Source organism: Giraffa tippelskirchi, chromosome 9 (assembly GCF_054371585.1).
Source record: "Giraffa tippelskirchi isolate mGirTip1 chromosome 9, T2T-mGirTip1v1.2.pri, whole genome shotgun sequence".
NCBI classification, from domain to species: Eukaryota; Metazoa; Chordata; class Mammalia; order Artiodactyla; family Giraffidae; genus Giraffa; species Giraffa tippelskirchi.
Window position 1 is genome coordinate 166,278,592 of NC_137283.1, and position 130,576 is coordinate 166,409,167.

The 130,576-nt window shown below is 50.2% G+C and overlaps 2 protein-coding genes and 1 long non-coding RNA gene across 8 annotated transcripts; 1 reads left to right on the forward strand and 2 right to left on the reverse strand.

Moving 5' to 3' along the window:
• Positions 1-25,098: 25,098 nt before the first annotated feature.
• DLL1 (delta like canonical Notch ligand 1) lies at positions 25,099-35,446 on the reverse strand. The gene is made up of 12 exons (XM_081529797.1): positions 35,329-35,446; positions 33,695-34,100; positions 33,211-33,507; positions 32,475-32,535; positions 31,988-32,245; positions 30,212-30,272; positions 29,541-29,671; positions 29,275-29,444; positions 28,944-29,160; positions 27,097-27,892; positions 25,825-25,942; positions 25,099-25,731 (listed from the first exon to the last, which is right to left on the reverse strand). Exons 2-12 carry the CDS (start codon positions 33,746-33,748, stop codon positions 25,726-25,728), a joined length of 2,169 nt encoding a protein of 722 aa, XP_081385923.1. The 5' UTR covers positions 33,749-34,100; positions 35,329-35,446; the 3' UTR covers positions 25,099-25,725.
• A 1,620-nt stretch (positions 35,447-37,066) lies between these two features.
• On the reverse strand, positions 37,067-39,588 carry LOC145521342 (uncharacterized). Its single transcript, XR_014065327.1, has 2 exons — positions 39,204-39,588; positions 37,067-38,766 (listed from the first exon to the last, which is right to left on the reverse strand). It is a non-coding gene; the product is annotated as an uncharacterized LOC145521342 (long non-coding RNA).
• Positions 39,589-46,844: 7,256 nt separating this feature from the next.
• Positions 46,845-110,443, forward strand: FAM120B (family with sequence similarity 120 member B). Of its 6 annotated transcripts, XR_014065326.1 has the most exons (12): positions 46,845-46,901; positions 63,971-65,188; positions 70,261-70,441; positions 79,749-79,850; positions 82,644-82,816; positions 87,538-87,630; positions 95,046-95,252; positions 96,548-96,656; positions 99,143-99,235; positions 104,769-105,025; positions 105,462-105,513; positions 105,678-107,385. XR_014065326.1 is itself a non-coding variant. In XM_081529798.1 (11 exons), the coding sequence occupies exons 2-10, from the start codon at positions 63,992-63,994 to the stop codon at positions 105,500-105,502; spliced, it is 2,196 nt and encodes a 731-aa protein (XP_081385924.1). In that variant the 5' UTR covers positions 46,845-46,901; positions 63,971-63,991; the 3' UTR covers positions 105,503-105,513; positions 105,678-110,443. The 6 variants fall into 6 exon arrangements, 5 of the variants coding, with proteins under 5 accessions (XP_081385924.1, XP_081385925.1, XP_081385929.1 ...); XM_081529798.1 differs by lacking the exon at positions 104,769-105,025 and having other exon boundaries at positions 105,678-110,443; XM_081529799.1 differs by lacking the exons at positions 99,143-99,235; positions 104,769-105,025 and having other exon boundaries at positions 105,678-110,443.
• Positions 110,444-130,576: the final 20,133 nt, after the last annotated feature.

Sequence of the window (130,576 nt, forward strand, 5' to 3'; positions counted from 1 at the left end):
CAGGTGAGGACAGTGGACCTGGTACCTGCCCTAACTCAGCGCCAGAAGTGGAGGGGGATCCCGACCATGGGAAGGTGCCAGAGCCTCGGGAGCCACTGAGATCAGGCCCAGGCGCCCCAGGAGGCCTGGTCAGTGTGGAGTGTCCCCTCTGGCTCACACTCATCCCCTTTCAAAGACGCTGAGAAGAACAGCACCTATTAGCTGACTAGCACCGAGGAGTATGAAGGTTGATGGGGTATAATCTTCAGCATCCTTTACATGTGCTGGAAGAATGATGAAGGTAGGTTATCTACTATATGTGCAATCTATTATATTCTAGAACTGCCATCCTGTTCACTAACATCCTGGCATCCAGGGGGCCAGCAGCCCCAGGGACACTGATTTCAAAGAAGAGAAAGATTGGAAGCTGGAGTGACCAGTCCTTTATTAACTCTCGATTTCTCTTCCTCCTCCTATTTCCTTCTTCTCCTCTGTTTCTCTTCACACGGAGATGTGCGCACGGTGTCGCCACACCCCTGCCAGGTCCTCACTGGCGCCTCGCCCTCTCCTCACCGCCACTCTAAGGCCCAGCAGTGTTAGCTGCAAACAGCGGACGCTTGTGGTGACTGGAAACCGGGTCTGGGCCCCACACAGTCAGCTGCTCCCACCTGCCCTGGGTCCCGGGCACAGCGGGGCTTCGGTGCCCCCAGCGAGCACAAACCAGTGGTCTGGTTCACCGCAACGCAGCAAAAATAAAACCTCACGACAATAAGTGACCAAATCAAAATAGAGTTTCTTTTTTTGGTTCATCACCGCCACACAAAGAATCAGCTGACACTAGTGCTCCAACACCTGGTCCTGCCCTCTTCCGGCCCCCAAGAATCTAGGTGGGATGACAGACAGTGTGCGTGCCATCCACCCCACGGAGCAGGGACACAGAGGACCAGCCCCGGCACTAAAGGCCTTGCGTCTCTCGGAAGCACTGACAGTCACTGTCTTAGAATTGCTGGTGAACTGCAGACACAGACCCGCACCCGGCAGGGTGAGGCTGGATGTAACTGCTGAAGGATTTAGTCAGAAAATTTTCTACCTGGGATGTCAGCAAGCTTTCCTGTAAGCTTGTTACCACTTGAGATTTGCCTTGGTCTGAGCCTTCAGAAATCTATAAAGTTGGATTCAACAGATAACTGTTTTTCTCTGGATGGCAGAAACAAAATTGCCACGAGTTAATACTACACATGTTTCTACTGAGCACTTTTACAAGTGTTTATTTCATTTAGGCCTCTAGGCTCCTCTGACCATGGAATTCTCCAAGCAACAACACTGGAGTGGGTTGCCGTTTCCTTCTCCAGGGGATCTTCCTGACCCAGGGACTAAACCCAGGTTTCCTACACTGCAGGCAGATTCTTTACCTTCTGAGCCACCAGGGAAGCCCTATTTCATTTAACCTCACAGCAACTCAAAAGGGAGAGCTATTGTCTCCTTCTCCAGAAGGGAACAGTGCGGTTCAGAGACTCTAAATACCCTGATTGAGGTGCAGCCATGCCCAGAGCAGGTCTGCCTGGTCCAGGGCCCCCGCTCCGGGCAGGCCATCAGCACATGTGCCAGTCTGGCCCACCTGCTACCACTGTCATTAAATTCTGACTCTTGTGGGTCCAGGCCCAACACCTAAGCAAAATAAAACACTTCAACTGCCGAAGGCTGGGCCCACGTGAATATCACAAAGCAAAGATATCACACTGTGAGATCCGACCACCACCCGCAGGAAATGAGCCATGATCCCACCCATCCCGTCATATGGAGAATCTCTGTGAGCTCCTCGGAGCTCTGAATCCTAATGTGACTTTGTAAAAGTGGGTGAGCTCGAGTTGCCTGAGGCCCTGGGAGGCAGGGTGGATGAACAGACACCTGCTCTCCATAACCCCCCACTCCCAGGAAACTGGCCCGCCAGGAGGGTCTGGGCCTGCTGTGATTTCAGGAAGAAGGTGGTACAGGTTCAGACCACCTGAGAAGTGGGAATTGTCACGGGGACCCCCAAACAATCACCTAAACTGCACAAATTAGCTAAAACCGCCTTTACTTTTGGTGGAATTACATCAAATCATTCAACACTCACCAGCTGCTCTTTGGCAATTAAATATGCCTTTGATCAACAAAGTGGTGAAATGCGTCAACGTACAAATGAGCATAGGCTTCATGGGGAAAACAATAAAAAGCTCTCTGATAATAGAAAGATTCAGATTATCACTGTTCTTGACAAGATCTGGTACCCAGAGAGGCTGAGGAATCTCATCGTGTAGCAAGATCAATCAAATTGAGAGGAAAACCATTACTATTCTACTAGATGAAGGTGAAAGAAAATTATAATTCAATGAGAGAATAACCCACCTTGCTCATGGTCAAATCGTGTAATGAAAATGATTGCTGACCCATTTTGTTATAAAACATTCTTGATAAGTTGCGGTACAACAGGCATCTCATCTGTCAAGGGCATGGAAACTGGTCCCGTTTCGGGGAAGAGATTCGAGTTTGGCAAGAGTTCTGAGAACAGGGTCGGCCTAGGCTCTGTTACACGGCGATCCGTGCGGCAGGTGGCAGGAGCTGTTGGCCAGTGTCATTACAGTAGTGAGAATTTTCCAAGTAAACATTTTATGGAGTGTTAAGCAGTCTGTTAAAATTATGGTTTTAAAGACTATGTAGTAACAAAGAGATTGCTTATAAACTTGATTAAAGACAGCAGGATATAAAATTGTTCTCAGAGTATGATTACAAATTTACATAAAGTACACTAGGAAAGAGATATGAGAAAACATAGCAAATGACATGGATGCTAGGATTAAGTCATTTTACCGAAGTTTCTGTAGCATGGTTTTATCAGTTCAGACTTTCCAACTAAAGTTACTTCTTCCAACAGAAGGGCGTCTGTCTCGGTTTTCGCTCTTGGTAGTGCTGAGAGATGACTCCAAGCCAGGGCTGCACACAGGCTCGCGACTGGCCACGGCGGCTTCCGGTGGGACTCCAGGTTAATGCCTAGCAGCCCCTCCAGACGGGGCTTCAGAGACACCCCCTCCAGAGGACACCCCCTCCGCTTGAGGACCAGAAATAAGCAGCACCTTCAAAGACATCATGATATGAGAAAATAAATATTACATAATACAAATACAGCACCTAGAAAAAGCCATTATAAAATTGATTCATTTGACCTACAACTTAAAGCCTTGTTGGAAAACTGCCCACACAGTCCACCAGGTTGAATAACATTCGATGCACAATTCAGAGCTGCATTTTCTTCTTCATCATAACTATTTTTTCAAATTTATATCATTCCATAAAACAACAGCTCTTTTCACAGTGACAGTTATAAGCAAAAAATAATGCAAAACCTTTTTCTGTACCTTCTCCCCAAAATTCACTGACTCAAATGTCTGTAGAAACATGTTTCCTGTGTTGACATCTCCCTCTACCCGCCCCGCCCCGCCCCAGTAGGCTCTTTCTGACTTTGAAGACCCTGGTTTTCCTGAGATTGATGAGATAAAAATAAGCAGAAGTGATTCGTAAAAAGCAAAGCAAGACGAAACTGTGACTCTGGACAGTAAGACACGCACAGGTCACTGCTGCTGGACACCCTGGTTCCAGGGACACAGACCTCTCCTGTGTCCTACAGAAAGACACCGGAGTCGCAGCTTTACCCGGCTGTCTGTGTCCTGGCGCTGGGACAGAGGAGGCTCCACAGGCAGGAATTAGGCACTTGTCTCAGCTAAAACCTGGGCAAAGCCTGGAGAGAAGCCAGTTAAAGGACAACCAGACAAGAGTGTAGAAACACAAGTTCCTGGAAGATATCGTTGACTTGCCCCAGGGGCAGGACGGAGCCTGGCGGTCTTCAGGATTCTCGGGACCAGGGTGTGCAGGGAGAGCTGGTGCCTGAGGCCCCCACCCCGGGCCCAGGCGAGCGGGAGGGGCAAGGGCTCCCCACAGCGGGCGGGCTGCCATAGCCCCACAGGAGCAAGAGGTGCTGGTCGAGACCTCAGGGCGCTGGCATGGCTCGAGGCGTGGCATCACACCTTCAACGCGAAACTCCAGACTGAGCGTCGCTCTTGTGAGCCCGAAACGACACCTGAAGACTGACTCGCGCCGTCTTCCCAGGATGCGGCCGTGGGCAGAGCTTTCGTGTGTCGAGTGGAGCCCCACCCGAGCACCTTCCTAACAGCAAGGGTGGCCTCATCCCAGCAGAGGCCTGCGCGTCCTTCCTCACGTCTGCCCGCCACACTACAGCCCTGACGACACAGTCACACCTTCAGAGAAGCTTCAAGTCATCAGAGGTCACAGCTTCAAGAGCTGCAGCTGCAAGAGCAGCAGATCTTCCCAACGAGCTGCCAGCAGGCGCCCACCTGGCACACGGGGCCCCAACATCGCAGCCCTGGGACCGCCGCGCCCCGGTTTCTGCTCCAGCCCGCCAGTACATGAGGTGGGAGTTTTATTCCCACCGTGCATCATCTGTACCATCTTTTCAGAGCAAGACCCCACAGCTCCATCCTCGGAGCGAAATCCTGAAGGAGTGGGGCCTCTTTCAGGATCTGAACCTATTTACGTGACGCCCTCCCTCAGGTCCCCCCCACACACAGAGCTCGCGTTGCTTCTCTGAGCTCCATCGGGGCGTCTTAGGGGGTCTGCAGTGGCAGAAGAGGGGACGAGGTGCCCTTGCCGGGGACAGAGCTGGTGGTGGGGAACGGAGGGAGGGCTCAGCGCCCAGCCAGCCCCTGCCTGGACGGGCTTCCAGCAGCAGCGCCGGCGGAGACACAGGGCCATCTCCACTTTCCAAGCCACCTGATGTTAGCAGTCGCTCAGCTGCCAGGCTGCCCCAGGTAACAAGGTAGAAATGTTTTCCCCACTTCCCGGTGCCTGAAACCAGGACTTGGAAACTGTCGGTGTGCGGAGGTCCATGCTTCTCTCTTCTCTGCTGCTGAAGTCATCTCCAGCTCTTCTCCTGTCCTGTGCTGACCCCAGGAAGGAGCTCTTTCCATGGTTTCTGCCGTCTACCAAACGGCCTGTGCCCTTCCATGCAAAGACCCAGCCGGGGCTCGGGGCAGGGGGTGCCCCTGGGTCTGCAGGCCAGGGCCGACGCAAAGACCTCAGGGCAGCGGAAGTAAGTGAGAGGGGTGGGTAGGAGGCCCTCCGAAAGGGGACCCCAGTCCTTGAGGGGGCGCCTGGCCCCCCAGAGCTTTCCTCACAGCAAAGCTTACACCCGCACCGCCACACACAGCAGGTCTGCGAGGGCCCAGCTCTGGGGAGGGGAGCTCTCCAGCCTGGAAACGGTGCCTTCTCCTAAACTTCCCTTTCAAAAGTGGCCTGTGTCCTTGGCATTCTTGGAAAAATCTGGCCAAGAAGACTTGACAATTTCACAGGAAAAAATTCGGTGTTGATGAATGCATCTCCTGGACATTATTTACTTTAAAAAAATGAAATTCTAAACCCACAGAACATAAGTGTCAGGAGGGCAGAGGAGGAAGAGAGGCTGCCTGGAGTGGGGGAGATGCCTCAGCGTGCAGGACCCGGGGTGTCTCTGCACCCCTCCGGGGCAGGCGCAGCAAGACCTCAGGCAAGCGCTGGGCCCTCTCACGACTGCCCTGCCGCCCCCCGCCAGCTTCGGGCTTGGATTGAGCCCAGGGCCTCGGGTCAACATGATCACTTTCCTCTTTGTTTTTCAAAGAGGTCAAAGGTCGGGGGCCGGGAGTTGGAGAGACTGGGATTCTGAAATGTGGTTTCTTAGAAAACACCCCCAGGAAAAAAATTCTTCTGTCACAAAGTATCAGTGCTGACCAGATGTCACTGAATTTTTTTTTTTGCATGTGTCCCTTAACAGCTGGCAAGAGTATGAGCTCAAGTTATTCACCACGAGTACACAATTTCTGTTTGTCTCCAGATAAAGGGATTTAAAATCCTATTTGTTAGTAAGGGCTGATGAAAACTGTGGGATGGATTCTTCGAGACCGAGAGAAGGTGACCTTGTTCCCTGCTCCCTGCATGTGGTCCCAAGACTGGCAGACTGCTCCCACCTCCCGCCTGTGACCGGGGGTTTTCCCTGGATGAATCCCACAGCAACCAGTGGCTCCTTCAGCAGAGCCAGAGCTGAGGACCGCTGTCACTGCCTGTTCCATCGCAGGGTTTTTATCCACATGAAACCCATCTCCTTACAACTTAGAAGCTCCCAGTCGTTCCTGCTCTGTGGTGTCCAGTAGAACATTCTGTCATGCGTCTGATCACACAGACTGCCTTGGGATGTGCTCCTGGCTTCATGTACAGCAGGTACATCTTGTCTTTGCAGGTGCTGGTTTCTATTACATCTCCACTCCCTGGGGGCTTTGACAAATAGGTTCTCAGAAAATACTGAGGAAAATCTGAAGCAGATCGCATGGCGTGCAGGCTCAGGTGTGTCTGACTCTGTGCTGCCCCACGGGCTGTCCCCTGCTGGGTTCCTCCATCCATGGGGTTTCCCAGGCGAGAATATCGGGGTGAGTTTCCATATCCTACTCCAGGGCTCTTCCTGACCCGGGGATCAAACCCAAGTTCCCTGCATCTCCTGCATTGGCAGGCGGGTTTTTTACCACTGAGCCACCAGGGAAGCCCTTAAAGCAGATACTTTTTTTCAAAGCAATTTCATCAATCATAATGACAACATCTACAGTAAATTAAATGATCTCCCTCCAAGCCTAGCACTTCAGAGCCTGACCTTGTGTGTAAAGCAGCTCTTTACAGACAATTCGGAATGGAGGCGGGCTCATGCTCCCTCCTCGACCCAGAGACGAGTGTCCTCACAGCAGCAGGAGAGGCACACAGGGAGGGGCCCTGAGAAGATGGAGCAGGAGCAGAGGCCAAGGTGACACCACCCGAGCCCAGACCCCGGGCGCCAGGGTAGGGGGCCGGCACAGAGACCCTCGGAGCCTCCAGAGGGACCGCGCTCACCAGCAGCCCTGACATTGGATTCTGGCTGCAGAACAGTGGGAGACCACGCTGCTGTCGTTTAAACCTTCCCGGCTCGACGGATGTGCTGTGGCAGCCCCAGGACTCAGTCCAGGACCCCGAAGGAGAAAAGCGTCCAGTCAGTTCTAAGGAGGGCAGCTGCCCCAAGGCGAGAGCCTGCAAAGCACCAGCGTCTTAGAGTCGCTTCCAGAACAGTCCTCGGGCCACACCCTCCCCCCATCCCCTGGAAACCCTACAGCCACGCCTCTCTGCCCAGGACCCCAGGACGGCGTCCCCCTGCGGACTGCCCTGTGAGGTGCCTCGGGCACAAGCCGAGAGGGCTCGGTGAGGGGAGACCACGGGACTGCCTCGGACCCCAGAGGGACACGTCCTCGGCAGGAGCAGGGGACTTTGTGGCTTGAACCAATGAGAGAGCTTCCCATTTCACTCTGAGCTGATAAACAGCAGAAAAGGGCAAGACTAGACTCTACTCTCCACACCGAGGAAGCAGGGAGGTGTTGACTCAAAGTCAGAGACTTGGCTGCTGGTTATTACCTGCACAACACAGCATGGAGACCCAGGGCGCCTGGCGCGTGAACTCCACGGGGTGAGCACGCTCCTGGCTCCCTCTCAAGCATTCGACCCCGTGGCTCTGAGCAGGTTAGAACCCGCAGTGAGCAGGCAGCCAGCCCTGCTGTTGCAAACCTGGAGAGCGGTCCTAGGACTTGCCAGGAGGATGTGTGCGGCCCTCACTCTGAACACGGGCAGAGTCGGGGCCCTGTTCACAGTCTTCATACCAAAGAACTTAATCAGTAACTTAATCACACTTTCAGGAGGTACAAAAAAGTGAATGAGAAAATCTTGTAGAAATTTTTGGTGCTTGGTAGCTCAGCGTCTTAGAGTACAAAACCCAGCTGATCACAGGGACCAGCTCAGCGGACACTGCGGCCTGTCGTCTCTGTGCAGGGAGCACGGGGCTCTTCACAGCTGCCTCACGGCCATAAACGCTCTGCCAGGAGCACAGAGTCCTGTTGGCTCTGCTCGTCCAGTGCCCACACAGAGAGACCCTGCTGGTGGGCAGGGAGAGGGTACTGCCTGCAGCCCACCCTCCATCAGGACAGACCCCTCCAGAAATGCAGGCTGGAGGGGAGCAGCTCAGGGACCAGGCACACCGTCCCCAAACCTCCAGGCTAAGACCCACCTCCAAGTCCCCCGGCCACACCCGCACATGTCTCCCACGCTGTGTACATGGCTCCGGGCAGTGGTTTTAGCCTAGGCTTGTAGAGAAGGCAACCGCCATCTCGGAAAGACGCCGTGAAGGGCCTGATGCCACTTCACAGCAACTGCAGGAGCCTGGCTGCAGAGAGCTTGTCACCTCTCTGGCTCTGCCGCGGGTCTCGTGAATCAGCTTACAAATACTAAAACTGTCGCTGTCATAAGGAAAAGCAAGAAACATTCCTTGAATGTTTAAGAGCAAAATGCTTCTGAAAGCCCTTGGTTCCTCCACAGAAAACATATTTAAAGAAGGAGGTGTCATGAATCAGTAGCAGCTGCTCCCCGCACCTGTTATTTATTCCCATCAGTAACGTTCTCGTGGCATTTTGGAAAGAATTGAGCATTTTCCTGCAGAAATGCTCTAGGTTCTGGAGCATGCGCTTGGCTGCATCCGACTGCTGCGGAGACAAAGGCTCCCCGAGGTGTCTGAGCGGAGCCGGCCTCCCCTCGGGCCGGCAGAGCCCAGCCCGGAGCCAGCCCCCCTCCCGCAGCCCTCTGGCTTCCCCTCCCTGCTCCAGGCCTGCTCCTGCAAGGACTAAGGTGGACCTATCTGCAATTGTCCCTGCCAGAGGGTGTCTGGAGTGAGGGTCTCTGGGGCACTGGACACACACTCTGAGGGTCCAACCTTAGACACTGGCTGCTGGTGAGGCCAGGGCGAGGGGCGGCCAGGTTCACCACCCCATCTGTCTGCAGCCCCCAGAGAAGCTGAACCCTGTGCTCACTTCCTCTTGCTGCTATAACAAACGGCTCCAAACAAACAAAAGCCTCATCCCGCAGTTGTGAAGGGCAGAGACAGGCCCCTGGGCCAAGTCCCCCTGTCCGCAGGGCTGGTCTTCAGGGGCCTCCAGGGTACAGTCCTTCCTACTCCTTCAGCTCCTAGAGGCCACTTTTTGCTCGGCTCCTGGCCCCTCCTCCATCGTCCCATCTCTCTTGTCCTGACCTCTGCTCCCATAGTCACATCCACTTCGTGACTGACCCCCCTGCCACCCTCCTCCCGCATTAGGACCCTCTAGAGTTCTGCCAAGAGACCACACTAGTCATAGCAAACACCCTCTTCCAACATCACAAGAGAAGACTCTACACATGGACATCACCAGGTGGTCAACACCGAAATCAGATTGATTATAATCTTTGCAGCCAAAGATGGAAAAGCTCTATACAGTCAGCAAAAACAAGACTGGGAGCAGACTGCGGCTCAAATCATAAACTCCTTATTGCCAAATTCACACTGAAATTGAAGAAAGTAGGGAAAACCACTAGACCATTCAGGTATGACCTAAATTAAATCCCTTATGATTATACAATGGAGGTGACAAATAGATTCAAGGGATTAGATCTGATAGACAGAGTACCTGAAGAACTATGGACAGAGGTTCATGACATTGTACAGGAGGCAGAGATCAAGACTGTCCCCAAGAAAAAGAAATGCAAAAAGGCAAAATGGTTGTCTGAGGAGGCCTTACAAATAGCTATAAAAAGAAGAGAAGCTAAAGGCAAAGGAGAAAAGGAAAGCTATACCCATTTGAATTCAGAGTTGCAAAGAATAGCAAGGAGAGATAAGAAAGTCCTCCTCAGTTATCAATGCAAAGAAATGGAGGAAAACAATAGAATGGGAAAGATTAGACATCTTGTCAAGAAAATTAGAGATACCAAGGGAACATTTCATGCAAAGATGGGCTCAATAAAGGACAGAAATGGTATGGACCTAACAGAAGCAGAAGATATTAAGAAGAGGTGGCAAGAATACACAGAAGAACTGTACAAAAAAGATCTTCACGGCCCAGATAATGACGATGGTGTGATCACTCACCTAGAGCCAGACATCCTGGAATGTGAAGTCAAGCAGGCCTTGGGAAGCATCACTACGAACAAAGCTAGTGGAGGTGATGGAATTCCAACTGAGCTATTTCAAATCCTCAAAGATGATGCTGTGAAAGTGCTGCACTCAATATGTCAGCAAATTTGGAAAACTCAGCAGTGGCCACAGGACTGGAAAAGGTCAGTTTTCATTCTAATCCCAAAGAAAGGCAAGCCAAAGAATGCTCAAACTACCACACAGTTGCACTCATCTCACACGCTAGCAAAGTAATGCTCAAAATTCTCCAAGCCAGGCTTCAACAGTATGTGAACCATGAACTTCCAGATGTTCAAGATGGATTTAGGAAAGGCAGAGGAACCAGAGATCAGATTGCCAGCATCCACTGGATCATCGAAAAAGCAAGAGAGATCCAGAAAAACATCTACTTCTGCTTCATTGACTGCTTCAAAGCCTCTGACTGTGTGGATCACAATAAACTGTGGAAAATTCTTCAACAGATGGGAATACCAGACCACCTGACCTGCCTCCTGAGAAATCTGAATGCCGGTCAAGAGGGAACAGTTAGAAGCAGACATGGAACAACAGACTGATTCCAAATTGGGAAAGGAGTACATTAAGACTGTATATTGTCACCCTGCTTTTTTAACTTATATGCAGAGCACATCATGAGAAATGCTGGACTGGATGCAGCACAAGCTGGAATCAAGATTGCCGGGAGAAATATCAATAACCTCAGATATGCAGATGACACCACCCTTATGGCAGAAAGTGAAGAAGAACTAAAGAGCCTCTTGATGAAAGTGAAAGAGGAGAGTGAAAAAGTTGGCTTAAAACTCAACATTCATAAAACTGAGATTATGGCATCTGGTCCCATCACTTCATGACAAATAGATGGGGAAACGGTGGAAACAGTGACAGACTTTATTTTCTTGGGCTCCAAAATCACTGCAGATGGTGACTACAGCCATGAAATTAAAAGACGCTTATTCCTTGGAAGCGAAGTTATGACCAACTGAAACAGCATATTAAAAAGCAGAGACATTGCTTTGCTGACAAAGGTACATCTAGTCAAAGCTTTGGTTTTTCCAGTGGTCATGTATGGATGTGAGAGTTGGACTATAAAGAAAGCTGAGTGCCAAAGAACTGATGCTTTTCAACTGTGGTATTGGAGAAGACTCTTGAGAGTTCCCTGGACAGCAAGGAGATCCAACCAGTCCATCCTAAAGGAAATCGGTCCTGAATATTCATTGGAAGTACTGATGCTGAAGCTGAAACTCCAAGCCTTTGGCCACCTAATGCAAAGAACTGACACATTTGAAGAGACCCTGATGCTGGGAAAGATTGAAGGCAGGAGAAGGGGATGACAGAGAATGAGATGGTTGGATGGCATCACTGACTCAATGGACATGAGTTTGAACAAGCTCGGGGAGTTGATGATGGACAGGGGGGCCTGGCGTGCTGCAGTCCGTGGGGTCGCAAAGAGTTGGACGCAACTGAGTGACTGAACTGAACTGAACTGATTGTGTCGGGCCACCCAGTGACCCAGCATTACCTCCCATCCCAATGTCCTCAGCTGATCACAAGGGCAGGTCCTGCTGCCACAGGAAGCAGCATGTTCACAGGTTTGGGGCTCAGGAGGCCGACAACTCTGGCCTTCTTCTGTCCACCACCCCCTTGATCTAGGTAATTTTTTAATGATCTCTGAATTGCATCAGTTTCTATCATCCTTGAAGCTGATGCCCTTCACCTGACCATTAACTGGGTTCTAATTCTGGGATGCTGGGAGGTGGAAAGGATAGCGGGAAGGAGCCTTTTCCGCCTGCATCATTCTGCCAGTTGTTGCTAAGCACGAAGACACCACACTCAGGGTGACCAGGACCACGGAAGGCCACAAGGCCACAGGCGGGCAGGACAGGGAGTGGCCACTGGGAGGCCCTCTCTCTGTGTCTAGTCCAGCCACATGGATGGCGCCTCCTGGGGCACATGTCCTTCCCCCAGAAGTGAGCCTGGAGCAATAAAGTTTCCTGTGGGTTGTGTTTTCTTGCCAGTTTTGTGGGAAAACGCACAAACACAAACCCCAATGATCTGAATGAGTGTCACATGCTAATTTGGAATTTTCACTTCCTCAGTAGACCAAAGCAAGAAAGTGAAAGTATAACAAGAGGTCAAAATCTACTTCCTAGAATTTCCCAAATTTCTAGAGGTCGTTGGATTTCCTGTGGAGACGGCAGGCTGTCAGTACGGAGTATACAGCCAACGACCGGGATCATCACGGCGTCTCAGCGCCCACATTTGTGGTTCCCAGTCAAGTCTGGAGGGCCTGGGTCTCGTGACCACCTGACCCTCATGAGCTGCGGAACCTGGTGATTGAACACCCGTGCACCTCAATTTTTCATCTATAAAGCCCTTAACCCAGGGCCAAGCACCAGCCCAGCCCAGTCCAGGGCAAGAGCTATTGTTACTCCAGGTAAAGTCTGGACATTTCCAGGACGCTAATCCCAGGACCCAAGGGGTTTTGATGCTGGAAGGAAGACTTGCTGACGCTAGCCTGAAAATGCAGTGCACTCAGCACACCTAACAGACGGAGGCCCCAGAGACCAGTAGTGACTTCTCGCCACCCGTGAAGCAACGCAGAGGCTGGGGCTGCAGTGGGAGGGAAGCGGTTCCCATCAGCCCGTATCCTGGCCTCGCTCCAGGCCCCTGCTTCCTCTCGTCCAGGATCAGGCCGGCACCAGAGAGAGCTTTTCCACAGAGAGGCCACGCCTGGGGAGGGGAGACCGGCTGCACAAGTTACAAAGTGGCAGCTCCCCCAGGCCGCTCCATCCAGACGAGGGGTCTGCAGATGCGTGGGGGCCGTCAGGGGCCAAGCAGTCACCGCAGACAGGGGCGGGCGGCCCAGCCTCGTCTCCTTGTTGATGGGGTGGAAACTGTGTCCCCCGCTTAGAATCTGAGAACTATGGCAACACATCCAAAATCCTTCTGAAAAGTGTTTATTTAAACGCTGTCGCCGGCCACCAGGAAGCTGTGTGGTGAGGGAGGCTCAGAGACCTCTGGGATTTGGTCTCGTTAGTCCTGGGACCTTGGGCTCCAACCTCCACGTGTGAGAATAAGGATGGAATGAAACGCACTTGGTGCGGGGCAGGGACCCTGGCTCTGGGCGGCGGTGTGAGGAGCAGGTTGGAGGCTTGACCCTGAAAGGGTGGCAGGGAGGCCCTGGCCCAGGCGGGGCCTCGGCATCGCCCCTGTGCGTTTGCCGAGCGCGGGGCGGTGGGCAGGAAGCTGCCACTGAGCAGCTGACCCTCCTCTCGCTGACACTGCAGCAGCTCCTGCCACTTTCACTTCTGGTCCTGGTGCTGACAGTCACTGTCATTCTGAGACCGCTTCCCTCTGGCCACAGACACCTGTCAACGCACAACTAGACTTCAGTGCAATTTTCAGTGCCCGCTCCTGAATCTTCTACTTTTGCGTAGTAATGCTTTACTTATGTGGGACTTCACAGCACAATAGCAAAATGTGATTTGTGATAACAGCCAAATTTATTAATAATTAGTGTGGTCAGATCATTTGAACCATAATATTGCATGAGGAATTGCTTAAACTCCATCTCACTGTATCAGGTGCAAATAACCTGGGGGCAGGTGTTCAGTACACCGGAACTCAAGCCAGCATCCCGTGAGAGTGACCGGCGTCCCCACCTGCAGACTGGGCGACACAAAGACCCCACCCCTTGTGCGACCAGTGCCACGGCTATCCTGGGCTCACGAGCCCGCCTGGCCGCTCCTCTGGGCTCCTGGTACGGGCTAGACGTCTGCCCGTTGCCCCGGCTGCAGGGATGGCGAGATGCTTCCCTGCCACCGCGTGCGAGGACGTCTCAGAAAGAGTGACTGGGCGGCAGGTGCTTCTAGAGCAGGGCTCCTGGCCCCCAGCTTTGCTCCTTTTCCAACCAAAAGACAAAACTGCCGTCTAACTGCCATCCAGGCCCAGGTAGGACTACAGGCCAGCAAATCTCACTTGTTTCTCTGTCCAGCGAATGTTTCCAAGCTCTCTTGTTGCCGACACTCCAGTGAAGAAGACCTAGCATCGCGTCGCAACATCAGCTGACAGAAGCCGCATGCCGGGAGCTTCGAGGCTGCCGGGGGCCGTGGGGGCTTGTCTTCTGGGCTTTCCTGGGGTCAGCAAACCCCAGAGCAGCCAGGCTCAAGATCCACAGGAGGACCAGGCTGTGACTCTGAGCCTGTGCTCACAACAGAACCCTAGAAATCACAGTGAAGCATTGCCGGGTGTGAGGCCCAGAGGCAGCCGCACAGCTGACCCTCGCTGCCTGCAGTGAGGTATCCAGAGCTTTGGGCCCCGGCGGGAGGGGCGGTGGAGCCCAAGAACTCTGATGCAAACTGAATTCAGATGAAATGAACCAGGGCAGAACTCTTCTTTCACCAGATGGTCTGTCTAAACAGGTGACTTTATGTCTCAAAAACTAAGTTCCCAAGGATGTGAGGGGCATGGAGCAAGGCCAGGAAGGGTGAGGCAGCACTGTTGGGAGAAACACTCTAGGATGGTGACCCAGAACTGTGGCTGCTTTAGGCTGCAGTGGTGGCTGTGTATCTTCTCTGCTAACAACCAGGAGGGCAGGGGGTGGGAGGTGGGGAGCTGGCTGACTTGTAGAATGTCATTTATTTCACCCAAAGAAAGCTGCTCTCTGGGCCTCCCACTGGCCCTGACGCCCTCAGCTGGAGCCCTCATCCTACCCCCCCCAACCATTTCCCAACCAGTCACCCCACAGCCCTGTTCCAGGTGCCAACTGATGAGTATTTACCCAGGCACCATGAGGACCAGCAGGAGTGCCACGCCTGCTTCCTAATCCCTCTGTGAAGTGCTTAGGAGAGGCCACCTCCTTGGCCACTGCCGTCCTATTCTCCCAACTGCACCAGAAACCCTGCTTCCACCAAGGGCTGGCCCTCAGCAGAGAGAGGGAGCTGGCTTCAGAAGCAGAAGGGGCCCAGTAGGCAAGGTACTGATGGCAGTCCCAGACAGGGCCCTGGGAGCAGGCATGGATGGGAAAAGAAAGCTGAGAAAAGTAATTAGCATCCATATTGGGGATCAGTGTCCATACCAGGAGTCAGCGTCTACACCAGGGACTAGCATCCATGCCAGCGACCAGCATCCAAGACAAGGATCAGCATCCATGCCAGGGATCAGCACCCATGCCGGGGATCAGCACCCAGACCAAGGACCAGCATCCATACCGAGGATCAGCACCATACCAAGGACCAGCACCCATACTAAGGACCGGCACCCATCCAAGTATCAGCACCCATACCAAGGACCAGCATCCATTCTGAGGATCAGCATCCATACCGAGGATCAGCACACATACCGAGGATCAGCACCCATACGAGGATCAGCATCCATACCAAGGACCAGCACCCATACCAAGGACCAGCGTCCATACCAAGGACCAGCACCCATACCAAGGACCAGCGTCCATACCAGTGACCAGTGTCCATACCAGGAATCAGCATCCATACCAGGAATCAGCACCCATACCAAGGATCAGCATCCATACCAGAGACCAGCATCCATACCAGGAATCAGCATCCATACCAAGGATCAGCATCCATACCAGTGACCAATGTCCATCCTGGGAATCAGTATCCGTTCCAGGGATTAGTGTCCATACTTGGGACTAGCGTCCATGCCAGGGACCAGCACCCATACAAAGGATCAGTGTCCATACCCAGGGTCAGGACCCATACCGAGGATCAGCACCCATACAAAGGATCAGTGTCCATACCCAGGGTCAGGACCCATACCGAGGATCAGCACCCATACCGAGGATCAGCACCCATACCCAGGATCAGCACCCATACCAGTGACCGATGTCCATACCGGGAATCAGTATCCATTCCAGGGATTAACGTCCATACCAGGGACTAGCATCCATGCCAGGGACCAGCACCCATACAAAGGATCAGTGTCCGTAGCAGGATCAGCATCCATACCAAGGATCAGCATCCATACCCAGGATCAGCATCCATACCCAGGATCAGCACCCATACTGAGGATCAGCACTCACACCAAGGATCAGCACCCATACTGAGGATCAGCACCCATACCAAGGATCACCACCCATACTAAAGATCAGCACCCATACCAAGGATCAGCACCCATACCAAGGACCAACATCCATATCGGAGATCAGCACTCATACCAGGGACCAGCACTTGTACCAGGGACCAACATCCATGCTGCGTGTGGCTTCTCTGAGCCAAGACTGAATTGGTGCCCAGGCCAGCCAAGGACAAACTGTTCAGTGGCCAAGTTCCACATGGGCAGAGGTAAGACAGGAGTCCCTTTACCTCCCCCAGGTGGGAGGCTTGGGTGGAAAAATGCTGACAAAATTTCTAAGCAAGGAAAAGAGACATACAATACATGTGAGCAGAGACAGAGCCAGCACAGTAGGAAGGGTCCAAATGCATGAACTACCAGCACCTCTGTTACTGGAGTCAGCTGAACCAGAGCAGAGGTCATGCACAGAGCCCTTGGGGTGATGGGGGTATGGGTCCTCCATCTTGACTGTGCAGCTGTTCTCATGAATGTACACATTTCTCAGTACTCATGCAACAGTGGGTTTACCATGTGTGTGCCATATCACATATTGATTACACTGCAAATATAGTTGTTTAGAAAAATTAAGACAAAAGTACACTCACCTATGAAGAAAATTCAAGCTACACAGACTACAGACTGTAGACACACTGGGAGGGTCTGTGGAAGGGATGTTGTCCCGGGACACCAGCCCTCACTGCTCAGCAGCTAGTCAGCTAGTCCCTTCACTGAACCTGAGACCTTTCTGTGTCATGGGAAAAGGAAGGAACTATTCCACCGTTTAAAATGTCTATGAAACACCCAACACACAGTGGGTCCTCCCTGTGGACAGCAGGTGCCAGGTGCCACCACTAAACAGATAAAGTAGATTAATTCCGATCACTATTTTCACTAATCAAACTGGGGAATTAATTTCTTAATCATGATTCATTTTGTTGGTGAAGAACTGGCGGGATTATAAATTGGTACAAATTTTCTAGTGGAAATTTATAGATGGTTGGAGTCTTTATTTCCTTTGGCAAACGAATTTCAAGTCTAGACATTTATCATAACGAATAAATGACAGAATCACAAGCATTTATGCACAAAGATGTTCAATGAAACATGACTTAGACTGACAGCCATCAAATGTCTACAAACAGGGAATAGCAAATCTATGAGGGCACAGCTAAGGAGTAGAACAGCCTTCCTCCAACTGCCAGGCTCATCCCACTGAGGGCAAAAGAAAGCCTCAGAGCCCAGCAGGGTCCAGCCGCCTCACACCCAAAGGGACACCTCCTGGGCCATCAAAAGAGAGCCAACCAAAGATTGCCTGAAATAGCAGATAAATAAAACTAGCAGCCTTGGCTTTGGAATGAGCAGGAAGGGGAGAAAGGTGAACACATACCCTCCAAGTTCTGTTTGGGTCAGTTTGTTAGTGTCAGTGTGTTCACCTGGGGACACACCAAATCCATTAGGCGAAACGCAGCCACCAGAACTGACTCCCAAGGTGGCTTCACCACGAGCCATGGAGGACAGAGCCCACCTCCCTTCCTCAGGCACATGGAACAGCCCCACCTTCCACAGAGTCTGCTTGGGGCTGGGAAGCAAGTTTATGCCATCAGAACAGGGTGAGAGTCAGCAGAGAGGCCTGAAAACTGGACCAAGGACAGTGCCTCCTCCAGGAAGGCAGAAGTGGCCGAGAGGGACTGTTGCTGCATTCAGAGCATCAAGGACCCCACCCCTCACCCTGCGTCTCCTGGTCAGACCGTCCCCCACAGCCCAGCGCCCGTGATTCTGCCAGGCCAGGAGCGTGCAGTTGGGACCCTTCCCTCTGCTGGCCCGGACAACAGTGCAAAGGCTCACCAGCCTTATTCCCTCTCCTGGGTCAAGAGAAACAGAAAGGGATCTCACCTGCCTTTTTCACCTTAACTGAAACTCCTCCTGAATTTCGGATGTTTTCCACTCATAAGCATGCCTTTTTAAATATTGCATTTAACTTGACTTTTTATTCCCAAGTTGTTTCTAAGCTTTTAAGGACGGGCTGAAAGCCACAAGTCCTGGGCAGCCACTCTCATTCTTGGAGTCATGTGCGCAGGCCACGCGTCCGTGAGTGGCAAACACAGAAGGCACTTCCTCCCGCTGGAGATGCTGGAGCACAGCCCGAGGGGACCGTGGAAATGTCACTGATGCTGCGAGAGCGCATCACAGTCACTTCTGTACAGGGGAGGTGACTCTAGACGTCTGGCCAGAGCTGTGTGCAGCACTGCTGTGCCCTGGAAGTAGCAGAAACTCTCAGCCAGTTCCGTCTCCGAAGGTGAGTTCACAAGTCATGAAGGGTCTTGTCAAGTGCCCAAGACGAACACATTCTCCCTTCTGATCCAGTCATGTTAAAATTCAAGTTAACTTAAAAATTTACTAACTTTTTGCTAATATTGATGTGAGCATGTGAGAGGTAAACCTCAGTGTGTACATACCACGGATGTCGCCAGCAGAAGTTGACGGCAGAGAATTCAAATCCGACCTCATAGCATCCTAGGTCTTCATGCTTCTTCCCACTCGACATTTCCGGGGTTTTCAGAGGTCACATTACAAGGAAATGCAGTCACCCCAACAACCCTCTGCCAGACCAACCAGTCTTCCGATCCCACACAAATCTCTCGACAGTTTTGGACTCTCTCCTCTTACCCTGACCCAGTTCCCTTGTCAGGAGCGCTGTTACTGACACTTCACTGTTTCTCTGTGTCGTTAGAAAAGGAGGACCCTGAGTCTGTTCTGCCGTACTCTTTAAACACTGCTTCATGCTGGCGCCTTCAGGGACCCCATTCTCGTTTCTTTTAAGACTGTAATCTCCAGAATATGGAATCAGAGAAGCCAGATGTGGGGCAGTGGATGTTTCCTTAAGAAACGAGAAAGATGAAAAACGGAGAGTGTTGTTTTTCAAGTTTTTTTGGCAAGAAAAAGCAAGAATGACATCAGCTGCACCTCCCAGGGTGATGCCAGCCAGATAGGTGTCTCCAAAATGGAAATGTTTATTTGAGCAAATGGATATCATTCAAGGTTGTTCTGGGGGAAATGCTAATATTCTGCCTGGACACATACCATCTTCAAGAAGTTTACCTCTGAATCACTTCCAAACGACAAATGCCTGACGTTGTCGAGTGTAATGTGGTGTCTACACTTGTCACGAGAGGCTGACGTCAACAGATGTACACCTTGAACGCCCCATGTCTGAGGCCGCGGCTCAGCCCAGGTGCCAATCCCGCTCTTCTTGATGTTTCTATAGACACCCAGCTGCCCTTTAGGAAAACACTTAACTTCCCTACAGGTTTTCTACAGAATTCACACCCTGAGAAATTACTAAATGCATATAGCTTTGTTTGCTGGATACCAAGCAAATATCTTCATAGCACATTTGTGTCTAGGTGACTATTTATTTATATAAAAACAAAGATGTATAGTCTCCCCCTCAGATAGTACTTATGTTTGGCTTCATGCTGTGGTCCCAAAGTACCAGTGACAGTAGGTGGAATAAAACCTCTGTCATGACCAAGTCCTCACAAATTCAGATACACTTCCCTCCCATGCAGGCGAGTGTGCATACACGTGACAGCGCTCGCTCAAGCTCCAAGGTGGACCTGGAGGCAGTGAGAGCCCTGGCTGGTCCCCGGGACACACAGACTGCCCACAATCACTGCTCACACAACTCAGCTGCACGCCAGCTGGAGGGCAGCACTGGGCCAGCCCAGGTGCCTTGGCTGACGGCTCGGTGGGGTTCCCGCTGCCCATGGGTGCTGCCAGCTCAAGGGCCAGCAGGTGGGAGGTGGCGGTGGAGGCTTGACTTGGGGGGTGGTGTGCAGAGCCACGTTCAGCTGCCAGAGTGGCCAGAGCTGCGAGCTGAATGGACCACGGGGAGGACAATACAAAGGGAGGCAGAAAGACCGTCAGGAGCCGGGTCACACTGAGACGACAGCCAAGGTAAGTCTGTGCAGATTATGCCAAAAGCAGCCACAAGACACTAGCTGGTTTTAGCAGGAGCAATGCTCTTGGTTCGTGCTTTGGGAGCCTCTGGAGCGGCATGGAGAGCAGGGTCCTTGCAGAACTGCTCGAGGAAGAACATCCCTGTTCAGCAGTGCGGGCCATCTCTGAGCCCCGCCGGCAAGGGCAGAGCCTGGATCTGGCTTGAAAGCCCTGAGCAAACCCGCTGCATCTCTACCTGTTGGATTCGATTGTTTGATCTCACAAGATTTCTCATCAGAGACAGAAAGGCTCCCTGAAGACCACTGGGCAGTGCACGCACTTCTACGAGAGACAGCGTTACACACACACCAGTGAACGTGTCATCGTAACACTTCCCCCATGGCAAGCTTCTGCCCATGCGCAGGAGAGGACGGTGCAGCCCCACACACCCCCGTCCGCTCCGCTGCCACCCACTGCCAGGCTTCTCGTTTCACGGGCTCCCCACCCATTGCCAGCAACCTTTCTCGTTGTCTTTAAGCAAATCCCAGACACAGTATTGTTTCATCCATAATATTTCAGAGTTTTTCTCTAAAAGTTAAGTACTCTTCTTTGTTCAATGTAGCAGTAATGAGCTCTCACATCTAAAACATGTATAAGTGCTGTTTAATATCATTAAAATGCCCAATCAACATTTACATTCATCCAGGTGACCTGTGAATTTTTTAAACTGCTTTTTAACTAAGTTGCTTCTAATCTGTGGGTTCCATGGTCCTTCTCCTTTTGCCGAGTAGATCCTAGTGATGTCCTGACTGTGTCCTCAGCCCCCTGAACTCCTGTACACTGGTAGCTAGATCAAGACGTCTGGCCAGATTCAAATTCAGTTTACTTGGCAAAATACTTCCTCAATGGTGTTGGAAAAGATCTATACAAAAAAGGTCTTAATGACCTGGATAACCATGATGGTATGGTCACTCACCTGGAGCCTGACATCCTGGAGTTCAAAGTCAAGTGGGCCTTAGGAAGCATCACTATGAACAAAGCTAGTGGAAGTGATGGAATTCCAGCTGAGCTATTTCAAATCCTAAAAGATGATGCTGTGAAAGTGCTGCACTCAATATGCCAGCAAATTTGGAAAACTCAGCAGTGGCTACAGGACTGGAAAGGGTCAGTTTTCATCCCAATCTCAAAGGAAGGCAATGCAAAGAATGTTCAAACTAGCACATCGTTGGGCTCATTTCACATGCTGGCAATGTAATGCTCAAAATCCTTCAAGCTAGGTTTCAACAGTACATGAACTAAGAACTTCCAGATGTTCAAGCTGGGTTTAGAAAAGGCAGAGGAACCAGAGATCAAATTGCCAACATCCATTTGGTCATAAAGAAAGCAAGGGAATTAAAAAAAAAATCTACTTCTGCTTCACTGGCTACCCTAAAGCCTTTGACTGTGTGGATCACAACAAAATATGGAAATTCTTAAAGCGATGGGAATACCAGACTATCTTACCTGTTTCCTGAGAAACCTGTATGCAGGTCAAGAAGCAATAGTTAGAACCGGACACGGTAGACGGACTGGTTAAAAATTGGGAAAAGAGTACATCAAGGCTGTATGTTGTCACCCTGTTTATTTAACTTTTATGCAGAGTACATCATGCAAAATGCCAGGCTAGATGAAGCACAAGCTGGAATCAAGATTGTTGGGAGAAATATCAATAACCTCAAGTATGCAGATGATATCACCCTTATGGCAGAAAGCGAAGAACTGAAGAGCCTCTTGATGAAGGTGAAAGAGGAGAGTGAAAAAACTGGCTTAAAATTCAATATTCAAAAAACTTAAGATCATGGCATCTGGTCCCATCACTTCATGGCAAATAGAAGGGGAAAAAGTAGAAATGTGGCAGATTTTATTTTCTTGGGCTGCCAAATCACTGCAGACAGTGACTGCAGCCACAAAATTAAAAGACACTTGCTCCTTGGAAGAAAAAGCTATGACTAACCCAGACAATGTATTAAAAAGCAGAGACATCACTTTGCCAACAAAGATCCTTACAGTCAAAGCTATGGTTTTTCCAGTAGTCATGTACAGATGTGAAAGCTGAACCATAAAGAATGCTGAGCTTTGAAGAATTGATGCTTTTGGACTGTGGAGCTGGAGAAGAGTTTTGAGAGTCCCTTGACAGTAAGGAGATCAAACTAGTCAATCCTAGAGGAAATCAACCCTGAATATCCATTGGAAGAAAAACTGATGCTGAAACTGTAGCTCCGATACTTTGGTCACCTCATACAACAAACCAACTCATTGGAGAAGATCCTGATGCTGGGAAAGATTGAGGGCAAAGAGGAGAAGAAGAAGGGGGTGACAGAGGATGAGATGGTTGGATGGCATCACTGACTCAGGGCACGTGAACTTGAGCAAACTCCGGGAGATAGTGGAGGACAGGGAACCCTGGCGTGCTGCTGTTCATGGGTCACAAAGAATCGGACACGACTGAGCGACCGAACAACAAGCGTGTTGTTGGCTGGCTGCTCACCAACCCAGAGCGGGTGTGTGGGTTTCACTCTCTCCTGGGCCTGTTGGGGTTTGAACACAGCTCATACTATTTACATCTCAGCCACTGCCTGGTTTCAGGTTCACAAACACACAAATGAGAATCCAGGGTTACTGAGAGGAGCTGGTTCCAGGGCCGAGCCAGGAGGGTTTGTGAGCCTGAAAGTAAGACACAGCTGGGAACGTGGGGTCAGCTGAGGAGCCAGCAGGAATGGGAACCACCCCACCCTGGGCAGCAACAGCCTGTGAGAGCCTCTGAATGAGAATAACTGCAGCTTCCACACTGCAGGTGAGAAGGGACCGCTCGTCCTCACTGCAGAGGCCAGCAGGTTAGGATGGAAGGAGGATGGATGTGACAACCATCGTCATGATGACAACTCTTTGCACTACGCTCACAGCATTGCTGTAAGTCCAAAAGTATGTCCATATGAAAAGTTACAGGAAAAGCATGTGAGCCTCACCTTACTTTCTGGTCTCCCCACAGCCCCAGAAGGTGGCACGTGGAACATGGGGCTGAGGTCTGCAGGCGGCACCCTGGGCGGGGGTCACCCACTCCTGGGTGCTCCTCAGAACTTGAGAGCCAGGCCCAGCACCAGCTTTCCCCCTGCCTCAGGGATCTGCCTTTCCACCTCCTTGTCTTAGTCATCACTGCTCCTCCCTGCCTGGTCCCCAGCAGGCTCCTTGTAGGACGCGCCCCAAGGCTGATCGCACTGGGCGTCGCTTGTGTGGTGGATCACAGCTGGGCTATAAATACCCATGTGTTTACATGGATGTTTTTCATCAATGTACCTAAATTTCCCATTGAAAATGACATAAACCCTGAAAGCTGAGGGACCATCTGGTTAAATGTCAAATTAAAACGTCAGTCTCAGAAGGGACCCAGGGAACCACGTGCCCAGACAGCTGGCAATTCCAAAGCTGCATCTTTAAGTCTCCAGTTTGTTCTCAGTCAGGTTACTTGTTTGCCCAGATGAAAGATGAATTTATTCCCTGATTTTACTAGAAGGTGGGGAAGATGAAAGTGAGATTATTTTTAAGTACATGGAGTTTCTTTCATGGAATGGACTTCACAAGAATCCCAGAAAATTCCATACTCTTGAAAATAGATACGCATTTATTATCCAAGTCAGGTCACTTCTGAAGGTGAGAGGAAGCTATGAATGACTCCAGGTTAACCAGTGTCAACGGGACTGAGTTTACCCCACTTTTTCACTGGGTCCTGTAGACTGTTGCAAGAAACCTTGGCGACCTCACTTATTCCAGAATATGCTGCTACCCCTTAGAGGAAGAAGGGGCAGTCTGAAGGCAGAGGAGGTTTAGAAGTCTGAGTCTTCCTTGGCCACACGCAGGCCTGATGCTGACATCTCTCCGTGGATGAGATGGAGTCCCTCCTGGAGCAGTTATTCCACAATAACCAGCCAGAGCGATGGGATGGATGGGGTTGTGTCTCGGGAGCAGGAGCCCCAGCCAGGGGGCTTCTGGGTACTGTCTGGCCTGATGTAGCTTCCTGGTCTCCATCCTCTATGCACACGAGGGTGGGCTTGAAGACTGACCATCCTCGGCAGAAAGAGTCCATAAATAAATTCATCATGGTCACTGGGCAAAGGCAACCTCTTCCCTCCGACTGTTCCCTCCGACCCCAGAAATAAACCACTCCTCCCCAACACTAACTTGTCTTAGAGAGCTGACCATCCACAGAGCCTTCAGAACCACTGAACTGCTCCAGCGGTGGGGGTCTGTTAACCCCCATCTCATTCCCAGCAAGAAGCTGCGCTTGTGACAAACAATTACGGCACTTGGGTTCAGATGCCCAGATCTGAACCCTGACTTTGCCCCTGACCAGACCCGAGTAACTCCACGCCCCAAGCCTCAGTCTCCTCGGCCATACAAGGAAGCCACAATGGAGCTCTTGGGGGATCCATGAGACAATTCAGGAGGATCAGGCACCTGGCAGGTAGCAACCGACCACTCAGGAAGACAGCTTTCTGTCCTTGCTGTTGTCTGTCCCAGAGCAACTGTGGCTGAATTCGCTACAAATACACCCACAAACAAATGGATGGGTAAGTAGTATTCTAGGACCAAAAGCTTTTGCCACAGCAACAGTGAAGTGCTTCATGGGTATTTAATCCAAATGAGGCTTGTTCCAGTCCTGATAAAAGTAAGGCTCAGAGGAAGGTGATCAGCTCCAAGGTTCTCATCTCTGACCAGACACAAGGTGCAGGGGCTCGGGCCCCGCATTGCCCTGGAGTCCAGGGTCTGCTTAGCAGCAAGACAGTCCGCAGCAAGGCACCTGCCCCTTCTTTGTCCTGATGGCAACTCCTGGAGGGCTCTTTGAGGGGCAGAGAAGCGAGGGAAGTTGCTCATCATCAATCCAATGAAACTACGCAAAGAGCAGAGGCCGTGTCTGTCCTCAGGGTCTTAGATGAGTGTGGGTGATCACAAGTCTGCTCGGAGGAGGGGTGAGTAAGCACACCTCTGGATGTTGTTCATAATATTTATTTTGGAAAAATATTTTAAAAAGGAATTTCTTCATTAACAAAACAGTAAAAAACTCAAATAACATTTGCACAATATTCCATAAATACATTTATATACAAAAAAATATAGTCACATTGACCCGAAGTGCCTTTGTACATATTTACCAAAAATTTAAATTATAAAAAATGAACATCACAAAATACTCAAGCTTTACAGATATCATGAAAAATATTTTTACAAGTCCAAAAAATAACGCACATTTTTTCCACCTAGAAAAACACATTTTAGTATAAAAAAGGACAATAAAGGCAGTGTTTGTGATTCTAATTCAAGAGAAGACTGGCTCATAAGAATCCAAAATATACACTTCAGGCAGTGCGTGCTTCTTACGTAGTGATCAGGTCCATTCATTTAAATATATATTTTTAAAAGCAACTGTCCATAGTGCAATGGAAACGTCCTAGAGGCACAGCAGCGGCCGCGGGAGCACCCACTGCGCCCAGCAGGAAGAGGACCTAGCTTCCAGCAGCAGTCAGGAGCACGTCCGCTCCTCCCAGCAGCATCGTCGGGGCCGACACCTCGGAAGTTCCTTGTTCTGGAGAAACGGAACTCGCCCCACCGCCTCCACGTCACACCTAGAGGGCCCAGGAGAAAGGGGAGGTCAGCGCCGGCCAGAGGCCCAGTTCTGGCTCCCCGGCTGCAGGCGGGCCCCGAAAGCCCGCTCTGACCTCAGTGGCGATGACACACTCGTCCTGCTCCTCGGATATGACGTACACTGACTGGTATTTTGTGTCTTTTGAAGCAGAGTACCCAGAGTCCGGCCTTTTTCTCTCAGACGCTTCTCCCCTGGAGGGAAAATGACAGAGCCACAGTCAGCACAGGAGAACAGCTTGAACAGGAAAATGACCAGATCCTGGAGGAACACACCCGGCTGGTCCCCCTGCCCAGTCTGTCCTGTCCATCCCTTAGGTGGCAGGGCGCCCTCCCCGGCTGGTCCCCCTGCCAGTCTGTCCTGCACGCCCCTCGGGTGTCGGGGCGCCCTCCCCAGCTGGTCCCCCTGCCCAGTCTGTCCTGCACGCCCCTCGGGTGTCAGGGCGCCTTCCCTGGCTGGTCCTCTTGCCCAGTCTGTCCTGTCCATCCCTTAGGTGGCAGGGCGCCCTCCCCGGCTGGTCCCCCTGCCAGTCTGTCCTGTTCATCCCTTGGGTGGCAGGGCGCCCTCCCTGGCTGGTCCCCCTGCCCAGTCTGTCCTGCACACCCCTCGGGTGTTGGGGCGCCCTCCCCGGCAGGTCCCCCTGCCCAGCCTGTTCTGCACACCCCTCGGGTGTCAGGGCACCCTCCCCAGCTGGTCCCCCTGCCCAGTCTGTCCTGTCCATCCCTCGGGTGTCGGGGCGCCCTCTCCAGCTGGCCCCCTGCCCAGTCTGTCCTGTCCATCCCTCGGGTGTCGGGGCGCCCTCTCCGGCTGGTCCCCCTGGCCGGCCTGTCCTGTCCATCTCTCGGGTGTCGGGGCGCCCTCCCTGGCTGGTCCCCCTGCCCAGCCTGTCCTTCACACCCCTCGGGTGTCGGGGCGCCCTCCCTGGTTGGTCCCCCTGGCCGGCCTGTCCTGTCCATCTCTTGGGTGTCGGGGCGCCCTCCTCGGCTGGTCCCCCTGCCCAGTCTGTCCTGTCCATCCCTCGGGTGTCGGGGCGCCCTCTCCGGCTGGCCCCCTGCCCAGTCTGTCCTGCACACCCCTTGGGTGTCGGGGCGCCCTCCCTGGCTGGTCCCCCTGCCCAGTCTGTCCTGTCCATCCCTCGGGTGTTGGGGCACCCTCCCCGGCTGGTCCCCCTGCCCAGCCTGTCCTGCACACCCCTCGGGTGTCGGGGCACCCTCCCCGGCTGGTCCCCCTGGCCGGTCCCCCTGGCCGGCCTGTCCTGTCCATCCCTCAGGTGTCGGGGCGCCCTCCCTGGCTGGTCCCCCTGGCCGGCTGGCCTTCCCACATGCCCCCTCCAGACCAAAGCACTCACCCTCTGAGTGTCGGGGTGCCCTTCTCCTCCCCGGTAGAGCCCTGGGACTGGCACTTGGCATCGCGCTTGCCGTGGGGGTCTGCCGTGGCTGCAGCACCCTTGAGGCCCTGCAGCAGGTTGTAGCCCACGGCGGGGTCTCGAGCCTTGAGGCCATTTTTCTCCGCACTGGGCTCTGCGTGGAAGTCTGCCTTCTTGTTGGTGTTCTTGATCTGCGTGGTCCCGATGACGCTGACAGAGATGTCCTTCTCCCGCTGGCGGTTGGCCAGGTTGTTCATGGTCTCCGTCTCCCCCCGGCATGGGTCTGCAGGGGGCCGGCGCTTCTGCAGCCTCAGCCGCACGCAGACCACCGTGGCGGCGCAGCCCAGCAGCAGCGTGAGGACCAGCACCACGCCCGCCCCGACGGCCACCCAGGGGAACGGGCCGGCCTGGCCCTCCACGTACTTCTCCGTGAGGTCCACCACCACGGGGCCCGGGGCCGGCTCGGGGAGCAGGAACTGGCAGTTGGGGCCCCCGTAGCCCTGGGCGCACTCACACAGGTAGCGGGAGGCCCGCTCGTGGCAGGTGGCCCCGTTGTGACAGGGCGCGTGCTCACACCTGCTGACGGGGGCACTGCAGTTCCTGCCCGTGTACCCGGGGGGGCAGGTGCAGGAGTACTCGTTCACGCCGTCCCGGCAGGTGCCCCCGTGGGCACACGGGGAGGAGGCACAGTCGTCCACGTTGTCGTCACAGTGCCTCCCGGAGAAGCCGGCCCGGCAGCGGCAGATGTAAGCATCCCCGAGGTCCACGCACTGTGCACCTGGGACACAGACAGGGCAGCAGCTTGTCACCCAGGAAACATCCTAAAGCATCTGCTGCCCCTGCCACCGTGCCACACACCAGAGCAGAGACACAGGGCGGACCAGACAGAGGCCAGCACTAAGGCAAGCATCACATGCCAGCCCAAGGCAGGGGTGGGCAGGGGGCGGGGTTCTGGCCCAAACCTGCAAATTACATAAAAAATACAGGCTGACACCTCCTGACATGCCCCAAGCAAAGCGCTTTGCCTGCACTGCTGAATTCATCTTCACAGCAAGCCAGCAGAGGACCCAGCTCACAGGTTAGGAAACCAAGGCTTAGAGAGGATGATGCGCTTGCAGTGGTTTCAGTTAGTGAAGAGCAAGAATTGAAACAGTAAGAAAGAGAAAAGAAAAAAGGCAGGGAGGGGGCTAGGGAGGAGTCTTTGTCCTTCCAGAGCCAAGCCCGCTAACCCTCCCTATTTTCCCCTCTAAAGATGAAGCATCCAATGCTCTATTGGTTCAATGGCTGGAAATAAACAGGAGAACTTGACCCCAGGACTGCCTGGAGAGCACGCGGAGAGCAAAGCAAGGCGGTTCCTCTCTTGTCCACGGTCACGTCCAGCGCAGACGCGCCCCAGATGGTCCAGGCTGTCTGGGCCCAGCTTCCCCCGCCCATGAGTTTTCGTGCGGCATCCCGCCCACTCGTGGAGACCGTGCAGCCTCACGCCAGCCGGCTCTGCTGGTGACCGAGCGGACGTGGGCTGGCCCCCAAACATGCAGCGGCTGGGCTGGCGCAAGGGCGGACCCACTGACACCGAGGTGCCACAGGACCGCAAGCGAGTCACTGCATCTCCGCCTGAGCCGGTCCTGCAGGGAGGGAGCACGCCTCCCTGCCGTTCTCGTTCCCTGGGTGTTTCCAGACTCAAGGGTAAGACTTCTGTGAAGTTTCTCATTGTTCAGACAAAAGGGCTTCTGAGACTCAAGGCAGCTCAGCTTGAAACTAAACCCACATGCTTTTCATCAATGTGGACCCCCAGACAAAGTCACAGGTGGATCAGGCGGCCCCCTTACCATTGGAACAAGGCGAGGAACTGCAGGAATCCATCTTCTTCTCACAGTTAAAGCCAGAGAAGCCCCCAGGGCAGCGGCAGGTGTACCCTCCCTCGGGGTTGTCGGAGCACCGGCCCCCATTGAAGCAGGGGCCGTCGGCACACACCATGGCACTCAGCTCGCAGATCCTGCCATAGAAGCCAGGTGGGCAGGTGCAGGAGTAGCTGTTCTCAAGGTCCTGAGTAATGGAGAAGACGAAGAAAGCTTTCCTAGTCGCTCCCAAGGACCCACACAGTCTGCCTCAAACCAGGGCTCCTCGTTCGGCGGGAGAGCCTGCGGCGGCTGGACTCACCGTGCAGCTCCCTCCGTTCCTGCAAGGCCCGGCGCTGCACTCGTCCACCTCTGTCTCACAGTTGGCCCCCGTGTAGCCAGGCCGGCAAGAGCACGTGTAGCTCCCTTGGCCTGTGTTGGTGCAGGTGGCCCCGTTCCTGCAGGGCTTATGGTGCGTGCAGTAGTTGAGGTCTGCAAGAGTGGAGACGGGGAGAGGAGGAGAGATGCGGGAGACGTCCTCGCCTGTGACCGAGCCCAGGCAGGCAGGCTGCGGGGGCGGAAGCTTACCCTGGTTGCAGAAAAGGCCCCCCCAGCCTTCCTGGCAGTTGCATTGCCAGGGCTGCTGGCAGGTGCCGTGGAGACAGCCCGGGTACCGAATGCATTGGTCGCAGTACCGGCCCTGCCAGCCCACTCTGCACCTTAGGAGAAAGGACGGTCAGTGGATGCGCTGCTGCTGGGTTTACAGCAACACCTTCCCCGAGCACAAGACATCACCTCCAACAGCACCAGCCCTGCGGTCCTCACAGAGGACCTTTAAACCCCAGGGCAGCTCCGTCCTGCCTCGGAGGGCGTGACTGCGGGCTGTCCTCGGGACCTTTAAACCCCAAGGATACCTCTGTCCTGCCTCAGAGGGTCTGACTCTGGGCATGAGGGTCAACCAGGGCAGCATCTCTAGGTGATTCTAACCTACTAAACACTCTCCTTTTCTCTTCCAATTCTTTTAAAACCTCATCTGTAAGTTCCACAGCCACTGAGTAGCTTAGGTGAATGACCACCTTGATCCAACAACTGTCCAGGTATGTATTAAGTAGAAACACCAGAAAAACAGCTCCCCTACCCCGCAAAGAGCTAATCTTACCTGAGTTTTTCAAAGGATCATCTAGAGACACTTTGCTAATATACTAGGTGTAAAAAGACCACAAGAAAAAGAAAGAAAAAAGCAACTTTTGCAAACTTACTTGCATTCGCCTGGCTTGTCACAAAACCCATGCTGCTCATCGCACCCTGGCAAACAGATGGCTGCAGGAGGAAAAGGCACAGGGTCAAGCCCACCAGAGTGCTTCCAGCATGAGGGGGCTACGAGCCGTGCCCAGCGAGCCGGTGAGCCCGCAGGCCCTGGCATCGGACTTTACTCAGCTGAGAGGAGCATTCTTCTTAACACAGCAGCTCAAGGACAAAAGAGCGCGGAAGCCCCCACCCCCACAGGCCCCTTTTCTTCTAAGAGAGGGTCAGAAGTCCTTCCCCCTCCTCCTCCCCCACTTCCCAATTCTGTGCACAAAGCTCCACCTCTTAATACCCAGAAAGTGTGTGTGTAGATAAGGGTGGACAGCTGGTATGCAGAGTACCAGGGCAAGACAGCTGCTCTATTGTCTGTTCTCTCCCAGCAGCTGCCCCAGTGCTACAATACCGGCCTCCCCCACACCCCATGCCCCCACCCTCACACACACCCCTAGCATGTACACACACACACACACACACACACACACACACACACACGCACGCACGCGCACGCGCACGTGCACCCTTTCCACCAATGGGAACAGGCGTGCGTCCCAGCCGCCTATCCCTGGAGAGATCTAATCGATGGCACGCGCGAGCTGGGGGCAGGGAGAGACTCCAGTGTTTGAATAAGAAGAAAAAAGTTTAAGTTTATGGCTACCCCACAGCGAAGGAGAGGGCGGGTAGCCAGGAGGGAGGCAGCAGGCAAGCCTGAGGTCCCGGAGGCGGGGGCCTGGAGGCTGAGGCTCCGGGCTGGCTTCCTTCTCCTGGCAAGGAGACTCATTAACGAGCCGCCCCACAAGTTTTCAGGACAACAGAACCAGCTCGGGCCAAGGCGAGCTCAAAGGAGCCGAAAGCTGAGCGGGCTGAGCAACCGTGACGCTGGAGGCAGGACCAAATCAGAACTGTGAAAGTGCACCTCCCAGCGAGAGGTTCTGTCCTACAGGAGAGGGTTCCTGGGCTCTGGGCAGGAGAAAAAAGCCCTGGGGTTTCCGGGGGGCTCCCCACCTGACTCTGGGGAGACCTGGAGTGAGGGGGGGCAGTGAGGCATGTGGGGTGCAGTTGAATAGGCCCCGGTGCCAGCCGGGTCCGCAGCCCTCCCACAGCCTGCACCTGTGAGGACACAGGGCTGTGGGCGGGCAGGGCCGGAGTCACTCGTATGAAGGTGTTTCCTTCCCGGGCAGGGCGTTCTGTGAGCACCCCCACAGCAGGGCAAGCGGGCCCCTCCCCAGCCAGAGCTGGCAGACTCACGTCCCGCACAAGTGAAACCGTCACAAACAGTGGGATGTTTTTAAATATACTGGCTCTGCAGAGAGGCCGAGCGCACCAACTCTGGAGAGAATGAAGCACTCTTCAATGAGATGCTGTCTCGCAAAGAGAACTCCTTTGGTAAAAGCATGCCCTGCACACAGCCTCCTCTCTGTTCCTCCCTTCCTTCCTCCCTCCCTTCCCTTTGGCTTACTTCCTGACCCCTGGCCCTGTGTCCAAAATCCTCCCTGATTAAGAAAGGCAGCTTCCCATTGCGGAAGTTACAACGTCTGAGTCGACCCCAACCCGCCTCTGGCTGACTGTGAGGTCTCAGCTAATCTCTCTGGCTCTCTGGCCCAGTTTCCCCCCTCCAAGAACGTCTCCCTGGGGCTAAAATCACAGGATCCCAGCAGCCCCGAGAATATGCTCAGGAGTGCAGGCCTGCGGGAGCAAGCTGAGGGCGGTGGCCTCCCTCCCCCGGGACTCACGCTCTGTGCAGTACTGGCCCTTCCAGCCAGGGTTGCAGACTTTCTCCCCTCTCTCCCCGCAGGTGAAGTGGCCGAAGGCGTCATCTCGGGGGCGGCAGAAGACGGAGCAGCCTTCCCCGAAGTAGTGCTCATCACATACAAAGCGATAGGAGTACTTGAGGTCTGTGCGGCCACTGCTGTGCAGGTCCTGGGACCACTCCTCGCCAACCGTCAGGTGCCTCTGCGTGGCCAGGCGGCTGATAAGTCTTTCTGGGTTCTCTGCAGAAAGAGAATGCCCCGCTGGTTCCAACCAAGAAGCTCGAGGCTTGGGGAATTGGGGAGAAGGAAAGGAGGCCAGGCAGGGAGGCTTAACCTTCTCCTGGACCTCCCAGAGGAGCTGGCAGGATGAAAGGTGTAGACACTTGTTTCCAGGAAGATTTGAAGTCAAATACATACTAACTAGGGAAGCAGTTCACATAGTTTGGGAGTTTGGGGGGATTGTTTTTACCTGTTGCAAGGTCATCAGGAGAATCTGTGTGGAGAGCTTCAATGATCAGAGAGAAGGTTCCCTGGAGGAAGGACGGAAAAACAGAAGACAAACCAGAACTGTTTACAAAAGAATCAAAGGATTTCGGGCAACCCAGTGGCTGCAGATTCGTGTGCGGCATGTCCTGGGGAGGGTCTGTGTACCTCTCTTGCCTGATTTCACTTTCCTTAAGGATATGGAACAACTTTCAAGAGTGGTTTCCTGACATGTTTTTTTCAGCCTGTTAATACAGGATATCGCGTTTGAAAGAAAGAAGGAAGACCGGCGGACCAGGCGGGGCTGCAGGGGCTTGTGTGCAGTCTTCTGGGGAAGGAGCCAGGGAGAGGCGCTGGGGGCTGCCAGGCTGCGAGGGCGACTGACAACCAACCGGTCCAGGAGCTGCGGAACTGGGACTCTCCCACGTGAAGGGGTTCTTTCAGCTACGCGGCTCGGCGCACAAACCGGATACGGCTATGTCCTGGGTCCTCGGCCTCTCCACCTCTCTCTACCCTCGCTGTCACCCCGCGCACCACCCCTTCGCCGCTGCCACCGCCTGTAAGTCACCCGGGCGTGGAGACGGTGCCCCAGGGCCCCGCAGAGCGTGGCGCCTACCGGCCCGGTTCCCCCTCCCGCCCTGCGCCCCCCACCCTGCGCCCCCGCCGCGCCCCGGCCTCTCGGCCCTCCCCGCCCTCCCCGCGCCCGCAGGTGCGGCGCTCACCGGCCAGGTGAAGCCAAAGGGGAAGCGGATGGGGTTGCTGAAGGCAGGGTCCGCGCCCGCGCCGTCTGGGAGGCTGAAGGAGTCGATGCCCAGCACTGGGGTGACGGCGCTGCCGTAGGTGCAGGGCGGCTCGGGGGACACGCTGGCCTGGTAGTGCTTGAGGCACACGCGGAAGAAGGTCCTGCAGGCGCACGGCGGCGGCCCCGCGCCCCCACGGCAGCAGTTGCGGTTCCCCAGCAGCCCCTTCTTGTTGACGAACTCCTGCAGCTTCAGCTCGAACACCCCGGAGCTCCAGACCTGCGGGCGAGGCGAGGGCGTGGGGCGCCTGGCGCGGGGAGCCCGCCCGGCCGCGTCCTGCCCTGGGCGCTGCCCCCCGCGCGGCCCGCTCCCTGGGGTCCCACCCCCCGAAGCCACAGGCCACCAGGGTGCCCGGCTGACAGTCCACCCGACGGCGCGGCCCCGGGGGCCCCGCGTGGCAGCTTACCTGGCACAGCAGGGCCGAGAGTACGGCGAGGGCCAGGGCGCACCGCCCGCCCATGATGCCCCGCCCGCGGCGCTGGCTCTCCTCGCGGCCCCCCGCCTTGTCCTCTGAAGTCGTCAGGGGACGCTGGAGGAGGAAGGTGTCCCCGGGAGCTCGGGCAGGAAAGCGCCGCCGCTCTGCCTTGGGCCGAGATAATCCGGACTTCTCTCCTGAAAGGTCCGGCTCCGGCTCTTTCGGAGGCCGAGGTTCCTTAGGTCCGCGGGGAGGCGACAGCGGCCCCGGGGATGCGCGAGAGAAAAAGGGGAGACTCTCCGGAAAGACAGCTCCTGCGCGGCAACTTTCGGTTTTCCCCTCTTTCTTCCAAAGCGCGAGTAGGTAGGGGTCGTCTGCTTCCTGGTTTTGTCTCAAGCTTGTTGGCAGGGGAAAAAAAAAAAAAGAAAGAAAGAAGGGAGAGAAAGCGTCCAGATATTCAGCCCGATTCCCAACGAGCTGCAGGGCTCCCCGCGAGTCCGTTTATCGAGCTGCGGTCTGGAAATCCCACGCGCGAGGCGGTAATCCGGGGCCGTGGAGCGGGAGCGGCCCGGCCGGCTCACTCGGGGGCGGCGGTCCCGGGAGCGCCCTGGACCCGAGTCTTTCCCGGGGACCCAGCCAATGCCATCCAGGTCAACGCCAGGGGTCCCAGACCAAGTCGAGGCGGAAGCTGCGCGCCGGGCTGTGCGTCCAGTGCGGCGCCGGCCGGGGTTCCGCGGGCGCGAAGGGGCTCGGGCTCTCCCGGCGCCGCCGCCTTATATCCCGCTGGCCGCCCGCATGGCTAATGAGATGCAAATGAGCAGCCCCCCAATCTGGCGAGAGCTGTCACAAAGGAGCCACTTTTCCAAACCCTCCTCTCAATGGATCGCCAAATGGTCAGTGAGCTGTAAAATGTGCAACCCTCCTCCCCGCCCCCACCCTCCCCGCCCCCGATCCTCCCCTGCCCCCGCCCCCAGCCCCCGCCGCCCGAAACGCACTCATTTACATTCCTGCAAAACGTTCACCGCAAGAATCCCGTCTGCGCCCGAGGCGGGTGCCGCCGCCCGGGCTCCTCGGCGCTGCCCTCCGGCCGCAGGCCCGCAGAGGCCCGGGCCGCGCGGGGGCCGCGCTGCGCCCCGGCCCGGCCGAGAGCCGCCCGGCGGGTGAGGCCGCGTCCGGCCTTGGGAACCCTCCGGTCGCCGCGGCGCCCGCCTCCGTCCCCTCTCCGGCCGCGGCCGGGTCCTGGGGGGGGGGGGGCGGGGAATTCGGAAGCCCAGTCCCCGGCGGGCCGCCCCTTCGCCCGGGCAACCTCTTCCTAAGGAGGAGTCTCCGGGGCGGGGGACCGGGGCGCAGGGAGGGGAGGGTGTGAGCTGTGGGCAGAGGGTGGCCAAAGGGCAGCGGCAGTTTCGGGAAGTTTGGAAAGCTCTGACACCCAGACGCCTCCCGGACAGCGACTCTGCGTCTGGAAACGCAGAGGTGAGCGCGGCGCCCTCGGGGACCCCGTTTCCTCGAGCTCGGGGTGTCCTCGCACGGGTCGGCCGCCGCTGGGGGCGGGGTCCGGGTAGCGCCGGGGATCCTGACGTCTCCAACCGCCGCCCCCCCCCTCCGCCCTCAACACACACACGCACCCTTCTGGGCGCGATTCGCGGCCTCCGCCACCTTTCCTGGGTCTCCGGCCCCTCTCTCCTGGGTATTCCCCCCTCGGCCTCCCTCTGCTTGGTAAAAAGTGAGTTTGGTGTGTGTCGTTCGCGTGGCTGTCATTAAGGCAGTCTGTTATTGTGCGCGGCTGAATCAGTGGCTCTTTGTGCGCTCAGCTGTATGGTAATGCGGACCGCACCTGCTCCCCGCACAATGCGGAGAGAAAGAGCTCCCCTCCGCGCGCGCGGCGGCCTCTGCAACAATGTCCGGCACATGTTCTAAAGCCTCTCCAGCCTGCCCGCCCCCAGCCCGCCACCTTCGCACAACCATCACCTTATTAGGTTTTTACACGTCCATCAGACACTAGAACTTTTCTTTTCTTTTTTTTTTTTTTTAAGGGAAATGAGTTTATTGGGAGGGCCGAGAACGCACGTTATCTCAAAATGCGCTAAGTTGCTTTCAAGCTTGCGGGCACAGTGCAGAATTAAGGTGGGGCAGGGACTCCCACTCTGGCATCCAGCCTCGCACAGGGCTCACGTTGAGGTCTCTATCCCACCCCTATCTGCTCCTCCTTCCATCTCCCTCACCCCCAACATCCGGGGCAGCGTCATCCAGGGTGAAATGTGTGAGCGTGGAGTAAAGGTCACGTTGATGAGCAGGGCAGCGCAGGGCGCCCGGTCACTACGGCCTCGGTAGAGGTGTGCTGCAGCCGGCTTATTGGTAGGGACTGCACTGTCCTGGCAAAATGTGACTTTCACTGAGGCAGATGTTGAGATCACAGTGACCACATAACCCTGGGGAGAGGGAAAATCCTCAAAGACCAAGTAATCAGCTGAAGTCCTCCATGCTCATCCCTTCAGCTGTTAGGCAACAGGCTCCCAAATACCTGTCAAGTTTCAGGACAGATTTTAGGTTTTCCACTGTTGCCAGAGAAGCAAAGAATTAATCAAAAGTAATGTAATCCAAGGCTGAGGTGAGAAAGGCAGGCTTGGACCCCGCCAGAACCCCCTACAGTTTGGCTCAGAACAAATGGAGACTTCAAACCTTCTTGTGGCCCCAGGACGGTGGCAATCCCAGTGTGGCCACCCGCTGGGGACTTTTTGAGGACTCACTGCATCACCACCGGGCTGGGCCAGCGCGAATCCTAATTTAATCTTGCCACCTAGTGTCAGCATCCTTTTTTCACTACATCCATGTTTCTTCTGAAAGCTAATTTCTCAGAACTCTGCTACCTAATGCATGGAAGCTGGTGTGTATACGTGACAGAGAGAGAGAGAGAGGAGAGGGTGAGAGAGGTGTGTAGGGAGAGCTGAGGGGGTTCCGGGAGCAGGAGGGGGCCAAAGAAAGGAACCTGAGATCGAAGTCCTCTATGCTTCCAGACTGAGAGTAGATTTCAGTAAGAAATGAAATATCAGGAACCTTTTAATTAGAAAATGGAAGTGAGAAACAGCCTCATTTGAATGACTGTTTAGAAAACTGGAAATAAAAAGTTCCACGCGCAAGGGCTTAAACCTTGGGGTGGGGGGAAGATTTGCCCCAAATCTTTAACAAACCCCCCTCAGTATCAAGTATTTGTTAAATTGACATGGCACAGATTTCTCGATTACAGCGGCAAAGCGGAACTGAAAGGCATCGTAAAATCCATCAGAATCCTGCCCAAAGCATTCATTCTTTCCAGCTTAATTTATGCCACGCGATTCTGTATCGGGGAAATCAAGCAGAAAGCCCTTTTCTTGTCCCTTCTCCTCCTCTTGCTCTTCTTTCCTCCACTTTCTTCCTCCCATTCTCTCTCCATCTTCTTCTCCTTCTCTCCCCCCCCCCATGTTGGTCACTCTCCCCCTCTTCCTTTCAAAGCGGAGCTAACGGGAGACTGTTTAACTTCAGTGTTTCTATAGGAGTCTGTTGTAGTTTAACTCCTGCACACCAGTAGCTGAGATGAACAAAAGAGAGACTCGAGGTCCAACTATTCACCCTTTCTTTGCTCTTTAATTTTCATTGATTGGGAAGACAAGGGGAGCCCTTAGGGATTCAGGCTGAAGGGGGATGACACGCCTTTAGACGCCATCAGCCCCCTAGCCAGCCATCTGCTCCGAACCAAATGGCGTTTTTTCACTCCCTAACTGCATGTCTGTATACTCCCGCAACTAAGCGCTCTGAACCCCCTAAATGCAGGAGGGAGCTTAAGCTTGACTATGTTAAATAGACTCGCCCCGTGTTGGCTGTAGCAACCAGATTCCCTCCTCCCCCACACTCCATAAATCCTCACCTAGCTCATTAGGAAAAAGCAGAAAACTTTCTTTTAAATACTTTTTGATGTCTCAGCAAATTTACTGTACAAAGTGAGGCTCATTAGGGCTTAGAAGGCACCCAATACATCAGACACAGGAGTGGAGAGAGGGATTTGCCGCCTGGTGTTGGTGTTTTATTTTTGCCAAGCATGCATAGCTTGTAGCCTGAATGACCCCAGTGACCAGGGTAGGCCCAGTTGTATAATCAGAACCACGGCTACAACAACTGCAACTGAGTGCTCTATTTGTTGGAGACCCTGATTATTTTACCCACCATTTTACTAGGCCTCATGGGAACAAAAGCTTGTGACCATCATTTTATCAAATTAAATATGCCATTCTCAGCAGTGTGTGACCTGACACTGTGGTCACCCAATCCTGTTTCCATCCCCTTTGCCCAAAGAAAGGTTCTGTTCTTGCGGTACATGTGTGGTGGAGGTTGTGGCTGGGGGAGGAGGGTCTGGGCAGATTGCAGTGAACAATGCCCAGAATAGGCTCCAGACTCTAAGCCAGCCCCAGGTTCAGTTTTCTGTGTAAACAAGTCTGGAGACTTGAGGGGGTTTGTGTTTTCTTAGGCCAACTGAATACTGTATACCCAACAGAGAAGTTCTCTTATTCCTAAGAAGAATTAGGGTCCTTGTTCAGAACAAGAAAATGAAAAACTTCCAGGCAGCAAATCTGGTGTTGATCAAACATGCCAGCTTACTTGAAAAAGAAGAAGATGATGAAGGGAACCTAAAGCAAGTTTATTAATTGGTATTAGTATCACATCTCCACCAACACACCCTCTGCCCAGTCTCCATCAGTCACAGGTTTGGAATCGTCCAGCCCTTAGGGAACAGAGAACTGGCCTGCTTGCTGGGCGTCCAGGGAGCTCTTACAGATATCTGCGTGTAAAACCTCACCCGTGCTGGGTTGCTGTTAGGGATATTTCCTTACTTCTTAAGGACTGAACCCCAGAGGCGCATGGACATTTACAAGACACACTGACTCGAATGTAGCACGGAGTTCGCACCTGATCACTCCGTTGCGTCTGGATCACTCTTCAGAAGATACACGGTAACCCGAGCGGTCCATTGGTCCACGGCGGGAAAGAGGGGCCGATCTAGTTTATACTTAGGCTCCCGGGCTTCCCTCTCGCTGAGGATAAAAATGTACGCGGCACACCCAGGGAGGCCCCGCAGCTCGGCCTCCCCTGCCCTCGCAGGAGCATTTCCCTCGGAGGAGGGGCAGCCCGCAGACACCCAGGACCACGACTTGTGGTCAGCAGGTTGGCGCGGGGCAGGGGCCACGAGAACCGGAGGACAGAGCCCAGGGAAAACCCAGTGGACTTGAGGCCTCCCCTCCGCCCGCCCTTCCACCCGCGGCGAGTGTGGAAGGACGGCCCGGCCACGTGGTCCGGAGCGGGGACCCCCATGCCCAGGGGCGCAGCGCAGGCCGGGGTTGCGGAGGCATGCGCTGGTTTGCATGAGAAAGGCGGTCGCGTGGCTCAGCTGGCGGCGCGGAGGCCGCTCCTCCGACCCCGGGATCATCTGCCCGGCGGTCCGCGCTCATCTCCATGACAAAGCGCTGTTTACCTGGCGCGGCTCCGGGCGCCTTTGTCCGGATCAGATGACCGCACAGCTGCTCCGCGCTCCCGCCCGAGCGGCCCCCGACTGAACGCGCGGGGCAGGCGCTCCGGAGGGCTGCCTGGAGGGAGTGCGGCGCCGGTGGGCGCTCCAGAGGGCGGCTTGGAGTGGGTGGCGGCGGCGGGCCGGGCACCCGCCGCAGGGGCATGCGCGCGGACTGGGAGGGCGAGGTCGACGGGCCAGACCTGGTCGCTGGGCGTGCGGCACGGGGGCGCACGCGGTCACCTGCACCGAGGCGCGGCCCCACCTGGGAGTCGCCGGCCCGAGGCCGTGTCAGACAATGCGGGTGGGAAAGGAAGGGCGGCGAGAGCGACCCGGGCCCGCCCGAGGTCTCGCTCCGGGACACGCCCCGCCTGGAGGTCGCGGGCACCTGTCGCCGGTCCCGGCCGCCGTCAATCACCGGCCAGCGGGGCGGGGCGCAGGCTGGGCCGGAACCGCCCGGACTCCGCCCCGCCCGCTTGTCCCCGGCGGACCCGAGCGGCTCCGCGCGGCTGCGCCGTCCTGCCCGGCCTCCCACCTCCTTTCTGCGAGCATCTGCCCGCAGAGGAACAGATGTGGGCACCTGCGGTGACAGGCCGCATATGTTCCATCCTATTCACAGGCATTCAGACGTGGCCACAATGAGCGGCCTTTGTGCGCACAGTCACTAAATATATTAATCTGCACTCCCCAGAGCACCGGGCTGTTTAATTTTTCACCAGCAATAACATCTGATCTAATCCTTAAATCGGCTCCCAAAAGCCCGCTCTCCCGCCCTCCTTTTTCTCCCCTTTCTCCCCACCCCCTCCCGAAAAACGTGTGAAGCTATTCAACCTTCCACCTGTTGCCTGCTGAACTGGGCGTGGGTTCCTGCATCGTCTGATGTCGGTCTGGGCTGGGGGTGGCGGTGGGGGGTGGGAGCTGGCGGGGAAGACTGTGCGGGAGACGCTGCTGGGCCACATGGGCACCGCCAGGGCACGAGTATTAGAGAAAATATAAACACAACTTGCGAGGGTGGCTCACGAATGTTGTGCAAACAAAGACCAATGACTATTAAACAGCCTTCAGCATATTCATCCTCTCTGTGGAAGCAACTTAAAAATGTACAAGTTCCGGTTTACCTTTTTGTTTATTAAACTCTAATAGTTATTGTAAACACCGGCCAATAGGCCACATAGCCAAAAGCGAACATACATCTCAGATGTGTGACTTAGATCCCTTTTAGCGATATTGCTGTGTGACTCTTTTATTTTAGCATCTCGCATTCTGTTCCGGTTTGTTTTCGGTCACAATGATTCCCTTAGTGCCATTGTGGGTGTCACAACGCAGAGGGACATCAGACTGTGAATGAAGACAGAGGCAGTTTAAACAAACGGACCTCTTTCTTTCCTTTCCCGTCCATTGTACTGCGAATGGGCCTTCTGCACTCTGCTGCTAGGAAACGGCTTTGGAAAGCCCTACTCCAGTAAATGGGCTGGAGAGAAAGGGACCCCAATAAACAGCCTAAGTATTGGAGAAAAAAGGGGGACAAATTTAGGCAAATGTTCTTTCACCTTCACATCAGTACATTTCCTAATCTCCAAATGTAAGACATACTTTCGAGCTTTTCAACAGTTTCCTTCCTTCTTGCCATTTTAATTCTTGCTCCCTCCCCTCCCCCCACCTCACAGGAAACGCGGAGTGGGGACAGCACTGGCTCACCATCGAGATCTGTTTTCAAAATTCTATTTTGTCGTAGGAAAATAGACTGGGGCCCAGGGCTGTTTCTCAATAATCATCACTAATGATAGTAAACTGCTCTCAAAAGGGATGCCTGGAGGTGTTGCCAGGTACATAGGGGCATGGTTGGTGAGTCTCAATACTTGAGGAACAATCATAAACTAGAACTTGTGCTTATGGTAGTTGGAACTGTTCCTATTAACATAGGTAGGATAATTGAAGCAAGAAATGTAGCTGTTTTCAGGTCAAATAACAGCTTGGGTACGTTAGGGAATGACCCACTACCACCACCTGCATTTCTCATGGGCTTAAACAAAGTCATAGGTCACCACTGAACCAGAGACAGTCAAGGCACAAGGGCAACCACTAACCAGCTTATCTCAATCACAGTTTACAGCTGGGGCTACTCTCAGACCCAAAGCACATGGCAATGAGAAGGCCAATTCAGTCATTTATTCACTCACCCACTCACCACTCAAGGGGCTGGAGGTCCAGAGTGAAATCAGACCTGCTTTCTGCCACTAGATGAATGGTACAAGGAGAGAAATGCTCCCTGGTCTTTAATTTTCAGAAAGTTTGTGTAGGATTAATGTCTTCAATGTTTGAATAGAATTCACCAGTTGAGACCACCAGGGTCTGGAATTTTCTTTGTTGGAATATTTTTACTTACAAATTCAACTTAATAAATATAGGGTTTAGAGATATAAAGTTACCCAGATTTTCTATTTGTTCTTTTGTCAGGTTTGGTAATTCATTTGGTTCAAGGAATTTTATCTCATCTAAATAGCTTCCTTTTAATCTCTTCAATGTTAGTAAATCTGTGATACCATCTTCCATCCTTAGTATGGGTAACCCATGTCTCCTTTCTATCATGATCAATTTAGCTAAAGGTTTATCAGTTTAACTGATCTTATCAAAGATGTCTTCAAGAATCTTCATCCTTCACTTCCTATTGCCTAATGTCTGAAAATAGTAATTTCATGTATTTTTATCTAGTTTTCTAGTTGCTTAGAGTAGAAGGAACAGTTCTGTAGGAATTATTCCTTCATGGACAGAAGCTGGAACAGTTACAGTACTTTGGGCTGTAGGTAACAGAAAACTCGAATTCAACATTCTTAACTGTAAGGAAAAGACTTCATCTCATAGGATAAGGAGGTCGAGTGGTCTGAGCTAATGTCTGGCTCCCCCACATCGTCAAGGCCCAGGGTACCGCCCATCTGTCGGCTCCACCTTTCCTGCCTTGCTGGCTTCCAACACGGAGGAGCTCTCTCTCGTGACCGCATGAAGCCTTTAGGGATCCAAGCAGTCATAAACAGACGTGAGGAGAGCCGGGAGAGGAAGTGACACTCTTTTTCAGCGGTAAAGCAATTCTATATTTAACGTCTATCACCCATGTAGAATTGTTTTCATAATCGTGGTCTTTTCTCTTGCCCCAATTTTTGGAAACATTTTACTCTTCTTTAACTTCTCCCTACTTTCAACCTCCAGTTTTTTTCTTCCTTTTTCCCGTTTTTCTCTTTTATGTAAATCCTTCATCCTCTGTTTTTAGACTCTCCCCAAACTGATAAATCTGATGTGTACAATAGGGCACAGGAAAGTGTTTATAGGTGGTATGATGCAGAAGGCGGGGAAAAGGATGCGAATAGTCACATGTAAATGTTTGTGCTCCTTTTACACTGATTTCTATGTACAATTCTTCTTTTAATATCCCAGGAAAGAGACTTGGAAGTAATCTTTGGCTTCTCCTCCCCTTCACTGTAATGTATTGTAGTCTTAAAAAATTTTAAGAAACTGTTAGAATTTAAACAGATTTGAGTAATAATTGTGCAACTTACTATCACTGTACATGCAACTTACTTTTTAAAACGTAATATATTTTCCTTTTATCAATGTAATATGCCTACAGATTTTAAAATTCAAATAGCACTTCTAGGGTTACAGTAAAAACACAGGAATTTCCCACACCATGCATTCCCACTCTCAATTTTCTCCTTCCTGTTTACCTCATAGCTATTTTGTTTGAAATTTACTCATATTTCTTTAAAAGAAACTTTCTAATACTGTATCTTTTTCAGTTGTGCACATTGTCTATAAACTTCCAACTCTAGAGACTGAAGGTTTAACGCTTCCACAGGATTTCCCAGACACACACAGTTATGAACCCACAGACGATCACCTCTCATTTTTTCAAAAACTTATAGCACCCTTTTCATTCAGTTCAGTTCAGTTGCTCAGTCATGTCTGACTCTTTGCGACCCCATGAACTGCAGCACGCCAGGCCTTCCTGTCCGTCACCAACTCCCGGAGTTTACCCAAATTCGGGTTCATCGAGTCAGTGATGCCATCCAGCCATCTCATCCTCTGCCGTCCCCTTCTCCTCCTGCCCTCGATCCTTCCCAGCATCAGGGTGTTTTCCAATGAGTCAGCTCTTCACATCAGGTGGCCAAAGTATTGGAGTTTCAGCTTCAAAATCAGTCCTACCAATGAACACCCAGGGCTGATCTCCTTTAGGATGGACTGGTTGGATCTCCTTGCAGTCCAAGGGACTCTCAAGAGTCCTCTCCAATACCACAGTTCAAAAGCATCAATTCTTTGGCACTCAGCTTTCTTTATAGTCCAACTCTCACATCCATAGATGACCACTGGAAAAACCATAGCCTTGACTAGACGGATCTTTGTTGACAAAGTAATGTCTCTGCTTTTTAATATTCTGTCTAGGTTGGTTATAACGTTCCTTCCAAGGAGTAAACGTCTTTTAATTTCATGGCTGCAATCACCATTACTTACCTCATTAAAATTATGGAATCATTATTCACAGCTGAGGCATATGCTATGATTACATTTTCTTCTTCGTACAATGTCTTTACTGGATTCAACAATTGCCTAATTTGCTTATTGACTTTTCTATGTATCTATTACATATTGTCACCAAACTCTGCAGATCTCCTCTTAAAATACTCAAACACCCCAGACATTCTATGGACTGACTTTTCCTGGAGATGTGTGTCTCGATTTTGTCCTGAGGTTTCCCACCTCTCTTCACTTGGATTCCCTACTGTTTGTATCCTAAATATTCCTTTTTCTTGGCCTCGTAAATTTTGGAGAGTATCCTCCAGCAGGTATCTGAGATAAAGTATTTGGTAGATAATATTTTTGAACTGTATACCTGAAAAAATCTTTACCCCCCACACTTATAACTAATATTTTTATTTTGAATAGAATTCCATGTTTTATTTTCTTCAGAATTTTGAAACTTAGTGCTCCACTGAATTTCAGTTTCCTGGAATTCTATTGAGACTTTCCATGCCATCCTGGTTTCCAATCCTTAAATGTACCCTGTTTTTCCTTAAGGAAATTCTTTAAGGTCCTTTGTCCCTGGTGTCCTGACATTTAGTGATGTGCCATCCTGTGAATCTTCATAGGTTTGTTGTGCTGGGCATTGCTGGGTCTCTTTCTTATGTTTTCCTCTTTCTCTATCTCTTTTTCTTTTTGTTCTATTATCCAAGAGTCATCATCAAATTTATCTTCTCTTTAATCAATTTTTAACATTTAAATTATTGCTTTTTAAAAAAATTCTCAAGAGCTCTTATTTTCTGAATGCTCTTTGATATACCTTTTCTTTTTCTTTCACTGATATATTATCTCCAAAAGCTGCAGATAATAAAGTTTTCAATATTTTTTCCTCTTTCAAATTTGTTTTTTCCTCTTTTTCCTTCCAGTCTTTCTCAAATGTCTGTTGACCCTTGATCATCTGTATTAGGAGGGAGGCAGCGGTGTTTATTTGAAGCTCTGTGGGGTAGAACCAAGTGCTGCTAAGTGAAGGACTGACAAGGGGCAATGAGAGGGAGCCTCGGTCGGCTTGCTGCCTCGGACTCCATACTCTGGCCCCATGTCTGCACTGTGTTTCCCGCTCCTAAAGTCTGGGGTGCCTGGCTGCTCCCTCACAACACCTGAATCCCTACCTCCATCTCTTTCCTAGGTTTGCTCTTTCTGCCTGTAAGTCCTTCCTCTTCTCATCCAGCCTCAGATCCTACCCTCCCTTCCAGGTTCAACTCTCACATTGTTTCCTTGCTGCCTTCTTCATCCACGTGCTATAAAACCCACTCTGTTTCACTTGTTCCCTGATATTTGAAGTGTTTGTCTCCCCAGCTACACATGCACTCATGAGTAGAGACCATTTCACATACTGTGTCTGACCCTGTGGCACCCAACCAGTATTAGGTGCTGAGCACTGTTTTAGAAAAAAATATCAACAAGAAATGAAAGTCTTATAGACAGAATGGAGAGCCCTTCCTAAATTGTTTAATACATATATATGGTGTTACTTCAATTTGGTAATTTTTTTGGCCATGCCAGAGCATTTGGGATTTTGGTTCTCTGACCAAGATCCAACCTGTGCCCCCTGCAGTAGAAGCAGAGGGCGAACCGCTGGATCACGAGGGAAGTCCCATCAATTTGTTAATGTTTTTTTGACTGCTTGATCTGCAAGAGACTCTGCAGGAACAATATCTGACCATCTTACTTCCCAGATGGAAAGTAAGCTCTCTGGGGCTTGCAGCAGCCCTCCTGAGATATGTCATGTGTAAAGATAGGTTTTGAGATGCATCTTAAATAACTTGATATTATTAATTGAAGTTTGTCAAGTATTTAAAAATAAATTAGATTGGTTTCAAAGTTATTCTGTCATCACACTTGGCTACCAAAATGTTCTCTTGATTGTAAATAAAAGACTGGCGTTGCGACTAGAGGAATGGGAATCGTGTATAATCTGAAGGCTGCTTATCTCCCAGCCCAGGGGAGCATGTCCTTAACATGAACCTTTCTGGCCTCAAAGCAGCTGCCAAAACAAGGTCGAGATGGCGGCTTCCTTACAGTGAATATTCCGGGTTGATTTCCTTTAGGATTGACTGGTTTGACTTTCATGCAGTCCAAAGGGCTCTCAAGAGTCTTTTCCAGCACCGCAATTCAAAAGCATCAGTTCTTCAGCCCTCAGCCTTCTTTACGGACTGATGCTGAAGCTGAAGCTCTCTGGCCACCGGCTCCGGAAGAGCCATCTCACTGGAAAAGACCCTGATGCTGGAAGAGACTGCGGGCAAGAGGAGAAGGGGCAGACAGAGGGTGAGATGGTTGGATGGCATCACTGACTCAATGGCCATGAGTGTGAGCAAACTCCCAGGACACGGTGAAGGACACGGAAGCCGGGCCTGCTGCAGTTCATGGGGTCACAGAGTAGGACTAAACAACAACATGGCTTCCAGAGTCCAAATTCCTTAACGTGAGACGCATCCTTGCTTCCTCCCCCTGCCCTGGCGGCTCTCGCCCTATTCCAGACCGCAGGTCTGCCTACGAAGAACCGTAGGCTCCAGAATCGTTTGGGGGCCGTCGCCGTCACAGCCATGTTAACGTGGCTCCTCTCTATCTAGGGCTTGCTGTGCTCCAGTGCCCTTGCTCTGCCCTCGCTGGGAAGCGCCGGCCTCCTCCCAATCGGACAGATGGCACGGTGAACAGAGCGCCAAGCCTGAAAGTCCACCCGTTCAGGAACCCCCGCCGCCTGCTCCTCCGGGCCCGGGGCTCAGGTCCAGCCTGCCGTCTCCCGGTAGCTCACCCCATCCTCTCAGCGCTCTCATGCCAAACTGCGGCGTAGGACCCAGACCTAGCGCACCACAGCCGCGCCGCCCACAGTACCAACGGGTACGCCAGCGGAAGCCGAGCTAGTCGTGACCCCGACCTCGGAAGCACAGCGCGGTTTCCGAGGCAACGGGCGCGGAGCCGGCGCCGCCAAGCGCTCTCAGGCGCCTGCGCGTGGCGCTCCCGGCGCCTCCCGGCCGGCCGCGCAGGCCCCGCCCCCGCGCGGGCGGGGCGGTCTCGCGACGGGAAGCGGAAGTGCGCTCCGCTGCTGAGAGCTGAGGGCGGCGCGGGCGCGTCTGCGGTGTCCTGACGCATCTCTAGGTAGGGCTGGGCTTGCGGGGCCCTCGCCTCGGCGCTGAGGGTGCGCTCGCGATTCGATGCCGTCGCGGTCCCTGAGCCGCGTCTCTGTGACCGCTCGACCCCACAGCTGTGCGCCCTGCCTGTTCCCCCCCGGCGCCATCCTGGCCCGACTCCTCTCAGGAAAGAGGCGTGCGGTTCCGGGTCCCCGGTGACTCTGTCCGCCGTCTCTCGACGAGGCGTCCTCTGACCTCTGCACGTGCGTCTCCGAACTTGGGCGCCTCCCCCCAGTCACCCTTCAGTCCTGAGCCGGGGCTCCAGCACCCAGCAAGCACCGTGCTCTCGGGGGAAGGAAGGCCGGCGGGATGACGCGTAGGTGGCTGAGAGCATGGTTTGTCCTAGAGAGCCAAGGAGGGGACAGAAGTCTCTGTACTGGAGGGGGTAGTCCAGCTGAGCTTCTAATAAGTAGGAGTTGAGAGGTCCTGCGGGCAAGAGGCCATTCATTACTGCAGCAGAAACGGTGCTTACCCCATGCAGGTTTGAGACTGTCGGTCATATTCTGGAAAATGTAGGTTGCTTAGAGTTGGGGTTGGCAGGAAGCTTGAGAGAATTGTGCTCACTCAGTCCTGTCTGACTCTGCGACCTTATGGACTATAGCCTGCTGGGTTACTCTGTCCATGGGATGTTCCCGGCAGCCAGGCTCCTCTATCCATGGGATTTTTCCAGCAAGAAGACTGGAGTGGTTTGCCATTTTCTCCTCCAGGGCATCTTCCCAACCCAGGGATCAAACCCATGTCTCTTGAGTCTCCTGCGTTGCAGGCGGATTCTTGACCACTAAGCCACCAGGGAAGCCCCTTTGGGAGAACTAGGAAACGACAACAGATGTGATCAAATCAGTGATCAGACCTTGGTATTAAAGGGGTCATCCGGCAGGCGCACTGGTGGTCTGGGATGACTACGTGGGATAAGATGGCATTTGCAGGCGTTTAGGGAAGAGAAGTTTTAGGACTGAAAATTTGGAAATGGTAGTGGGGAGAACTTGGAAGTGAGTTTGATGCGGGGAAAAGTGAGGTGGTATTTCAAGTGACTTCCACATTTTTGACTTGAGCTCTTGGGATAATTCAGAGAATGGGGGGCAGGTCTGCAGCATCAGGCTCCTCACCTCTCACCTCCCAAACGTGTTATGCTCTGTGAGTCCTCGGTGTCTAGTGTGATCCTTGTGCTTTGTGCTCTGTCGCTGTTGTTTCTGAACCATGGCTTCCCAGCATCATGTGCTCTTTGACCTGCGCTTGTTTGGACCTTGCTGTTGGGAGCTACCCCCTGCCCCACCACAGCTTCACACATTCTGTGTGTATTGATTTCCCCAGCATCTGCCATCTCTCAGCTCACTGGAGTGGCTTTCTCCCAACCTAGCCATTCCTCACTCTCAGAATTCTAGCAGTGCCTTCCTTAGTGTGTTGTGTTCATGGAAAACAGTGAGAACTCTTTTGTTGTGTCCCACTGCTCATCGCCACACGTACTGCTTTCTGACCACCTTACCTCCCAGTTTCTTTGTGTAACTTCTAACCACTCAGCCTTCCAGACACAGAAATACCTAATCACTTCTGGCTGATGGATTTCTCACCTAAGAAATGAGAAGACCAAAGTAGGTGATGCCTGAGGTTACCTTCAGTTGTTACTGTTCTGAGGTTCTGCCTACTCCCCAAGCCTGAATCAGTGGCGTTCATGGGGCATTTTTTACTGTAAAGCTAATCAAGTTCAGACTTCAGGGTCCCCACTTTCACGGGTCCCTTCCAAGGCACTGGGAAGGGCCTCAGTGGTCTTTAGTTTATAATTGTGTGTGTGTTAAAGAAGGGCCTCAAATTATTAAGTTTCAGCCCCCCACAGTGCGTGGATCCCTTTAGTTACCTCCTATTGTCTTGGTTTTGTGTTCCTGTCCTTTACTCTCCCCTGCCCACCTCCTATTCCTCCTTGTGTGTGCTTCTTATTGAGGCTTAGAGAGAAGCCGCTGGTCATAGCAAACACCTTTTTCCAACAACACAAGAGACGACTCTACACATGGACATCACCAAATGGTCAATTACAGAATCAGATAGGTTATATTCTTTGCGGCCAAAGATGGAGAAGCTTTATATGGTCAGCAAAAATAAGACCTGAAGCTGACTGTGGCTCATATCATTAGCTCCTTATTGCAAAATTCAGGCTTAAATTGAAGAAAGTGGGAAACCACTAGGCTATTCAGGTATGACTTAAATCAAATCACTTGTGATTATGCACTGGAAGTGACGAATTGATTCAAGGCATTAAATCTGGTAGACAGAGTGCCTGAAGAACTATGGATGGAACATCATAATATAGTACATGAGGCAATGACCAAAACCACCCCCAGAAAAAGAAATGCAAGAAAGCAAAGCAGTTGTCTGAGGAGGCCTTACAAGTAGCTGAGGAGAAGAAAGAGGGAAGGATACACCCAACTGAATGCAGAGTTCCAGGGAATATCAAGGAGAGGTAAGAAAGCTTTCTTAAATGAACAGTGCAAAGAAATCGAGGAAAACAATGGAAAATGGAAAAAACTAGAGGTCTCTTCAAGAAAGTTGAAGCTGTAGAGGGAACGTGTTAGTCAAGGATGGGCATGATAAAGGACAGTAACACTAAGGACCTAACAGAAGTAGAAGAGCTTAAGAAGAGGTGGCAAGAATACACAGAAGACTGATACAAGAAAGGTATTATGACCCAGATAACCATGATAGTGTGGTCACTTACCTAGAGCCAGACAAATGAAGTCAAGTGGATCTTAGGGAGCATTACTGCAAACAAAGCTATTGGAGGTGATTAAATTCCAAACAAAGCTAGAGGAGGTGATTAAATTCCAGCTGAGCTAATAAAATCCTGAAAGAGCCTGCTGTTAAAGTGCTACACTCAATATAGCAGCAAATTTGGAAAACAGCAGTGGTCACAGGACTGGAAAAGGTCAGCTTTCATTCCAGTCCCAAAGAAGGGCAATGCCAAATAATGTTTCAAGTACTGTACAGTTGCTCTCATTTTGCATGCTAGTAAGGCTATGATCAAAATCCTTTAAGCTAGGCCTCATCAATATGTGAACTGAGAGCTTCCAGATATACAAGCTGGGTTTAGAAAAGGCAGAGGAACCAGAAATTGCCAACATTCCTTGGAATACGGAGAAAGCAAAGGAATTCCAGAAAATCATCTATTTCTGCTTCATTGGGGGCTTCCCTAGTGGCTCAGATACCCTCAAGATAGCAGAGTAGAAAGATGTGCGCTCATCTCCTGTGAGAACTCCAAAATTGCCAATAGCTGCTGAACAGCCATTGACAGGAGAATGTTGGATCCCACCAAAAAAAAAAAAAATACCCTATGTCCGAGGGCAAAGGAGAAGCCCCAACAAGATGGTAGGAGGGGCAAAATCACGTTTAGAATGAAACCGCATACCCGCCAGAGATACTCAGAGGGCTCAAATAAAACCTTGTGAGCCCCGAGAGACTGAGCCAGTCCTGCCTTTGAGTGTTCACACAGATCAGCAAGCCTTCCACAGGGACAGGGGCTCTGGCTGCAGCAGACCTGGTCAGTGCAGCTTGTGACATAAGTCCTCTTGGAGGAGGTCGCCATTAGCCCCACCACAGAGCCACTGGGCAGACGACCCACAAACTGAAGAACAATTATACCAAAGAAGTTCTCGCACTGTTGCCAAAGTTCTAGGGCGCACAACAGATTTCCCAACCTGGGGATCCTGCAAAGGGACTGAGAGCCCCCAGGGAATTTGACTTTGAAGGCCAGTGGGATTTGATTACAGAACTTCCACAAACTGGGGAAGCAGACACTTGGAGGGCACAAACCCTTGTGCACACGAGGACCCAGGAGAAGGGAGCAGCGACCCCACAAGAGGCTGAGCCAGACTTGCCTGTGGGTGTCCAGGATGCTTTGGCAGAGGTGTGGGTGGACAGTGGCCTGCTGCAGGGTCAGGGGGCACTGAATACAACAGTCCTTGGAGTTCTGGCATGCTAGCATAAGTCCTTTTGAAGGAGGTTGCCATTATCCCTACCATAGTTTGGCCTCAGGACAAACTACAGGGAGAGACACAGCCCCACCCATCAACAGAAATTGGATTAACATTTACTGAGCCTGGCCCCGCCCATCAGAGCAAGACCAAGATTCCCCCACAGCCAGTCCCTCCCATTAGGAAGCCTCCACAAGACTCTTATCCTTATCCATCAGAGGACAGACAGAATGAAAACCACAATCAGAAAGCTAACCAAACTGATCACATGGATCACAGCCTTGTCTAACTCAGTGAAACTATGAGCTATGCTGTATTGGGCCACCCAAGAAAGATGGGTCATGGTGGAGAGTTCTGACTAAATGTGGTCCACTGGAAAAGGGAATGGCAAACCACTTCAGTATTCTTGCCTTGAGAACTCCAAGAACAAAATGAAAAGGCAAAAAGATACGACACGAAAATATGAACTCCCCTGGTCAGTAGGTGCCCAATATGCTACTGGAGAAGAGTGGAGAAATAGATTCAGAAAGAATGAAGAGGCTGAGCCAAAGCAAAAACAACACCCAGTTGTGGATGTGCCTGGTGATGGAAGTAAAGTCTGATGCTGTAAAGAACAGTATTGCATAGGAACCTGGAATGTTAGGTCCATGAATCAAGGTAAATTGGGAGTGGTCAAACAGGAGATGGCAAGAGTGAACATCAACATTTTAGGAATCAGTGAACTGAAATAGACGGGAATGGACGAATTTCATTCAGATAACCATTGTATCTACTGCTAGGGGCAAGAATCCCTTAGACGAAATGGAGTAGCCCTCATAGTCAAAAGAATCCAAAATGCAGTACTTGGGTGCAATCTCAAAAATGACAGAATGCTCTCTGTTCAGTTCCCAAGGCACATCATTCAGTATCACAGTAATCCAAGTCTATGCCCCAACCACTAATGCCGAAGAAGCTGAAGTTGAACAGTTCTATGAAGACCTACAAGACCTTCTAGAACTAACACCAAAAAAAAAGATGTCCTTTTTATCATAGGGGATTGGCATGCAAAAGTAGGAAGTCAGGAGATTCCTGGAATAACAGACAAGTTTGGCCTTGGAGTACAAAATGAAGCAAGGCAAAGGCTAACAGAGTTTTGCCAAGAGAATGCACTGGTCAGAGCAAACATCCTCTTCCAACAACGGAAGATACAACTCTACACATGGACATCACAGGATGGTCAATACCAAAATCAGATTGATTTTATTCTTTGCAGCCAAAGATGGAGAAGCTCTATACAGTCAGCAAAAACAAGACTGGAAGCTGACTGTGGCTCAGATCATGAGCTCCTTATTGCAAAAATTCAGGCTTAAATTGAAGAAAGTAGGGAAAACCACTAGGCCATTCAGGTATGACCTAAATCAAATCCTTTACAATTAACAAGTGGATTCAAGGGATTAGATCTGATAGACAGAGTGCCTGAAGAACTATGGACAGAGGTTTGTAACATTGTACACGAGGTAGTGATCAAACCATCCCCAAGAAAAGGAAATGCAAAAAGGCAAAATGATTGTCTGAGTAGGCCTTACACGTAGCTGAGAAAAGAAAAGAAGTGAAAGGCAAAGGAGAATAGGAAAAATATATTAATCTGAATGCAGAGCTCCAAAGCACAGAGAGGACAGATGAAGTGTTCCTAAGCGATCAATGCAAAGAAATAAAGGAAAGCAATAGAATGGGAAAGACTAGAGATCTCTTTAAGAAAATTAGAGATACCAAGGGAACATTTCATGCAAAGATGGGCACAATAAAGGACAGAAATGGTATGGACCAAACAGAAGCAGAAGGTATTAAGAAAAGGTGGCAAGAATACACAGAAGAACTATACAAAAAAGATCTTCATGACCCAGATAACCACGATGCTGTGATCACTCACCTAGAGCCAGATATCCTGGAGTGCGAAGTCAAGTGGGCCTTAGGAAACATCACTACAAACAAATGTAGGGGAGGTGATGGAATTCCAGCTGAGCTATTTCAAATCCTAAAAGATGGTGCTGTGAAAGTGCTGCACTCAATATGCCAGCAAATTTGGAAAACTCAGCAGTGGCCACAGGACTGGAAAAGGTCAGTTTTCATTCCAGTCCCAAAGAAGTGAATGAAAGTTGCTCAGTCGTATCTGACTCTTTGTGACCCCATAGACTATACAGTCTATGGAATTCTCCAGGCCAGAATACCTTTCCCTTCTCCAGTGTATCTTCCCATCCCAGGGATCAAAACCAGGTCTCCCACATTGCAGGTGGATTCTTTACCAGCTGAGCCTCAAGGGAAGCCCCAGAGAAAGGTAATGCCAAAGGATGTTAAGACTACTGCACAATTGCACTCATCTTACATGCTAGCAAAGTAATGCTCAAAATTCTCCAAGCTAAGCTTCAACAGTACATGAACCAAGAACTTCCAGATGTTCAAGCTGGATTTAGAAAAGGCAGAGGAACCAGAGATCTAATTGCTAACATTTGTTGGGTCATAGAAAAAGCAAGAGAATTCCAGAAAAAACATCTGCTTCATTGACTATGCTAAAACATTTGATGGTATGGATCACAAAAAACTGTTGAAAATTCTTACAGAGATGGAAATACCAGACCACCTTACCTGCCTCCTAGGAAACCTGTATGCAGATGAAGAAGCAACAGTTAGAACCGGACATGGAACAGCAGACTGGTTCCAAATTTGGCAAGGAGTATGTCAAGGCTGTAATTGTCACCCTGCTTATTTAACTTATATGCAGAGTACATCATGCAAAATGCCATGCTGGATGAAGCACAAGCTGGAATCAAGATTTCTGGGAGAAAGATCAATAACCTCAGATGTGTAGATGACACCACCCTTATGGCAGAAAGCTAGAGGAATTAAAGAGCCTCTTGATGAAAGTGAAAGAGGAGAGTGAAAAAGCTGGTTTAAAACTCAACACTTAAAAATCTAAGATCATGGCATCCGGTCCTGTCATGTCCTGACAAATAAATGGGGAAACAATGGAAACAGCGGTAGTTTTTATTTTCTTGGGCTCCCAAATCACTGCAGATGGTGACTGCAGCCATGAAATTAAAAAATGCTTGTTCCTTTGAAGGAAAGGTATTACAAGCCTAGACGGTGTATTAAAAAGCAGAGACACTGCCAAAGAAGTCTGTATAGTCAAAGCTATGGTTTTTCCAGCAGTCATGTATGGATATGAAAGTTGGACTATAAAGAAAGCTGAGCTTTCTTCATTGAAGAATTGATGTTTTCAAACTGTGGTGTTTGCCAAGACTCTTGAGAGTCCTTTGGATTGCATGGAGATCAAACCATTCAAGCCTGAAGGAAATCAGTCCTGAATATTGGAAGGAGTGAAGCTGAAACTCCATTACTTTGGCTACCTGATGTAAAGAGCAAACTCATTGGAAAAGACCCTGATGCTGGGAAAGATTTAAAGTAAAAGAAGGGGGAGGCAGAGGGTGAGATGATGGATCGATAGCATCACTGACTCAGTGAACATGAATTTGAGCAAACTCCAGGAAATAGTGAAGGACAGCGTGCTACAGTCCATGGGATGGCAAAGAGTCAGACATAACTTAGCAACTGAATGATGCCAAAAAGAAAATATGAATGAGTGGGGTTGGTCACATTCCTTTTGTAACAGGGCTTTAGTTTGCTCTTGCATCAGGAAGAACGAGGTCAGAGTTTGACAACTGAGCTCGGGGCAGAACATTTGCAGCAATGTGTATATTTGATTTGCTTCATTGCTGCTGCGTTGCTACCTCCTTCAAGAAAAGGTTGAAAGTAAGGGAAGTTCACTTAAGATCATAAAAGCAGCTCTTACCTCCACTGAAATTAGGTTCACACACTGGGAATTCACTCAGAGAAATTAATTTCGTCTTAATTTTATTAGTTTGAAAGTGAGGCAACCTTATACTATCAGTTACTTTTATAGAGGAACAAGTGTGAATAACTTTTACATTTTCATTTGCTTTTATAAGTAAGTTTCTATTTCTTTGTAAGGTGTTCTGTTGGAAAAGTTTTCAGAGAATTAAAACATGTTACTTGTTTAAATTATGTGTATATGTGTAATAATATAAACTACTAAAGGATTTTATAGTATTAGTTTAAAATCCGCCAAATTGAGAGGTAAACCATTGTCTTATTTGTGCAAATAAAGAAGTCAGTGGTGTACCAAGAGTCAGTGACTTCTCTTCCATCAGCCAGTAAGTAAGGGCCATTACTAGCTAAAAGCCAGGTCCTCCGCACCCTTTTCCTTATAAACAAGTATTACTCAAGGAGTCCGTTGATGTTAGCTCTTATTGTAGAACACCTGCTCTCAGCACATACCTGTCCAGCTGCATGCCCGCATGCACGCTGGGCTCTGGAAGGTACACAGCAGCGATGGATGCTCTACGTGTCAGTACTTTAGCTCAGACAATTAGCCCAGTACAGATTTGTGTAAGTTACTTTGAGTCATGTATCGTACAGTGGTCGGCCATTGGGACAAGGGGATACAAGCTCTGAACAGCAGAGTTTTCTGGATAATTTAATTTTGGATTTTTGCCCATTAAGCAGAAAAATCTCACATTTCGGATGGGAATCCTAAATGTGATTTAGCAGGGATTTGCCTACTTTCTTAAAAAAAAAAAAAAATTGCCACACTACGTAGCTTATGGGATTTTAGTTCCTGAAACAGAGACTGAACCTGGGTCCCCTGCATTGGAATTGCAGTCTTCACCACTGAACCACTATTCCCTGCTTTCTTAATCGGTTCAGTCCAGTCACTCAGTCATGTCCAACTCTTTGTGACCCCATGAATCACAGCACCCCAGGCCTGCCTGTCCATCACCAACTCCCAGAGTTTACCCAAACTCATGTCCATCGAGTCAGTGATGCCATCCAGCCATTGCATCCTCTGTTGTCCCCTTCTCCTCCTGCCCCCAATCCTTCCCAGCATCAGGGTGTTTTCCAATAAGTCAACTATTCGCATGAAGTGGCCAAAGTATTGGACTTTCAGCTTCAACATCAGTCCTTTCAGTGAACACCCAGGACTGATCTCCTTTAGGGTGGACCGGTTGGATCTCCTTGCAGTCCAAGGGGCTCTCAAGAGTCTTCTCCAATACCACAGTTCAAAAGCATCAATTCTTTGGTGCTCAGCTTTCTTTGTAGTCCAACTCTCACATCCATACATGACCACTGGAAAAACCACAGCCTTGACTATACGGACCTTTGTTGGCAAAGTAATGTCTCTGCTTTTTAATGTGCTGTCTAGGCTGGTCATAACTTTCCTTCCAAGGAGTAAGTGTCTTTTAATTTCATGGCTGCAGTCACCATCTGCAGTGATTTTGGAGCCCCCCAAAATAAAAGTCTGACACTGTTTCCACTGTTTCCCCATCTATTTCCCATGAAGTGATGGGACCAGATGCCATGATCTTAGTTTTCTGAATGTTGAGCTTTAAGCCAACTTTTTCACTCGCCTCTTTTACTTTCATCAAGAGGCTCTTTAGTTCTTCTTCACTTTCTGCCATAAAGGTGATGTCATCTGCATATCTGAGGTTATTGATATTTCTCCGGGCAATCTTGATTCCAGCTTGTGTTTCTTCCAGCCCAGCATTTCTCATGATGTAGTCTGCATATAAGTTAAATAAGCACGGTGACAGTGTACAGCCTTGACGTACTCCTTTTCCTATTTGGAACCAGTCTGTTGTTCCATGTCCAGTTCTACCTGTTGCTTCCTGACCTGCATACAGGTTTCTTAAGAGGCAGGTCAGGTGGTCTGGTATTCCCATCTCTCAGAATTTTCCACAGTTTATTGTGATCCACACAGTCAAAGGCTTTGGCATAGTCAATAAAGCGGAAATAGATGTTTTTCTGGAACTCTCTTGCTTTTTTGATGATCCAGCAGATGTTAGCAATTTGATCTCTGGTTCCTCTGCCTTTTCTAAAACCAGCTTGAACATCTGGAAGTTCACGGTTTCTTAATAGAATGTGCTAAATGTGATATGAACTTTCTCTAATCCCTGTGATATGATGTCAAGTAAACAGTTTAAACATACCTTGTTGTGATGAGAATAGTGTTAGGGCTTGTTGAGGTGCGTGCGCCGGTTTTCTGTGTTGTTTGTGTGGCGTTTTCCTGTCCCCTGGGTTTCCTAGGTCAGCTGTCAGAGGTTCTGACCCTTGTCAGCATGGGCACGCCTGTCTCGTGCTCTTTCCATTACTGTGGACTAGGAGCTAATTGTAGAATGTTACAAAAGAATGATTCGCAAATGATGAATCAGAGCCTGAGAAGTGTGTTATGAAGAAATTATTTCAATTTTACTTGTGCATTTTGAAACTTACATTGGAGTCTTGTTCTGAATTCTGGATCAGTGAGGCATAAGTTTTTATAGGTGGCAGGCATTTTCCTTTTCTGTGTTCATTGACCTGTAAGGGGCTTTGTAAAGCTGCAGTCAGGTAGCCTCTGGGTGCTCCTTCAGTCCCACTGGTCTGTTAGGCCCCCTGGGGCTGGGAGCGCCTCCAGAAATGAGTGCTGTGGCTACGCATGCCCCAGGACTGGCTCTGCCAGGGGTGGTCTTCCCTGCGGGCCCAGCCGCCACCAGATCTCTGAAGTGTGGCGTTCGGGGTGGGCAGCCCCTCACGAGAGGAGCTGGCTGTGCTGTTACTGTCTGTGACCTCACAGGTGACTTGGTGCGCACTGCTGCCTGCCCCCCAGTAGCCGGCTCTTCCTGCCTTCTTTGCTGGCAGGCAGGCCTCGCAGTGGAGTCTGAACAGAACCACACAGTGCACCGGTGGGGCTGAGGGGGTGTCCACTGCAGGCACTGGTTTACAGTGTATGGCTTGGTGCGTTTGGACATGTCTGCACACCCGCAGGCCTGCCCCTTTCCCGACAGACCCTGCGCCTTCGCTCCTTTCAAGGTGCACGTCTTAGGAGTCTGTCTTGCTCATTGCTGTGCCCACAGCTGCTGGATCTCATGCCTTCGGTGTATTGGGGGGAAGGCGCTAAAGAGGCTCTCTTGAGCCTCTTTGTCTTGCAGTAGGACACAGGGCTTTGCATCCCTCCAGAGCTGGGGTTCTTCCCAGCAAGAGAGGGCTTTGAATGTCTGGCCTGCCTCCATTTCTCTTTCACAGCAGAGGCAAGGCAGTGCTTCCAAAATACAGTTGCTGAAGAGCTTTGAGTGACATCTACTTCCCGTCAGGACCAAGTGTGCACGTGTGTGTGGGTTTGGAAACCCCTGTCACTGCAGCCTCCTACATCTGTCCACACTCTTCCTCTACAGCAGAGGCTCTGGCCAGACCCAAGGGTTTGGTTCCACCCCCCCCATTTTCCATGTTGAAGAACACATTTATAATATGCTAAATAAAGTTGCAGTTTGAGCTACGTAATAGAACAGATAACTTTACACCTTAGAAACATGGATTTAATATAAAAAAGACACCCTGTGGATCTAAATAAAAAGGCGTCCCTGTTGCTTTTGCCTCATGTCTCCCGTCCACCTGCCCTCCTGCTCCCTCTGGCTGCGCCGCCCGCCTCGACTGCCTTTGTCAGGGCGCCGGGCATGCCCTTCGCCAGAAGGCACGCCCTTCCTCACGTGGCATCCCCTTCCTCGGTGCCCCCTTCTTCAGGTGGCATCTCCTTCCTGAGGTGGCACCCCCTTCCTCAGGTGGCACCCCCTTCCTCAGGTGGCATCTCCTTCCTCCGGGGGCGCCCCCTTCCTCAGGGGGCATCCCCTTCCTCAGGGGGCATCCTCTTCCTCAGGTGGCACCCCCTTCCTCAGGTGGCGTCCCCTTCCTCAGGTGGCGTCCCCTTCCTCAGGTGGCACCCCCTTCCTCAAGGGGCACCCCCTTCCTCAGGGGGCGCCCTCTTCCTCAGGGGGCGCCTCCTTCCTCAGGGGGCGCCTCCTTCCTCAGGTGGCGTCCCCTTCCTCAGGTGGCGTCCCCTTCCTCAGGGGGCGCCCCCTTCCTCACATGGCATCCCCTGCCTCAGGGGGCACCTCCTTCCTCAGGGGGCACCCCCTTCCTCAGGGGGCACCCCCTTCCTCACGTGGCACCCCCTTCCTCAGGTGGCATCCCTTTCCTCAGGGGGCACCTCCTTCCTCAGGTGGCACCCCCTTCCTCAGGGGGCATCCCCTCCTCAGGTGCCACCCCCTTCCTCAGGTGGCATCTCCTTCCTCAGGTGGCGCCCCCTTCCTCAGGTGACCCTTGTGGATCCCAGGATGGGTTGCATCTTCCTGCTGAACATTCTGCACGCTGTCTGCTTTTCTCTGCCCTGAAGTGATGCCCCAGTGATGACCGCTTGTTGGGGGTTTTCCTGCTGGAGTGTAAGCTGCCAGAGGGCAGGGGCCCTGTCTGTCTCGGTCACCTCACGTCTGCTGGAGTGACGACAGGGGTGCTGAGTTGTCCAGTAGTTCCGAGCGCCCTGTGTGGAGCCTCTGACACGGGGAGAGCTGCCTGGGTGCCGCCGCCTGGGGCTTCCCTGAGGCTGCGTTTGTGAATTCTGGTAAATGCTGAGCAGTTGCCATGTCTTGTGCTGGCCTGGGACACATTTTCATCTCTGAATTTTCAGTCCTTTTTCTTAAATTCTGCTGTGTAATAAGGGTTCCTGTAAGTTCCTCTTTTTAGCTGGGGCTCGTGGGGAGAAGAGGAGAGAGCAGACCTCAGATCCTCCACTTCAGGCTCTGGGGGCCTCATGAGAGGGCGCGGGCCCAGGCAGCAGGCTCCTGCTGAGAACAGTTACCCAAGACTCAGACACGAAGCAAGGGCAGAAGAGGACTGTGCATCCTCCCTGACTCCTAGGCCATTTCCAAGAGTAACACCTGAGATAATTCAGTTTTCTAAAAGAGTATCTGTCTCTGTTTTAATTTTCTGTTTACTCTTGATGCAGCCCAAATATCATGATATTACATGTTAATTTGTAGATTTTTGTCTTGTAGAGACGTTATTTTTGTCTGATACAGATCTATTGAGAAGTTATGGTTTTATTTCTGTAGAATATTAATCTGATTTGTCTCCAGCTTTAAAAAGCTCAACTTAGTCAGCCAGCTCTTCAGATGCGCTTGGAACTAGCTTCCTGTCTTACAGTCTCCCTCATTAATTTGCTTTTGCCCAGGTTTTGTCTTTTCACCTTTGCATATTATGCCTTGAACCTCTGGGATGCCGAGTGTACCTTAACGTGGTTACAACTGCTGGTACTGATTGTACTGCAAACACTGTTCTGTGGGGTGTCTGCCGTGGGTCTGTGGGGGGTGTGCCCTGGACTGTCTGCGGTCCATGGGTGTGTGCCCTGGGCTGTTGTGGGCCCATGGGCGTGTGCCCTGGGCTGTTGTGGGTCCATGGGTGTGTGCCCGGGTCTGTCCGTGGTCCATGGGTGTGCGCCCAGGGCTGTCCATGGTCCACAGGGTGTGCCCTGGGCTGTCGTGGGTCTGTGAAGTGTGTGCCCGGGGCTGTCCATGGTCCATGGGGTGTGCCCTGGGCTGTCGTGGGTCTGTGAAGTGTGTGCCCGGGGCTGTCCGTGGTCCATGGGGTGTGTCGTGGGTCTGTGAAGTGTGTGCCCTGGGCTGCCTGTGGTCCATGGGTGTGTGCCTGGGGCTGTCATGGCCCACTGGCCTGTGCTCTGAGGGACCCTGCATGAGTCACCTTTGATCTCTCAGTGGCAGGTAGGCGTGTACATGCTTTTTGCTCAGGGCTGCCTCTCAGTTTCCCTAAGTGTTGGTCAGTAGAAAGTGGTAAATAAAGGAGTTTCTGGGTTTCTCACCTCTTCTCTCCAGGCCTCAGTTACTGGTCACCCAGGACTTGGGATTGAGCTGGACGTGAGGAGAGGAAGGCTTCCTTCTGGTCCCCTTTGTAGCCCCCTGTCCCGCCCTGCTTGTGCACCTGCGCGGCTCCTTCCTAAACTCTCCTGCCCTGACGCATTTTCTGCAAGTCAGACTCCGGTTTGTAGTCTTTCTTTGCCCACAGATGGAGTCTGTAAACGTGCTGGTTTCTGGCTTTTCTTTATATACCTGCCCTGTGATGCCTTCATCTACCTGTTCCCTCACATATGCTTGCCAGGCCTCACGTACCTGACTCGGCTGGGTGTTAGGGATCTGACGGGGGGGGACACCTGCCCCGAGGCCCACATTGATGGGCAGGATCCCCAGATTCTCCTTTGGGCAGTAAGACTCCTCCCTGATGAGACTGACTTTTGTTTTCTTTCCAAACAGTAGTTATCTAGGTAATGGCAATTTCCTATATAATTTGCAGGTAGAATAAGTAAAACTTTATATAAGTGTATGTGTATATATATGTAATTTTACAATGTGTATTTTATATATTTATATATATTTGCAGTCATCTTAAAACCTACCTTTAAAGAATGTAAATCCTTAGTACGTGCTCTTAGAAATAAAAGGCTTAAAAAACAGAAGAAAATTATTTAACAAGGTAATATTCACAGATTGTCTTTTTAAGCATTTCTTTTCACACCACACACTGCGTTGATGGCAGGTTAACACTACATTCACGCTTTGAAGACCTGAAATGCCAGAAGGCATCCTTTAATGTCCCAAATTCCCAAATCTTTGCCTATCCAAAATTTTCTTTGTAAATACCATAGAAGATTACATTCCTGAGGTAATTTGTGATTCAAACTGTGAGAAATTGGCGGTGTAAAATACAGAAAAAACCAGTACCTGTTTAAAAAAAATAGTGAGCTTTTTACTACTGGGGTTAGCGAGGAGGAAAATCGTTTGAATGAAATCAAAGCAGAGGCTGAGCCCGACTTCTTGCAAAAGAAAGAAGAGAGTGTTTCAAGAAACTCAGTGTTGTCGCTTGCAGTTTTAGTAGAAAAACGCTGGAAACAAAAATGTTCTTTTATTAGTGAGGGAAGGCAGCCAAGGCGAACGTGGCAGGGCTGCCGGACAAACGGGCCGCGTCGGTAGGTGGGAGAGGGGGCAGCCTGGTGCCTGCCCGTCTGTGCGTCTCCACGCGGGCTTGGCGGCAGGGTCCTCAGCACCCCACACGGAGCCGAGGAGGAAGCAGGTTTCCTTTCATAGTAGAGAAAGAGTCGAACTCCCGCGGGGTAAGGTGTACCTTGGGTCCTCTCATGATCCACAAACCTTTCCTTTTTTAAAAAAAATTCCAGTTTGGTTTCTGTCCAGTCCGACAGCCCTTCTTTGTGTTCTGAAACACAGCCCCTTTCCCACCAGGCCCAGGGCCCTGCCTGGAGAACTACCTTGTGGTTGAGGCAGTTGTTCCGTGAAGTCCATCTTCTGCATCAGAAACACACAGCTTCCCAGGACAGCCCAGTGCCAGCAGGAGGTCTGCAGTGGTTTGGGATATGTGGTTCCATCATGTCTGACAGCTTACTGAGCATGGCCTCACTCAGTTTCAACTCAGATGTGCTATTTGTGTTCACTCGGTTTTAGATATTCTTTATTATTGTTGTGTAGTCACTAAGTCATGTCCAACTCTTTGTGACCCCATGGACTATATAGCCTGCCAGGCTCCTCCATCCATGGGATTTTCCAGACAAGAATACTGGAGTGGGTTGCCATTTCCATCGCTAGGGTATCTTCCTGATCCAGGGATCGAACCGTGTCTCCTGCATTGGCAGGCAGATTCTTTACTGCTGAGCCACCAGTGAAAAGTGAAAGTGTTAGTCGCTCAGTCGTGGCCGACTCTTGTGACCCTGTGGACTGTAGCCCACCATGCTTCTCTGTCCATGGAATTCTCCAGGCAAGGCAAGAATCCTGGAGTGGGTAGCCATTCCCCTCTCCAGGGGATCTTCCCAACCTGAGGACTGAACCCAGGTCTTCCACATTGCAGGTGGATTCTTTACTGTCTGAGCCACCAGGGAAGCCCTATGTTTATTATTAGTGGCAATTAAGTAGATAGTTTTAAATTTTGTTAGAGGTCACTGTCCATTAACAGGTGTACATTCTTAGAAGGGAATCTACAAGGGGGCCTTTTCCCAGCCTAGTAGTTTGCTTATAATTTCTTTATTTGTGAAACAGGGCTTCTAATTTTTACCCACCAGGGTGGCTTTGAAGAGTGGAGACTTGTGTTTTGAGTGCCCAGTGCTGTCTGGCAGGCGGTGGGCAGGAGCTTGTTCTGCTCTGTGAGGGCAGCTGGGGCGGCTGCCCTCAGCCCCTGGCCTGGGAGAGGGCCGTTTCCTGTCTGCTGCTGTTTGCGTGATAAGGATTCTTTTGTTTTGTTTTATCAGAGGACATGAAGGCTTGATGAGAATAGGTTGTTAAGAAAAAAGATGTCTGACCACTGATGGGTGTCTTTTATTATGTGCAAGGACATCATACTCATATAAAGGACTCTGCTTAAATTTTTCTTTCCAGATTGTGAATTCTAACTCTTTGAACTATTTTGTATATTTTTACGTTTTAGAACAAATAGTTTTTCATCTAAAGTCAGTCAGTCATCATCTCAAATGTTGCGGATATTTGGCCTAGAGAATTTTCACGTAGTCTTTTTAACACCTTTATTGAGATATATTGATGTGCGGGAAACTTTGAGCCTGTGTTCACCTGTGAAACTGCCCCACAGCCGAGGTAGTGAACGTGTCTATACTTTGCCTCCGCAGTGTCTGCACCCCCTCCTGCCCCACCGCAGACGACCCTAGGGCTCTGGCCCCTGCGGCAGCTCAGCGCTCAGGCGGCTATGCGTTTACAGCAGTGTGCACCCGTTGGTCCAGCTTCTTTCACTCAGCAACATTATTTTGAGAAAAATCAGTATTGCATGTATCAGTTTTACATTTTCAGTTTTCAAAATTAACTTCTATTTGTGCTCCTAGATGGGAAGCATTACTTCTTTGAAACTATTAACCTGTTTTCAAACTTTGTTGAGAAATCTCTTGAATAATAGTCATAGTGAAAATCTTGAGAGAGCCCTGCCCTGCACTGTCCTGGTCGAAGCCCGACTCAGCACCTCACTCAGGCCCAGTCCTGCTGGTGTGTTCGGGTGGGCTCTCGGACTCCTGACCAGCAGGACATGCCCTGTGTTATGAGGAGGACAGAGTGAATGTGAAACTTTGACTGTGTTTGCTTTGAAAGGCGCCATGTGTCTGATGATGACACCATATTTACTCATTTCTTTTCCTTTTTAGATCCTTCCCAGGAGTTCCATCATGGGTGTGAGAGGTTTGCATGGGTTTGTGACAAGTAGCTGCCCACATGTATGTACGGTAGTAAATTTCAAGGAGCTGGCGGAACACCACCGAAGCCAGCACCCCGGAGGGACTCCTACCATCGTGGTTGACGCCATGTGCTGCCTCAGGTACTGGTACACGCCGGAATCTTGGATCTGTGGTGGACAGTGGCGGGAATACTATTCTTCTTTGCGAGAATTCGTGAGAACTTTTACAGCTATTGGCATCAAGCTGATCTTCTTCTTCGATGGCATGGTGGAGCAGTCCAAGAGAGATGAGTGGGTGAAACGCAGACTCAAGAACAATAGGGAGATAGCCAAGATCTTCCACTACATCAAGTCCCACAGGGAGCAGCCGGGCAGAAACATGTTCTTCATCCCCTCGGGGCTGGCCATTTTTACTCAGTTTGCTCTGAAGGCCCTGGGTCAGGAAACTCTGTGTTCATTACAGGAGGCCGACTACGAGGTGGCCTCCTACGGCTTCCAGAACAACTGTCTTGGGATACTTGGAGAAGACACTGACTACTTAATCTATGACACCTGTCCCTACTTTTCCATCAGCAAGCTCTCCCTGGACAGTCTGGACACCGTCATGCTCTGCCGGGAGAAGCTCTGTCAGAGCCTCGGTCTTAGCCTGGCCGACCTGCCTCTGCTGGCCTGCCTGCTTGGCAATGACATCGTCCCAGAAGGCATGTTCGAGAGCTTTCGGTACAAGTGCTTGACTTCCTATACTTCTGTGAAAGAGAACTGTGACAGGAAAGGTAACATTATCTTAGCTGTAGCAGACCACATATCTAAAGTTCTTCGGTTGCATCAAGGTGAGAAAAAGCTGGAAGAGATGCTACCTTTGGGACCAAACAAAGCTCTTTTTTATAAAGGAGTTGCATCGTATCTTTTGCCAGGACAGAAATCTCCATGGTTTATCCAAAAACCTAAAAATGTAGTAACTTTGGACAAGCAGGTACTATCCATGAGTTCAGATCCTGAATCTAAGCAAGAAGTTCCCATGTATATGGCCCCTGAATCCGAGCAGAAATTACCTGTAGGTACAGACTCTGAATTTAACCTAGAAGCACCCATGTGTACAAACGCTGAAATTAAACAAGAAGACTCTGTAAATATGGAGCCTGAAGTCAAGCATCAAGTAACTATGGTTTCGGATCCTGAAATCTTAAAGGTATGTGGACATGCCTAACCCAAATCTAATGTGTCATGATTGAAAATGTACCCAGTGATGGATTTGTCAGTGAATATTTATTGACTGCCTGCAGTGGTTCAGACACGGTGGGGGCCGCAGAACAGAACCCTTAGTTTAGCTAGGAGCGTCACAGGACATGTGAAAACCTACGCTGTGAACTCTGTCTCGTGCTGTTCCATGGCTGTTACAGAGTGCTAGGGGTTTGAAAGAGAGTGATCACTGTGCGTGAAGGACAGAGAGAAGTCCCCAGAGGAGTAGTTACAACTGGAGCGAGGCCTTCCTGGGCCTGAGGTTTGCTGTGAACAGGCAGAGATGGGACCTGTGCCCTCAGCAGAGCCCTGGGACAAGTAGCTGAGGCCTGGGGTGTGAAGGGCTAAGTAAGGAGAAGATAATTGGGAAGGACAGATGCAGCCAGATGGTGGGTATTCCTACATGCCACCCTAGGGATTTGAATGTAGTCCTGAAAGTGATACAGAGCCTTGATAGTTTTTGAAGGAGGGCCGCTGTTCATGAACTGCCCGCTCTGTGTAGGGTCTGTCTGCTTGCAGTGTATGTATTATCTCGTTGAAACCTCTTGTTATCCTTGGGTTACAGAGAAGGTATGTGTGGACACTAATGCCCTGAGGCATCTCGGCAAGTGCAGAGCCAAATAGGACTTTACTCACAGCTTTTCATTGTTCCTGCATGGACTGTCGCCGTCTTTCACAAGTTAAAAACCTGGGAATGTCTCCTCATTTTTCATAACCAGGCTAAGTCTTGTTACTTTGATCTATTCAGTGGCTCTTACCACCCTGTGTGGATGACTGTAGACATCTGAGAACTCTTCCCAAACAGACTTTTGCCCCTTGCAGCCCCTTTGTCATGCTGCATGCAGAAATAAAGCCCTGATGAGCATTTCCTAGCTCTTCAGAGGGAAGCGGTGACCTGCACAGAGCGGGCTGCCGTCCCCGGCTGCTGCCCGCTGCTCCAGCTGTACCTGCCGCTCTCCCACCTGCCCCTCTCCTGGACGGCCCTCCGGCCCCTTCCGCTGGTCGGTGCCTGCTGGGCTTTCCTGTCACACACCCAGAGAGGCCGCCCACCCTGTGTGAGTGGCCGATGTTTGCCGCAGGTGCCCCTGGAATCTCCTCTCTGGTTCAGGTCTTTCCTTCCAGATCGGGCGGTTCTGTGAGGGCCTGGCCTTGTTTGTTCTTGTCCTGCCCTGCTGCAGTCTCAGGGAGTGTTCTCTGCCTCATGTGTCTCTACGCGCTCCGTCAGTGAGTTCTTCCCTCCCTCCTGCACAGCTGCAAGGAGCCTTCCCCTCTCTCTGTCACATACCTTGTAACAGAGGGGGTAGCTTCTTATCATAGAAAATTACAGTGAGAGGTTGAATGTGATACATGTTTCAAGAGAGTTATAGATGAAAAAGTGTTAAGAAATTTATTCTACCTGGAAACATTCTTAACTGCTTTTTAGACGAAAAAGAATGTGAGTGGACATTCGAGGAAGGGTGGAGGTGGACCTGCACGTGGGGGTCCCGACGAGCAGTGGGAGGTGGGTAGAACAGGACGGCCTGGAGGCGGGCGGGCCTCCGCGCAGACGGGGAGAAGGACGAGAGCCGAGAGGAAGGACGGGGAGCCCAGTCTGCGCGCGACTGTCGTGTTCAGTTTGGTCACGCATCTGGCCCTGCAGTGACCTGCCTCCGTGTAGTTGCTCCTGGTTCTCAGGGCTGTCCTCACTGTGTCTCCTCTAACACAGCTCTGTGCTGGACACCCTGGTCTCCCGCTCACGTGAGGCCGTGGGTGTGAAAAGGCTAAATGACATGTCTGCAGTGGTCACACAGCTAGCTCTTGTACACCCCCGTTTGAACCCAAGCTTTCCACGCTTTACAAGATCGCACCCACCTTCCCTGGGGTCTGAAAGTCCATCGGCACAGGGAGAGGGATGCGTCGTGGTCAGGAGTCGGGCAGCAGGAGAACAGAAGTCTGAAGGGGAGCCGCCCTCTTGGAGTCTCATTCGAGAGTTGGGCGGTATCTGCTTTTTGTACGCCCCAGGACTCAGAAGCCCCATGCCACACCCGCAGCGCCATTCCAGGCCCTCTCTGCTCGCTTCTGTTTTGCTCTGGTTCCTGCCAGTCCCCAGCTCTCACTTCCGTCTGTGTGCCTCACACCTGTCCCATCTGGGCTCCGCCGCACGCACCCTGGCCGCATTCCCTGTACCTACCCCGTACCCACTGGGCTTCCACTGTGTTCACGGGCGGCTTGGCGTCTCACCCAGTTTCCTCCAAGGGAAGTCCAGGAAAGTTACGTCCAACCACAGAGGGCAAGCACGTGTGTGCTGAGAGAGTTCAGGGCTTAGTTCTTAGCCTCTTTTAGGAGGCATGGGATAGCAAGCGGAGGTGGGGCAAGATCAGATACTTGTTTTCTGAAACACAGCAGAGAACTGGCCGGTGTGGCTATGAGCTGGAATTAGGGAAATGGCAGTGGAACTGGAGTAAAAGAAGCAACTCAGGCAACGTTTCAGAAGAGAATCCTGCTGTGCGGGTGAAGCTCCTGTGCTCAAGCTGGTGGGGTGGGAGTTGGCCTGAGCTACACAAGGAAGGCTTCACAGGAACCATCTGATGCTTAAAATGTGTGCTCTACCCATAGTAGAGACCCTCCAGGTAGAAGCAGTGATGCCCTGAGGGGTGAAGGGAATCAGAGGGGGAGGAGAGGGAGGTGAGAGTAACCTGACAAGGGCCCAGGGAGGCAGGTTCAAGGCTGAGAAGGGAGGCGGGTCTGCCTGATGGCGCAGCGGCCATGGACAGGGATCAGAGGTCGTCAGGATTGGCATGTGGGAGGATTGGGGGGCCTTAGAGAGCTGTGGTCACCCATGGGCTTGGTGGAGGTCAGATTACAGGAATTTGGTGGCAATTTGGAGGTGAAAAAGGCAGAGGCTGGGGATGGGGTTGCTGTTTCTGGAAGTCTGGCAGAAAGAGCCCCACAGAGTCTCCTGGGCCTGTGAGCAGGTGGAGTGTGGGGGAGGGAAGGACAGAGCGTGTCCTGTTTCAGTGACACTCGGACTTCTTGAGCTTAGAGGTCACTTTGAAAATAATTTGAAAGTTTTTTAAATTCCCCTTAAAATTTCCTTTAGATTTTTTTTGCAGTGGCATCTTCCAGCACTGACAATAGATAACCAGAATTCAGACATGCATTTTGGCCACATGTAGTCACCCTAGAAGTCCTTTGGTGCTAAGTAGTTGAATGTAGCTATTCCTGGGTGCATGCACACAACTATTGCTGTTTCCTCCAGCAATTGGATAAACTGAATTCTTGCTTTAGAATTTTCAGATTAGGTGAATATGTTAAAAGTTTTTCCAAGTGTGGAATGCTATATAATATTTGCAGTAAGGGCAGAGATTAAAGATAAAAGCTGAGGTGATGAGCTAGTTAATGAATTAATATTATAATTGTAGAAAACTTCTCTGAAAACCCTGTGTACACCCAGAAAAGAATGTTACATCTCAACTCTGTACAGTTGCCAAAATTGAAGGTTTTTTGATAGTGAATATACAATTTGTTATAACTTTATAGATAAATTTGTCAAAATTCTAACTCTTTTGAAATAAAAAAAGTAAGAAATGTAAGAAGGTATAGGAAAATACATTAGAGGGTATTGTACCTTAAAAGAATCATGAAATATCTAACCATATTGTTCCTGATAGATTCTGTATCAAAAGGGGCATTATAGAGAAATATGTTACTTCTAATGATCTTTCATTGGTTAGAGCATCAAGTAATAACTCTTTTGGGATCCTTGCTGACTAAAGCTGCTAGCTTGTCTGCCATCCTGATTTAAAGAAGCATTTAGCCATGAAATAGACCCTGGAGTATGTCCAGCCAGAGAGCAGTAGTGGCTGCCTGTTGGCCACGTACTGTTTGCCAGCCTCTGTATTATAGCTCATTTAATCCTCCCGGATAGTTCTGTGAGGACAGCACCTTTGTTAAACCTATTTTACACGTGAAGGAGGCGAGGTGCTGAAGGTATTAAGACTCAGGTCGACGGTAATGAATGGGTGTGACTGAGTGCTTCCCGTGTGTCAGTAGCAGGACACTGATGCGCAGAGGTTCTGATGCTCCAGGCTGTTGTCAGAGCACATTGTACATGCCATCAGGGGTAGGCTAGATTTAAATTATGAAGAGTAATTCTGCAGTGGCTAAGAGTGTTCTTTACAGAAACATGAAACCTGTATGTCAGTCATTACAGACCATGTGATCTCAACTCCTCATGGAGTGGGAGCATGGCATCTGTTTCCATCATCCATCTCCTCACCTCCCAGTGCTGCCACCGCACTGCATTCAGAGCAGAAAGCAGCGAGTGCTCGGGCACGGGTTCTGCTCAGTAAAACAGTACTGAACAGGTGAATGACGGTGATGCAGTTTCTAATCCCAGGGAATTTATGGTTTCATAGAGATGAGGCAAGGTAACCAGTGGACGGTGAATGTGAGTTGAGCCCCTCAGGTCGGGGAGGTGAGTTCTTGTTCAAAGAGGATGACCAGGTTCTGGAGAGATGACACTTCAGGGGAGCCTCATGGGGCAGAGACTGGGAATTGGCTTTTTGAGAAGGGCTGAAAGAGGTCAGTTTCCATCATGGAGGTTGGGCCCCAGAGTGTCCATGAGGGGTGCACGGGAGGAGATGGAGGCCTTCACGGGGCCTTTTCAACTCAGGCTGAAGAGTCTGGTAGCCAGCCTGAGTGTAGTGATTGGGCCTCTGTTTCCAGGAAGACGGTGTCGCTGGGGTGAAGGGTGGGTTGGAGTGCCTGGAGAGGGGGCGGTTGGAGCCCTGGGCAGCCCCTCTCCCTGTCTGGTGGACAGGATGTTGAGTGACGGCAGAGGTAAGTCACAAGTCTGGTTGGTGGGTGGAAATTGGAGGAGGAAAGCGGGAATAGAAAGTTCTGAGATGGAAGCACAGAGGCCAGCTTGACATCCTGAGTTTAAGTGACATTTACTCTGAGCCCTAGAAGGCCTTGGATTTCCTGCTGAAGGTCATGGTATCGTTTTCAAGGAGAAACCAGTTGCATTTAATTGTTGAGCAGGTTGCCAGAGCACAGCATGTCCAGGCGGAGAGCTACCTGGTATACAGCGTGATGAGCAGCGGCGAGGTGGAGTGCAGCAACAGCCTGGAGGACGCCACAGACCAGGCCCTGCCCAGCCAGGCCTTCGTATTCCGCCCGGTGCGGCAGCGCGTCTACTCCCTCCTGCTGGGGGGCAGCGGAGGTGAGTCGTGGTCTCCAGGGGCTGTGCTCCTGGAGCTGATTCTGAGAACTGGCCAGATGGAACGAGTGCCTGCTTTCAGGACTCAGGATTTGTTTCTCTGTTAAGTCTGGAATGGAATATGCCACTCACATCTGTGCAGGATTAAGGGTAGATGCATGGGATGTCTGTATATCTGATTAGCAAGCAGTTGACCAGAGTTCATTGAAAGAGAAGTGCATTGTTTCTGTTGTAAAGTGTTGTATTTTTATCCATTAAAAGGATTTAAGAAATTTAAAACATTTGGAAACCCTTTCCTCCTGTAGAAGTGTAGTGTAGGGTGTGTCTGTTATAAGAAGACAGTTTTCTTATGATTATGGTATATCTCCTTTCTATTCTTTTAAACTATTTCTTAATATTTGAAGTATTTCTCTTTTAAGCAGCATGTTGGTCTTTCAGTCTCTGTCTTTTAGTTGGATTGTCTGGGCTGTTTACGTTTAAAGTACTTACTGGCCCGACTGGGTTTACTGTGCCGACTGCCCAAAAGGCCGTGCGTCTTCCCTGTGCTCTTCGCTCTGCCCTGCTTGCCCTGTTTCCCCTTTTCTGACTTCTTTTGGAATAATTGAATCATTATTAGTATTTTGCTTTATATTGGCTTACTATTGGGCTTGAATTATTAGATTTACTTGTTTTCATTTGTTTGCTATTTTTTTAGCAGTTGCTCAAGGGTTTATAATACATGTCTTTAACTTGTCAGAATTTGACCTTAGTGTTACACCATGTAAGGCATGCTGTAAAAACCTGACAACAGTGTACTTCCATTCCCCCCATCATTTTTGCTATTCAGTGTATTTTAAAGATTTTATTTTGAAATAATTATATACTCAAGGGAGTTGCAAAAAATAGCATATAGGATTTCACGTATCCTTTATAAGATGACATTGTATATAATAAAGTATAATATCAAAGCCAGGAACTCGACATTAGTACAATACTGTGAAGCAGACTATAGATGTTACTCACTTTTCGGCCCTTTTTGCACCCATTCGTTTGTGTGTGTGTGTATAATTCTGTACAGTATTATCCATGTCAAGATACAGGCATGGGTATACAGATGCCCATGTGCAGATATGGATGTGTTATCTGTACAAGATAAGGCACGTTCTAGGACCGCAGGGGCTCTCCCTCCTGCTGCCTCTGTGGACCCGCCCTCTGTCCCTGTGCCCTGGTGAGCAGCGGTCAGTCCTCTAACCCAGCACTTGGGCGTTTTGAGACTGTCACGTAAATGGCGACATAGTAGGTCACCTTTTGAGATTATGCGTATGTTTTAAGCATAAATACATGATTCTTATTTTTACTTTAAGCTGTAGGTTGGCTAACATTTTTGTGAGGACTAGGTGATAAATATTTAAAGCTTTGAGGGCCCCACAGTCAGTAACAGCTAATGAGCTCTGCTGAGGCGGGCGCCCTAGACACAAATCCCGAAGGGCATGGTTGTGCCACTGAAGCTTTGTCTAGTTTTCCCATGTCGCAAAGTTTGAATTGTATGTCATTGGTCTGTGTCACAGAATATTCTTCTTTCGATAATTTTCTAATCATTTAAAGCAATATGAAAAGCATTATTAGCGTTCAGACTGAATAACGGCAGGCCAGCCGGATTTGGCCTGTGAGCTGTGCTTTTGGTTGTTTTGGAAAGTAGTTAATCGGTAAGTCGATGTCTGCTGTGTGTGCCGTTTCTGGTGCTCTTTATTTCAGAGATACAATTCTGCTGGAGGTAGAATTTTAGATACTTTTGTCCGGCGCTTTGAGGGTGTCGTTCTGTTGTCTTGAGCTTGTGTTTCTCCTGAGATGACCACGGTCCTTCTGACTGTTGGGTCCGCAGGCTGTGAGTGTTTCTCTGGCTGTCCTTAGGGATGTCTGTTGATTGCTGGTTTTCAGCCCCTGTTTAAGCTGAACTTTGGAGTCATTTCCTCCATGTTTATCTGCTTGCGGCTCTTGTGCTCCTTGGGTCTGTGAGGGTCTGTTCCCTGTTGACTTTGAGAGAGCACTGTTTAGTTGAGCACTGTTTTCTGTGTCTCTCTGTCACTCTAGACCCCTATCACGTACCTGGTTCACACCTCACAGGGCCCCTCAGGCACCGAGGCTCGTTTTTCAGCCTCTTCTCTCTGTGCTTCAATTTGGATCCCTCTTGTTGCTCTGAGTTCACATTTACAGAGCCTTTCTTCTGCAGTGTCTAGTCTGCTACTAGCCTGTCCAGTGAAATTGTCATTTCAGATACTGTGTTTTTAGCATTTTAAAAAAATCTTCCATTTCTTTCTTCCCAGTCTTCATGTTTTCCTTTAAATCCTTAAACTTGTTTGCAGTACCTGTTTTCAAGTCCTTGTCTACTAATTCCACCACCCCTGTCATTGCCAGGCCTGTCTGTTTATTGACTTTTCTCCTTCTAATGTGTCCACATGTTTCTGCTTATTCTCGTGTCCAGTATTTTACTGTTCTCTAGAAGGTTTTGGATCTGTGAAGGGTCTTGCCTTTTGTCCTGTAGGGAGGTCATTTACCTGATCCTTGCAGGGTTTGCCTGAAGTCTGGTTAGATCAGTCTGGGAAGCCTCAGGAAATAGAGGGGCCCTGTTCCTGAGGCTGGGGCTTCCTGGGCTGTCACCCGAGTGCCGGCATCTGACGAGGCCCCTGCACAGGGGCGGCCCCGTGCCACTCCAGGGTCGCGCGGCCCGTGGCCGTCTGCCTGGCCTCGTTGAGCTTTGCCCTGGATGTGCAGCGCCCCATCCCTCAGGACCTCAGGGCACTCCCCTGCATGGTGCCGGCCCTGCTTCTGATCGCAGCCCTGCTGTCGGGACACCCTGTCCTCCCCGAGCCCTGCTTTGCTCTGCTTTGCTCTCCTCTCTTGCTCTGCTGGGTTCTCACAGCCTCGGCTGCCATCTGCGTGGCGCCGTGGGGTAGAGACTATCTGCTTGAGGGTGCCGGCTTCTAGGGTCCGTGGTACGGGAATGGTCGTGGCTGCAGCCCTGCAGTCCCTGTCTTGGCCACACCCACCCTCCTCTCGTGTTGTAGGTGCCGACAGAGTTGAGCGCTGGTACGGTTCTTGTACCATTTTGTGGCTTTTCTTTGCCCTTGGAAAGTTCTGTCCTGCATGTTGGTACATTTTTCTCCCATCTGTATGTCTGTTTTCCATTATTGGAGCTGCTCAGAGATGATGCTGGACTTCCTGGACTGATGTTTTGCTTCTTCATCCTTACTTCCTGGTTTGTTTCTCCTGCAGTTGGGGAACTGCATTTCACCACTTCATTATCGGCTCTTTGAGGGGTTTCCCTCTCCCCTTCCTGTCTCACCCCTCTCTCCATTTGAGACCTCGCTCATCTTCCTGACACTTCTCCCAGAAGTGGAATTCCTGCTGGAAGCCGTGAACCTCGCTGGTGGGAGGCTGGCAGAGCTGGGTTTGCCCTCTTTATACCCAGGTGCTTTCTTTCACTTGCATTGCTTTAAGAATCAAATCCATGTTGACAGATACAAAATGCATTTTCCGACTCAAGCCGTCCTTCTGATCAGTTCTCTGTATCCCTCAGGCCTGTAAAAACTAACTCCCCAGATTCTTCCCTTCTTCCCTCATCAAAAATGATTTCCCGTCACTCACTGGGACCATCTTGCATGTGGGAGAGGGGTGGTTGGGCGGGAAGCGGGGGAGGAAGGAGGTGCCCCAGAGAGGCACTGACCCAGTGTCTCCTCTCCCTCCCTGGAAAAGAAGTAATTTCCTCTCTGAGGGCACCATGTGCCCTTCATTCTTCAGCGCATTACGGTTTGTACTTGCACATACGTGTGGTCCGTGGCCGCCTCCCCACCGGGCTGAGCACAGCCTGGTCAGGGCGACCTGCTGCCCCTGGCAGATGTCTCAGCATGAATTAGTGACCGATATGTGTGTTTAAAATATTGCCTCTTCAGAAGTGCTTGCATATAGCAAGGCATTCCTTGGGAAAAGATTACTCTGATGGTTGAATTTCAGACACTGAGGGAGAGCAGTGGTCCCTCAAACGCCACTACATGAGCAGCTGTCTCTAAGCCCTGTCTGACGGGCAGGCGGGAGCTTCTTCTTTGGAGTGAGGTTTAGAATCAAAGGTGCCTTTAGCTCCGCAGTCATTGACTCTCCGCATCAGAGCTCCTGCAGGTGTGCAGCTGTGGACGCTGGAGGTCTGAGCCAAAGCATGGCACCAAATTGATGACTTCATCCCTCAAAGTTCCTAATCACGGGCAAGATTTGGATAACAGATCTGCTGGATGCTCCAGTTCATCTGGAATGTTGGAGGGTGCCTCTTTAGGGAGTGCTTGGTCACTGTCACTCCTCCCCGTATTTATATAGTTGAGCATATGGTATTTAGACAGCTCAGTGGCATCATGGCCAAAACAGGGGAGAAACCCCGAAGTCACTCAGTCCTCAGCCTGTCCTTGGCTTCATGCCTGTTCTTACCACTGATGTTAACACTGTCTGTTTTTTAGTCTCCCTAGTGATAAGATTAGATAAAATCATCGGGAAGCTTGATGCATTTTAAAAAATAAAGAAACTCGAAAAGGTGCAAGAAGGCAGACTCTGTTCTGCTCTCCCCCTCCCATCTTACTGATTCACAGCTCAGAATAGCCCACACCTGTGGCCCTCTTCAGCAGTTGAGGTTAACTGTCCTCTTTCCTTGTCACTTCCCCTAATTTTCACCATGCAGACATCGCAGGAATCCAGTGGGAATTCCAAGGTAAGAGAAACCAAGTAAGATGGTAGGTGTTGCGAGAGGGCATCAGAGGGCAGACACACTGAAGCTATAATCACAGAAAACTAGCCAATCTGATCAAACAGACGACAGCCTTGTCTAACTCAGTGAAACTAAGCCATGCCGTGTGGGGCCACCCAAGACGGACGGGTCATGCTGGAGAGGTCTGACAGAATGTGGTCCACTGGAGAAGGGCATGGCAAACCACTTCATTCTTGCCTTGAGAACCCCATGAACAGTATGAAAAGGCAAAAAGATAGGACACTGAAAGAGGAACTCCCCAGGTCGGTAGGTGCCCAATATGCTACTGGAGATCAGTGGAGAAATAACTCCAGAAAGAATGATGGGCTGGAGCCAAACAAAAACAATACCCAGCTGTGGATGTGACTGGTGATAGACGCAAGGTCCGATGCTGTAAAGAGCAATATTGCATAGGAACCTGGAATGTTAGGTCCATGAATCAAGGCAAATTGGAAGTGGTCAAACAGGAGATGGCAAGAGTGAACGTTGACATTCTAGGAATCGGCGAACTAAGATGGACTGGAATGGGTGAATTTAACTCAGATGACCATTATATCTACTACTGTGGGCAGGAATCCCTTAGAAGAAATGGAGTAGCCATCGTGGTCAACAAAAGAGTCCGAAATGCAGTACTTGGATGCAATCTCAAAAATGACAGAATGATCTCTGTTCGTTTCCAAGGCAAACCATTCAATATCATGGTAATCCAACTCTATGCCCCGACCAGTAACGCTGAAGAAGCTGAAGTTGAACGGTTCTATGAAGACCTACAAGACCTTTTAGAACTAACACCCAGAAAGGATGTCCTTTTCATTATAGGGGACTGGAATGCAAAAGTAGGAAGTCAGGAAACACCTGGCGTAACAGGCAAATTTGGCCTTGGAGTACAGAATGAAGCAGGGCAAAGGCTAATAGAGTTTTGCCAAGAGAACACACTGGTCATAGCAAACACTCTCTTCCAACAACACAAGAGAAGACTCTACACATGGACATCACCAGATGGTCAACACCGAAATCAGATTGATTATATTCTTTGCAGCCAAAGATGGAGAAGCTCAAAACAGTCAGCAAAAACAAGACCGGGAGTGGACTGTGGCTCAGATCATGAACTCCTTATTGCCAAATTCAGAATTAAATTGAAGAAAGTAGGGAAAACCACTAGACCATTCAGGTATGACCTAAATCAAATCCCTTATGATTATATAGTGGAGGTGACAAATAGATTTAAGGGACTAGATCTGATAGACAGAGTGCCTGATGAACTATGGACGGAGATTCGTAACATTGTATAGGAGACAGGGATCAAGACTATCCCCATGGAAAAGAAATGCAAAAAAGCAAACTGGCTGTCTGAGGAGGCCTTACAAATAGCTGTGAAAAGAAGAGAAGCAAAAAGCAAAGGAGAAAAGGAAAGATATTCCCATCTGAATGCAGAGTTCTAAAGAATAGCAAGGAGTGATAGGAAAGCCTTCCTCAGCAATCAGTGCAAAGAAATAGAGGAAAACAACAGAATGGGAAAGACTAGAGATCTTTTCAAGAAAATTAGAGATACCAAGGGAACATTTCATGCAAAGATGGGCTCGATAAAGAACAGAAATGGTATGGACCTAACAGAAGCAGAAGATATTAAGAAGAGGTGGCAAGAATACACAGAAGAACTGTACAAAAAAGATCTTCACGACCCAGATAATGACGATGGTGTGATCACTCACCTAGAGCCAGACATCCTGGGATGTGAAGTCAAGTAGGCCTTAGAAAGCATCACTACGAACAAAGCTAGTGGAGGTGATGGAATTCCAGTTGAGCTATTTCAAATCCTGAAAGATGATGCTGTGAAAGTGCTGCACTCAATATGCCAGCAAATTTGGAAAACTCAGCAGTGGCCACAGGACTGGAAAAGGTCAGTTTTCATTCCAATCCCAATTGCCAAAGAATGTTCAAACTACTGCACAGTTATCTCACGTGCTAGCAAAGTAATGCTCAAAATTCTCCAAGCGAGGCTTCAATATTATGTTAACCTAGAACTTCCAGATGTTCAAGCTGGATTTAGAAAAGGCAGAGGAACCAGAGATCAGATTGCCAACATCCATTGGATCATAGAAAAAGCAACAGAATTCCAGAAAAACATCTACCTCTCCTTCATTGACTAGGCTAAAACCTTTAGCTGTTTGGATCACAACAACTTGTTCACAATTCTTAGAGAGATGGAAATACCATATCACCTTACCTGCCTTCTGAGAAATCTGTATGCAGGTCAAGAAGCAACTGTTGGAACTGGGCATGGAACAAAGGACTGATTCAAAATTGGGAAAGGAGTATGTCATGGTTCTATATTGTCACCTTGCTTATTTAACTTATATGCAGAGTACATCATGAGAGATGCTGGACTGTATGAAGCACAAGCTGGAATCAGATTGCTGGGAGAAATATCAATAACCTCAGATATACAGATGACACCACTCTTGTGACAGAAAGTGAAGAGGAACTAAAGAGCCTCATGATGAAAGTGAAAGAGGAGAGTGAAAGAGTTGGCTTAAAACTCAGCATTCAAAAAACGAAGATGGTGGCATCCAGTCCCATCACTTCCTGGCAAATAGATGGGGAACGGTGGAAACTGACAGACTTTCTTTTGCTCCAAAATCACTGCAGGTGCTGACTGCAGCCATGAAATTAAAAATGCTTTCTCCTTGGAAGAAAAGCTATGACCAACCTAGACAGCATATTAAAAAGCAGAGACATTACTTAGCTGACAAAGGTCTGTCTAGTCAAAACTATGGTTTTTCTAGTAGTCATGTATTGATGTGAGAGTTGGGCCGTAAAGGAAGCTGAGCGCTGAAGAATTGATGCTTTTGAACTGTGGTGTTAGAAAAGAGTCTTGAGGGTTCCTTGGACTGCAAGGAGATCAAACCAGTTATCCTAAAGGAAATCAGTCCTGAATATTCATTGGAAGAACTGATGCTGAAGCTGATACTCTCGCCACCTGATGCGAAAAACTGACTGATTGGAAAAGACCCTGATGCTGGGAAAGATTGAAGGCAGGAGGAGAAGGAGACGACATAGGATGAGATGGTTGGATGGCATCACTGACTCAATGAACATGAGTTTGAGCAAGCTTCGGGAGTTGGTGATGGACAGGGAGGCCTGGGGTGCTGTAGTCCATGGGGTCGCAAGGAATCAGACACGACGGAGCAACTGAACTGAACTGAGATGTTGCGGTGTGTCTCTTGGAATATTGGTCCAAAGACTGCTTCCCTTGGTCCTAACGGGAGCTCGGAGGACTGTCGGGTGTGTTTAGATGAGGGCACCAGTGCCCAGTGTGAACCTCTCGCTAAGTCTTTTGTGTGCCACTTAGTTAAAGCTTTGAGACATTGCCTCTGAACCTCTGTGCTGTGAACAGTCTTAGGTAAAAGGTTGTCACTTCCACAGTGTAAAATGTGGTTTTGTATGTTTTAGTGATTCCCAAGGAGTCACTTGGCAGGCCAGGTCCCTTAATAGCAATGGTTGAGTGGGAGTACAGAACCGAGTAACATTTGTCTCTTGGCATGAGCAGGGCAGCATTCACTCAGTTGACTATTTGTTAATGTCATGAAAACCTTGGCCAAGAGGATTACATAGAAATTGGGTTGTTTTATTTTTAAGAACATGAAGAATACTCAGATCTTCTGTCTGTTTTCAGGTTTTTTCTGTGTGTATGAAATGTAGGCTAAGATGAACTTGCTCCTAAACCCACAGTTAGTGAGCATTTGCTCTGGGCCTGCGTTTTATGAAGAGTGGGTGTTGCCCTGGGGAGCTCAGTTTTCGGGACTCTAGCCACAGTGCTGGCTGAGTGCGGTGCGGTGGTTGGGGAGTGTGGGAGGCTCAGCTGAGAGGGAGGGAGGGGGGGCTTGCCAAGTGTGGGCAGAGGAGGTGGGCTCGGGGAGTGGTGGAGGGGAGCGGGGGCAGAGCAGAGTGTGGCGCAAACGCAGAGGTGAGAAAGGGCAGAGGTGAGAAAGGGCAAGGCCAGCGTGCGGCCGGAGCGGGGCACTGCAGGTGACCGAGCCACCTGAGCTTCCGTAGCAGTTAGTAACCTAGCAACAGACAGCAGTGCCTTTATTCTCAGTTATTCCTGCCAGCTTTCTGATTTGTCTGACATAACACTAGTCTTAATAGTTGCGTAAAGTAGTGAATTTAAGAGCAGAAAGGACTCTCATATTCCTGCTCCCTAAATGTTTTCTGGAACGGCGTGAGGGTGGTGGGGAAGGAAAGCAGGATGTGACAGGAGCCGTCTCGGTGGTGACCGAGAGGTCACCTCTGCCCCAACTGATCACCTACCCGGGTTGTCCTGCCACCCCCCACCCAAGGTCATCGTTCTGGTGCGAATGGATGGATGACCATCCGACCAGAGGGTAGGAGGCCCACTGCTGGATGCCCGAGGCCCCTCGGTGACCTTGGATGTGAGAGCTCCCGGTGCTCGCCAGCGTGGGATTGTTCCTGCCGCGGTGGGTCTCGTGGAGCGTTGGTGAGGGATTGGCACACACATCCGCTGATGCAGCTGTCTTTGCTCAGGTGGTTCCAGCACCGGCCCCACTGTCAAGGAGTGGTTTGTGTACTCCGGGAACCCACTGAGGCAGCCGGACCTCGTCAGGCCTCTGCAGATGAACATTCCAGGTACAGACAGCCTCGATTAAATGTCAGATTTGTTCACCACATGATGCAGTAATGATCTCTGTGGAAACATACTTTTCCAGAACTGCACACACACTGATTTTCATTTCTGCCGTGGGTCCAGGAGCAGTGTACCTAATGAAGTTCTAATACAGCAGAGGAAAGGGCATTATACTGACCTCCCCAGGCCCAGTCTGCTGAATCACCCTGCCTCACTCCCCTGCCTGCTGCCCAAGGTCCACGCCAGGGGGTGAAGAAAACCAGGACCCACTTAGGAAGGAGCTGCGAATTAGCGTGGCTGGATTCTTGCTGCTCTGCTTGGTCCATTCTTGCGCTTCCACGATTGAAAGTGGGTTGATGAACTGGGAAGAGGAGACGAAGGAAAGTGTTTACCTGTAAAAACAAGTTTTTTTCAAGGGCCATATCTTAAAACACATAGTGGGAGGGGAGGAGAAAACAGAGTTCTCCTAAAAATTAGTTGAAGTAAATTCTTCCTGTGAGTTCTTAGTATCTGAAGAAGGTCAAGCATGTTTGACTGTAGGAGACAGTGTTCTGCACACAGACACTTGAACAGAGGACAGAGTTTAGGGTTTATTCTAGTGGCCTTTCTTATTGTTTCACAAAACAAATACTTCTCCACATGTTTATATTCCATTTTTATATGCTTTAAATTCTCTCAAGTCACTACTGTGTTCTGTCACTCAAGCCTATAATTTACCAATTAAGAAACATTGTGAAACGTGTTTCTTATAAGTGGAATTGTACAAGGAGAGAAGTTGAGGGAATACTTCCTTATTCTCTCAGTTGGTGAGTGATATACTCAAACCTAAATATTAGTATTTTAGTATTTCACACCTAAGGGTTCTTATCACAAAAACAATTTAAGATGCATTGACACGTTTTACAGCAAGAAGTACTTTTAAAGAATACCCAAAATCATTTCCCAGAAATGTTTTAATATATATATATGTAATTTACATTTTATAGGATCGTTCCAGAAATAATGTGGAAAGGGAATATTTGGCCTTTCATTATTATATTATGAGTTAATTTTAGATGCCACTCAATATAAGGTTTTAATAAACTCTGAAGTTCACTCGGTTGTTGGCAAGGCTGCTTCTGAGGCCTGTGGGCACTGCTCCTGGGCACTGCTGAGCTACAGGTGTGTGCGTGCTGCACGTCGGGACCGCACACGGGGACTCTGCTTCCCGAAGGAGCTGGAGCCCCGCCCGCCCCCAGAGCGGGGCGCGCGTCACCACAGGGACCCTGGGGGCGGGGCCTGGAACACGTGTTGCAGGTGATTCAGATGAAACGACTCTGTTCACACTTATGTTAATAATGATACAAAATGATGGGATTTTTATATCTAAATCTTCTCTATATCCATGAGGAAAAATGCCAGGTGGTTTTCAGACTCATTTGGAAGATGGATCATCCAGGTTCCTATCTCATGGTTTTCCATCACCCTGACAACGTGTCTGTTAAGAGCAGTGGACTCCTGCTGCTTGATCCTCGCCTTCCGCAGGCTCTCGGAAGGGTGTACCTTCAAATTTAGCTTCCTTCCCGCAGACCTGCCCCTTACAGGTCCCTGCGTCTGTGCGTCGTCCTCAACTCCCTCACTTACGAACACGCTGCAGTTGGGGCTGCAAGTCTTGGACCACACAACAGGCAAGCATCTGACACAGCTTTTTATCTCCAAAACTGGAGATTCTTCTTTAGGCAACATGCAGGTGATTTTTTTCTGTCTTCGCAGAGCCTGTTCTTGGTCATTTTAAGCATGTCCTTATTTTGCAAACCTTGGAAAGCCAATTGCACACATCTAATTGGTAGTTTGTCCATTTGGAACGATTTTTAAAGCATTCAAGAATCCGAGAGTAAGCTTGATATTTCTTGGCTGTATAAAGATGTGACTCACCAGCCCGTTGGAGATCCTCTTAGACGATTGTTTTATAAAATGAAACAAGTTGTCATTCACAGAAATTACCTCCTTCCCTGTCCCTCTGGGCAGCACTCTGGGGCTTGCTCGTTTCTGAGAAGCTCTGAGACTTTCCTGTCTGTGAATTCACACAGAAGCCTCTGCCAAGTGACGTAATTTGACTTTTGAAGCTGATATGTTTCAGGAACAATGCAATTGGGACCTATAGACGAAATCTCTGGATTGTTCTTTGGGACACCTCAGCTGCCCATGGAACTCTGGGTGAAGTGTGGGGGCCACCCTTGATCCTTTCTGGCAGAGTCATGCAATTTTCTCATACTGTGAAATGTTTTCATTTTGCTGTGTTTGACTATTTAAAAATGTGAAAATCATTCATTCATAATTTCTGCATATAAAACCCAGGAAAATGTATCTTATACAATTTTGGCAGCTGTTGCTTTTGCACAGTGTACTTTGAAAAACACTAGTCCAGGAAAATAAGAGAGAGCCAACTACCAGAGTAGACCAGTGGTGTTTTTGCCAAGCACCCCGTTACAGCTGCGTCCATCTCATTCCTTGGACAGCATAGCTGAGCACAGGAGGAAAAAGCCCGCCTTTCCGCACAGTATAGCCATTTAAAGAAAGAGGAATGTTTTCAATGAAATACATATATGCTGACCTTTTAGGATTTCTGCTTGTTTAAACCAGGAAGTTCTGTTAATGTTTACTTTCCAGTTGCTTTAAGTGTAAAAGCCCAAGGAAGTCAGCAAGGAAAGAGGTCAGTGCCCTTTATTTCTTTACTTTGTTTCTGAGAAGCGTGTTATAACTTGCTAGTACAAAGAATAATGGTAAATGGACTTTTTTTTTTTTTTTTAAACTAGGGGGAACGCCTAGTTTGAGACAACTGTGGCTGAGCCAAGAGCCAGGAATCCAGGCCCAGCGCTTAGACACACTCCTGGCCTGCTTTGACCTTTCATCCTCACGAGAAGAACTGCAGGCAGTTGAGAGCCCCTTTCAAGCACTGTGCTGCCTCCTGGTCTACCTGTTTGTGCAGGTAACCTCACTCCTGGCCGCCGCTGCTGCAGTCACCCCTCGCTCCTGGCCCTTGACTTTTAGGGGGTGTGGCGGTCTGGGGTGTCTCTGAGGGCTGGTCCCCTGTGCCATCTCTGCCCAGTGTCTGTTTCATTAAAAAGGGAGGGTTCTGTGTGGCCGTACATTTGAGGAGCCCTGTCGGCTGCCAGCTGTAGAGGTGGGCTTTGCACCTACATGTGATAGAAGCTTGAGGTGTCTGACAGGTCCAGGCCTTGGTGCACGATTGCCCAGCTTTGTAGAACGTGGACTGTCCTGTGTCCCTGTTTGGATGGTGGTTACCACAAACATGGTATAGTTAAGCCACCCTTCAGTTCAGTCGCTCAGTCATGTCTGACTCTTTGCAACCCCATGGACTTCAGCACGCCAGGCCTCCCTGTCCATCACCAACTCCCGGAGTTTACCCAAGCCCATGTCCATCGAGTCAGTGATGCCATCCAGCCATCTCATCCTCTGTCGTCCCCTTCTCCTCCGGCCCCCATCCTTCCCAGCATTAGAGTCTTTTCCAATGAGTCAACTCCTCGCATGAGGTGGCCAAAGTATTGGAGTTTCAGCTTCAGCATCAGTCCTTCCAAGGAACACCCAGGACTGATCTCCTTTAGGATGGACTGGTTGGATCTCCTTGCAGTCCAAGGGACTCGCAAGAGTCTTCTCCAACACCACAGTTCAAAAGCATCAATTCTTTGGTGCTCAGCTTTCTTCACCGTCCAACTCTCACATCCATACATGACCACTGGAAAAACCATAGCCTTGACTAGATGGACTTTTGTTGGCAAAGTAATGTCTCTGCTTTTAAATATGCTATCTAGGTTGGCCATAACCTTCCTTCAAGTAAGCGTCTTTTAATTTCATGGCTGCAATCACCATCAGCAGTGATTTTGGAGCCCAAAAAAATAAAGTCTGACACTGTTTCCACTGTATCCCCGTCTATTTCCCATGAAGTGATGGGACCAGATGCCATGATCTTAATTCTCCAGTACTCTTGCCTGGAAAATCATATGGACAGAGGAGCCCGGTAGGCTGCAGCCCATGGGGTCGCGAAGAGTTGGACATGACTGAAGCGACTTAGCAGCAGCAGCAGCAAAGTATAAATCAGTAAATGATGGCAGGATTATTTAATGTTTAAATGAAAAATACATTTCTTTTGCTACTTTTACTAAATGTGCATGCATGTATTATCAGTTAATGCTTTCTTTCCGTTGTTCATGAATCTTCAGATGGCTAGGGTGGACAGTGTGTGGTGGGAGGTGGTCGATGACCAGCAGTGAGTTTTCTCCTGCAGGAGAAGAAGTGGTTTTCTTCTCAGGGCTGTATGTGAATATATGGATAGTGATACATGGATACGGACATATCCTTGGATAGCCTTGTGTTAGCACTCTTAGGACTACATTGTGCATTTCTTTTTCCAGCAGGAGAGATGGGTCCTTGAGCCCATTCGTAGTCACTTGACACAGCTCTGCTTTCTTATCAGCTGTGCCAGTGGTCATTGGCTATGAAAATCCACTTCCATCAGGAAAATATCCCAAATCACAGAATAGTCACTTTACCTCTCACGTGTTTATATAAACCTGAGGCTAGACAAATATCAGAAGGAAAATTTCCACCTTCTTACTACTAGTAATTACCTTTTAAATGAAATATTTTTAGTGTAAGTCAGCATGAGATAGACTCATTGTTGGTTGACTTTAAAGGGTACATTCAAATTGGAGCTTTTAAAATAGAAAACAAATCAACGCATCAGTGTTGTCCTTCAGATTGAAAGGTACTGTACTGTGTTGTTATTCATAAGGATAACTATTCTCTCTTTAGATTAATAACTATAATCTCTTTAGGTTAATAAGGCTAAAATAGTATACTTGTGTATAGTTAAGCTTAAATTAGGTGCCACACAGGATAATTGCATACTGTTTAGTGTACAAAACATACAAAGAAACAAAACCCTCATTTGTTAACTTTTGAGTCTTAACTTGGTTAACTCATTCTTCACTTGGAGTCCAGCCTCCAAGTTAACATTTTTTATTAGAGACTTATTTGAGAAACTTTTCTGGAAGGGTAATTTTGTATCATAGAAAGTTTGCATATTTCTTATAATCATGGTAGAGCAAATACTTTATCATAATAATCTCCATTATGTGAAGTTTTAAAAAATTGATATTACTAAGAATCTTGTCTCCTCTGATATGTTTCAGTTCAGTTCAGTTCAGTTACTCAGTCGTGTCTGACTCTTTGCAACGCCATGGACTGCAGCACGCCAGGCCTCCCTGTCCATCACCAACTCCTGGAGCTTACTCAAACTCATGTCTATTGAGTTGGTGATGCCATCCAACCATCTCATCCTCTGTCATCCCCTTCTCCTCCTGCCTTCAATCATTCCCAGCATCAGGGTCTTTTCAAATGAGTCAGCTCTTCGCATCAGGTGGCCAAAGTATTGAAGTTTCAGCTTCAGCATCAGTCCTTCCAATGAACACCCAGGACTGATCTCCTTTAGGATGGACTGGTTGGATCTCCTTGCAGTCCAAGGGACTCTCAAGAGTCTTCTCCAACACCACAGTTCAACAGCATCAGTCCTTCGACACTCAGCTTTCTTTACAATCCAACTCTCGCATCCATACATGACCACTGGAAAAACCATAGCCTTGACTAGACGGACCTTTGTGGGCAAAGTAATATCTCTGCTTTTTAATATGCTGTCTAGGTTGGTCATAACTTTCCTGCCAAGGAGGAAGTGTAGATTTGCTAATTACAGAGATGGTGGCAGAGTATGAAATCGATAAACTGAAGAAGTATGATGAAATTTTTTTTTTGGCTGCATTGTTGCCATGCAGAATCATAGTTCCCCCACCAGGGATCAAACTCATGTCTCCTGCAGGGGTAGCACAGAGTCTTAACCACTGGATCACCAGGGAAGTCCAACAGTGATTCTGTTTTTGTAGGCTGGTTTTTTAAAATCAGCTTTCTGCAAAAGATGCTAATGGCAAGAAGTAGAACTAGCTATATGCCAACAAACCTGTCTAAGAGAGAGGTGAGGGCTTATGGGTTTAAAACAAAATATCCTCTGCTTGTTCTTACTTTTGTAGGTTGAGATCTTTTTTCTTTGTCACGAGTGCTGCGCATTTGTAGATTTCTTGCTTTTTCTGTGACATAATTATAGCTTCATTTATACAAAGGCAACAACTGCTTTGGAATAAAGGTGGAGACGGATGGTGACGGGACCAGTGCAGTATTTGGTGGCTGAGCCCTGGCCCTGTGAGGAGGGCGTGGAGGTGCTGCTGGGATCGGGCCCCAGCCGCCTGTGTGCTCCGCCCCATCATCCCCAGGGTCTGTCTCTCTATCTCTGTCTCTGCTTGCTTCCCACTCACACTTTGGTTGGACTTCTTGATTCCACAAAGGATGGGAGGAGATGTATATTTGGGAAATCCTGGTTTCTTTTAAATGGGGATCCAAAGACACAGTTGACATGTGGGGCTCGCAGGGGCGGGTGTTTCTCCCAGCTCTGATCACCCTAGCTCAGGCTAGCTGTGGGTGCTTTCTGTCTGCAAACCCCACAATTGTCAGCTCTGGAAGTTTGTGTTAACACTTGATAAACTGTGTTGCTCCAAGGCTCAGATTTGGCCATAGCTCAGGCTTCCCACAGGTGTTCTGGAGTGTTCTGCCTTGCTCATCAGTACCAGGCTCCACTGCCCAGCCTGGCTCTGGTTGACATGGAGATTTATACACTAGAGACTGTGCATGGGGGGAGAAAAGACTCTGCCCACCTCCAGGGATGTCTCTCCTGCCCTCGGTGTGGGTTTGTGTATATGAGAGTGTGTGTGCTCTGCTGCCCCAGGCGTGTGTGTGTGTGCTCTGCTGTCCTGGGTGTGTGTGAGCGTGTGTATGGTCATGTGTATGTTCTGCTGCCCCAGGCGTGTGTGTGTGTGTTTATGCTCTGCTGTCCTGGGTGTGTGTGTGTACGGTCATGTGTATGTTCTGCTGCCCAAGGCGTGTGTGTGTGTGCACACAGGTGCACATGCACTCTCCTGTGCCTGTGCGTTTGCTTTGCTGCCCTGAGCATGTGTGTGCTTTGCCTCCCACATTGTGTGTGTGTGTGCGCATGTGCGAGCACGTGCTTGGCTGCTCATGTGAGAGTACGTGTGTGCCTTGCTGCCCCAGGGAGATGTTTTTGCTTTGCTGCTCTGAGCATGCACGCACGTATGTGTATATACACATGTGCTGTCCAGAGCCTTTGTGTGTGCTTTGCCACCCCGAGTGTGCATTTTTGTGTGTGTACATGTGGGCACATGCTGTCCTGTGTGTGTGTGCACTTTGCTGCCCTGAGCATGCATGTATGTATATGTGTGCGTGTGTTTGTACGTGTGCACATGCTGTCCTCTGTGTGCACATTGCTACCCTGAGCGTGCATACGTGTATGTGTTTGTGTGTACATGCCCACGCACTGTCCTCTGTGTGCACTTTGCTGCCCTGGGCGTGCGCATGTATGTGTGTGTACATGTGCACACATTGGTGTGTGTGCTTTGCTGCTCTGAGCGTGTATGCACATGCATGTGTGTGTGTGCATTTGTCCATGCACACATGCAGCCCTGTGTGTGTGCACTTTGCTGCCGAGCGTGCGTGCGCGTATGTGTATGTGCACGCACTGTCTTGTGCCTGTGTTCTCCCAGGGCTGAGGCTGGCTCTCTCTCCATGCAGGTGGACACACTCTGTCTGGAGGATTTGCACGCCTTCATTGCGCAGGCCCTGTGCCTCCAAGGAAAGCCCACCGTGGAGCTTGCGGACTTACAGGTACTGACTGTCACCACCCTGGGGACGGCCCGCCTGACCACGGGGGTGACACACTTGCCAGTGTTCTGTAAATTTGGTTGGTGTTTTACAGGAAAGGTTCCATGACTCATACTGACTTTGTAACTGGAAAGTTTGCCTTCTGACCCCCTTGACCCATTTGGCCCTCCTCCTACCCCTCCCTCTGGCAACCGCCACTCTGTTCTTTGTGAATTTGTGGGGTTTTGTTTGTTTTTTGTTTTGTTTTCAAGTTCCACAGAGAAGTGAAAGCGTGTCACTGGTCTTTCTCTGACTTATTTCCCATAGCATCATGCCCTCAGTCCATGTAGTCACAAATAACAAGGTTTCATTCCTTTTTTATGGCTGAGTAATAGTCTATCCTGTGTATGTGTGTGTGTGTGTGTGCGTGCACACATGTGTGCACTTGCCAATTTTCTTTATGCATTGCACTCATTGAGGGACACTTAGGTTGTCCTGCTTGTCTTGGCTATTGTAAACAGTGCTGCAGTGAACTTGGGAGTGCATATCTCCTTGAGGTAGTATTTTCATTTTTTGCAAATCAAATCCCAGGAGTGGAATCGCTGGACCTTATAGTATTTCTGTTTTTAATTTTTAAGAGCCTCCATACTGTTTTCCACAGTGACCTCACCAATTTATATTCCCACCAACAGTGTATAAGGCTTCCCTTTTCTCCACATCCTCTCCAACATTTGTTATTTCTTGTCATTTTGATGATGGCCATTCTAACAGATCTGAGGTGATAGCTCACTATGGTTTTGGTCTGCATTTCTCTGATGATTAGCCGTGTTGAACATCTTTTCATTTGCTTGTTGCCCATCTACGTGTTTTCTTTGGAAAAAGGTCTGTTCAGGTCTTCTGCTCAATTGAAATCAGATTGTTCAAGTTTTTGGTTGTTGAGTTGTATGAGTTATTTATGTATTTTGAATATTGACCCCTTATCAGACAAATGCTTCGCAAATAATTTCTCCCATTCAGTGTGTTTTCTTCTCATTTTGTTGATGGTTTCCTTTGCTGTGCAGAAGCTGTTTTTCCTTTTCTCCTTTTCATTTTCGTGAGGTATAGTTGATGTACAGTAATATGTAAGCTACAGGTATACACCACAGTGATTCACAGTTTTAAAGGTTATACTCCGTTTATACTTTTTATCGTTACTGTAAATATTGGCTTTATTCCGTGTGTTGTACAGTATGCCCTTGTAGCCCATTTATTTTTGCGCGTAGCAGTTCGTATCTTTTTTTTTGCGTGTCCTTGAATCCGCAGAAGCCTTTTAGCTCGAGGTAGTCTCCCTTGTTTCTTTTACAAAACCCCGTCCCGTAGGTTGTGGTGTGTGTCCTGGGTTGGGCGGCCGGGATCCCAAGATGCCATGCCCCACTTGCTCTGCTTGGGGGAGCCCGTTCCCAGCCCCCTGCCCCTGTGGGGTGCCTGCTCCCAGGCCAGCTGGGCAGCAAAGCCCATGCAGCCCATGCAGAGCCTCTTCCCAGATCCAGGGCTAGAGGCAGAGCTCACTGGCTGCCTGGTCCTGGTGCTTTGAGCTCAGAGCTCCGTGTGCTCCTGCCCCTTCCTTTTGCTCAGACTCCTCACACCTGGGGCAGATCTGAGGTATTTCAGGTTCTCCTAGGGGTGAGGCTTCTGAAACTCAGAGATCAGAACTTGACAGTTTTATCTTTTCCTGTCCCCATGTGTTTATTGATGGTGCCAAGTCTTAGGTGACTAAAGAGAGGGGAGAAGGGTGGAATTATGGTTACTGGTTCAGGTGTGATCTTACTACATCTCTTGTAAAGATTTGCCTTTTGCCATTCTTTGAGTCCTGGGTCCTTTCTGCACCTCTCTACTTGTAAACCTAATGGTGGATCTCATGGTGGTTATGGCCCTACGTCACCCTTCCTTCTGACTGGGGCGCGTGAGGCTGGAAGAGCTGCCTGGGATGAGATGATGGAGGAGGTGAGTCCCACTCTGAAGCCCTAGGACGCTGTGTGTGTTCAGGTGACTGAGTCAGAGCCGGGCTGAGGAGATGGTTAGGAAGGCGGGCTCCACGCTGCAGGACGTGCATGGGCTTTGCTGCTCCCAGAGTCATTTCCTCTTCATGTAGTTTTTCATGAGGAAGACACTCGGCTTCAGGCCAAGCTGCACGCTCTCTTGTTTCCTGTCTTCTTGGGTTCTTTCTATAAGCTGGCAGACACTCCAGGAGAAGTTGTTTTTCCTGTTTACTATCCAGGGTCCTCCATTCTGAACCTCAGCCGTGGGTCAGGACTAAGTTGGAAGTCATGTGTGTGTTCAGAGGCTGCCTCCTCAGTCCTGCGCCGTCGGGTCAGCAGGCCTGTCGGTCCTGGTAGACCCAAGTCACCTGAGACAGCCACTGACTGGCCAGGGGGAGATTTTGTTGCTGCACGTGGTGAGTTCAGAAAACTTGCAGTTGTTTCTGCTGGGACTGTGGTATTTTGGTGATGTTTCCGGGTGCAGCAGCCAGCCCAGTCCTGTGACAGGCAGCCCTCGCCACTGTGTCTCTTCCTTCATTTTACCCTCTCCTCCTTTTGTTCCTTGCAAGTATCCACTTAAATTCTAGGAATGTGTCCCAACACAGTTTGCGTGTACCTGGGTTAAAGGTGAAGCATAAAAGTGACCTTGGATGGGGACGGACCGCGAAGAGGAGAGCTGATTTATATTTCGCTCCCTGCGGCCAGGAGCTGTGTAACAGGTGTTCGCCCACCCAGGCCTCAGCATTCTCACAGCAGCACCTGTTGTCCCTCATGGAGGCGCCATGTTCACCAGACCCAGCCCTGCCCCAGTGCCTTGTGAGGAAGAACAGATTTCTGAATGTGCTCCTGCTGGGATCCTTGTTAAACCAAACCTCGATCTGATTTCTTTTTCCCTCTGAGACAGGATCAGAAGATGATAGGTTTCCCCACACAGCCTTCACATGTCACTTATTTACACGTCAACCCAACAGCTATTTTTAAAGTACCCACTGTGTGGACACTCGTCCTGCAGTGACCTGGCTGACCCGTCTGCCCCCGCTGTGTTCTCAGAGGCTTGTGTGTCAGATAGACGTGGGTGAGTTACTCTCCACTCACAGTTAGGTGGCTCTCCAGGGCCCACCACGTCACGTCCAGGTCCTTGGCACAGACGCGGGCTCTGCTCCGATGGCTCCCGTCTTCCTCCCCTACACATCCTATCACGTGTCACACAGGTGAGCCTGTCTCCTGTGTGTTCACACACCTGCCTGTTGGCCCACGACTCTCCCTGTCCTAAGGATGCGTGCTGGTGCCCGTGCCCAGGCCATGGCTGTGTAACTGGTGTTCAGACGCCCACCACTGGCCCCACTGCATCCAGGCCGCCTCCTCCCGCTGTGGACGCCGCTTTCTCACCATGTCACTTCCCGTTTCATGGCAGGGGGCGGCGCTGGACAGATTTGGGAGGTTTGGAAGTCGAAGCTGGGGAGCTGCTGGGCTCCAGGAGAATCCCAGTAGTTGATTCGAGCCAGCAGTATTTTCTAGCCCGTGTGCCCCCTGTTGAAGAGTGTCTGAGGGTCTGAGTGTGACTCACACAGGTGCGCATGTGCTAGACAGTGTCCTTCAGCAAATAAAAGTTTTCTTTGGAGAATGAAAAGCATAAGGAGAAGGGACAGGTACAACGTGAGAAGCCTCCGGGGAGGAGCTCAGTGGACGGGTGGCCTCTGCCCTCGGAAGCTGTGGGGCCCCGTCCAGTCCAGAGGGCTGGGAGCAGCTGCTGCTCCTCGTGCGCCTGCCTGGTGAGGTTCAGGCCTCCTCAGGCTTGTGTGGGACGGTTGTGCCCAACTACAGCCACAGAGAACGTCGGTGTAGAACCTCTAAAGTCTAGCTGGCCTTTCAGATCAGGGGAACGCAAGAGTTTGCTCTTGCTTTGTTTTCTGGTGAGTGGTGACGTGTCTGCAGTCCTCTCCTCACCCTGCCTGGGTTTCCACCTGCTTTTAAGACAGTTGTTCTGGTGAAGCAGGGCCCGAAACGGCTGACTTAGGGCTTCAGCTTCAGCGTGTGTGTAACTGCTAATGAGCCCCAGTTACCATAAACACCACACAGTGGAGTGTTTACTGTTCAGTGTTTACCCTGAGGCTTTGCAGCAGGAGAACTGGCCTTTCCGGTTTCTGTGTCCATCACCTCAGCAGGAAGGGCTCAGGAATCAGCACCTCCCTGTCTTCATTCCAAAGCATGAAGACATGTTTAACTCCTATTTCCGAAACATGGGTCACGTCCTTTTATCATCTTATTGGTGAAGCCTTACCGTGGCCACATGGAATTAGCCCGTGCTCACCAGCGACCTGGCCCTGGATTCAGGGCCAGCTTTCTGCCACACTGACTTACCCCAAATCCTGGTTCTTTTGGGGAGAGTTGCTGTGTGACTCGCCCAGTGGCAAGAAGAGGCCCTCAAGCCTCGTATTTTCATTCTGCTGTTTTGACACAATCAAGTGTTTATTTTTGGAATACAGGCTTAGTTTAACATTTGAAAACCAGTGTGATTGCCTTCATTAGCACCATGCATGTTGTAGAGAAAGTATGGGTTGAATTCAGTTATTGTTTGTGGTGAACAGTCTCAGCAGACTAGGACTAGAAGAGAGTTTTCTTAATCTAAGAAAGAGTGTCTACAACAGAAATCAGACTTCATAGTAAAATAGTGGAATTTTTTCCACTATGGTGTGCGTGAGTCAGGGATGGCTTCTTTCACCAACTTCCCTTACACTGAAAGACTAGAACAAAACTATCATTATTGACAGGTGGTGTGATTGTGTTTACGGGGAATCCAAATCTACAGAGTGGCGATTAGACTCACTACACAGATTTATCAGGGGCTAGTGCAGAGTCGACGTGCATAATTCAAGTATATTCTACAAAAACAGAACAAGTAAAGATGACCACCACATTTGCTGTGTTTATGCTTAACATAAAAGGAAAAAAGCGAAACATTTAGGAAAAGCAGCAGTTGGACAGAATCCCACTCTGAGAGCCATAAAGCTATGCTGACAGAATGCGCACTTCTGGGTGAGAACAGGCTGCCTGTTGAAAGGTGCCACTGTCTCCAGAGTGATTACACGCTAAGAGTGCCCCAACCAGCACTGCACACAGCGGCATATAACAGCGTGGAGGGTGAACAACCTAGAAACCCCAGCCCTGCACACAGCGGTGTGGAACAGCGCGGAGGGTGGACAGTGTGGAGAAGCCCGAACCTGCGTGTGCTGTCGAGTTTGTTTGTCCCTCGCTGGCGAGCAGGCCCGTCCACACGTGAGTCGTCAGCTAGCACCACCTGTGGGCCGTGGGGATGACTGAGGGCTTCTTCAGAGCTGAGGACACTTGCTTGGTGGCCCAGGTGCTTGTTGCCTGGTTTGTTTGAAAATTCAGATAGTCTGCAGAGGATCTCTGCTTTGGGACGTGGTTTACTTCTATTAAAATTTACTTTAAAACCAACAGAGAAGTGTATAAGAAATGAAGAAATTGACTGTCTTACAGGAAAACCTACTTCATGAGAGAATTGCCCCCAACCCTCAGTAAGTACGTAACATCTGCATTGGTTCAGCGGACCTTGAGCAGCCTTGGGGGGTGCACTGACCCACAGGGCAGCCTCGGGGCTGGGCATTGCGGGGGGTGAAGGACGTGGAAAGAGGAGGGCCTGAGACCACAGCCGTCCTGCAGGATCAGGCAGGCCTCTGAACACTTGAAATGGCTGGTGCATCTGAGAAACGGTGCAGTTAACCTTACCGCACTTATATTCAATCCCCACCTGCTGCTGGTGTGGGCATTGCCTTTAGAGCCAGACAGTACCGTGTGTGTGGGCACACGGGGCAAGGGCTCCGTGGTTGGAAATAGGCGGTGGGGGCAGAATGCTGATGGCAACGAGGGCTCAGTAACCTGGTGAGACCGCCGATTCACTGAGGGGTCGTGACCACGTTTCTTTCAATAGGAAAATGAAACACGACTTAGAAAAGGGATGAAACATCAGTCCTTTTCCTGGTTTATTTCGGTTTTGTGAAAATCACTGCTGTTTACTTTGAGCAACACAGACCCACCTGATGCTGACAGATGGAGCAGAGCTGCCCTTACTAACAAACCTGTGCACAGTTGCTTGCGGTCCGTTCACCGTTTATGGTCAGCACAGCTGACAGATGCCAAAAGCACGAGCCACTGAGGCGAAGGATGTCAAACTCATGTCTCTGCAGGTTCCTACCATATGGAGCCGCCACAGTGGCCAAGAACAGGAAGGCGGTTTGACAGCAAAATAAAAACGTTGTATGGGTGTGATGTTAATTTGTAAGAAGTACCAGCCCATCTTTGCCAACAAAGGTCCCTCTAGTCAAAGCTTTGGCTTTTCCAGTAGTCATGTATGGATGTGAGAGTTGGACTGTAAAGAAAGCTGAGCGCCAAAGAATTGATGCTTTTGAACTGTGGTGTTGGAGAAGACTCTTGAGAGTCCCTTGGACTACAAGGAGATCCAACCAGTCCATCCTAAAGGAGATCAGTCCTGGGTGTTCATTGGAAGGACTGATGTTGAAGCTGAAACTCCAATACTCTGGCCACCTGATGCGAAGAGCTGACTCACTAGAAAAGACCCTGACGCTGGGAAAGATTGAGGGCAGGAGGAGAAGGGGACGACAGAGGATGAGATGGCTGGTTGGCTTCACTGACTCAGTGGACATGAGTTTGAGTAAACTCCGGGAGTTGGTGATGGACAGGGAGGCCTGGCGTGCTGCAGTCCATGGGGCTGCAAAGTTGGACATGACTGAGCGACTGAACTGAACCAGCCCATCAATGCTGTGCAATAATAGGCCATTTTGTTCTTAAATGACAGACATGTGAAATTTTTACAGTAATGCTCACAGTTAGAATTCTGACTCATCAGTGTCCAGAATGACCCTGTCTTGGCCTCTCCGCCTTTCCTTTTTTTTTTTCCTCTTTGCAAAGTTTGTTTTCTTTTTGTGCTTATTTTTGGCAGTGCTGGGTCTCCACTGCTGTGCACAGGTTTTCTTCATTTATGCTGAGCGGCTTGTTGCCACGTGCGTGCTCTCACGGTGCTGGCTTCTCCTGCTGTGGAGCTTGGGCCCTAGAGCGCGGGCTCGTTGTTCCACAGCACGTGGACTCTCCTTGACCAGGGATCAAACCCATGTTCCCTGCATTGGCAGGTGGACACTGTACCAGCAGGGAGGTTCCTGCCTTTGCTTTTAAAGAAATTTTCCTGGTGGGCCCGAGGCTGTGATCCTGGCGCCTTCCTGGCAGGACGGAGCTTTGGCCTTTGCTGCCCCGAGGGGGTCTGTGTGGAGAGCTGGTCCTTGCCTTGTGGGCACGGTGCCTGAGCCACCAGCCCCGTGGGAGGGAGCTCTGGCTCCCTGTTCGAGGGCTGCCTCCTCACGTTCTCCCCGCGTCTTGCCTCTGCAGCTCGACCACATCGATCCCAGAGCTGTGCAGCTGGCCACCCTCCTGGTCCGCGGCCTCACCACCCTGGTGCTGGTCAATGGTGCCTGCGGCTCCCCCTGGGAGATGGCCGACTTCATGCCCTGGCACCTGTTCGATGGGAAGCTGTTTCATCAGAAGTACCTGCAATCCGAGAAAGGGTATGCCGCAGAAGTGCTCGTGGAGCAAAACGTGAGTCCACAGTCTTCTTCACATTAGAGAAGTTAGTAGGTTTGAAGTCAGTTGTTCAAACGCATCATGAAAACTGAGGGTCCTTGGCTGGAGGTCACAGAGGTCAGCAGCGCTGTCTGCCCTCACAGTCCCGCTCCTTCAGAAGCAGACCCCAGAAACCCGCACTGAGGAGTTCTGAAACTGACCCAGAAATTGGCGCGGCTGTGCCTGGCCTCAGGATCACATCGCGAGCTTCCTGGGCTTGTGCGGAGGCGGGCGAGCGGCATCCTACCGTCTTACACATTCTGTATTTCCGAGTGCCTCTTTTCCTTTTCCCCATTTGAGTGAAGAGCGTGCACTCCCTGCAGACCCGCCTCTGCAGATGTCAGGCTGATGCAGTCGGCGTGGTGGTGATGTGTTCCTTGAATCATTCCGTGAAGGCCGACAGTTTAGTTGGGCTGCTCGCCACCACCCTGGCTCTGTAACTACAATTGCTGCATGGTTCCTGGAAGATTTCCAAGTCAGGCTACAGCCCGGCTCATTTAGAACAAGTGTCAGTACCCACAGGACCCTGTGATGGGCGAGAGCCAACCAACCAGTCAGTAACAGGGTGGCACTCCACGCCTTACACATCAGACAGAAAACGTTGATGTGTTGGCATTGCTATTTCACGCATAGAGACAAATTCAGGGTGTTACAGGAATGTAGGTGTTCAGAATTTAGAAGCAGCCAAAATTAGGTACAGTCAGCAAAAGCAGAGTACTGGCGAAAATGTCCCATGACTGTGGCTTTAGTACCGAATCAGTGAAAGGTAACAGTAGACTAGGCTCATGCCACTGCCCACACGTTACCCCCGCAGACCCCCCTCGCGTCTGGAGCCAGTGCAGGCGGTCATGGGCTACACTTACTGCTCCACGACAAGCGCCGACAGAGCGAGTGCCCAGCCGTCCAGAGGCAGCTAGGAAGGTCACCCGTCCCTGCGCGGTCGGCAGCCTCGCTGTGTCTCCTTGCTGTCTTGGAGCCGGCAGGGGTGCTCTCGGCGCGGTCAGTGGGTGGGCGCAGACATCCCCACAGGCCTGAAGGCCCTTCTGGAGACACTTGTCTCACTGCAGACACAGAGGTGTGCGGCCACTGTCACCGTCAGGTCGCTCAGGCGAGGAGCAGCTTCTGAGCCTCCTGCTTGCTGCAGGGTGGCAAGCAGGCATAGCCTCACTCCCCGCGGCCCTGCGGGCCCCAGGCGCGCTTCCCTCCCCGCCGCTGCGTCTCCCGAGTGCCTGCTGTGTCTGACGCTGCTCTGCCTTCTCGTCTGTTTGCAGAGGTCCCATGTCACCAGATTCCACACCCTGAAGTCGGTCGTGTGCAAGGCCTGTGGGAAGGAGAGCAGACCGATTGTCAGCAGGCGGCACTGGCGTCCACACCATGCAGGTGGGTCCTGGCTCCTCGGCCCTGCGTGCAGCTCCAGGGAGGCTGGCGCAGTGGGAAGAAGCGGAAATGAGGTGCTCGTGTGCTGCTGAGCGGTTCAGTTCTCGCCCCTCAGGAGAGAGTCTGCAGAGGGCAGAGGGCCCTGCCGTGGGGCTTCGCCTGCTCTCCAGGAGGCACTGGAGTGCACGCCACTGGGTTGATGGTTCTTTCTTTGACAAAGGTTTGGGTTTATTTTTTCTCATGATATGAGAAGAACTCAGAATATAAAGAACATAACTAAAAAGGGTTGTTTTAATTATATTGAAACCCAAACACCCTCTCAGCCTGTGCCCTGAAGGTGACATGTTTGCTGTCGACAGTGCCTCTGTGCTCTGTGTCACTGTGAGTGTGCTCCGGGCACGCCTGTCCTCTCCTCCCGGGCACTCGCCTTCCAGCACGTGGTCACGGTGCTCAGGCTCCCCTTAACAGAATCCCCACCTCTGCGCGTGTCGCGTTCGCCTAATAGCTTCCCTGCCTCAAGCTTCCAGTTTTCTGCTTTTACACATGATGGTTTTGTGTGTGTGTTTCCTTAGGGTAGAGTCCCATTGTTCACAGAATTACAGATCCAGGCAGAATCGGATTTTAGATTAATGTTGCCAACTTGTTTTTAAAAGCACATGGTCACTTCACACCTTCACCAGCAGGATTAAGAGTTTCCATTGAGTGCATCCTTGACATCACTTACATTTGCTTTTCTCACTAATTTGATAGATGAAAAAGCCTGTCTCCTTCACTGGGTGCTTCTTTATCAGTGAACTTGGGCATCTTGTTCAGTAACTTGTTGTGTTAATGAGTTCAGATTAATCATGCTCCCATGTCCTCATTTGGGCAGGATCTGTAACTGTCACTGTAGCAGTCCCGGTTTTTCATGACGGAATAAGAGAATTACCCCAAGTTCCTACCCCCCAGACTGTGCTGGTTCTCTCACCAGCCTTGCACGTTTCGCTCTGAGAGATGCTGTGCCCTGAGGTCAGTGAGGCCTGCCCAGCAGCGCCGTGCGCCGTGCGTCCTCCTCCTGCCCATCAGCGCCGTGTGCAGTGGCTTCAGCCCCTCCTGCCTCCTGTGGGACAGACCCCCCTGGCCTCACCCTCTCGCCGTCTGTGACCTTTCTCCTGCTGCCTGGAGCAAAGCAGAAGTTGATTCCTTGCAAAGAATAGGCAGCGTTCTCTCTGCATCAGCTGTTCCCCATATCTCTTGGCAGCGTCACTCAGACCACGTGCCCCGCGAGCACTGGCCCAGGATTCCCGTCGTTGGTGAGGTTGTCTGCAGAACAGGGACGGGCTGGCTACAGACATGCAGACGGCAGGGTGCAGCCTGCTTCAGCCACAGTGGTTGCTGGGAGGCGAACTCCTGAACCTCTTCTGCACGTCACAGTTGGGTGCTTGGGCCTCGGAGGACCACATGTGGGGCAGGTTTTGTTTAAAGCCTAAGACAGCCTGTGGTCTCGCAGGTGTCAGGCGCGCACTTAAAGCTGCCGTCCAGGGGCTCCTTGTAGGGACAGGAAACTGACTGCTCTCTGGTGAAGTGTCCGTACAGATGGCAGACCAGGGCAGGCCTGTCCTATTACCCCAGGTTATGGAGGAAACTGTTAACAGCTTGAGGTTCTCTGGTTCAGTCCCCTGGGCCCCAGTGACCCACCAACACCACGCAGGTTCTTGGCGGCAGAACTCAGCCCCTTGAACCCAGCCCAGTGTCCTCAGTCACCTGTACCAAACACTGCCTCCTCCTCCTGGACAGGGCTGTGCCAGTGACACTTGTCCTGGTACCTTTCAGGCAGCGCCCAGGTCAGAGTGCGTGTAGAGGGCAGGGGTCACAGTGCTGGACCAGTAAGGGGCCGCCCGCCTGTGTCCACCGAGGGCTGGGTCACCTTGTGGCCAGTACTGGGCAGGCTCGGCCTCCTTTCTTTATAGAGCAGCAGGAAGTACCAAGATACTGTTTAAAATTACATTTAAATTTGTACTTAGACTTGCTAGTGCTGCATTCCAGTAGAGACAAACAGAAGGCATCTGGGTTTAGGACTTAAGGAGAGGAAGTGAGAGTGAGCGGGTGAGTGCTGATGGAGTTCGTGACGAGCTGGGAGAGGGCAGTCTGGTGCTATGTCGCAGAGCCCACGTGCTGGTAGCCAGTGGTGCGGGCCTGGGCTTCTAGCTCCGGGCACAGCAGCGTCTGGTCCACTGCCCAGGGCAACTGACCGAGGAGGCCCTGCTTGGAGGCACCTAACAGAACACCCGGCTCATTACCAACACAGACTCTCCTGGGAATAGGTTTAAAGCAGCCCCAACCCAGGCCGGCGCCAGAGCCTGCATTTTTCATGGGCTTTCCCTCTGATGGAAAGGACACCAGGAGTTTGAAAGCTACCAGCCCAGGGCCACCTTGCTCACTCTTAAGAACAACTGCCACTTGGGGTCAGGCACGTGTAGCTGCTGACATGCCGTCGCGTGTCCCCACAGGGCGCTGGGACCGACAGGGATCCAGCTCCCACAGGACAAGCTCCGGGTGCAGCCGGTCTGGCCACGGACAGCACTGGAGGGACCAGGGGCCAGGTAAGAGGCCCGCGGGCGTCCTGGAGCCTGCCTCGTGGCTGCTTGGGCGTAGGTTGTATGTTTGCGAGCGAGTGAGCAGGAAAATGAACAGGTCTGGGAGCCCCGCCGATCAGGTGCAGAGGTAGTCACCATGCTGAGTGCTAGCCTGCTGCCCGGTTCATCTTCTGTCAGTTCGTTCAGCTGCCCAAGACCCAGTTTCATAATTTACTCAAAAGAAAGCTCCTATAAAGGTTACATACACATGTGTGTGCGTGCGTGCTAAGTCACAGCAGTCGTGTCCGACTCTTTGTGACCCCATGGACTGTAGCCCGCCGGGCTCCTCTGTCCATGGGACTCGTCAGCAAGAACGCTGGAGTGGGCGGCCGTGTCCTCCTGGGGATCTTCCCGACCCAGGGATGGAACCCGAGTCTCCTGCATTGGCAGGTGGGTTCTCTACCACTAGCGCTACCTGGGAAGCCCCTGTATACACGTACATCCTTCTAATGCAGTAACGCAGAATGTAGCATTTGCCAGTATCAGCATTTCCTTACGTCCTGTGAGGAGCCCAGGAGCCTCAGAATGTGACCTGGGGAGCAGGCTGAGTCTTTTCCTGCGTGTGTGATACAGACACCTGGTTTCAAACCTGAAGATGGAGTTCATTTTTAGTAATTTACACTTCAGATACACCGAAAGCCTCGTATCAGGATTCAAATTCAGATTCTCTGCAGTTTTGAGAGACAAACAGTGTAGACTTTTGAATTACCTAAGATTTGTAATTTTACCTTTCCAAATGCAAACACTTGTAATTTTCCTGTTCCTTTTGCAACCTTCGAGATGCGTGCCCTGCACCGGCCTCTCGTTTCTGTTCGTGACTGCGGCCAGTCATCACGGCGGCGTGACCCAGGACTCCCGGTGTGGCCCTGGTCCCGCGGGTGGCCTGTGAGGGCTGCGTTCCTCCTGCTGGTTCTTGAAAGATCTGCACACTTAGCAGATATTTGGGGTCCACAGTAGGGTTCCGTGAGGCCCCACCCCTGGAGGAGAGAGAAGCCCTCCCAGTTAGTCAACAGTTGCTGCAGCTGCTCCTCCGACCCCGCTTCCCTGGAGCTTCTGCTACCCAGTCACGCCTCCCAGTGCCCCCGAAGCCTCCAGACGGGCTGGCTGCGCAGTCAGTGGTGCCCACCCCTGGGAGCCACCCTCCAAGGCAGGCGCGGATTCCCTCCCCTGGTGCCAGCCAAGTAGTCTGAAGTTACCTGGCGCAGTGTCACCGAGAGGAAGGAAAATACCAGCTTTTCCATGGTTCCAAGTGTGTCTGAGGGGATTTCCAGTTGAGAAGGGGCTGAGGTTGACTGTACTAAACCACAAGTGGCCCCCACATGTAGGCAGGTCTGTGTCCACCCTGGAATCAGAAGGGGACCCCAGTGCTGTGGACTCACAGTTGAGGGCAAGTCTCTCCTACACAGGGGTGAGGGGCAGGGGGTTGCTGTCCGTCCGTCACAGCCGCACGGTGTGTATGGACAGGGCCCCCAGTTGGGCAGTGGTGCGTGGAGAATCTCCGCTGGTAACTCTTTGAGACTGACGGCCTTCCTCAGGGAAGCCAGGGCAAGGTGGATTTTTTTTTGGTTTTGGTTTTATTGATGTATTTTTGGCTCTGTTAGGTCACCGTCGCTGAGCAAGAGCTTTCTCTAGTTGCTGCGAGCCGTGCTCAAGGTGGCTTGATGCGGAGTGCGGGCTCCAGGGCACAGGCTCAGGAGTTGCGGCTCCGGCTCAGCTGCCTGCGGCTTATGGGGTCTTCCCCGACTAGGGGTCAAACCCGCATCCCTGCGTTGGCGGGCAGATTCTTAACCCCTGGGCCACCAGGGAAGTCCAGGGAAGGTGTTTCTGAGAGAAAGAGGGACTTGGACAGATGTGTATGCCTGGAAGGAGAAGGGCGGGGCTCACCCCCGACCTCCCAGCACGTACCCGGGCTCTGAGGAGAGGGGCGGGGGCGCCTCCACCCCTGTGGGGTCCCCCGGGAGAGGCGGCGGTCGGTCACGCCTAGAGCCTGCGGCGCAGAGCACGGAGGAGACACGGGCCTCACTGGTCCTGGTCTCTGTGCTGGCCCAGGGGCCTTGGTGTGTGTGGTGGGCTGGGGATCAGTGGGGGCGCGGAGCCCCATCCCTGTTACCAGTGAGATGCCAACCCCAGAACGAGGCCCGGCAGAGCGTGGAGGGGCCACAGTCGTCTTCCGCTGCCCGACCCAACGCGGCCGGCTCGGCCCTTCTCCAGAGTCCGTGCCCCCGCTTCCCATGCGTAGGGAAGGCCACCCAGAGCGCCTGCCTGGCCATCTCCCAGTTGAGCTCCCGTTGTGGCTGGGAGTGGGGTGTGAACAGCCACCTTCCTCACTCCTTGGCTCGAGCTTCGGGAGAGCCCCATGGGGAGGCTGCAGGCCGAGCCGGGCACAGGTGGGCAAGGCCGTGACTGTGGGGGGCAAGCACCCTCGTGACCTGCAGTGCCTGTGGGCGCATGTGGCCGATGCCAGCAGCCCACTGACAGGACTCCCCTCAGCCTGCTCCTGCGCTGTCCCAAGTCTCCTCACGGGCGTCAGCCTGGTGCCCTTAGGGTCCTTCTGCTCCGAGCCCCAAGGTCTCTGCTGCTGCTGTTTTGCGGCGGGACGGCGAGCCTGCGGGGTGAGTGCGGGGAGCAGACCGTGTCCTGGGGACACACCGCCAGAAGCAGGCCTTCCGCTGTTCCAGCTGGTGGAGTTGGACCTGGTGGGCCTTGAATTTGAAGCCTGTAGAACAGTACATGCTACAGGCTTTCTTTTCTTACTTTGCTCAGATCCAGACAAGTAGACGCTGCCTCGAGTCCTACAAAGGTAGCGTCTCCAGGGCTCTCCCTGACCTCTGATCTGGAGGGAAGAGACTGATATCCTGGGCTTCCACGGGTCACCATTGTACCTTCTGGATCTCGCTGTTCTCCTTCATTGACTCTAGAGTTTCTCTTAATATTCTTACAGTGACCTGTCCTATTAGAGTTTTTCCTGTTAAAAGCAAAGTCAGTTATACCTCAGTTAAAGCTGTTTTTTAATCGTAAAGCAGGGAAACAAAGCGCGTTGACTGCAGGCTTGGCCTGTGTGGTTTCAGCCATCACTGACCACGTGACCAGAAGCCATTGCCCAACACCAAGCTCTCCCCAGGCCCTTGCCCTCAACCTGTTCAGAGTTTCCTCTGGTTGCTGGCCAAGGAAGAAAAGTCATGAGTATTGGCTTCCTTCTTCCTTCCCTGTGATGGCAGAGCTGTCAGGGGCATGTTACCATCGAAGGAGGAACTGTTTTCCTTGGATCTACAGTAAACAGTTTCTTCAGATTCTGTTGGCAGACAGTGATGTCGAGGAATCTCTCCTCGTGCGAATTAGAAAACAGAGACTTCCTTAGGGTGGAAGAACAGACTCTCATGTCAGCCCTGGCTCCCTGGGCAGGGGTCTTCTCTTGAGAGCCCTTGTAACTAGACGGCAGGGGTCTTCTCTCGGAGCCCTCGTAACTAGACAGCAGGGGTCTTCTCTTGAGAGCCCCCGTAACTAGACGGCAGGGGTCTTCTCTCGGAGCCCCCGTAACTAGACGGCAGGGGTCTTCTCTCGGAGCCCCCGTAACTAGACGGCAGCGGTCTTCTCTCGGAGCCCCCGTAACTAGACGGCAGGGGTCTTCTCTCGGAGCCCCCGTAACTAGACGGCAGCGGTCTTCTCTCGGAGCCCCCGTAACTAGACGGCAGGGGTCTTCTCTCAGAGCCCCCGTAACTAGACGGCAGCGGTCTTCTCTCGGAGCCCCGGTAACTAGACGGCAGGGGTCTTCTCTCGGAGCCCCCGTAACTAGACGGCAGGGGTCTTCTCTCGGAGCCCCCGTAACTAGACGGCAGGGGTCTTCTCTCGGAGCCCCCGTAACTAGACGGCAGGGGTCTTCTCTCGGAGCCCCCGTAACTAGACGGCAGGGGTCTTCTCTCGGAGCCCCCGTAACTAGACGGCAGGGGTCTTCTCTCGGAGCCCCCGTAACTAGACGGCAGGGGTCTTCTCTCGGAGCCCCCGTAACTAGACGGCAGGCCCCTTGGGGAGCAGCTGGGCCATGCGGAGCCCCAGGGGCGGCCCGTGTACCGTGTCCTACATGTGTGGATGGAGCCCCATGGAGGCTGAGGTCACGCTGAGTGCTGTCGGTGATGCAAGTCAGAGAGCGAGCAGGTCGTGCTGAGGGCCTGGTGTCCCCCTGGGCCTGGACCAGAGGACAGGCAGGCAGCAGGTGCCTGGCAATCTCTCCATCGGTCTGGCAGGGTCTGAGGTTCTGGGAAGTGGTAGGTCTGGGAAGCGAGGGAAGGAGGTGTCACCTGCAGGAGCACAAGGCCAGGGCCTCCAGCACTTCGGGCTGACGAGAGGGTTCGAGGACGCATGCCAGCAAGGCCTGTGTGTCTGGTGAGTCGTCCAGCCCGCTCGCGAGCACATTGGCAGAGCAGAGGCCCTGGGGGGAATGCGCTGTCTCCCCGGTCCTTCCGCTCCGCTGGCGACCTGAGCTCTGGGCCCCGCAGGTCCCACTGCCAGACCTCCTGTAGGTCACAGGACCCAGGTCGATGTGTGGACCTGAGGGACCATCAGCTCCGCGAGTGAGGCCAGAGGTCAGGTGCCGGCGGTTCCCGAGCTGGCCCGCTACCCTGGCATGCTGTCCCTGCAGGCTCAGGGCAGACGGCTGCTAGGTGGTCTCTGGGGAAACTCCTGCTCTGTGGGGGCTGCAGGAGCCCCACCCAATTCCAGGGGTGCTAGTGCCAGAGGGTTTGGGGCTGAAACACTTCTCTGGGGGCCTCAGGTTGGAGGCAGAGTGATGTAGTGAATGCTGCGTTGGGATCAGACTTGGGAATTTAGGAGTTGGGACGGGGAGAAACTGCAAGGTCTGACGGGACACAGACCAGCAGGCAGACTGGGTCCTTGCGCGCTGCCCGACACGGAAGGCGCTCAGAAAGTGTTTGCCGTGCACGTGTGTTTGCACACAGAATGCGTCTCACACACACATGTACGTTGAGTCTTTCATTAGAACAGGAGCTCATTTTTTCAGCTCAGGTGATCCGTTTTTTCACCTCCTTCTGTGGTTGAATTATGTCGTCTTTACTTAGCCAGCACATTCTTTTGCTGTGTTTCATCTAGTTTTGAGCCCCTATTATAGTATTTTTTGGAGATACTCAAACAGTCCAAGCATTATCACTATTTTCAGGACAGAGTTAACAAGCAGGTTTCCCATGGCAGCCCCCAGGCCCCCTGACCTGATGAGAGGTGAGCCGCTCCATTTGGGCCGGGCAGAGAGGTGAGAACCGAGGGCTGGGAGCCTTTCTGGGCTGGGAGCCAATGAGACAGGGGTGGGGACCTGGGGCCAGCAGAGGTGTGAACCTCTGTTCACCAAGGGGTGAACATCAAAGCTTTCGGAACTTTTAAAATGCTAGCCGGCAGCTAAAGTGAGAACATTTAACCTCTTCATGCTGTTCGTGAGAAATGATGTGTTAAATTCCACAGTTGGTAGCTACAAATTTGCCTGTGATTTCTTCAGGTTTTCACTTCTCAGTGGTGATTCCTAGGAGGCCTGGGCTGTTGTAAAGCTGCCTCTGATCATCTGTGATAACAAGGATGCTGCCTGGAAACCTCATCTGGCCACTGCTGTGACCCTCTCTTGTCACCCTCCTGGGGGGTGCAGGTGACAAGGCTGCACATCACTTCTGCTGGAAAAGTGTTACATTTTAAATGTGAAAAGCCATCACCTGTTTTACTTGTAGAGTGGTTCTTTTCTGAGCCTAGCGACTCCAGAAGGTGGGCAGTAGCCCCGAGGGTGGGGATGGGGAGGCCCTGGGCTCTGCTGCAGCGGGAGCCACGCTCACGCTTCCCTTCTCTTGGCAGAACATCCCAGGCGCCATCTGCACGGGAAGGGCCATTTGCAAACATCCCTGGCAGCAGTGGCCGTGTAGACGCCGTGCAGACGGTGGCCCTGGAGTTGAGGGGAGCAGTTCTGACAAGGCTTCCTTCCACCAACAGAACTGCCTCTTAATTAATTGCTTCCTACTTTAATGAATAATTATGGAACAAAATTTTAATGACAGGTGGCCACAGCTAAAGAGAGAATAAATTTCTGGCCCAAATACAACTCAGATGTCATTTTTGTACATACTTAGAAATGTGTCATTTTTTTCTGTTTGGTTTTCAGAGAAATTTAATTCTTTTTTTTTGTTTTGTTATCTGTTTGGTGCAGGAAGTAGACAGTATGAGCCTGACCAGTGGAGAAGATATTAGTCATCTTCTGGGTAAGTCCACCACTTAACATCTTCAGAATAAATCAGTTCTATCAAAGATTGAAGTAAAACATCTGTCTTTATAACAAATCTTTCATATCAAGTACCAAACTTTTAAAAGAATTCAGATGTTAAAACCTCCCAACTTGGTTTCAAGGTAAGTTTGCTTCCTCTAGAAAAAGTGTGCACAGAAGCAGAAGATGCAGAGTCTGGCTGTCAAACCAGAGTGAAGCCTTTGGACCCTCTGGACCCTCCTTTAGAGTGAAGTCATCTGAGGAGAGGCTCGCCGGGGGTTCCAAACCCAGCGTCACTTCAAGAGGAAAAGCGTCTGTTTCAGCCTTCTTCCTCATTCGACTTTAAAACGCCTTTGTGGGCTTACCTGTAGAAGTCGTCCTGACTCCACGTCCCCAAACAGCCATGGTTAATTAATGTCTTCATGCCGGTCTGCATCTGTTGATTCTTTTAATGAATTGGAATCTTATTATATCCCCCTTTTTTTAACTTTAATACTAGATTGTGAGGATATTTCCCAGATGATCTTATCTTTCAAGACATGATGTCTAATAAGCTGTATCATTTTCCAGGAATTATTTACTAATTATAAATTAAACCAGAAGTAAAGTTTCCAACTGTACCTTCACAGAGAAAGATATACCAGCTTCTTTCTCACCTTCTTGGTGGGAGAGGTGACTGCATGGTCTTGACATTGCCTGTGACGCATGGATCTGTTTCAGTTACGTCACCCTCTCATTTAGAATTTGCTCCAGCCCAGAGCCTGTGCCCATGAAGACACACCTGGATTCAGCACATGTTAGGCATCAGACAGGAAGCCTGCCATCCGTGTGAAGAGAGACAGTAGTTGAGTGTCAGGAAGCCTAATTTATGATGCCGCTAACAAGTGGGACATATGTTGCTCTTTATCTGTGAGCCCTGAAGGGCTCTTGTTAAAAAATATTCTAAATGAATCCAAGTTCAGAGACATTCTTTTCATGAAAGAATTTTCACATAATCTAAGAATTGAAATTTTAAGCCCCAAATTGTCTTGACCTCAGCCCCTGGGTATTTTGATAATTGAAAATAATCTAGATTAGGGATTAGGTTAGCAGCTGTCTCCCTTTGGCCTGGAGCTGCTGGGACTGCCAGTCCACCTTCCAGGCTGCAGCCGCACCTGGGAGGGCCTCTGAGGCGTGCTTGCCGGCACTCACAAGACACGTCCTTCAGCTGACGTCATTAAAACAAAATAAACCCTAAACGAATCACAGTGCAGTTTGTATCTTTGCACTTGATGCTTTAGCCCGGCTGATAGCTGTGTGTGCAGGCTCCTTACTGTGTTTTAGAATCTCGTTTGGTAGTATGTACCAAAAAGAAATACAGCCTCCCATTCACTTCCTACAGGTCCTTCTTCAGGACATCTGCATGTCTAGTCACTTTTCATGCAGTCATGTAGGACCTATAGCCTTTTTTTCCAGTTTTGGAAATAGATTTTATTTTATATGTAGGTTTCCTGTCTAAATCTTTAACATTCTATTCATTTTGTTTTTGCTAATTTGAGACGACTACTCCTTCTAGAAGTTTCATTTCTTTGTTGCTTATTTGTGTAACTTTGAAATAAATCTCTCATTCCTTAGACTAGAAGAGTAGACTTCCATGAATATCATTTCCCCCCTTCATAAGTAAATTCTGACTTGTCAGTAAAATATTTATGTTCATTTAGCAAGCTTAAGTAAAGCCATTGAGTTGATAAAATCTTGACTACATTTGGAAAACCAGTGCAGTGATGTTTTTGTAATCTTGGTGGTGTTATATTAACTCTGCAGTTAAGTCTTCTGATGAAGGCTCCGTATATCAGTTTTAAAATGAAAATAAAAGTATTATTATTCATAAGGAAATGTAATTCACTTTTTAAAAGTTATTTGAAAGACATTTTACCAACATATTAGGATCTTTGTGAAGAAAAAGGATGTTAAATTTTGTCTGATGCTTTTTCTGCATCTATTGAGATAATCATATAATTTTTCATTTTCATTTTGTTAATGCGGTATATCACATTGATTGATTTGGGAATGTTGAACCATCGTTGCATCCCTGGGATAAGTTCCAGGTGCCCAAGGTATACAGTCTTTTTTAACGTACTGTTGGATTCAGTTTGCTAATATTAGGTTGATGGAAAAAGTAACTGTGGTTTTGGACTGTGAATTTTAAATTATTATAACTAGGCTCAAACACATCTTTATTAATCAAAATAGGAGCCATTACAATCAATATGTTTCTACCAGTGAGAACTAAGCTTATTTCTGTAGCATAAAAATCCATGCTTTGGGATTTGACAAACTCACTCTTGGAAAGCGTTTTCTGCTTCCTGCTGGCTGTGGAAGTGTTTCCGCTGCAAAACGTTGTTGAGATGCTTGAAGAAGTGGTAGTGGGTTGGTATTTGCCTGCTATGAACATGGCGGGTAAGGCAAAACTTCATAACCCAGTTCTTTCAACTTTTGAAGTGTTGGTTGTGCAACCTGCAGTTGGGCGTTGTCGTGGAGAAGAATTGGGCCCTTTGTGTTGACCAGTGTGGGCTGCAGGCGTTTTTGGTGCATCTCATTGATTTGCTGAGCATACTTCTCAGATATAATGGTTTCAGCGGGATTCGGAAAACTGTAGTGGATCAGACCAGCAGCAGACCACTATGGTAAATGCTGACCACAGTTGCCATGACCTTTTTTTGGTGCAAGTTTGGCTTTGGGAAGTACGTCACCAGTTGTGGTATAAAATCTACTTTTCATCGCACGTCACAATCCAACCAAAAAATGGTTCATTGTTGTGCAGAATAAGAGAAGGTGACACTTCAAAATGACGATTTGTTTATTTTCGGTCAGCTCATGAGGCACCCATTTATCGTGTTTTTCACCATTCCGATTTGCTTAATGCCAAATGACTGTAGAATGGTCGATGTTGAGTTCTTGAGCAACTGCTTGTGCAGTTGTAAGATGGTCAGCTTCAGCGGAGGCTCTCAGCTGGTCACGGTCCGCTCCCAGCGGCCGGCCCCGCGCACCTCATCTTCAGGGCCCTCGTCTCCTCGGCACAACTTCTTGCTCCACTGCTGCACTGTCCGTTCCTTACCAGTTCCTGGGCCTAATGTGTTGCTGATGTGGCAAGTTCTCTCCACTGCTTTGCGACCCATCTTGAACTAAAAATTGCTCAAATTTGCTTTTTGTCTAACATCATTTCTGTAGTCTAAAATAAGTATAAAATAAACAGCAAGTAATAAGTCATTAGCAAAAAACATGAAGTGAGAAATGCACATTGAAGTGATGTATAACATAACCACATTTATTTAAGAATGTATTCCATTGTAAACCCATGGCTGATTTGTGTCAATGTATGGCAAAAACCACTACAATATTGTAAAGTAATTAGCCCCCAACTAAAATAAATAAATTTATTTAAAAAAAAAAAAAGAATGTATTCCAGTATCAAACAGCAAAGTTCAACAATGCAAAACCACAATTACTTTAGCACCAACATAATAACTTGGTTGAGGACTTCCCGGGTGGCACAGTGGTAAAGAATCCACCTGCTAATACTTCCCCTGATCGGGAAGATTCCCTGGGGTAAGAAATGGCAACGCATGCCAGTATTCTTGCCTGGAGAATTCCATAGACAAAGGAGCCTGGCAGGCTACAATCCATAGGGTCGCAAAGAGTTGGACACGATTGTGGCCTGAGCACATACACGTGCTTTGTTGAGGATTTTTGCATTAGTCGTCGTCAGGAATATTGGCCTGTGGTTTTCTTTTCTTGTGATGTCCTTGGCTGTTTCAGTATCAGGATGATGCTGTCCTTGTAAAATGAGATTGGAAGTGTTCTTTCCCTTCAGTTTTTTGAAAGACTCTGAGAAGGATTAGCATTAATTCTTTTTTAAACGTTTAGTAGAATTCACCAGTGAAGCCATCTGGTCCTGAGCTTTTGTTGGAATGTTTTTAGTTACTGACTCACTGGTCTGTTCTGATTGTCTGTCTCATTGTAATTCAGTCTTGGTAAGTTGGGGCTTCCCAGGTGGTGCTAGTGTTAAAGAACCGGCCTGTGAATGCAGGAGACATAAGAGACGTGGGTTCGATCCCTGGGTCTGGAAGATCCCCTGGAGGAGGTCATGGCAACCCACTCTGGTATTCTTGCCTGGAGAATCCCATGGACAGAGGAGCCTGGCGGGCTACAGCCCATGGGGTTGCACAGAGCCGGACACAGCTGAGACGATGCACGTACACACACTCTGCTGTCTTTGGACTTAGTATGTTCCTTCCCTAGTTCTTCAAGTGTGATGGTACATCTTTCTTTTTTAATATAGGGATTTATTGCTATAAACTTCATTCTTAGAACTACTTTTACTGCGTTAAGTTTTTGTATGTTGTATTGCCATTTTTGCTTGCCTAGAGATGCATTTTGATTTCCCTTTTGATTTCTTCCTTGACTTATTGCTTGGTCAAGAATGTGTTAATTCCCACAGATTTGTGAATTTTCCAGTTTTCCTCCTCTTATTGATTTCTAGTTTCATCACATCGTTATCCTTGGGCAAATTGCAGGAGATGGTGAGGGATAGGGAAGCCTGGTGTGCTACAGTCCATGGAATTACGAAGAGTCAGACATGAGTTAGCGGCTGAGCAACAGCAACCATTGTTACCAGAAAATATACTTGATGTAACATTAGCCTTAAATTCTTAAGATTTGTTTTGTGGACTAACATATCTGTCCTAGAGAATATTATATTGTTTTTACCTAAGAAGACTGTATATTCTGCTATTGGATGGAAATGTTCTACATGTGTCTGTTAAGCCTACTTGATGTAAAACAGTTCAAGTTCAGTGTTTATTGATTTTATTTCTGGATGATTCTACTACCCATTGTTAAAAGCAATTATTATTGTCAGTACTAATATTATGCTATTATTACATTGTTATCTGTCTGTCTCTTTCGTTTTGTTAATATTTTCCTTATATATTTACATTTATATATTTATATTTGTATATGTCCATTTTAACAACCTTTCATGATAAAAACTTTCAACAAATTAAGTATAAAAGGAATGTACTTCAACATAATAAAGGCCATATATGACAAACCCACAGCTAACATCATACATAATGGTGAATGGTTGAAGGCTTTTCCTCTAAGACCAGGAACGTGACAAGGGTGCCCACTGTCACTATTTCTATGCAACATAGTACTGGAAGTTCTAGCCAGAGTGGTTAGGCAAGAAAAAGAAATAAAAGACATCTACATTGGAAAGGAAGAAGTAAAACCTGTTTGCAGATGTCATGATCTCACATATAGAAAACCTTAAAGACTCCACCAAAGAAGTGTTAGAACTAGTAAATGATTCTAGGATATAAAATCAGCATACAAAAAAAGTTGCATTTCTGTACACTGACAACAGAGTTGGACCATAAAGAACATTGAGTGCCAAGTAATTGATGCTTTCAAATTGTGGTGCTGGAGAAGACTCTAGAGAGTCTTTTGGGCTGCTTGGAGATCAAACCAGTCAATCCTAAAGGAAATCAGCCCTGAATAGTCATTGGAAGGACTGATGCTGAGGCTGAAGCTCCAGTACTTTGGCCACCTGATGTAAAGAGCAGACTCATTGGAAAAGACCTTCATGATGGGAAAGACTGAAGACAAGAGGAGAAGGGGGCAGCAGAGAATGAAATGGTGGGATCATCACTGACTCAGTGGGCATGGATTTGAGCGGACTCGGGGAGATAGAGGCGGAGGACGGGCACCTGGTGCGCTGCAGTCCACGGGGTCGCAAAGAGTCAGACACAGCTTATCAGCTGAACAACAGCAGCAGAGTATCAAAAAAGAACTTAAGAGAACACTTCTATTGATAATGGCATCAAAAAAGAATGAAGTGCTTAGAAGGAAGTTTAACGAAGAGGTAGCAGGTCTGTTTACTGAAAATTATAAAACAGTGATGAAAGACATCGAAGAGGACACAAATAAATGGAAAGATATCCCATGTTCATGGGCTAGAAGAATTAATATTGTTAAAATGTCCATTCTACCCAGAGTGATTTACAGATTCAATGCAGTCTCTACCAAAATTCCAATGGCATTTTACAGAAATAGAACAAACAATCCTAAAATTTGCATGGAACCACAAAATACCCCAGATAGCCAAAGCAATATTGAGAAATGAGAATAAAGCTTGGAGGGTCACATTTCCTGATTTCAAACTATGTTACAGAGCTTGAGTAACCAAAACTACAGTTTTGGTATAAAAGCTGACATATAGATCCATAGAACAGAATAAAAAGCCCCCAAATAAACCCTCATGCATGATCAGTTAATCTTCCGCAAGGTCTCCAAGAAGTCTCATCAATAAATGATGTTGGGAAAACTAAGATAGTCACATAACAAAACAATGAAATTGAACCCTTACACCATACACAAAAATCAATTCAAAATGGATTAAAGAAATAACCTAAAATGTTGAAATTCTTAGAAGAAAGTGTAGGTAATAACCTTGACATTCATCTTGGCAGTAATTTTTTTTCTTTTGGATAGAACACCAAAAAGCAAAGGCAGCAAAAGTGAAAATAAACAAGGGGAAGCATATCAAACAAAAGCAGAAGGAATAATGAAGAAAATGAAAACCCAACCTAAAGAATGGTTTAGAGTATTTGCAAACCATACCTAATAAGGAGGTACTATCCAAAATATATAAGGAACTCTTATAACTCATTAGCAAGAAAGCAAATGATTGAAAAAATGGACAAAGGAATAGAGAGAAGGGAATCTTGTACACTGTTGCAAATGTAAAATGGTACAGCTACTATAGAAAACAGTATAGAAGTTTCCTCAAAAAATTAAAAATAGAACTACCATATGATCCAGCAGTCCCAATTCTGCTATACTTTCCTCAAAAAATTAAAAATAGAACTACCATATGATCCAGCAGTCCCAATTCTGCTATACTTTCCTCAAAAAATTAAAAATAGAACTACCATATGATCCAGCAGTCCCAATTCTGCTATACTTTCCTCAAAAAATTAAAAATAGAACTACCATATGATCCAGCAGTCCCAATTCTGCTATACTTTCCTCAAAAAATTAAAAATAGAACTACCATATGATCCAGCAGTCCCAATTCTGCTATACATATCCAAAGGACACTGAATCAGTATCGCAAAGAGACATCTGCATTCCAACGTTCATTTCCGCACTGTTCACAAGAACCAAGCTATGGAAACAACCTAAGCATCCTTTATTCATTCATTTGATGAATGAATGAAGAAATTATGGTGTATATATATGAAAGGAATATTATTCAGCTTTTTTTAAAAAACGGAAATTCTGTTATTTGTGGCAGTGTTGATAAACTTGTAGATCATTATGTTAAGTGAAGTAAGCCAAACACAAAAAGACAAATACTGCACGATACCACTTACATGTAGAATCTAAAAAAGTTGAACTTGTGAAGAGAATAGAATGGTGGTTGCCAGGGGCTGGAGGGTTGGGGAAATGGGAAGAGATGCGTCAAAATGGACAAACTTTCAGTTATGAGATGAATGAGTTCCTGGGATGTGATGTGTAGCACGGCAACCATGTTGATAATAATATAATATATACTTGAAATTTGCTAATAGAGTCTTCTCACTCCCCCTACACACACACAAATGTTAACTATGTGAAGTGATGGTACAGCACACAGGCAGACATGCGCAGCACACAGGCAGACACATACAGCACACACACAACACATGCAGACAGCACACACGCAGGCACGCGCAGCACACATGCAGACGCGTAGCACAGACATGCACAGCACACGCAGACACACGCAGACCCATACAGCATACGCAGACACATGCAGCACACACGCAGATGCGCATCACACAGACACATGCACAGGACACGCGCAGCACACGCAGACGTGCAGGACACAAGCAGACACGTGGCACACACGCAGACACGTGCAGCACACATGCAGACGTGCAGCACACAGACACATGCACAGGACACGTGCAGACACAGCACACGCAGACATGCGCAGCACAGACACACGCAGCGCACACGGAGACATGTGCACAGGCAGGGGCTTGTTTGGGCTTCTTCCCAGCATGGCAACTGGATACCAAGGTAAGTGCCCCATGAGCTAACGAACCAGGCAGAAGCCACATCACCTTTTATAACCTAGTAACTCATCCTCTTCTGCCATATTGTGTCCAATAAGGTAGCCAGAAAGGCCAGTCCAGCTTCAGGTGGAGATGAAGTAGACTTTCCTCTCAGTGGGAAAGGAGTGGGGTTCTGGAAGAGCATAGGAGACAGGAGTATTGCTGTGACCATTTGTGGAAACAGTCTCCTGCACGGAGCGTTCCCCTCCCCCATAAAAACAACTTCAGCTCTCCTGTCATCTACCAACACCACTTTTCCTGTTCCCTTCTGATTCTCCAGACGTGGGCTCCTGGCTCAGTCTTCCCAGCATGACTCTTGAGATGATTTGAACAGCCATGACTCAATAGTCCCTCCAGCAGCCTAATGTTAGTCCCTTGCGCTCCCTTTCTGTCGCCTTTGCCAGCCCTGCCATACACTCAGTGCTCACCAGCCGCAAGGGATTTGGCCCCGGGCCCCACCAGCCCATAGTCTCCCAGGCCTCCCTGCTTAGCTCCCCCACTCCCTGATCCCAGGCACAGGTGACAGCTCTTTGTGTACATTCTGGACACACTTGCCGTCTTTGAAGGCCAAGTACATTTTTATTGAGGAAATAAAAATAAAATGACTTAGAAATAATCAAAGTACTACATTCCACAATTCATGGCAGGAGAGTGATGTCACGGAAGATGTGGAACAGGAGGGTGCGGACATGCGTCTGTCCACCTGGACATGCAGACATGTGCACAGCACGCACAGATGTGTGCAGCATACGCAGACACGTGCATAGCACATGCACAGATGTGTAGCACACATGCAGACGTGCACAGCACACAGCCACATGCACAGCACACTGACGTGCAGCACACGCAGACACGTGGATCTCACCCTCGGATGTGATGCTCCCCATGGAGGAGTTGCAGCTTACCCCTCCTGTCCCTTCTGTCCCGCCCACCCCCGCATGCCCAGGCCCTCCCACTTAGGAAGCCATCATGTCCTGGCAGGAAGGGCTGGCAGCCCCAGAAGATGCCGATGCCAGGGAGACTCACTTGGCTTGTGTTCCAGGTGGTCCAATTAACACCTGCCTCTTTTGTCCCCGTTGGAGACAATTGTAAGTCACGTGTTCTTCCTTAAGCGGAAAGAGGTGATTCCTGTGCCAATTTATTCTTCTAACGTTATTTGCATACTTGCAGACACACATTGGACTCCTTAGGCCCAGCAGCTCTTCCCTCACACAGCTTTCCGTCTAAGGCGTCCTGTGTGTGGAAGGAAACTAAACTACAAAGCAGGCAGTGTCACAGCCCCAGCAGCTCCCCGTGGGCCGTGCTCAGAGGAGGGCTTTGAAGGAACGGCGTGGTCAGCCTCATGCAGGGGCCGCGGGGGCAGCACTGGGGGCATCGGGGCCTTGCAGGGAGCGAGGTTCAGCGTGGTGCCAGGATGGGGGCTGGGCTGACCCCGCCCAGCGGCCGCGCACCCTGCAGCTGGGGTGCTGGGCCATGCTCGCTTCGTCCCTCAGCACCCGGGCTCCGGCCTCGCCGCTGCTTGAGAGCTTCTGGGGCCCGGGTCTCAGAAGGGCTCCTGCCGGAGCCGTGTGGCAAAAGCCTCTGTGGCAGGTGCCTGTGGAAGCTGAGGGGCAGGGACACCGTTTCCATCTCAGTTACAGTGCGTTTCTCAAGTACCCACTGTGGTGGTGCCCTCAGTTGTGTCTTGATTCTTTGTGTCCCCATGTAGCCCTCCAGGCTCCTCCATCCATGGGATTGTTCAGGCAAGAATACTGGAGTGGGGTGCCATTTCCTCCTCCGGGGATCTTCCCGACCCAGGAATCCAACCACGTCTCTCCACCTCCTGCATTGCAGGTGGATTCTTTGACTGCTGAGCCACCAGAGAAGCCCAGAGTACTCATTATTTGGATTTATAAATCTGATCTCAGGTTTCAGAACCAAAACTTGGTTATGTTCATTTTTTCCCCATTCTTTGAACTTCTTGTTTAAAGTTTAAAGCTCTTCCAGGCCTCTGTCACTACTTAGGAAGAAAAATAAGTAGGAACCAATATTTCCTGGTTCACAGAAAAAAGAGAAAAAAATTGCGAAAGGAAAACAAAGCGCGTGCGGGCCGAGTCTGTGCCGTCCCTGGTGCTGAAGCGCCAGCAGGCAACGCGCAGGCGGCCAGACAGCCTCACCGGGCTTTCGGTGTCAGCGTGGCTTGTTGCCCAGTGGATTCCTCACCCCACCCCATCCCGCCAGCCTGGGGACGAGCAGGCTCAAGGCCGTGCAGACCGTGATGTCAGACAAGCAACTGCATCCCTGGGAAAGCTGCAGCACCGTGTGGGCAGAGGGGCCCCGGCCTGCCCGCCAGGTGTGTTCGGGGGCCCGGCAGTAACCTCCTCCTGTTTGATGCCAACGTGACCCACAGCCAAGCTGGCTGCCTCCCTGTTACTTTAGCAAAAGCTGACTCGTGTCTCTTCTTCCATGGCTTCGTCTCCCAAACATGCTGGGAGCCCTTTGGGAAGTGTTAAGGGTTGGAGGCTGGCTTTGCAGAGTTGGTGTGAAGTCCCATCACACGAAGCTGGCATAGCCTACAGTTGGCACGCGTTCCCTCGCATGAGCCACCTGCACAAGGAGGTCCTGTGTTAGAAAAGTGACTCACAATCTCGGTGACACTCCAGGCCGTGATTCGTGCCTTGTTCCCAGGACCCTCACTGTCCCCAGGGCCCAGGACAGGCCGAGCAGCCTCCAGCTAAGCCTTCCTCCGGTGAAAACAGCCCTGGTCTACAGGACGTGTGTAGTTCTCAGTCAGAAAGCAGATAGTGAAATCCAGCTTTATTAGAGGTTAGATGAAAAAGTTCCTTAAGTCTTATCTGTTGGGCAAGTCGTCTATTCTAAAAAGAAGGAGAAGCAGCAGCTTCTGCAAACCAGATTGGTCTCCATGTCCATGGTTCCTGGAAAGCCTCTCCTGGAGATCTAGGTCAGAGGCCCTCCAGGCACAGAAGGGTCACGAGGGGTCCACGTGCGGTGCTGACCACCAGCCTCCGCAGACAGCAGCTTGGAGCCCACCTCTACCTGGAGATGGGAGCTGAAGGCAAGGGGGCGTGAGGGGAAGGGGGTGGGCCCCGGGTTGCAGCCTCACACGCAGGCCCTGGTCTCCACTAGAGCCGCTGAATTTAGTAAAAGTTACAGTCCAGGGAGGGTTTGATGGGCTATAGGCTTTCTCACTGGCTGTTCCTACAGTCGTGTCTTCTAAACTTGTGTTCTTTGAGGCACATGTAGCATCAAGAGTGAAACACTGTCCAAGACCTGTTTCCTGGTTTGATTCATCCTGTCAGCCCTCTGTGTTAGCAGCTGACTCATCAGGTCAGTTCAGTCACTCAGTCATGTCCGACTCTTTGCGACCCCATGAATTGCAGCATGCCAGGCCTCCCTGTCCATCACCAACTCCCGGAGCCTACCCAAACCCATGTCCATCGAGTCGGTGATGCCATCCAACCATCTCATTCTCTGTCGTCCCATTCTCCTCCCGCCTTCAGTCTTTCCCAGCATCAGGGTGTTTTCAAATGAGTCAGCTCTTCGCATCAGGTGGCCAAAGTATTGGAGTTTCAGCTTCAACATCAGTCCTTCCAATGAACACCCAGGACTGATCTCCTTTAGGATGGACTGGTTGAATCTCCTTGCAGTCCAAGGGACTCTCAAGAGTCTTCTCCAACGCCACAGTTCAAAAGCATCAATTCTTCAACACTCAGCTTTCTTCATAGTCCAACTCTCACATCCATACATGACCACTGGAAAAACCATAGCCTTGATTAGACGGACCTTTGTTGGCAAAGTAATGTCTCTGCTTTTTAATATGCTATCTAGGTTGGTCATAACTTTCTTTCCAGGGAGTAAGCATCTTTTAATTTTATGGCTGCAGTCACCATCTGCAGTGATTTTGGAGCCCAGAACTCATAAGTTTGTATAAAATGGCATGAGATATACTCTCCTTTTCTGATCTATGCAGTTGTTAAAATACAGGAAAAGCAGATAATTTGATTAGGCCACCAATCTGTCTGTTGAATCAAGCCACAGCCCTTAACTTCAGATCCAAATGAAGATAAAAGCCTTTCGATTGTGAAGAGATATTGATACAGTCTGAGCCACTGACCTGAGTCTGGTGTGACCCCAACCTTCCTGTCCCCAGCGTTGCGTGGTGCCAGGTCATGTGAGCCCGGGGGAGGGGGGTGCACAGAATTCCACAGGAGGGAATTCTCTAGAAGCTTCGGCGCCTGGCGCCTCACAAGGAGCTGCCTCTTGGCGCCTCGCAAGGAGCTGCCTCTGAGAGGACAGTGCTGCCGTGGCTGAAGGGGCTGTGACTCAGCAGTATTTTTTATGTTTTAAAGGACAATCACCAACTTAAGGTTATAGAATTCTATTTCATTCTGAAAAGGCTTCCCCAAAGAGTCATACCTTTTTTCCCCCCTCAGAAATCCTTCTCTTTTTTGCTCTTTTGTGATATTCTAGGTTTCAGCATATTTCCTTCTAAAAATTGGACCTTTCCAAGTCTTAAAGCTGATTTAAAGTTGTTTTTATCCAAGCTGGTGTGCGGTGAGGTTAAGTCTTTGACTCTCATGAACGTGCTCACAACACGTTATAAAGAGCTGGCTGTCAGACAGTATTTCTGAGCTTGTGTGGACAGGTGTCAGGAGAGTCGCCTTATGTTCGGATACTGACAAGTTTCTCATTCACGGAGTAGCAGCTGTTGTCGCGGTGGGCTCCCAGGTTTGCTGGACCCCAGCAAGTGCATGGAGATCATGGAAAACATGCCTCTCATCCCGTTGGGAGCAGTTCTTCTTGCTGGTCTTGGCCCCTTTACATCTGGAAACTGTGGAGGACTCTCGGTTACCGTATTAGAAATTTAAAATGATAAAAACTTTAAATGTGTATTTATTAATTGATTTAAAAATAACAATACGCCAACTACACAAGAACATTTTTTATTCCCAGTGGAACCCCTGCATCGCCCCTCAAAATGAGAAGAGCAGCAGCTGCTCTTTTGCAGACGCACTTAGTGTCCGGGTTTAGGAAAGTCGGCCGCCCGTCTGCAGGAGTGCGCTGTTCTCCGAGGGGAGGGCCAGCCGCAAGCCTGTGGCTCAAGGGCAGGTGGCCCTTGTGGCCTCTTGGGAGACGTGTGGACAGTCTTCCTGGAAACTACCCCGAACTCTACAGGCGGGAGTTCTCTGGAGGCAAGTGCTGTGGAACCCGAACCCCTCAGTGACCTCGGCGAGTGCGTGTGACAGCCGCTGGTTCACCCTGCGCTCTGGCCGCGCAGGTGTGGGACCTGCTTGGTCACGTGGGAGACACGGCTCGCTAAGTCCTGCGGCTCCAAATGCCAGCGGGCTCCCTCACGGGAGCCACACTGGCCGCGTTGTCGGCAGCCCCATCTGAGGTCTCTTCCGTGTAGACAACGTCCGGCAGCTGTGGCTCTCACAAGGACTCTGAAGTCCGATTTTTGCTTGAAATCTCAAATTTCATCGTTGGCAACAAAACTGTTTTTGTATTGCTTTCCTGAAATGACAACTTTAGCACCTCTAGAGATGGAACGTGGGAAGAGTTATCGAGTATAAATTGTAACTGTAAATTTTATGCTTTAAAGAGAGGCACCAAAAACAAAAGGGCCAAAAGCTAACGCAGGGCAGCCTGGAGGAGGCGTGGATGGAGGGGTCGGAGCCCCAGGGCGCAGGACCACGGGAGGCCACATGCGTGGTACAGCTGTTCTGTGGGCAGACATGCCGACGTGACACTTGCGTGGGAGACTCTGTTCCCAGGGTCCAGGTGAGAATCGACTCTCATCCTGTCTGCAAAGCTGGTTCTGAGCCAAGTAGCCCGAGGGAAGGGAGTGTCCGACTCGGGGGCCACAGGATGTGTTCAGAGTAACTGGAACAGAAGAACGGGTGGCGTGTGCTTCCAGGGCGCCGTTGGGAAGGGTGGCTGCTGACGCCTGACCTTGGAGCCCTGACGCCTGAGACCTGGGCTCCCCAGCTGTCTAGAGTTTCTCAGGAGATTGAGTCTTAGAAGCGCTGTCTGAGAAGCAAAAGTGTCTGAGCCCCTTGAGGTGAGGCCGCTGGGGTCAGGTTTCATCTCCGCTCGCCCTGCAGGTGCTGGGGCACCAGGAGTTTCCAGGGGCCTCGCCTCTGAGCCTGGCCTGGGGCGGCGCGTCCCCTCTGCACCCGAGGCCCAGTCAGCCGCCGGGCAGGCTCGGCAGGGCCTGTAGGAGGCAGTGACTGTCAGGGGCTGTGTCCGCAGAGGCCGCGGGTCTGCGGGGTCGCTGTGTGGGGTTGGGCTCTTTCCCTTCAGCCCCGACACCCCACACTGCGTGAGTCCGTTCCGTGGGCATGGCTTCTGTGGACAGAAAGCATCAGAACTGAGGGCAAGGGAAGAGCAAGCAGTTCACTGCAGAGGAGACAAAAGACATCCCCGAAACCTCGCCAGCAGCGACCTCGGCCACAGGAGCCGAGAAAGGAAGTGGGACGTGAACTCTGGTTTGTTCTCAGAAGGTGACCGTCCTGTGCCGCGGTTTGCTCTGTCTCATGGTTACTTCGAGTTGGAGCAAATGCAGTTCAAGCTTGGGGACCTTTGATGGGCTGTGAAATGGGTCAAGTTACATGAGAGATCCAGGGCAGTTGATTCAGAACCACCTCTGACTTCAGACTTGTATGCAGGTAAGTTTGTTGCTAAAAAAGCAGGTCAACCATGACAGCCCAGCCGTTAACTCCATCTGGTTTTGCCGCCTGTAAGGTCCTCACTTCTGCTTGGAGAGCTCATCCTCGGGCAGATATTCTGTCTGGTTGTGGAGGGCCCTGCACCCCTCCACACGGGCCCCGTGGCAGCTGGAAAATAGTCCGCCTCCCGCCCCAGTGCCAGCCGCACCAAGACTGCTTCCTCCCACATGCTGCTGAGTTCAAAGCATTTTATTTGCATCATTTTTACTAGGGATGAATATTAGTAAACTTTTGTGGGTTTTTTTTTTTTTTTTTGCAAAGCCCAGGGGCTGTCCGGGAGGATGTGCCCGGTAACCCTGAGCCCTGGGGCCCAGCGTGGCCATCCCAGCTTCGTCTCTGCCTCAGGTGGCCCGAGGCATCTCCAGCGTCTGGGTGTAGCCAGTGCTCCCTGAAGGGCAATTGCTGTAACGCTGTTGGTCATCACCAGCCATTCTGAGGCCCTTTGCCCCTGGCACAGGGTATCCTGTAGGCCCTCCCAGAAAGGAGGGTTAATAACCAAGTGCAGTGAATGTTTACAAACAGCAGAAGACACAGAATCTCAGGGTCGCGCACTAGCTAGTAGCCACGTGGCTGACCACGTGCTTCCCAACCTTGAGTTTAAAAAGTCTCCACAAGGACCTGTCTGCCCCACCCTCGCCCTGGAAATGCTTCAAGAGATGTTTAATCTGTCCCCCCACCCCATCCCGAAGGGAAGTGCGTTGCACCTGTGAAGCCCGCAGGAACCAGCCCAGAGGGGCAGGACTATTAACGAGGCTCTGGGCCCTGGCCATCCAGCGTCCGGCTCTGCTAACTGAGGCCCAACTGCACACACGGCGCTAATCCCCGTGACGCAGCGCCCGGGGAGCAGCGGAGGAAACGTCATGTCACCGAGGAGCGCCCGCCCAGCCTCCATCTGTGCCGCGGCCGGGCTTGCGGAGCATATGCTGCCTGTTGCTCACTGACCATCTGCTCCGAGCTGCTGAAGTGTCCCTGTTACCATGACGACAGAGGCCTTGATTGGCGGTGGCAACGCAAACACTCCCAGCTCAGGTTTCCCTTTTATCTGTGCTCTGGAATGGGGCTGGGGGAGGGCCGGGCTGCGGCTGGGAGGGGTCAGGCCTCCTCCTGGTCTCCTGCCTCCTCCCTCAGTGCTCCCCCCACCCCCACCCCCCTCCCGGTGCGGAGCAGCTACAGTCGGGAGTTAACGAATCTGAGAGCTGGGTGGCGGCGTGTTTCTGTTCACCTGGCACCTGGCAGGTGACTCCAGAGTGGATCGTTCCCCAGATTTCAGGCCGGTGTCTGAGGGTGTGTCTCTGCCCGCAGGGAGAGCACCAGCTGCCAGGACACTGCCCCTTGGCCGGGGAACGTCTGCCACCCGTGCAGTTCAGGGAGCTGGTTTAATGGAACAAATGGGTGGGCTTCGTCAGCCGTTAGCAGGACCATTTCATAGGCCCTGTCGTGGGGGCCACGTCTCACCAAGGGAGGTTCCCTGGGGGCACAGCTGTGGTGCTTCCAAAAGAGTCGGTGCTTTCAAGTGGGACTGAGAAGCTGCTGAAGGGAGTGAGGGGGGTCCCAGCCCCCCACAGGAGGCACGGCCCTCCTCCACCCGGGTGTCGCTGCCGGGAAGAGCCCCCAGCGGGAAGGAGGGGTCTGAGGCAAAACCAGACTCTGTTACGTCCCCTAAACTGGCTTCCTTTGCTAGTGAGCATTGTGCCAGAAGAGGACGGATGTATTACTTGCAACAAGTCAGGAGAACACCAGGGACCCTTCCCGAAGCAGCGGAATCGGGGGGCTTTAAGCTAAGTGCCTGCGCACCTTTGTGACGCGGCTGGAGCGGGGAGAGTCCAGCACAGCACTGGGACGAGGGTGGGCAGAGGCTGGGCTTCAGCCGACTGAAGTCGGGAGGGTCAGCATCATCCCTCAGTGCTCTGGGGTGGGGGCTTCAGCTCCTGCAGAGAGGTTCAGAGCCTGTATCAGGTAGTCCCTTACATCCCGTAGGAGCAACGGACTGTTATTGCTGAACTGTTGCCTCTCGGCTGCTTTCCCTTTGTCCCTGCGTCCCTCCCCTTCATGGGGATCATTAAACACTGAGACCTGTTCGAAGGCAGGTGCTGTGTCCAGGCTCAGATCACAGAAGACTGGGGCCAAAAATGGCTTCTTATGTGAGAAAGCCATGTCCGGTTCTTTCTCCTGGGATCCCTGCCTTATCTGCTTGTGTGTGCGTGCATGCGTGCATGCTAAGTCACTTCAGTTGTGTCTGATTCTTTGTGACCCCGTGGACTTTAGCCCACCAGGCTCCTCTGTCCATGGGATTCTCCAGGCAAGAATACTGGAGTGGGTTGCCATTTACTTCTCCAGGGGATCTTCCCCACCCAGGGATCGAACCCGCATCTCTTACATCTGCCTGCATTGGCAAGAGGGTTAGTGCCACCTGGGAAGCCCACCCTATCTGCTTACAGTTACTTTATTTTTTGAGCCCTGAGAACCGAGGGACACTGAGGTGCTTGTTTTTCCCACTGGTTCTCTTTGGGGAGACCAGCTCTGCCCTCGCGCTGCTAGTGTCCGTCAGGATGGGCATGTGTGTCCAAGGTGCTGCCGCTGGCCCTGCTCAGACCTGCGTGTGGAGCCCCCCCCCCAGGTTTATCAGAAGAGGGCAGAGCGTGGCAGCCCCTCCCTCATATTCTCTGTGTTGGTAGAACCACGTAGAGCCGGGGTCAGGCAGGAGAGCTGCACGAGGTCCACGCTGGGATTTCTCCCTCAGTGCTTTGTGTGGCCAGACCTGATGTGGGCAGGAGCGGATGCCCAGACAAGACCTGGGGCCTCTCACAGTCGCCAGAGAGTCACTAGGAAGTGAGGGCCCCCGAGAGAGTCCACGCGGGCTAAGGAGAAGCCCCCTCTGGGATGAGTGATCTCGTGGCCAGACTCATCCCCAAGCCCCTCCCGAAGTGCCTGCCCAGCATCAAGCCCTGGGCTGCCTGGTGTGCAGCAGTAGCTGGGGGCAGGGCCCCCAGAGTTTCACAGAATCTGCTGTAAAGGTTCACTTGTGGCTCTAGGACGTGGCATCCTCTGAGACCCAGGGACTCAGTCCCCACGGTCGCTTCATCAGCCTGGCTTCCCCATCACACTGCCCACCAGGGCTCACTGGCCATGCTCTGACTTGGCCCCCAGCTGCCTCCTTCCCACCTCCCTTCAACCTCCAATCACCCGACTTCTCCAAAGCTTGCAGCACACGCACTACCCAGTGCTCGACAACTTTCTGGACACAGGAAAGCAGGTGCTTGGCTGCTTATAAATTACATTTTCTTGGCCATTCACCATGGCAGCTTGAGAGCATAGTGTTATTTAAATAAAATTAAAATCTGGCCTTAGCTCCCAAATTAACCAACAAATATTGCTGGATACCAAATGGCCTTATGAGGAAGTCAAACTTGTAATTTTACCAAAAGCAAAACTCCTATTTAGACTTTATTATCTCACCTGCTTTTAAAAATGGAAATTTCTTTGTCATAGCTTGTGTACCTTCTAATATCCAAAAGCTGCACATGGAAGACCCATTGCCAGGTTACTTGGGTACAGGGTGGAAAAGGCTAACTCCCACCGTGCTGCTTGCCCGTCTGTTCCGACAGTGTTTAAGCCATCGTAGACATAGGAAGAAAGCAAACATAGCATTGACACCAAAGAGATCAACAAAAGGAAAGCTGTCAACTAATCTAATGTATAAGTAGCAGTGTGAAAATCCTAAATAAATAATCAGAGAACAGAATCTAGCAGTGTGTTAGGAGGATTATATACTAGTGAGTGACTAAGCGTTTTTTCCCAATGAAGTAGGAATGGGTCAATACTAGGTCTTTAGATATAAATCACCATTTAGTGGAGCAAAAGATAAAAATAATGTCTCTGTAGATGCTGACAAATGTTGAATGAAATTCAGCACACACACTCTGTGCTTTTGAAATGCTCCTAATAAAATAGAGGTTGATGAGTATGTCTTTAGTGTCATCAATGCTGTCTCAGCCTGCAAGCTTGCACCCTGGGGACCCTGGAAACAGCCCCCCGCACCAACGTCGGGAAGAAGGCAGGCCCACACAGTCCGACTGCCGCCTTGACACTGCTCTGGTGGCTCCAGCTCGTGCAGTTTAGTCAAAAGAAAGAAACAAAGTGCCACAATGGGAAAGGATGAGATAAAGTGATGTCTTATATATTATTTCGTTGTATATCTGGAAAACCATAGAGAAGCAGCTGGAGAAAAATGTACAAAATAAAAGAGAATTTGACAAAGTAATTAATCAGCAGCCTTCCTGTCTGGAAACTGGAACCACTGGGAAATATGACAGAAAAAAGGGATGCGTTTATCACAGCATCAAAAAAACAGATAAACTATCTGATGCTGTGGTTAGGAAGAGACGAGAAACACGGAGACATAGGGAGCAGCGCCCGCGCCCGTGGGCTAGAGCGCGTGCCGTGGAGCGGCCAGTTGCTGTAAGCTAATCTGCACACATCAGTTCAGTCGCTCAGTCGTGTCCGACTCTTTGCGACCCCATGAAATGCAGCACGCCAGGCCTCTCTGTCCGTCACCAACGCCCTGAGTCTACCCAAACCCATGTCCATCGAGTCGGTGATGCCATCCAACCATCTCATCCTCTGTCGTCCCCTTCTCCTCCCGCCCCCAATCCTACCCAGCATTAGGGTCTTTTCCAACGAGTCAACTCTTCGCATGAGGTGGCCAAACTATTGGGGTTTCAGCTTCAACATCAGACCTTCCAATGAACACCCAGGATTGATCTCTTTTAGGATGGATTGATTGGATCTCCTTGCAGTCCAAGGGACTCTCAAGAGTCTTCTCCAACACCACAGTTCAAAAGCATCAATTCTTCGGCGCTCAGCTTTCATCACCGTCCAACTCTCACATCCATACATGACCACTGGAAAAACCATATCCTTGACTAGACGGACTTTTGTTGGCAAAGTAATGTCTCTGCTTTTAAATATGCTATCAAGGTTGGTCATAACCTTCCTTCCAAGTAGTAAGCGTCTTTTAATTTCATGGCTGCAGTCACCATCTGCAGTGATTTTGGAGCCCAAAAAAATAAAGTCTGACACTGTTTCCACTGTTTCCCCATCTATTTCCCATGAAGTGATGGGGCCAGATGCCATGATCTTAGTTTTCTGAACGTTGAGCTTTAAGCCAACTTTTTCACTCTCCTCTTTCACTTTCATCAAGAGGCTCTTTAGTTTTTTGTCACTTTCTGCCATAAGGGTGGTGTCATCCGCATATCTGAGGTTATTGATATTTCTCCCGGCAATCTTGATTCCAGCTTGTGTTTCTTCCAGCCCAGTGTTTCTCATGATGTACTCTGCATATAAGTTAAATAAGCAGGGTGACAATATACAGCCTTGACGTACTCCTTTTCCTATTTGGAACCAGTCTGTTGTTCCATGTCCAGTTCTAACTGTTGCTTCCTGACCTGCATACAGGTTTCTCAAGAGACAGGTCAGATGGTCTGGTATTCCCATCTCTTTCAGAATTTTCCACAGTTTATTGTGATCCACACAGTCAAAGGCTTTGGCATAGTCAAGAAAGCAGAAAGAGATGTTTTTCTGGAACTCTCTTGCTTTTTCGATGATCCAGCGGATATTGGCAATTTGATCTCTGGTTCCTCTGCCTTTTCTAAAACCAGCTTGAACATCTGGAAGTTCACGGTTCACGTATTGCTGGAGCCTGGCTTGGAGAATTTTGAGCATTACTTTACTAGCATGTAAGATGAGTGCAATTGTGCAGTAGTTTGAGCATTCTGTGGCATTGGCCTTTATTTGGGATTGGAATGAAGACTGACCTCTTCCAGTCCTGTGGCCACTGTGCCCCCATTTAGAGTGTTGACCCTTTTTAACTAGACAAGTTAAATCTAAATTTGTATGAAAAAATAAAAGTAGGCAGGACAGACCTAAAAGAAAAAACAAATAATGGAGCAATTAGTGCCATCAGATGTTAAAACACATTATGAAGTTACATTTTAAACTTCTGTTACTGGCAAATGGATAATTAGGAAGTCCAAAAACAGACCCAAATACATGTGATTTATGATAAAAGTGTTTGAATCATTGGGCAACATGATTTTCCTGTAGTGATGTCATGTGGGCAAACATCACAGAAAACTAAAAAGTTAGGTCTATACCTCATCAAAGTAAATTCCAGAAAGATCAACAGTCTAAATGCAAAAGAGAAACAGACATATACAGAAAGAAACCACAGGAGGATTTTTTTTCTGTTGAAGTATGGACGGCCTCCCCTTCATGGAGCACAGCCTGTGGCAAAGGGGCTTGTGTAACTCAGTGAAGCTCTGAGCCATGCCTTGCAGGGCCACTCAAGACAGACGGGTCATAGTGAAGAGTTCCAACAAAACGTGGTCCACTGGAGGAAGCCATGGCAGCACACTCCAGTATTCTTGCCTTGAGAACCCCATGAACAATATGAAAAGGCAGAAAGGCTTGACACTGGAAGATGAGCCCCCCAGGTTGGAAAGTGTCCAGTACACTACTGGGGAAGAGCAGAGGGTGCTTGTTAACAGCTCCAGAAGGAATGAAGTGGCTGCACCTAGACAGAAACAACGCTTAGTTATGCATGTGTCTGGTGGTGAAAGTAAGCTCCGATGCTGTAAAGAACAATATTGCATAGGAACCTGAAATGTTAGGCCCATGAATCAAGGTAAATTGGATGTGATCAAGCAGAAGATGGCAGAGAAGGAAATGGCAACCCACTCCAGTATTCTTGCCTAGAGAATCCCAGGGACAGAGGAGCCTGGGGGGCTGCCGTCTATGGGGTCGCACAGAGTTGGACACGACTGAAGCGACTTAGCAGCAGCAACAGCAAGCAGAAGATGGCAAGACTGAACATCGACATTTTAGGAATCAGTGAACTAAATGGGCGGGAATGGCAGATTTAATTCAGATACCATTATATCGACTACTGTGGATAAGAATTTGTTAGAAGAAATAAAGTAGATCTCATAGTCAACAAAAGAGTCTGAAATGCGGAACTCGGGTGCAATCTCAAAAACAACAGAATGGTCTTCTCGGATCATTTCCAGAGCAAACCATACAACATCATGGTAATCCAAGTCTATGCCCCAACTGCTGATGCTGAAGAATCTGAAGTTGAACGGTTCTATGAAGACCTATAACACCTAGAATTGACACACACACACACACACACACACACACACACAAAGATGCCCCTTTGATCATAAGGGATTGAAATGCAAAAGTAGGAAGTCAGGAGATACCCTCCCAAACAGGCAAGTTTGGCCTTGGGGTGCAGAATAAAGCAAGGTGAAGACTAACAAGAGTTTTGTCAAGAGAACATGCTAGTCATAGCAAACACCCTTTTCCAAACCCAGAGACAGCTCTACACATGGACATCACTAGATGGTCAATACTGAAATCAGATTGATGTTCTTTGCAGCTGAAGATGGAGAAGCTCTATACAGTCAGCAAAAACAAGACTGGGAGCTGACTGTGGCTCAGATCATGAGCTCCTTATTGCAAAATTCAGGCTTAAATTGAAGAACATAAGGAAAACCACTAGACCATTCAGGTATGACCTAAATCAAATCCCTAATGATTATACCAGGGCTTCCCTGATGGCTCAGATAGTAAAGCATCTGCCTGCAATGCGAGAGACCTGGGTTCGATCCCTGGGTCAGGAAGATCCCCTGGAGAAGGAAATGGCAGCCCACTCCAGTACTCTTGCCTGGAAAATTCCATGGATGGAGGAGCCTGATAGGCTACAGCCCATGGGGTCGCAAAGAGTCGGACATGACTGAGCGACTTTCCTTTCCTTTCTAATGATTATACAGTGGAGGTGATTAATCAATTTAAGGGATTAGATCTGTAAGACAGAGTGCCTGAAGAACTATGGGTGGAGGTTGATAACACTGTATAGGAGGCAGTGACCAAAACCATCCCAAAGAAAAGAAATGAGAGAAGGCAAAGTGGTTGTCTGAGGAAGCTTTACAAATAGCTGAGAAAAGAAGAGAAGTGAAAGGCAAGGGAGAAAGGGAAAGATATACTGAACTGAATGCAGAGTTCCAGAGAATAGCAAAGAAAGATAAGAAAGCCTTCTTAAGGGTGCAATGAAAAGAAATAGAGGAAAATAATAGAATGGGAAGAATAGAATGGGAAGACTAGAGACCTCTTCAAGAAAATTAGAGATACCAAGGGCACATTTCATGCAAGGATGGGCATGATAAAGGACAGAAATGGTATGGACCTAACAGAAACAGAAGATATTAAGAAGAGGTGGCAAGAATACACAGAACTATACGAAAAAGGTCTTAATGACCTGGATGACCATGATGGTGTGGTCACTAACCTAGAGCCAGACATCCTGGAGTGTGAAGTCAAGTGGGCCTTAGGAAGCATCACTGTGAACAAAGCTAGTGGAGGTGATAGAATTCCAGCTGAGCTATTTCAAATCGTAAAAGATGATGCTGTGAAAGTGCTGCACCCAGTATGTCAGCAAATTTAGAAAACTCAGCAGTGGCCACAGGACTGGAAAAAGTCAGTTTTCATTCCAATTCAAAGAAGGGCAGTGCCAAGCCAAGGAACTGTACAACTGCACTCATTCCACATGCTAGCAAGGTTGTGCTCAAAACCCTTCAAGCTAGGTTTCAGCAGCACACGAACTGAGAACTTCTAGATGTACAAGCTGGATTTTGAAGAGGCAGAGGAACCAGAGATCGAATTGCCAGCATCCGTTGGATCATAGAAAAAGCAAGGGAATTTCAGGAAAAATGTTTATTTCTTCACTGACTACACTAAAGCCTTTGACAGTGTGAGCACAACAAACTGGAAAATTCTTAAAGAGACAGGAATACCAGACCACCTGACCTGCCTCCCGAGCAGCCTGTATGCAGGTCTAGAAGCAGCAGTTAGAACCGGCTGTGGAGCGATGGGCTGGTTCGGATTTGGGGAAGGAGCACAGCGAGGCTGTGCGTGTCACTCTGTTTGTCACCCTGCTTGTCTAACTTCTGTGCAGGGTGATCATGTAAAATGCCAGGCTGATGAATCACAAACGGGAATTAAGATTTCCAGGAGAAATATCAGCAACCTCACATATGCAGATGATACCACCCTAATGGCAGAGAGTGAAGAGGAGCTCAAGACCCTCTTGATGAGGGTGAAAGAGGAGAGCGAAAAAACTGACTTGCAACTCAGTATTCAAAATCCTAAGATCATGGCATCAGGTCCCCTCACTTCATGGCAAAGAGAAGGGTAAAAGTAGAGGCAGTAACATATTTTATTTTCTTGGGCTCCCAAATCACTGCGGATGATGATTGCAGCCATGAAATGAAAAAGACGCTTGCTCCTTGGAAGAAAAGCTTTGACAAATCTAGACAGCTTATTAAAAAGCATAGACATCACTTGCCAACAAAGATCTGTATAGTCAAAGCTATGGTTTTTCCGGTAGTCATGTATAGATGTGAGATTTGGACCATAAAGAAGGCTGAGCGCCAAAGAATTGATGCTTTTGAACTGTGGTTCTGGAGAAGACTCTTGAGAGTCCCTTGGACTGCAAGGAGATCAAACCAGTCAGTCCTAAAGGAAATCAGTCCTGAATATTCATTGGAAGGACTGAAGCTGAAGTTCTAATACTTTGGCCACGTGATGTGAAGAGCTGACTCATTGGAAAAGAACTTGATGCTGGAAAAGACTAAAGGCAAATGGAGAAGTGGGCAGCAGAGGATGAGGCGGTTGGACAGCATCACCTACTCAATAGACATGAATCTGAGCAAACTCTGGGAGAGAGTGGAGGTCAGAGGAGCCTGGCATGCTACCGTCCATGCGGTCGCAAAGAATTGGACACCACCTAGCAACTGAACAACAGTGGAAGGCCGAAATATAACACAAAACACAGAAGCCATAATGTTACAAAAAAAAAGATTACGTAAGAATAAAAAAGATGCTGCATTAATCAAAATCATCACCATAAGCCAATCAGAAGATAATGATAAGTGGTAAAAAATATTTATAACTCATATCAGAAACAAAGAATAGTTTCTGTTGTATAAATAAATAAAAAAGAGACTAGTAGGTCAATAGGAGAAGGCAATGGCACCCCACTCCAGTACTCCTGCCTGGGAAACCCCATGGACGGAGGAGCCTGGTGGGCTGCCGTCTATGGGGTCGCACAGAGTCGGACACGACTGATGCG

What these genes read in the sequence shown, in the direction of transcription:
- DLL1 (XM_081529797.1), bottom strand. Translation starts at nt 33,748, where the DNA reads ATGGGCGGGCGGTGCGCCCTGGCCCTCGCCGTACTCTCGGCCCTGCTG. An exon ending in CCTTTGGCTTCACCTGGCCG is followed by an intron (nt 32,536 to 33,210) that starts GTGAGCGCCGCA and finishes TCCTTCCTCCAG; the next exon opens with GGAACCTTCTCTCTGATCAT. An exon ending in GGCACCCCGACACTCAGAGG is followed by an intron (nt 25,943 to 27,096) that starts GTGAGTGCTTTG and finishes TTTTCCCTCCAG; the next exon opens with GGGAGAAGCGTCTGAGAGAA.
- FAM120B (XM_081529798.1), top strand. Translation starts at nt 63,992, where the DNA reads ATGGGTGTGAGAGGTTTGCATGGGTTTGTGACAAGTAGCTGCCCACAT. An exon ending in TCTGCAGATGAACATTCCAG is followed by an intron (nt 79,851 to 82,643) that starts GTACAGACAGCC and finishes TTTTTAAACTAG; the next exon opens with GGGGAACGCCTAGTTTGAGA. An exon ending in CTGGCGTCCACACCATGCAG is followed by an intron (nt 96,657 to 99,142) that starts GTGGGTCCTGGC and finishes GTGTCCCCACAG; the next exon opens with GGCGCTGGGACCGACAGGGA.